This window comes from Schistocerca americana, chromosome 6, assembly GCF_021461395.2.
Source record: "Schistocerca americana isolate TAMUIC-IGC-003095 chromosome 6, iqSchAmer2.1, whole genome shotgun sequence".
NCBI classification, from domain to species: Eukaryota; Metazoa; Arthropoda; class Insecta; order Orthoptera; family Acrididae; genus Schistocerca; species Schistocerca americana.
This window is the reverse complement of record NC_060124.1, coordinates 91243346-91387524: the sequence shown is the minus strand read 5'-3', so window position 1 is coordinate 91387524 and position 144179 is coordinate 91243346. Positions and strand designations below refer to the sequence as shown.

General features: G+C 43.4%; 2 protein-coding genes across 2 annotated transcripts; both read right to left on the bottom strand.

The window, feature by feature from the left end:
• Window positions 1-42518: 42518 nt before the first annotated feature.
• Window positions 42519-126619, bottom strand: LOC124619984 (vitellogenin receptor-like). The gene is made up of 16 exons (XM_047146648.1): window positions 126519-126619; window positions 126259-126440; window positions 126083-126184; window positions 125751-125994; window positions 125351-125526; window positions 125173-125286; window positions 124856-125092; window positions 124222-124377; window positions 124021-124151; window positions 123831-123922; window positions 123468-123705; window positions 123232-123397; window positions 123012-123130; window positions 122733-122923; window positions 122529-122655; window positions 42519-42830 (listed from the first exon to the last, which is right to left on the bottom strand). Exons 1-16 carry the CDS (start codon window positions 126617-126619, stop codon window positions 42519-42521), a joined length of 2688 nt encoding a protein of 895 aa, XP_047002604.1.
• Window positions 126620-127128: 509 nt separating this feature from the next.
• LOC124619983 (putative vitellogenin receptor) lies at window positions 127129-138228 on the bottom strand. Its single transcript, XM_047146647.1, has 15 exons — window positions 138162-138228; window positions 130927-131057; window positions 130582-130713; window positions 130387-130492; window positions 129785-129934; window positions 129395-129520; window positions 129105-129320; window positions 128857-129028; window positions 128583-128781; window positions 128306-128500; window positions 128111-128231; window positions 127861-128007; window positions 127664-127780; window positions 127450-127594; window positions 127129-127369 (listed from the first exon to the last, which is right to left on the bottom strand). The coding sequence occupies exons 1-15, from the start codon at window positions 138226-138228 to the stop codon at window positions 127129-127131; spliced, it is 2265 nt and encodes a 754-aa protein (XP_047002603.1).
• Between the last annotated feature and the right edge of the window lie 5951 nt (window positions 138229-144179).

The window sequence follows — 144179 nt, the reverse complement described above, 5'->3', positions numbered from 1 at the left end:
TTCTGCTATGAAGGTTAGGGATGTAGCAGTACTTTGCTATTTTACACTTACAATTTCTGGACCAAAGTGTCCCCATGAAATATGTATATACCAGAGTCAGTGTTCTACATATTCCTACAGGATGCATACTAGCCAGTTTTCTGATGACAATGATATTTGGTGGAAAAGAGCTTGATTATGCAATTTGTAATATTTGCACATGCAATGGGTAGAATTAGTTTCGAGGATCTGTTTCACACCTCTCCATTATGGATCAGTTTCCTGCAATTGGACAATCTGGTTACAAAGATCAAGAAAATATTTGCGATGTATTGGATCCTTCATCAAAAGAATTCTGTAATTTGACATTTGTTCCAAAAGTTTAGTACTGTCAGAAGAGCCTTCAGGCATGCGAGATAGAGCATCTGCAATAGTGTTATCTTTGCCTTTTATGTAGATTATTTCGAAATCATATTCCTGCAAGAAAAGACACCATCTCATTAAGCGAGGATGTAGGGGTTTACACTCCAGAAGAAAACTAAGAGCGTGATGATCAGAATAAACTTTGATTTTCTTGCCATTGATGAAGTAGTTGAATCTCTTGAAAGCCTAAACTACTGCAAGAGCTTCCAATTCAGTAACAGAGTAGGACCGCTCAGTTCCTGTAAGAACCCTACTAGCAAAATTACTCTGATTTCTGGTTTTCCATTGGCTTCATGGATCTGGAAGAGACATGCGCCTAATCCCCGAAAACTTGCGTCAGATGACACACAAAATTCCTTTTCCATATCCGGATGATGAAGAATGTTGCTATTTAACAAAGCTTCCTTGATATCGAGGAATGCCTTTTGACAGTCGTCAGTCCAATTCCTCTGAGTATTTTTCTTTACCAGTTTCAATAAATCATGGTTGTTGGTTGGTTGGTTTTGGGGAAGGAGACCAGACAGCGTGGTCATCGGTCTCATCAGATTAGGGAAGGATTGGGAAGGAAGTCGGCCGTGCCCTTGCAGAGGAACCATCCCGGCATTAGCCTGGAGTGATTTAGGGAAATCACGGAAAACCTAAATCAGGATGGCCGGACGCGGGATTGAACCGTCGTCCTCCCGAATGCGAGTCCAGTGTCTAACCACTGCGCCACCCCGCTCGGTCAAGGGGTTGTTCATCACTTGCTTTGGTAAGAATCTTCTGAAGAACGAAGTGAGTCCGAGATAACCTTTGAGTTGTCGTTTTGAAGATGGGATAGGAAAATTTTTAATTGCGCTTAGCTTAGCCGGATCAGGACGGATTCCGTCAAATGAAATGGCGTGTCCTAAGAATTGATTTCGGCTCGGCCAAATTGTAGCTTTTGCAAGTTGACAGTGGCTCCGTATGCCAGGAATGGCTGAAACACTTTCTGTATTAGTTCAACAAGGCCTTCCCAGGTTTTAGTAGCATTTAAAAGATCATCGACGTAGAGAGTGGCTTCATCAAGAAGATCTGGACCAAGAACATGATCTAGGGCAGAGATGAATACTCCAGAACTAACATTCAATCCAAAAGGCATGACCTGAAATTGATAACATCTGCTGGTGAAGATAAATGCCGTATACTTTCGTAAGTTAGGATTTAGTCTCCCTTGCCAATATGACATCTTCAAAGCTATGCTACTCAAATATTTAATTCCATAAAATCTCTGCAGGTTTTCTTCAATCGCTTCAGGTCTCGTTCGTATTGGTACAATAATTTTATTTATGTTTCGCGTGTCAAGTACGAGTCGTACCGTGTTATCCTGTTTCAAAATCGTCAACAAGGGGCTACTATTTGGAGAATTAGAATACTCTATGACTTTCCAGCTCAACATCATCTTAATTTCAATGCGAACTGCTTCCCTTCTTGCATACGGTATGGAGTATGTCGTGTGACAGAAAGTTTGGTGCGCACCACTTCCATAGTATATTCATAGTCCTTTATAATACCAGGTCGTTTGGAAAATACGGCGATGTACTGTGACAACAAATTGAATAATTCCTGTTGCTGAGGTTCGGGTAACTCTGTTGATTCTGAGGTCTTATTGGTTATTTCCTGCGGAGAGGGTAAGTCACTGACTGTTATTGTATCATTAAATGTATCACAGTTACCATAGAACAAATTGAAATGATTACGACAAGGAGGTCTTCCGCCTATACTTTGTAATCTAATGCTATTACAAGTGCCAAACTTTTTTACTCTTTCTTTCACTAACTCCAGTGCTTCTTCTGTCTGCTGTACTAACAGTGTGCAAATGCCAGTATAAAGATCTATTTGGGTTCTATATCGTTTTAGAAAATCCATTCCCAATAGACATGGCACTGTCAAATTCTTGACAACGAGGAAAATACATTTGATTGGTATTGACTGAATTTCCATTGGTACCCAAGCTTGTATACTCACCTTTTGTGTCTGGGAGCCGATGGCTCCTATTATTGAACATCCTTGGACGGGTAACGTTGGAATTTTAATTAACGTACTAATTTGCTTATAGAAACATAAGGACACAGCATTAATATTTGCACCTGTATCTAGGATTACAGTCATCAAAATTCCTGCAATAATAAGTTTTGTCATAGCTTGCACTTGGTCATCTATCGGTTCGTCACCGTCAGTCGTCTTTTTCTCTTGTAATAATTCTCCTCTCATGTCAATTCCGTCATTGTACTTCAGTACAAGTACGTCATGGTTAGTCTCTTTGTCGAAGTGGTCGCCCCCATTCTGTCTCACAGCATCACTTTGGGAGCCTTCAGATCCTGAAATTAGTTTTCCTGTTTGCGTGCTTTTGATTTACCTTCATCATTAGGAAGTTCGACCATTCTGACATTATGAAAACACTGAGGAACAAAATTACTATTATGTACAAACCTCGTGTCAAAGTTTTGTTGCCCGCATCTCGTGGTCGTGCGGTAGCGTTCTCGCTTCCCACGCCCGGGTTCCCGGGTTCGATTCCCGGCGGGATCAGGGATTTTCTCTGCCTCGTGATGGCTGGGTGTTGTGTGATGTCCTTAGGTTAGTTAGGTTTAAGTAGTTCTAAGTTCTAGGGGACTGATGACCATAGATGTTAAGTCCCATAGTGCTCAGAGCCATTTGAACCATCAAAGTTTTGTTGCGTTCATTCTGGTGTCCAATATGTTACTGTCTTCCCCGTTCGCGAAAAATACAGGGGGATTGTACTGCCTTCGCGGGGTCTGATGTTTTTATTACCATTATGATTTCCGGAATTGTTACGGTGAAATACATCTTCACACTGTGGCTTGCCGTTAAACTGTGTGTTTCTATACATTCCCTGCGCTTGGTTATCACTAGGCGCGGAGTTGTGTTGGTATGAATGGACGTTATGAGCTGTTTGTTGCTGCCCGTAATCTACATCTACATCCACACTCCGCAAGCCACCTGACGGTGTGTGGCGGAGGGTACCTTGAGTACCTCTATCGGTTCTCCCTTCTATTCCAGTCTCTTATTGTTCGTGGAAAGAAGGATTGTCGGCATGCCTCTGTGTGGGCTCTAATCTCTCTGATTTTATCCTCATGGTCTCCTCGCGAGATATACGTAGGAGGGAGCAATATACTGCTTGACTCCTCGGTGAAGGTATGTTCTCGAAACTTCAACAAAAGCCCATACCTAGCTACTGAGCGTCTCTCCTGCAGAGTCTTCCACTGGAGTTTATCTATCATCTCCGTAACGCTTTCGCGAGAACTAAATGATCCTGTAACGAAGCGCGCTGCTCTCCGTTGGATCTTCTCTATCTCTTCTATCAACCCTATCTGGTACGGATCCCACACTGCTGAGCAGTATTCAACCAGTGGGCGAACAAGCGTACTGTAACCTACTTCCTTTGTTTTCGGATTGCATTTCCTTAGGATTCTTCCAATGAATCTCAGTCTGGCATCTGCTTTTCCGACGATCAACTTTATATGATCATTCCATTTTAAATCACTCCTAATGCGTACTCCCAGATAATTTATGGAATTAACTGCTTCCAGTTGCTGACCTGCTATATTGTAGCTAAATGATAAGGGATCTTTCTTTCTACGTATTCGCAGCACATTGCACTTGTCTACATAGAAATTCAATTGCCATTCCCTGCACCACGCGTCAATTCGCTGCAGACCCTCCTGCATTTCAGTACTATTTTCCATTGTTACAATCTCTTGATACACCACAGCATCATCCGCAAAAAGCCTCAGTGAACTTCCGATGTCATCCACAAGGTCATTTATGTATATTGTGAATAGCAACGGTCCTACGACTCTCCCCTGCGGCACACCTGAAATCACTCTTACTTCGGAAGACTTCTCTCCATTGAGAATGACATGCTGCGTTCTGTTATCTAGCAACTCTTCAATCCAATCACAAAATTGGTCTGATAGTCCATATGCTCTATCTTTGTTCATTAAACGACTATGGGGAACTGTATCGAACGCCTTGCGGAAGCCAAGAAACACGGCATCTACCTGGGAACCCGTGTCTATGGTCTCTGAGTCTCGTGGACGAATAGCACGAGCTGTGTTTCACACGATCGTCTTTTTCGAAACCCATGCTGATTCTTACAGAGTAGATTTCTAGTTTCCAGAAAAGTCATTATACTCGAACATAATACGTGTTCCAAAATTCTACATCTGATCGACGTTAGAGATACAGGTCTATAGTTCTGCACATCTGTTCGACGTCCCTTCTTAAAAACGGGGATGACCTGTACCCTTTTCCAATCCTTTGGAAAGCTACGCTCTTCTAGAGACCTACGGTACACCGCTCCAAGAAGGGGGGCAAGTTCCTTCGCGTACTCTGTGTAAAATCGAACTGGTGTCCCATCAGGTCCAGCGGCCTTTCCTCTTTTGAGCGATTTTAATTGTTTCTCTATACCTCTGTCGTCTATTTCGGTATCTACCATTTTCTCATCTGTACGACAATCTAGAGAAGGAACTACAGTGCAGTCTTCCTCTGTGAAACAGCTTTGGAAAAAGACATTTAATATTTCGGCCTTTAGTTTGTCATCCTCTGTTTCAGTACCATTTTGGTCACAGAGCGTCTGGACATTTTCTTTTGATCCACCTACCGCTTTCACATAAGACCAAAATTTCTTAGGATTTTCTGCCAAGTCAGTACATAGAACTTTACTTTTGAATTCATTGAACGCCTCTCGCATAGCCCTCCTCACACTACATTTCGCTTCGCGTAATTTTTGTTTGTCTGCAAGGCTTTGGCTATGTTTATGTTTGCTGTGAAGTTCCCTTTGCTTCCGCAGCTGTTTTCTAACTCGGTTGTTGTACCACGGTGGCTCTTTTCCATCTCTTACGATCTTATTTGGCACATACTCATCTAACGCATATTGTACGATGGTTTTGAACTTTGTCCACTGATCCTCAACACTATCTGTACTTGAGACAAAACTTTTGTGTTGAGCCGTCAGGTACTCTGTAATCTGCTTCTTGTCACTTCTGCTAAACAGAAAAATCTTCCTACCTTTCTTAATATTTCTATTTACGGCTTAAATCATCGATGCAGTAACCGCTTTATGATCGGTGATTCCCTGTTCTGCGTTAATCGTTTCGAATAGTTCGAGTCTGTTTGTCACCAGAAGGTCTAATATGTTATCGCCACGAGTCGATTCTCTGTTTAACTGCTCAAGGTAGTTTTCAGATAAAGCACTTAAAAAAATTTCACTGGATTCTTTGGCCCTGCCACCCGTTATGAACGTTTGAGTCTCCCAGTCCATATCCGGCAAATTAAAATCTCCACCCAGAACTATAACATGGTGGGGAAATCTACTCGAAATATATCCAAATTATCCTTCAGGTGCTCAGTCACAACAGCTGCTGAGCCAGGGGGTCTATAAAGACATCCAATTACCATGTCTGAGCCTGCTTTAACCGTGACCTTCACCCAAATTATTTCATATTTCGGATCTCCGTCAATTTACTTCGATACTATTGCACTTCTTATCGCTATAAACACGCCTCCCCCTTCACTGTCCAGCCTGTCTCTGCGGTATATATTCCAATCTGAGTTTAGAATTTCATTACTGTTTACATCTGGTTTCAGTCAACTTTCTGTCCCTAGTACCATGTGGGCATTGTGACCGTTTATTAATGAGAGCAGTTCTGGGACCTTTCTATAGACGCTCCTGCAGTTTACTATTAGCACATTAATATTGTTATTCCCTGTTGCATTATCCCTACTCCTACCTTGCCGCGTCTCAGGAGGCGTCTTGTCGGGCCTAGGGAGGGAATTCTCTAACCTAAAAAACCCACATGTGCACTCCACACGTACTTCGCTACCCTTGTAGCCGCTTCCTACGTGTAGTGCATGCCTGACCTATTCAGGGGGACCCTACATTTCTCCACCCGATAGCGGAGGTCGAGAAATTTGCACCCCAGATCACCGCAGAATCGTCTGAGCCTCTGGTTTAAGCCTTACACTCGGCTCCAAACCAGAGGACCGCAATCGGTTCTGGGAACGATACTACACATAGTTAGCTTAGATTCCACCCCGCAAGCGTGGCTTTCCGCCTTCACCACCTCCGCCAACCGCCTGTATGAACTGAGGATGACCTCTGAACCCAGACGGCAGGAGTCATTGGTGCCGATATGAGCAACAATTTGCAGTCGGGTGCACCCAGTGCTCTCTAATGCCGGCAGGACCTCCTCCACATCTCGGATGAGACCCCCCGGCAAGCAGACAGAGTGAACACTGACCTTCTTCCCCGACGTTTCCGCTATTTCCCTAAGGGGCTCCATCAGCCGCCTAACGTTCGAGCTCCCAATCACTAATAAACCCCTCCCCCCGTGTGCCTGCTCGGACCTTGAAGGAGCGGCCACATGTCCACTCACAGGCAGAGCGGGCGATGCCACACGGCCAGCCTCCACATTGACCCTCCGCCCCGTGCGCCGCGAACGCCGCTGAACCCGCCACTCCCCTTGGGGACAGGGTGGCCCAACCGCGCCCGGTTCCCTAAAGAAGTCTCGACAGCGGGGACAGTGGGTGAAACATGTAACACCTGGGGTGTACCTTGCGATGCACCAGACTCCCCACTGCCGCTACACTCCGAGGCAGCAGCATGAAGACGGCAGACCGCGGCCATCAACACGTTCAGCTGTTCGCGAACAGTGGCCAGCTCCTCCTGCGTCCGTAAAAAGCAGTCACACATCCTATCCATCCTAAGAAATCAATTTACTGTAGAGAGTTAATCAACTTTTAACTTGACTGACAATTCACTAAAGGCGGCTGACTATTGACTAAACTGTGATTGCTAGCCACTTCTTGTAGAAAACAAGGAAAATAGCACTACCTGTCTCTGGACTGTATTCAAAACAAACACTAGCACTACTGGCACTATGGCTGACTAAAGGGACTCTCTGACTGTATTAAAAAAAAACACGAAATATATGGAATACTATTACTAGCACTCGACAATTAAAGCTTCCTAAAAGCAAAAACACACGGAAGGAGAAGTGAGAAGTAACAAAAATACAGTTAATACTTTAACGTAGCTCGCTGCACAGCAGACGTGAAGCAGACGGCAGTTACGACGACACTGAGTGTTGGCCGTGCTAGTATGGTGCACTCCATTGCGATCCGCTCTGCTTTTGCCAGTCCTTTCGAATGAAACCATTTCCAAACTTCTGCTTGTACGGTTGAGTGCCGTACTGGTTACCAGTCGTGTTATACACGGGATTGAATCGGTTGTGTTGATTATGTCTATTCCTTCTGTACGGATACATATTGCCTTTATTTCGGTTTTGCCAATCGTTACTACTTTTGTAACCATTCCCTGGCTTTTCATAGCCGTTGCTTTCGTAATGTTGTGGTCAAGAATTGCGTGGAGTGTTCCGCGGTTTGCTAGTTCTCAGGTCCTCGTAAATCAGGTCTAGGGAATCTAATATCAACAGAAAGGTATCTGGATCATCATCTGGTAAGGCTATCAGCTTTTCACGAATTGATATGGGTAATTTAGACTTGAGGATCATAATTACATCTACACTATTAATAGGGGTATCCCAATACCGGGTTTTGCCAAGATATTTTTCGAAGTACTTTCTCAGGCTACTATTCCTGGGGCCAAATTGTTCTGCGTTATAAACTTCTTTACGAAGGCGCTTCTGAACACCTTCGCTCCAAAATTTTCTTAGGAAACAGTGCTCAAACTCGTCATATATTCGACACTTATCAACCAGTTCGGTTCCCCATATTGCCGATTCGCCACCTATATATCCGGTAACAAATTGGATACGCTCTCTATTGGTCCACTAATTTGGAAAAATGCCAGAGAATCCACGAAGAAAAACAATTGGGTGCATATTTCGTTTTTCCGGGTTAAAGGTTTGAAAAACACGATGTCTTATCATGCTTTCTTCCTTCATCTTTGTACTTCTGAGTCATATTCTTGGTTTCGGTGACTAACTGAAATATGTGGTGGTGAAGTGCGTTCATTAGATACAACAGGTATTCGGAATTACTGAAATAATTCATCTTCTTCCTCTGAGGCGAAAGGGGTAGGATAATTCGGTCTCTGTATTCGGGAACTACTACTCACTTGTGCCTTCAAGTTATTTAGTTGTTCCGTTACCTCTTTGTTTCCAGTTTGGTATTTCTTGCTGAAGGGTACGCCTAATGCTACTGAGTTCAGACATTACAGTATCTCCGGAGCTTCCAGGAGCTGCCAACATACTAAGAGTGGTTCCTTTCAAAGTCTCTACTACGTCTTTGTTAATTTTATTTTCGACAAATTTGCCCTTTCCAGCAATCCAGTTCTTACACTTTTCTCTGAATTCTCTCTCAGGAATATCTAGCCTCTCTTTTACTTTTGTTTTAGTTTCCAGAGTCAAAATTGACATTCCCTCGGTAGTTACTCTGTCGAATCTATGATTAACCGTGGTTACAGAGGAGTCAAGATACTTGATTATGTCTCGGATGTCAGCTGTCTCCCTTTGCATGGTAGCTAAAGTGTCATTCAGTTCGGAAATTATTCCACTATGCATTTGAGAAAATGCATCCTTAACTTGATTTGCTACTTCGTTGGCTACGTCTTCTCTAACAGTTTTTATTTCCTCACTTACTGTGGAAAGTTTATCTTCAAGCGAGCCTAACATTTGTCTATTTTCCTCCATCAAATCTTCTTTCGTTTGACGATTTTCGTCGTTCAAATCCGTTTGAATGGAATTCACCGTTTGGCGATTTTCTTCTTTCGTTTGGTGATTTCCGTCCTGCATCAGTAGATGTTTGAAACATCGTTTGTCACTACCCCTGAATTACTTTCACCTGCCTCCCGTCTAACCGGTATATGGCTACGAGTACTAGTGGCAGAAACTTAAGGGTGACCATATTTTCTTCGGACAAAAGTGGGACTTTCATACATTTTCTTGGCCAAAAAGGGGACAACTTTTATTTCTCGTTAGATATCACTTTTAATGCTAACATTTCTTCTTCCTCTCCAAATATAGCCTTCACTGATATTTGTGTGTGTGTGTGTGTGTGTGTGTGTGTGTGTGTGTGTGTGTGTGTGCGCGCGCGCGCGCGCACAAAACCAAACAAAGAATGGAAAGACTGGAAAGAAGTACATTTCAAGTTTTCAGAAATTTGCTTAAGAAATGTAACATTTGTAACACAGAATGTAGAAAAACATACAGTAACAATCACTACAAAAAAAGCTCTTAGTGAACACAAGGAATTTATGGTTTTGTGGATTCCACACTGCAGTCATACTTCTTCGAAGATGAAATTTCATTCAGCAACTCAGGTTTGCCTAATAGGTATGAAAAAAAGTCAGTGCAACTGTATTTACTGAAGTTTAAACATGTCAGTAAAATACACTTAACGCTCCTCACCGTAAATCTATTCCTCTCATCTGTCCACTGACGATAGTAAGTGGAAAACTCTTTCAACATTTGCATTGTGGGCAGGGAATTAAAAGAAGTACTGCGCTATATTAAACGATTCTCTGAACTGTTCATTACACTGCCAAGATCTGAAAAACCTACACCATTTTTCATGTGCCATCAACTGATTTCTTTGTTCACTGTCTGTTTCCACTTTTTGTTTTACAAATGACTGTATATGAACTATTTCATCAAATAAGAGGCTATCATTTACTAGAATGCCCTTTTCATTTAGCCACATTAAAGTATTTTCAACTACTGACCATTCTGGTGGTTCTGTGAGCATCATCCATGAGAATACAGAAAACTCAGCTATTCCCTGTAAACATGAGGATAAATAGTTGTAAGGTAACAGGGGATAATATAGAACTCTTTCAAGTAATTAAAATTTTAAAGCACAGCAGCAGAGATAATATGCTGGGCAAAATAGACCGGAAAATACTTGTTGTGTGTTTTGATGGGCGTTGTAGTTCTGTTGCATAGTGTTTTGGTTTTCTTTTAATTGGAACGAATTATATGAGTGTGGTGATAATTTGTAAAATTATATAATGTATTTAGATTTAAGTATTTACATATTATAAAATATTGTAAACGAATTGTGGCCATATTTAGCGATTATTTTGACTACTGTGGTGTCATGTGACCCGACTCAGGACTGTGGATATGAGCGGGAAAATCGGGGTCTTTTGTCGTTGGCCGTTGTGGTGGCGAGTTGGGAGCGGCAAAGTGCCGCGAGTGCAAGCATGGACGCCAGGGGATGCGAAGGAACAAAGTGAAAGTGTGTGGGTGTGAGACAGTGTACGAACTGCACCGATTATTATTTGTGAACTTAAAAATGCATGGCCACAACGTTAAAGTGTTTCTTTTGAATAAATAAGTTTCAATCTGAACGTGTATAGTTCAATTCACTGCTCTTCAAAAGCCAGCCAATATCAGACTCAATGATAGGGGCGCAAATGCAACCGTTTACTACCAACCCCCTTTACAGATGAGCCACGTGAAAAATAGGTAGTAAACGAGCCAGAGTTCAGCTGCATAGTCTACTGAAGCATCATAAAACGTTGATACTGCTATGTCAAATTTCTTAACAGACTGGTCATCACAATCATTCAGCAGTTTTTTTACACTTAGTGGTACAAAATGTTCATGTTTCCTTGAATTTAGAGTTGTCAAAGCTTTATTTAAGACTGCTAATACTTCACACATGGAATTATTCTGTTTCTCAATGCTCAGAATGGATTTGTGAATGTACAAAAAGTAAATAATATTCATTTATAGGATCACTGAAAAAACTCTTTAAGATTACAGGGCACTTTGAGTAAGACTGTGACAAAAAGTAAGATTTCAAAGGTTCATACATTTTCAAGATCCTTTCTATGGCTGGCAACAATGAAAGCCACCTTGTTTTGGAAAAGGAAAGTACATTTTTGTAAGTGACACCAACAAATTCACAGAATTCAGTGAGTTCTGCAACACGAATAGAAAAAATATGGAAATGGTTGTATAACTTCATGACAATGCAGTCAATGGCAACAGGTAAAACATCACAAGCACTTTGAAGTGTGTTATGAACAACACATGCTGGACAACCTATGCCAACAATGTTAGAGTTTAATTTTTCTTTCAGATGTGTGAAAACATTATGACCCTCTTTCTGCAATAACCCCCCAAATGTACTGTTAGTATTGTCTGCACCAACTGTAACACACTTTAATATGATACTGAATGACTGTACCAACATGAGAAAGATAATTGGAAATTGTTTCGGACTTTTCGTTCTTCAATTAATCAAGATCAAGCATTTCGTATGCAGTCCACCCTCACTTACAGAAAAATACTGAACTATCACAGAAAAAAAATTTTATGATGCCCATGGTTGCTAGCATCAGTAGATACTGAAAAGTATTTTGCACTGTTTACAGCAGCTATTACCTGTTTCAGGGAATGCGGAGCTATAACATTGTTGATAATTGCTTCACACTTTGTTCTTCCACACGAAACATTTTCTGCAGTGTTAGTATCAGGAAAATTTTTTTTGTTTAGTTGAACACTGTAGTCATTAGAACGATAGCTTTGGTGGTGTTTAACAACAGTGAATGACAGGGTTCCTTCTGCAGCAGCTACGTTTTTTTGTTCCTGTGTATTTGAAGTTACAAAATATATCGTCATTTTTTGCGAGGAACCTGCCGATCGAAGATTCGAGCTGTGTTTCTCTCATTCCATATGATGCTTGAGATCTGCAGCACCGCCACGAGACACGGATACAGCACAGTTACATACGTTACATTTTGCTCAACAGTCACTGTCTGTAGCAGTGAAGCAAAGAAATTTCCTCTGAAGCTCTTCCGAAAACTTTGATTTTCGTTTCGGCATCGCCACGACGTGCTAGCACTTCACGAAACTGATACAGAGTGCTGACAACAATAGCAAGCAAAAGCAAAGAAGATAAGAGTACGCAACAATTATAGTGCTTAAGCTGTACATTATCAGGGGGTACCAACGTACAGAATGTCAGTTTCAATTGATAGTTTATAAAATCGACACTCAGAAAATATTTAGACCACTTTGTAAATGTCTGAAAATAATCCTTGAAAATCGGGACAAATTACTTGTTTTTAAAAAAAAGTCGAGACAAATTTTTGAGCCTCAAAAAACGGAACAATCCCGATTAATCGGAACGTATGGTCACCTTACAGAAACTACGCTGACATCGTCTAGTTCAGTAACATTTAGCGCCTGAAAACCACACACACACACACACACACACACACACACACACACACACAGTAACATTATGGTATGAGGCACCAAAGTCCATAATATTTCCTACTTCACTTTCTACAGTTGTTTCGATTGGTGTCTTAGCTCTACTAATTATCCGTCGGGACCGTAAGCGACGCGACGCTTCACTCCTTTCATTCTGGTTCATTTGAATCTAGAGATGACATTTTATCGTCTGCCATAGCTCACTTATTTACAAACAGTCAGTCTATAGAGTAAATATTTACTCTGAGTCAGTCAAAGGAGTTCGTTTGAGCTACGGCCGTCAGCTGTCGACAGAGATGTAATTTATGGGTAGCGAGTCGGTTGTCACTGCTACGTCATAAGATCGGAATGTCGGGAGTGCACTTCACGAGAACAAGTGACTATTCTGGACCGTAAAGAAAGTATGGCTGCACACAGATAAAAATAAATGAAAACTAATACTGGTCAGTTCCGTGAACAGGCAGAGAACATTTAAAAACAACTGATATACAATACACAACAATGGAATTTAAGCAATAGTTAAAGAATTGGCCAATATACTAAATTCAAACTACTGAACTTGAAGCAAATTGTCACAAATTGATTAATGACGGCTGAAACTAAGGAAGCTTGGCTACGGCTGACAAAATTTTAACTTACGTTGCTGATGGCTGCCTTCGGCGATGCAACAAGATTTTCGAGCAAATTCTGATCCAAAAAATCTCTTTTCAGTCATTTTCTCTGATTGCCTTATCTAATTTGTTCCCTCGATGGAAATTCTATTGGATGGTGCTTGATGCATGTAACAAATCAACAGCACAAGATTAGCTACAATTCTTTATGAAAATTTCCACAATGCGTATCTTACTAAAAATATTTTATTCCTTTGAGCAGTACACGACTTTTTTTTATTCGTGTCCCTGTTCAGAGGCGCCAAATATAACAATATGTTTACTTTTGTGCATTAACATACAGCTGTAATCGGCGGTGGAAATATATTTGCAGAGGAAACCATATAATGATATATATTGTATTTTAGGCCAATAGACATAACTAGTTATTGTAGTGGTTTTGAATACCTTTACTGGTCAGGAATTTTACGCCGACTGTGTGCGGCTGTTTCTTGTTGAATCGTCTGATCAGTCAGAAGTTGCTTTGCAGAGGAGGGTAAATGACTATTGAAAATATAATTGTTTTTGGATAGCTCAATATGAATTTACTAAGGGACCGAAGTTTATCATGCATTTACCACTAGAATAATGTGCGGAGAAAATATTTCGCCGTATGTAACTTCCTTCCTATTGCGACGAAACAGTTCGTGGCTGTGAACCATCAAACTTTGCAGAAACATAAAAGAAAATCAGATACATATGGTCATGAAGTAGTAAGACATAGGCTCTATACTAAATAAATAGTCCATATACAAGTTCCATTTAACTTTGAATTTATGGCAATCAATAGATAACGAACTTACAATGCTCTGAAGCATTTAACATGAATGCCGTTTTGGCTGGCACTTCTCTTCTCATAATGAAAATAAATCCTTTGACATTTCCAGATACACGTCGCACAATATAGCTTCTCACATAAATCTACTGCTATGCAGTATGGCTCTTTCACATTACACTAAAATAATATTTTTAAACTATAATAATACGGTGGCAAGACATGCGAGTCCGACACAAATTAAAAGAGACAGAAGAGTGAGTAACTGTCATCGAGAATATCTCGTACATCAAAAGAATGTGTAAAAATGTTCTTCTTTTGTCCGCCTTTCGTGCAGCGGCTTTCATAGTCAATAGCTGCTCACAGCATCTCTGACGGCGCTTCCACAATAAACACGTCACGTAACAGGACGTTCGTTAGTTACATTCTCGCAACGTTATTTGTTAACTGTAGCTGTTGCCGAGCGACTGCTCGGTTAGTGAATGATTTAAAATGGTAGAGCAACCACATAACGTTACACGTCCTAGGTCAACTGCAAGGCACTTAAAACGTTCAATAAGTTTGTTTCGATAACCAAAACATGAGCCGTAATGTGGCGATCTTGTCGATTGCATTAACTTAGAAGCTTGAATTTTGTACAGAACGAAGAGCCCGGATAGGTTAGTACGTGACATAAATTTCCACTTGTTACCAATAACCATTCCCGAGAGAAAGACCAGCAATGTGTGGTTCTAGCATTAAGACAGTACAAAAACAAATTAGAAAACGGAACATTTAGTTAAGGTTTTATCACAAAATGATACCTTTGGCTTTTGCTAGGGTATTGTTGCAGCTAAACTTCGTCACGTCCCAAATATTACGGTCCTAAGTCAACTGCATGGCACTTAACCCTTTTGATGTTGATGGGTTGTATATGTCCCACTAACTTTGAGTGGCACTTCGACTGTCGGGATATATGTCACCCAGCTCTGCATGGTGCTGCCATCTAGGGACGACTGTACTGAACCTGAAAAAAAATCGGGACTGCACTGCAAAGGCAATAGAGAAGGCGGTGAGCGCATATTATTTGTAAAGTTATTTATCGGTTGGAAATATAATGGGATGCTGTTTTATTCCTTTTCACACCGAAAATACAGTTAAAGCTTGCTATTAATGAATTATCATTACTATTTTGCAGATACTAAAAGACAATGAGATTCTCCATTATCTTTTCTCGCTGCCAGATGATCCAGAGGATTCGGAAGCTGAAGCTGATTATCTTGAAGCGGACAATACTTCCGATGCAGAGTCATGTAGAAGCGGTATGCCACATGAGGTATCAGAAAATCGAACAGCAGGTGGTAGTTCAGACATTTCACAAATAACACTGACAGTAGAATTGCAAATGTCTTTCCTGATATTTTCGCTGATGAGAACTCTTATGAAAAGGCTGAACATAATGCTTGTGTTATAAACACTGAAGAGATAGGAGATCAAGATGTAAGTGATTCTGACAGTGACTGGGGTGATGATACTAGATGTTTTGAAAACACTGTGATTCTGTGTAAGGAGCCAAAATCGAAAGAAGATTTCAGTGTAACAGACAGTGAATGTATTTATTTTGAGAAACTTTTTTGCAAAAACATTATGGAGCACATATGTTTTCAAACAAATTTATATGCTGCGCGGAAGAAGTGTCAAATGGAAAGAAATAACTGTTCCTGAACTGAAGGCATTCATAGGCATGCTCATAATAATGGGTATCCATCAACTACCAGCAGCTGACAATTACTGGAGTTCAGATCCAATGTTGAAAGTGAGTTCATTTTCAAACGTCATGACACTGTCAAGATACAAGAAAATCGTACACAACCTGCACTGCAATGACAACAGTGTTATTCTTCCTCCTAAAACAGATCCAAACTATGACAAACTTTATAAAATTAGACCCATCATTGCAGCACTAAACAAAAACTGTTTGGCAGTATATGAGCCACTTCTACATTAGCAGTAGACGAATCAATTGTGGCATTCAAGGGACGTACGTCTCTCAAACAGTATACGTCCAAGATGCCAACAAAGAGGGGCTACAAAATTTGGTGCCTTGCAGACCCGAAAAGCGGTTTTGTTTCAAATTTTGAAGTGTACACTGGTAAATACAGCACCCCAATATAAGACTTCAAGACTTATCAAATGTGTGAACGATTGGTTTTGTAAATGTGTCAACAATTTTTTTACACAGGCAGAATCATTGTTTTCGATAATTTCTTCACAACTTACAAGTTGATGAAAGGACTGAGGAACAAAGGCCTCTATAGTTGTGGAACTGTAAGAGGAAACAGGAAAGGACTACCAGGAATATTTGAAAACAAAAAAAGTGATCTCAAACGTGGAGAGTTTCAGTTTGCAGTAAAGTGTGGTGTATGTAGCTACTGTGAAATGGCAGGACAACAAAGCTGTTTGCCTTCTTTCCACATACAACAATCCAAAAGATGTCAAATTTATTGAAAGAAAACTGAAAGATGGCTCTAAGGTAACTGTATCCTGTCCTGAAGTAAGTCATTACAACAACACAATGGGCGGCGTTGACCGATTTGATCAGCTACATGAAAGGTATATGGTAGGCAGACGATCCATAAAATAGTTGCATCGACTATTCTATTTGTTTCATCTGGCTATTATCAACTCTTATGCATTGTATCAAACACAGCGGCAGAAGACAGGTCAAATGGTTCAAATGGCTCTGAGCACAATGGGACTCAACTGCTGAGGTCATTAGTCCCCTAGAACTTAGAACTAGTTAAACCTAACTAACCTAAGGACATCGCAAACATCCATGCCCGAGGCAGGATTCGAACCTGCGACCGAAGCGGTCTCGCGGTTCCAGACTGCAGCGCCGTTAACCGCACGGCCACTTCGGGCCGGCTGAAGACAGGTCAGTTAACCTTTCGCCTCAGATTAGCAAGACAATTGATTAATGGGTATTCATCCAGGAAAAAGAGGGGATCAATGCCCACTTTCTTCCCAGCAAAGAGAGGAGTCTAGTGTGCCAGATGAAGTCCGGCTCGTGAAAGTAGGCAAACATGTATCGAAAGACAGTGGCATTAGGAAGCGATGCAGATTTTGCGGCACAAACTCTAAAGAGAAGAGAACAAAAGTTGTTTGCACTGCTTGTGGTGTACCACTTTGTGCCACACCATGTTTTTCCAAGTTTCATGGCACGTAAAGTTTTGTAAGTATTGATCATGTATCATGAAAACTGAAATGTAATGAGTATTTTTTACACCGGCTCTACACAAATAAAAAGATTACATGCATGTATACTTTGTAGTTATTTTATTCTCTGCAAAATCCTGTTTATGACTAAAAAAAAAATAAAATTACAAAATCAGTCAGTCAGCAGAAAAGGTATCTCGCGTTGGTTCATGGGACATGTGTGTCCCACTTCCTGTTGCGGAAAAATGGAGAACTTAAAAAAATAATTTGGTGGTGAAAATATAATAATGGGACTGAAAAGAAACCGTTATCACCTTAATATTTTAAAAATCTGTAAAAAATGAATTTTATCCATGAAAGGGTTAAAGCAGTCAATAAGTGAGTTTTCGATAGCCAAAACATGATGCGTAATACAGCGTACATGTCAACTGCATTAACTTAGAAGCTTCTGTTTTGTACATAACGGAGCCACCGTATCCATTTGTTCGTGACACAAATTTCCACCCGATAAATGTATTCATTCCCGCGAGAAACGCGAGCAACATGGTGTTCTGGCATTACGACAGTACGAAAAAAAAAATCACAAAAACGGAACGTTTACTTAATATTTTATTACAAATTGATACTTTTTGCGTTTTCTCGTGTATCTTTGCTGCTAAACCTCGTCTCGTGGCAGATACTGCGGTCCTACGCCAACTGCATGGCACTTCAAACGGTCAATAATTGAGTTTTCGAGAAACAAAACATAAGCTGTAATATACGGTTCTTGTCGATTGCATTAACTTAGATACTTTGAAAGGCGGCAGATTGAATGAGTGTCAATTTCGCACCTTACATGATACACTCATGCTCATAAATTAAGGATAATGCTGATACATGTGAAACAACGCTCTGGTGGGCGGTTTGCGGGTTTAAATCACCTCTGGGTATGACCATGTGCATTTGACCTGTGGTCGTCGCACGGTGGCGCTGGCAGCAGTCCACATATGGAGAGGTCTGTTGGTGCATGTCAGAGTACGGTGCAGCAAGTAAGTGTGCAGACGTTTTCAGACGTGCTAATGATGACTGTGTGTTGAAAATGGCTCAAAGAACACATATTGACGACGTTTTGAGGAGTAGAATACTAGAGCAACTGGAGGCTGGTCAAACCCAGCAGGTCGTAGCACGGGCCCACCGTGTGCCACAAAGTGTGATCTCAAGATTATGGCAACGATTCCAGCAGACAGGAAACCTGTCCAGGCGCTACAGTATGGGACGTCCACAGTATACAACACCACAAGAAAATCGATATCTCACCATCAGTGCCCGCAGACAGCCACGGAGAACTGCAGGTAGCCTTGTTCTGGACCTTACCGCAGCCACTGGAAGAGTTGTCTCCAGACACACTGTCTACAGACGACTGAATAGACATGGTTTATTCGCCTGGAGACCTGCAAGGTGCGTTCCACTGATCCATGGTCATAGGTGAGTCCGTAAAGCTTGGTGTCAAGATCACAGTACATGGTCACTGGAACAGTGGTCCCAGGTTATGTTCACTGGCGAGTCCAGGTATAGTCTGAACAGTGATTCTCGGCGGGTTTTCATCTGGCATGAACCAGGAACCAAATACCAACCCCTTAATGTCCTTGGAAGGGACCTGTATGGAGGTTGTGGTTTGATGGTATGGGGGAAGATTATGGTTGGTGCATGTACACCCCTGCATGTGTTTGGCAGAGGAACTGTAACAGGTCAGGTGTATCAGGACATCATTTTGCACCAGTATGTCTGCCTTTTCAGTGGTGCAGTGGGGCCCACCTTTCTGCTGATGGATGATAACACATGACCCCACCGAGCTGCCATCATGGAGGAGTACCTTGAAACAGAAGGTATAAGGTGAATGGAGTGGCCTGCCTGTTCTCCAGACCTAAACTCTATCGAGCACGTCTGGAATGCTCTCGGTCGACGTATCGCTGTATGTCTTCAAACCCCTAGGGCACTTCAGGAGCTCCGACATTGGTGCAAAATGGGAGGCTATACCCCAGCAGCTGCTCGACGACCTGATCCAGAGTATGTCAACCCATTGTTGGCCTGTGTACGTGTGCATGGTGATCATATCCCATATTGATGTCGGGGTACAAGCGCAGGAAACAGTGGCATTTTGTAGCACATGTGTTTTGGGATGGTTTTCTCAACTCACCACCAATACCGTGACTTAAAGATCTGTGTCATGTGTGTTCGCTATATGCCTATGCTATTAGCGCCAGTTTTGTGTAGTGACACGTTGTATGGCACCACATTCTGCAATTATCTTTCATTTATGAGAAGGACTGTAGATTTTGTATGTCGTAACAAGTAGATGAGTATGTCACATGACATACTTCAGCGATAATGAGCAGATTTGCTATTAAAATTTACAGTATGTAATGCAAAGGAATGACAATCGATTCCACGGTTTTAACAGACCGAACACAAATCCTGCACGTCAATGGGCAAAACGTGAAAAAAGCTGCTGGAGGAAACATTTTAGTTTGGAGGCAGACACCAGTTGCGCCGTCACAGCCCGAGTACAACGGAACACTTTGAAAAAGGGGTTGGTGACCTGTGGCAAAAGTGGCAACATACACGCTGGGCGATACATCGAAGAGAGCAGGTAGCGGGCCAATGCTACTTGTTACAGAGAAATTCCTAAGAAAACTGCATTGGGGAATTTCCAGATGGATACAAACAGACCAGCAACACATTTGATCATGTGAAATGCCTCTGGTGCACTCGTGAAGTACGCATGTATCCTTTAGGTGTCAGGAGTGGGCTTAAAATGTCCGATTGGCTGGAATAAACTTGGAAGGATTAGAAAGGGGAGGAATTTCGATGTAGTTTGAACGCAGAACCTTTGCGATTGGCAGAGGTAGTCTCCACAAGATGAAAGAAACGCTCCGATTGGTCTGAAAAACTGTGACATGAAACATGAAAGGACAGAGATGGGGGACAGTTCGCTACGAAACACACAAGCCCGATAACTTCGGAGACTTCCTCTGAACCAGTGCAGTGTAGAACCGAGCGCATCACGCTCTGAATGACGCCAAAAGAGGAATTTTGTGTGAACACTGCATTCACTTCGGCTGACATTGATCTAGAAATTAGCTGAAGAGCCATTGAGCTCCAACAGTGGAGAAACGAAAGAACCATGAAGTTAATTGTTCTTGCGAGAACTGACAGGGCATTGAAGTATACACGCAGCTCCATCTATGCACGTGTATATCGCCACGTTTCCAGACTACTTAAGAATACGTGTTTTCTCGCCTAACGAGGAACATAGGACAGTTTCTGCTGATAAAATCAGTAAAGATTTTGATTAGCTTTTTTATAGGATTTTCAGAGGCTGAGAGCAGCCCTGCAGCCGACAGCACATCACAGCTAAGGTAAAAGCCGCTAGCAGAGGCGTAAACTTGCTAGTTCACCAGCTTGTGTCCACTGTGAACTTGAGCAACCTTGAGTAATCTTTTGTTCATCATGTCACAAAAACTAACCATCCTCCATAGACTTGATTGCCATCCTAAATAGTACCGAAATTAGCACCAGAATCATATTATTTGTCGTAATATTGGCCAACTTCAACTTGTAGAAAACCTTTTTAAATTTGGTATCGAAGTGTTCAGTGTTATTTGGGCTAAACAGGACGTAATGCGTTATATTGGCAACTGTCCTGTAAGAGTCACGTCACAATCTATGTAAATTCGTGTACTTCTATGACAAAAATTCTGAAATCAAACAAATTGTGTACAGATAAACACCTATGTGCTCTGTCATTGAATAAGGGTCCACTCGTAACCTCAGTCATTTATTCTGTAGACGCTAACGATCTCACAGGGTGTTTTTGCTGATGTCTGGCAAACGTTAAAAGGAGTGGAGTGTCAGATAATGGCGACCCTGCCAGGATGGGAATTGGTCTGCCAGGATCGAAATTAGTCAAATTAGAAAGAGTAATTACAATTTGATATTAAGAAAAAAAAATGTTTTTGAAAAACAAAAATTAACAAGGTTACTCAATGTACGTGTCTGCATAGTGGTCAGATTACTGTAAATGTGTGATCCACAGAGTAGAAAAGGTTGTATTAACGAGTTAAGAAAAAATTTTGTGTTTTGTGTAAAAGTAGTTTGTGCATGACCTTTCTGGCGCGCACGGCGTTGAGTTGGTGTGAATGCCCACTAACAGTGAACGGAGTTGCTAATGATGTGTTAAAGGCATAAGAGACTTTCTATGATATTTTGGAGACGTGTCAGGTCATTTAACTTCATGTTTACTAGAGCTCAGGCTCTCGCAAGTTGTGAAAGACAGGTTAGACAGTCTGAGATGGCAGAAGGACGTAGATCATCGCATATAGGACAAACTGAAGATCTTGATAGGATAGAAATAGACGCACAACAAAATGTATCGAATGCAGGTCACGAAACCGCACGAAGTGACGATGCAGAGGGAATGGTGGCAGTTTCGCGATCGGTATCTCAGGTTGCGACCGCACAAAACCGAACCGATGACGGATCTAGTAGTTCAGAAAAAGAATTAGAGGACGTGCAACTTCGGTACGTTGTACCAAATACTGTAATTCTGAATCAAACAGGACAGTTTCCTACGAAAAGAATGTGTGTAGGTGCGTCAGCACTATGCACAGAAGTCGGTGAGACGTCACTTGAAAGACGCGAATGGCAAAATTTACACCAAATGGTGACAGATGACGATGGCGAAGAGTCTGGCAGTGTGTTCACAATGTTGAAGCAACTCACTATCGCTGTCAAGCAAACTAATGCTGGGGTAGCAGACTTAAAAACAGGAACAAATGCAGTGTTAGCAGATTTAAGAACAGAAACAAATGCTGCTTTAAATGGTCTCAAATTTGAATCCAAAGCTAGGTTCGCCAAAGACCGCAAAGATCAGCAAAAAATGCGACGGAAATTAATGAACAGTTTACTGAAATTCGGAAAGAGGTGAGAGAATCGCGGGAACTAATTCAATCACTGATGGCCGATCAGAAAAGAGGCGTACTGACATTGACCAGCTGCAGGATTCAGTGTCTAATATCGACCAATAAGTCGATAATTTAGCACGTTAGGCGTCTGGTAAGGCGCAACAAATCAAGGGAGAACTCAATGTCAGAAAACGTGCTACGCGAGCCGCGTTAAAAAGATTCGACACATGCATTGTAAACATCGTGTCGAAAAATAAGCAGCAGTATGAACAGTTTCGTACAGAACTGAAGCAGTGTATCGAGAACCGTACAGAAAACAGTAGTGAGGCGACGGAATCGCCATTATTATCTGACGTAGTGGAGGAAAAAAATCCAGAGGTAACCAAGTCCGTTGTGCAATAGTCCGTGTCAGTTGCGGAAAAAAAAGGTCCTGAGATTCCACTTATATGTCCACAAGATGATGCGTCAGCATTTTCCGATCCGAAACAGAAAAAAATGGCAGGAGAACAGTTGGGACAGGTGAGCGAAGCAGGTAATGTGCGTTCACAGCAGACAGTGGTGCGAGAAGCGGTTAACTGGTCGCATACCAACACAGCAGTCGACCCTCCGAACGTAGGCGAATGACGCGATAACAGAGCAGTTTACTGCGCCACACATACCAAATTCTCAATTTACGAGTTACAGTACAGCAGGCCATATACCGCAGGTCAACATGAAAAACGCAAAGGCAAAACACTGATCCAGTAACTGGAAAATTAAACGTATCTTCCAGTCCGAGACACGAGGAACGGTACGGTTTAGATAACTGCACACCACTGCGTAGATGCGATGCTAGATGGGACTCAAATATGTCGTCTGATGATCCAAATGGGGTAGTACGAATAAAGGAAAATTGAAGGGAACGGAAAATGTTGCGAAAACCCAAACGCCATATGATGCAATCAAAAAATTTTACAATGATCATTTTTTTGAGTCAGATAATTCCAACATTACAAAGAAAACGGGAACGGCTTACACGCCCGCACGTTTATACATCAATTCCAAATCGGTTTACCAGAGCATTGGCCATAAACTTGATTTCATTTGTGGTCATAAGGAAGGCGCAATAGCGGAAACCATGCAAAGAGTCGCTGCAAACTGTCAGTCGTATGAACAGTTTAAGCCTGCATTGTAGGAACGATAATGGTCCGCAGAAACCCAAAATAGGATAAAGTATGAATTGTTACATAAGGAGTCATTTGAAAATTCAGCAGAAAAGAAGCCAGTTAGATTTTTGAAGAAATGACGAGAAAGAATCAGTATTAAGACAATCCATACAGTGATGGGGAACTGATACGTGTGTGCACAATGAAGTTACCCTTGCGTTATCAGCAGTCGTTGGTTGGCAGAGCAGGAGATAATATACAGGGATTTAAAGGGATGTTAAGAGAACCTGAATTCATCTTCAGTGAAGATGACGCGAAGAAACAATGTTTACAATGGCAATAGTAATGTTGGGAAAGGTAATAGTTTTGTGGAGAACAGTAATCACCCGTGGGACAATAATAGCTATGGTTTTGGCAACTCACAGAAGTCTAACAATACCTATGGTTTTGTTGAGCCGCGGAATTACAATAATGGCTTTGAATCCAGAAATTGTGGTGGTAACTATAATTCGCAATATGATCACCAGGCAAACGAAGCAGGAAGGTTTAGAGGTTTTCTGCCACAGAACCCAAATTATTCGGGTGGAACTGGAATGCCCAGAACGCAGAAAGGCTGGGAGAATCAGACTTCAGCAGGACAACACATGGGAGATGAACCGGTACAGAAAGTCGAGTTGAGGCCGCCAAGCTCTGGTAAAAAAACACAATTGACGAGATGAACAGTACGAAGACCAGTCACAAGACATTCAATCGCCAAATGAAGTTAATTTTATAATTGAATGTGTAAACAGACTTAGCTTTGATCAACAAGATTATGCAGTAGGTTTAGGGGGTGATCAGATAGAAATACCAGCATGCTAGGAAGAGGAACAAGAGTTGTCAACAGTTAATGTAGGCAGCTGTACAAAAACTGATAATGACCAAATTGTGGAGGACGTAGCTCATTTATACGAAACCGAGAGAGAAATGGTATGCCAAGAGGATAATGCACCATTGGCAACACCAATAATGATACCCAAGTCATTATATATATATATATATATATATATATATATATATATATATGAGAGGAACGTATAAAAACATCATAGAGGCGTTTGATAAAGAATGAGAAAATAACTTCATCCCAGAACATTCAGATGACAGGTATTAAGAGTGTAGCAAACCTATGGGAAATGCAGACCCAACACATTGACAGGGTAATATATCACTCGATAGAGGACGCATTAATACAAGAAAATGAAACTAAAGCTCCTCATGAGGTGCAACCGATCGTTCGGGTTGAGGTAGGTGTCACGATTGTAGATGCCATCCTTGATACGGGAGATGTAACGCTGAACATGCGCTACCAGTGTTGTGGACGAAACGTGTTAAAGTAAAAAGACCGATTGTGGGTGCGTCGGTGGTGATTACTAGGCAAACGCGTGTAACTTTTCCCTGCCAGGGGCATGAAACAGAAGCGAACATGGCAATTGCGCCGAAACTATCTGTGCCCACAATCATTTGAGCCGATTTCATGAGTCAAAATCGTGTCACAATCAATATGGACGAAGGGTATATGATGCTTGGGAAGGTATGTCTTACTTTTGAAGAAAAACTCAGACATGAAGAGAAGCCACGTGCTTACAAACAGCTGACCATGCAACTGGCTCTGTATCAATCGGAGGAGGGACATCCACGGTGTAGGTGGACGAAAGAAACAGTACCTGTGGATGACGAAGTAATGGTGGAAATTCATCAAGAAATAGATAATAAGTTGCGACAAGTAAGGGATATTTCAGAGACAGACAAAGCCAAAATTAGAAGGAGTATTATGGCAAAATGTCGAGTTGTTTCTACCAAAACCCAACGCCATTAAAAATTTTCAATACGAGTTCAACGTTAGAGATCACAATTTCACCATGGGTACATGCAGAGTGGAACAAAGGCAACCAAGCTTGCACAATACACTCAAACCTACTGCAACCTTTCTCTCTGCCGACTGCCATTCCATACTCCGAGGAGACACGTTGGGGAGCGTGAAAAGGAGAATGACGACATCAGTGAACCACGTTGAAGATATATGAGAAAGGACTGTCTGTGACAGACTAGTATCAGATTAAACTGAAAAAAGAAATTTCTTATGAACACATGAAGTTTGTTGTTTAAAAATATTTAATTTTTGATGAGTTCCATGCAAGAAACAGGTTTTAGTTAACAATACTTTTAAGTCTTTTAATCTTGACAGATCAATAATATTATCTTGTTTTTTATACATTAAGAAAACCAAATGTTGATTTTTCTTTGGATGCTAAGATTCTAGTATGTAATGTGTTTGTTTACATACAGGATAAGAACAAAAAAGGGGTTTTGCATTTTCATGATATTAGTTTAATATATACAAGGGAATTAGTAGGATTAGGAATTTAATATTTTTGTAAAAGTAAAATTTAATTCTTCTGTAAAGTTATAATGCATAACTTTAAGATATTTTGGGGAATATAAATATGTTGGTGAATGGGATTGTGCTTGTAAAGTTATTAGAGGTGTGCTGTTAACTACAACATAAATTAAGAATTCTAAGAGACGAAACTTCCTTGACATGCTAAACTAAGGTTAAGAAACAGACATAAGTATTGAAAAAGGGGAGGATAATTTTAAATAAAGGTTTCTTCAACTTCAATACATCTCCATAATCATCAAACATAAGTCTTGATGTCAAAAAATCTATGTAAGGGGGCAGATTGAATGAATGTCAATTTCACACCTTATATGAGAGATTTTATGCCATAAGAAGTGTCATGTGTGTTCCCTATATGCCTATGCTATTAGCGCCAGTTTTGTGTAGTGACACGTTGTATGGCACCACATTCTGCAATTATCTTTCATTTATGAGCAGGAGTGTAGATTTTGTATGTCGTAACAAGTAGATGAGTATATCACCTGACATACTTTGGCGATAATGAGCACATTTGCCTGTTAAAATGTACAGCATGTAATGCAAAGGGATGACAATCGATTTGACGGTATTGATACACCAAACAAAAATCCTGCATGTCAATGAGCAAAAGGCGGAAAAAGCTGCTGGAAGAAACGTTTTAGTTTGGGGACAGACGCCAGTTGCACTGTCACGGACCGAGTACAACGGAACACTTTTAAAAAGGAGTTGTTGACACGAGGCGAAAGGGACAACATACACGCTGGGCGATACATCGAGGAGAGCAGGTAGCGGGCCAGTGCTTCTTGTTACAGAGAAATTCTTCAGAAAACTGTTGGGGGATTTCCAGATGGATACAAACAGACCAGTGAAACATTTGATCAAGTGAAATGCCCGTGGTGCACTCGTGAAGTATGCGTGTATCTTTTAGGTGTCAGGAGTGGGCACAAAATGTCCAAGTGGCTGAAATAAACTCGGAAGGATTAGAAAGGGGCGAAATTTCGACGCAGTTTGAACGTAGATCTTTTGCGACTGGCAGAGGTAGTTTCCATCAGATGAAAGGAACGCTCCCATTGGTCTGAAAAAGCCGTGACGTGAAACACAAAATGACACAGGTGGGGGACAGTTGGCTACGAAAGACACAATCCTGATAACTTTGGGGACTGTCCTCTGAGCCACTGTAGTGTAGAACTGGGCGCATCACACTCTGTACGACGCCAAAAGAGGAATTTTGTGTGAACGCTGTGTTTACTCCTGCTGACATTGAGCTAGAAGTTAGCTGAAGAGTCGCTGAGCTCCAACAGCGGAGAAACAAAAGAGCCATGTAGTTAAATGTTCTTGCGAGAAGTGACAGAGCATTGAAGTATACACACTGCTCCATTTATACACGTGTATATCGCCATATTTCCAGACTAGGGATGAGTGCATGTTTTCCCACGTAACAAGGAACATAGGACAGTTTCCGCTGATACAAGAAGTAAAAAAATCTATTACCTTTTTATAGCATTTTCAGAGGGCGAGAGCAGCCCTGCAGCTGACAGCTCATCACAGCTAAGGTAAAAGCCGCTTTTTTATTACAATTAATTACTTTTCGCGTTTTCTCGTGTAACGTTGCTGCTACACCTCATTTCATGCCAAATATTATGGCCCTAGGAGAACTGCATGGCACTTAAAACGGTCACTAATCGATTTTTGGACAACCAAAACATCATACGTAATATAGTGTATGAACCGTGCATTTACTTTCAAAAACCTTTTCTTAAGAATTTACTTTATTTACTAACGATTCATCAAGATAATTAACACATTTAATCACAGTATGTGTGCGTGGAAGTAGTTGCCAGTGGGTAACTGATGAAAACGAATTAAATTTCTCTCAACAAATGGAAATTTTATTCCTAAAAGCCCTTTTTTATTTTGAAACAGATTTAAAATTATAATCAGAAAGCACCCTCTAAATATCAAGTAAATTTATTCAAAGGCAGAGATAACAAATTTTGACAGTCTGAACTTTCGGGCTCAGAACCTTGCCACTCCCTTTTGACACGGCCGAAGTCACGACCGCTCACAACAACCTCTGGAAGACTACACTGGTGCAAATCTCCAACACACTAGATTACTTTAAACTAAAAAATTTTAACAACTCACACAAGCACATAAACTATGCACCCCATAGGAGGGATGGAAATCGTACAAAACACTAATATTAAAAAAAATCTACTTGCCACTGAAGGTACAACTTGATGTTAAAAAAAGCTCTTATGGTGGAAGGGTGGCAACTTTATAAACTAAAATGACCATTTAAATAAAAACCCATGAAATGCAGTCTTACATAAAATATACAAACATGCTCTACATACGTATATACTGCCTCTCAAGATGATAGGCAAGATAAAAACATTTCAGGAATTCGGCCGTTACACTTCAAGCAATAAATTCGACAAACATGACAGAGGCAGCTACTAACATACGGCAGACCGACAGACAGACACTAACTGCCTAACAAATGCGGACGGGAGACAGACGAGCAAGCTAGGGACGACAGACTGACCAAGAAAACCAGTAGAATTCAACAAGTAAATGAAACAACATATCACGAGTCACTTAACTTCTAATAAACTGCGATGTCTGGCGGAGACGTGGCGCAGCACCACAAACGTTCTCCCGAACCGTCCGCTGCCAGCCGCTTCAACGGACGCAGGAAGGCGCGCCGATCTCCACCGATGTCGTGGGTTGACTCCTGTTGCTCTTGTGTCGGCCGCGAAGCCACTGCCCCTCGCTATATGGCGCGGCCCACTGGACTGACGTGGCGACCTCACATGCGCTGACACTCAAGGCGGACAAGTCATCTTGTGTCTCAGTGAGCGACCGACAAACCGATCGATCCAACCGCCATTGACCGTTGCCCGAGCAACTCGAGCAGACTGGCGGCGTGACGCACAGACTCAGATGCAGGAACTCAGCCCCGAACGGGCGACCACTAGCTGAGTTCTGTTACTGGCGGAGTGGCAAGACTCTCACTTGCCGGCTTTAAAGTTTGATCCAAACGACAGACATACTAGCACTCCGATGACAAACAGACACTAACTACCGCACAAATGCAAACGAGAGACACACCAGCAACTTGTGACGCGAGACTGACCCAGACTCACTCCGACTGACCAACCGCCCGATCCAACCACCAATGACCATTGCCTGAACAAACACGGGGAGACTGGCGGCCTAACACATATTAGCACTCCGGATGACAGACAGACACTGACTGCCCCATACTGACCCGGCTGACCAACTGACCAGAATCCCGCCTAGCGAGCTCATAGCACCCCTTAAATGCACGTGAACAGTCAACTTTGCCCCTTTCCCACCAGAGGGAGACACCAAAGCTGTGATTGCCACAGCGGCGCCTCCGCTAGAAATGGAGGGCGACTGCTTCACAATACGCACTGCGGCGCGCTCTTCAAAACAGCAATTTTTACCACGGCTCAACCTCCTCCCTTGAAACTAGAACCCGGAGGTGATATCCCGAAATAAACTAACTAGCAGCTCTAAAAAGCACAAGACAATAGCCGCGAAAGGCCTCAAGCGATACAGTCGGTCGGACCCATCCCTTCAGAGGAAACATGCCCTCAGGCTACCTGACATCCCTGTCCTGGGAAGAGACCGACCTAAGACCGACAAGACGACCAATTCACAGCCATTGCTAAGCCAGCAACGAAAATAGGGAGATACCCGCTCGGACTTCAACCATGCAAAGGAAACATGCCCCAGGCAATCCGACATGTCTACAGAGTAGAAGGCACCGAGCTAAGCCTCACAAGATGACCAAGGTGGAAGGGACTATTCGTAGCTGTCAAACAATGAGCTACCAGAAGTTTAAGACGAGAGGGTAATGCCTGAACCTAACGGACTCGGTTGATCTACACAAAACTGGTCTAAATGTTGTTGGAACTCACCGACCTCTCCTGCCGCCGCTGCCATTCTGTCGGTAAGGAACCAATAACTTTCGGTGAAATTTGGACTGGATAGAGCAAGGCATCTTTTAAGTCCGCAAGCAACTCAGGAATTTATATTACGAATACGCAACAGGCCTAATCCTGGACATTCTCTGGCTGCCATGACAACCTGAAACACGCCGCTAAACAGTCACTTGGCCAAAGCGAAATATTACTAAATTATAAAATAAGTACAACTATAATTCCATCAGTTACTCAAAGTGTAGTAGCAAGAACGCTAACCACGCTCTGCTACCAGTAATGAAACGTGAATTTACTTTCAAAAACCTTTTCTTAAGAATTTACTTTATTTACTAACGATTCATCAAGAACATTAACAAATTTAATCACACTATGTGAGCGTGAAAGTAGTTGCCAGTGGGTAACTGAAGAAAACAAATTAAATTTCTTTCAACAAATGGAAATTTTATTCCTAAAAGCCCTTTTTTATTTTGAAACAGATTTAAAATTATAATCAGAAAGCACCCTCTAAATACCAAGTTACAATTTATTCAGAGGCATAAAGGATAAATTTTGACAGTGTGAGCTTTCGGGCTGAGAACCTTGCCACTCCCTTTTGGCACGGCTGTAGTCACGACCGCTCACAACAACCTCTGAAGGACTACACTGGTGCAAATCTGCAACACACCAGATTACTTTAAACTAAAAATTTTAACAACTTACACAAGCACATAAACCATGCACCCCGTAGGAGGAATGGAAATGGTACAAAACACTAACATTTAAAAAATTAACTTGCCACTAGAGATGGGCAAACTCGTTCACCCTTGGGAATTAGTTCACAGGTGATCGTTCTGTTTTGGAAACTGTTCATTTTTACTCGTTCACCGTTCATCTGTGCTTGGTATATGGTTCTTATGAAAAACTGAAAACTAGTAGTGTAGGTGACTGAAGGATGGATGGCACCAAGAGGGTCCACTTGCCTCCCCCCTGGAGTACAGAGTTTTTATTCATTACAGAATTCTCACCCACTTGTAGAAGTAATTTCCGTGATCCTGCAGAACCTCTCGTTTAGCCAACTGTAGCGTTGTGTGGCTGATAGCAGGGATATAATATAGGGTGGCGCGCGGAAAACCGGCCCCGAGTACAGACTTCTCGCCAATTACGCACGATTTGTTACCGGTTACGAGCAGATACAACAAACAGGTAAACATGTAATAATTAGGCAGTGAAGAAATAACAGATAAGCTAATGCAAGCAACAACTGCGAAACAGTAGATGACGATTGTGTGGGGACAATGGGCAGTCCAGTACTCGGGGACGGTTTTTCGTGTGCCATCCTGTACCACTGAAATAATATTGAAGAAGTTATGATATTCTCTTTACAAAACATGACAGCAGACACTCGATTCTGGAGCTCGGGCTTCATTCGGTTGTAAGTCGGCCTGCCTTCCATAGCAATGAACATGCCGTTTTACCTTGGATCAAAGAAGGACGGAAAATAGCCGCTCATCTGTGCCGTACCGACTTCCTTCACTGCCTTCTTAGAAATATTATTGTGGAGTTGCGTATGAGACGTTTCACCGCTGTCGTGGAACCGAATTCCCCGTCACAGGTTTCTTAACGTAATCACCAATAGCTAAAGGTAGCGCTTCCTAGAGCAATGTTTTGTTTAAGAGAATGCCGTGTGCATTGCGCTATGTCTTAAATTTTTTTCTGCTTTATCACTTTCGAGAAAGATTAGTCAAAGGTTCTTTCTGGCTGGTTCATTTTTGTTTATAACCAATAGTATTCTCGTTTCTGACCGTTTCATACTTCAGATTTTTCTTTTTCAATGTCAGTTTGACATTACTAGTACTTGATGAAAATCATCATCATCATCATCATCATCTTTTAAGACTGATTATGCCTTTCAGCGTTCAGTGGAGCATAGCCCCCCTTATAAAATTCCTCCATGATCCCCTATTCAGTGCTATCATTGGTGCCTCTCCTGATGTTAAACCTATTACTTCAAAATCATTCTTAACCGAATCCAGGTACCTTCTCCTTGGTCTGCCCCGACTCCTCCTACCCTCTACTGCTGAACCCATGAGTCTCTTGGGTAACCTTGCTTCTCCCATGCGTGTAACATGACCCCACCATCTAAGCCTCTTCGCCCTGACTGCTACATCTATAGAGTTCATTCCCAGTTTTTCTTTGGTTTCCTCATTGTGGACACCCTCCTGCCATTGTTCCCATCCACTAGTACCTGCAATCATCCTAGCTACTTTCATATCCGTAACCTCAACCTTGTTGATAAGGTAACCTGGATCCACCCAGCTTTTCTCCCATACAACAAAGTTGGTCGAAAGATTGAACGGTGGACAGATAACTTAGTCTTGGTACTGACTTCCTTCTTGCAGAAGAGAGTAGATCGTAGCTGAGCGCTCACTGCATTAGCTTTGCCACACCTCGCTTCCAGTTCCTTCACTATGTTGCCATCCTGTGAGAATATGCATCCTAAGTACTTGAAACCGTCCACCTGTTCTAACTTTGTTCCTCCTATTTGGCACCCAATCCGTTTATATTTCTTTCCCACTGATATTACTTTCGTTTTGGAGATGCTTATCTTCATACCATAGTCCTTACATTTCTGATCTAGCTCTGAAATATTACTTTGCAAACTTTCAATCGAATCTGCCATCACAACTAAGTCATCCGCATACGCGAGACTGCTTATTTTGTGTTCACATATCTTAATCTCACCCTGCCAGTCTGTAGTTTTCAACATATGATCGATAAATAATATGAACAACAGTGGAGACAGGTTGCAGCCTTGTCTTACCCCTGAAACTACTCTGAACCATGAACTCAATTTACCGTCAACTCTAACTGCTGCTTCACTATCCATGTAAAGACCTTTAATTGCTTGCAAAAGTTTGCCTCCTACTCCACAATCTCGTAGAACAGACAATAACTTCCTCCTAGGAACCCTGTCATATGCCTTTTCTAGATCTATAAAGCATAGATACAATTCCCTGTTCCACTCATAACACTTCTCCATTATTTGCCGTAAGCTAAAGATCTGGTCCTGACAACCTCTAAGTGGCCTAAACCCACACTGATTTTCATCCAGTTGGTCCTCAACTAATACTCGCACTTTCCTTTCAACAGTACCTGAAAGATTTTACCCACAATGCTGGTTAAAGAGATACATCTGTAGTTGTTACAATCTTTTCTGTTTCCATGTTTAAAGATTGGTGTGATTACTGCTTTTGTCCAGTCTGATGGAACCTGTCCCGACTCCCAGGCCAATTCAATTATCCTGTGTAGCCATTTAAGACCTGACATTCCACTGTATTTGATGAGTTCCGACTTAATTTCATCCACCCCAGCTGCTTTATTGCACTGCAATCTATTGACCATTTTCTCCACTTCCTCAAATGTGATCCTATTTCCATCATCATTCCTATCCCATTCTACCTCGAAATCTGAAACATTACTGATCGTATTTTCACCTACATTGAGCAACTCTTCAAAATATTCCCTCCATCTGCCCAAGGCATCCACAGGATTCACCAGCAGTTTTCCTGACCTGTCCAAAATACTTGTAATTTCCTTCTTACCTCCCTTTCGAGGACTGCTAATTACACTCCAGAATGGTTTTCCAGCAGCTTGACCCATAGTCTCCAACCTGTTTCCAAAGTCTTCCTAAGATTTCTTCTTGGATGCTGCAATTATCTGTTTGGCTTTGTTTCTTTCTTCAACATAACTTTCTCTGTCTACCTGAGTTCTAGTATGTAGCCATTTTTGATATGCCTTCTTCTTCCTTTTACAGGCTGCCTTGACTGTGTCATTCCACCAAGCTGTTTGCTTCATCCTACTTTTACACACTACTGTTACAAGACATTCTTTCGCCACTTCTAGTACTGCGTCCCTGTACCTTGTCTATTCCTTTTCCAATGACTGTAATTGACTACATTCAACTAACTGGTTCCTTTCTGAGATCGCTGTTATGTACTTGTGCCTGATTTCTTTATCCTGAAGTTTCTCCACTCTTATCCTCCTACATATGGACCTGACCTCCTGCACTTTCGGCCTCACAATCCCAATTTCACTGCAGATTAAATAATGATCAGTGTCATCAAAGAATCCCCTCAATACACGTGTGTCCCTCACAGCCTTCCTGAATTCCTGATCTGTTATTATATAGTCAATGACAGATCTGGTTCCCCTACCTTCCCAAGTATACCGGTCAATGTGATTACTAAGCCCATACTGGCACAGAAATCCAAGAATTGTTTCCCGTTCCTGTTGGCCTTCATATCCTCTCCAAATTTACCCATAACCTTTTCGTACCCTTCTGTTCGATTTCCAATCCTGGCGTTAAAATCACCCATGAGCAGAACGCTGTCCTTGCCCTTTACTCTAACAACTACATCACTGAGTGCCTCATAAAAACTATCCATCTTATCTTGATCTGTCCCTTCACAATGCGAATATACTGACACAATCCTAATTTTCTTGCTAGACACTGTCAAATCTATCCACATCAGTCGTTCGTTTACATACCTTATTGCAACTACGATGGGTTCCATTTCTTTCCTGATGTAAAGCCCTACACCCCATTGTGCTATTCCTGCTTTGACTCCTGACAGGTAGACCTTGTATTCTCCCACTTCCTCTTCTTTCTCACCCCTTACCCGAATGTTACTAACAGCTAAAACGTCCAGCCCCGTCTTACTTGTAGCCTCTGCCAGCTCTACCTTCTTCCCAGAGTAGTCCCCATTGATATTAGTAGCTCCCCATCTCATTACCATTTGTTTGCCAAGTCGTGTCTTAGGAGTCCCTGGTTTGTCAGTCACCAGTCGTCGCTCCGGCAGCGCGCAGAGATGTCGTGGGCACGCCCGGAGTTCCGAGGATCGCTGAGCAGAGCTATGGGTGTGGCGGATCGCCGTTCGGCCGAGCCAGCTCGGTCGACGGCCCCATCCGGCCCCCCACATACGACGACTGGAGAAGTTGGTGTGGCAGACCGCCGTCCGGAGGAGCGTGCTCCCCCGGCGGCCCCGTCTGACCCGCCGCCTAGGATGACCCGGCCACCGTCCACGGACTACCACATGGACGAAGAATCTGGTGAAGATGACATTGTAGTGCACGGCGCACTACCGGCCGAAGAGAGGGCGCGGAGAATAAAGACCAGCGCGCAGCAACGCCCGGCGGGCGAGCGGCGCAAGCGGTCTTATACCACCGCAGCAACCGGCGCCAAGAAGACGCCCAAGAAGAGGAGGCAGCTTGCTGTCTCAACTAACGGGGGCAGACGGCGCGCCCTTCCAGACGACAGCGGTGCTGGATCGACATGGACGACCGTCACGTCGAGACGTGCGGCCAGACCACGGACGACGCCCTCACCACCACCCACATCGACCGCAAACCGCTTTGGGGCACTTGCGGTCGAAAATACGACTGAACAGCCTACTTCAGAGCAGTCGGCACCCACGGCCGCCGCCAAAGCAGGCTGTTCAAATGAAGATGATGAAGAAGAAGCCGTCCCCACCACCGGACGGCCACATCGGAGGCCGCCGCCCATAGTCTTCGAGGTGGCCGAAGACTACAAAGGTTTCCTGCACCTCGTGAGGCAGTGGACGACTGCCGATTTCACCTTGCGAGCTGCAGCAGGGAACCTAGTGCGGCTACAGGTCGCCAACACCGAGGACTACATCAAGGTGACGAGCGAGGCGTCAAACCAGGGCCTCCACTGGTTCACACACGCCGCCGTCCCCGAGCGACTACTGAAGATAGTCTTTAAGGGACTACCGATGGCAGCTCAACCGGAGCTGCTACGAGAGGAGCTGACAGACCTCGACTTCAGCGTGCGCAACGTGACGCGCGTGAAGTCGCACGTCAGCCACAAGGAGTCGCCGTCACTTCTGGTTATCGCCACCGATACACCAGAAAACAGGCGGCTCTACCAGGTGACGAGGGTGGCCAACACCAAGGTCACCGTCGAAAACTTGAAGCAGAAGAGGGGCCTGGTGCAATGCTTCCGCTGCCAGGGGATGGGGCACGTGGCTCGCCACTGCTCCTTCCCCGGGAAGTGCGTGAAGTGCGCCGGGGCCCATGCCAGCAGACTTTGTCCGCTGCCGAGGTCGCACACGCCCAAGTGTGCGAACTGCAGCGGCCCACACGTGGCGAGCTACCGCGGCTGCGAAGTCTTCAAAGCCGCAATAGCTCGCCAGAACGGGCAGCAGGCCACTGGGACTGCCGACCGCTCCCTCCGCCGTCCGCGCCCAGGCGCAAAACCGGCGAGGCGGCCGGCACACGCAAGAGGCTGGATGATTCCGAGTCGTGATGCCGTACCGAGCGGACCGCAGTGAGGAAGCGGAGGGTGTGGCGGATCGCCGTTCGGCAGAGCCTGCTCTGTCGGCGGCCCCATCCGGCCCCCCAACGGAAACAACCCAGCAGACGCCACCGGACGTCGAGATGGACTGCAGCATGGACCAGGGCGGTCGTTATGCGACCCCAGCTCCGGCTGAGGCAGCGAGTGGCGCGGCGGTCGGCCGCACGGCGGGGCTTGCCCCGACGGCTGTCACAAACCGCCGCCCACCTACGACCGATCGGTCCAGACGGACGGGCGTTGCCCAGAGAGGCAGGCGCGCACTTTCGGCGGATGGGGGCATGCCCCTGCACGCCTTTGCCCGCGCGCTTGATGTTGGTGGCCCGACGGCCGGAACCTCGGCCTCACGCGTGCCACAGCCGACGGCCTTGGCACCCGAGGCCACCACTTTGGCGGAGACAGCGCCTCATGGGGACCCAGCCCACACGCCAGAGGCGGAAAGGCAGCTCGCCTTCCTGATGGGCCTCATCCCAGGCGCTAAACCATCTCGGGATACCATGAAAGAGACGCAGCACTCGCGTAAGCGGCCAGCTGACGCTAGCGCGGAAACACACAGCAAGAGGTCCGCCACTAGCACGCCTAGTAGCGCGCCCACGCTCCGCACCCAGCGGAAGGCGTCGCGGAAGGGATCCAGGACCCTTCACCCGACCGTGGACGACGAGGGTTTCATGCAGCCCTCCCGCAAGCACACAGCCAGGGCTGTGGTGCTTGCGCAACAGTCGGCGGTGCACACCGGCAACCGGTTCGCTGGCCTCTCCAATGATGCCAGTGAGCCCATGGACAGCCAGCAGCAGCAACAGCAGAAGTCGCCCCCTCCACCTCCCATGGTCATCAAGTGGACCGGCGACTTCCGCGAATTTCGTGAAAAAGTAAAAGCTGTCGTTAAAGGGAACGTGACGTTCAGAGTCGCAGGGCGTGATCTGAACCGAGTCATCACCAAGACGGCAGAAGATTACCGCGGGGTCATGGACCTCGCTGAGAGAGAAGGGCTACACAGCTTCACCTACTCCTCGGAGCCGGTGAAGACGCTCAAAGTCGTGTTCCGCAAGCTCCCGTTCAGTATGGACCCGGGATACTTGCGGGAGCTGCTTGAGGACCTGGGCTTCCCGATACGCGCCACGGCGCGTATGAAGTCACCCAGGGACTTCTCCGACATGCCGCTATTTATGGCGATTCTCGACGACACCGTCGAGAACCGCAAAATATTCCAGGTGACCCACGTGGCTGATGTCGGCGTCACCGTGGAGAAGCTGCGCAGAAGACGCGGCCCACCGCAGTGCTTCAATTGCCAGATCCTGGACCATGTGGCGAAGTACTGCAAGATGCCTCCCCGCTGCGTGAAATGCGCTGGGGAGCATCCCAGTCGGGAGTGCAAAATCCCGCGGATGGACGCGCCCACATGCTGCCATTGCGGCGAAAAGCATGTGGCGTGTTTCCGCGGCTGCACTGCCTTCCGGCGCGCTGCAAGAAGAGGACAGCCGGCGCGTTCCGCGCGGGTGCAAAACGGAAGGAGCTACGCATCCGCTGCCACCGCCAGATCAGCTGAGCAGCGTCCTGCCGCCCCCACTGACGTCCAGGGGCGTGGCAGTCAACCGGAGCCTTTTTTTTTTTTTTTTTTTTTTTTTTTCGGAGCCTGCGCAGGCGGCGGTCGCCGTGCGCGGGCGCGGACCGCCGAGAGAGCGCCAGCCTGAGCTCGCTCGCTCGCTTCTACCTTACGGGTCTGCCCTGACCCGTGCAGGAGCAGGCTAAGCAGTCTTCTGCTATTCCTGCGTAAACCTTACGTATTGGAACTGCGGCCTCTCTTCATGGATTGGCCTCTAGTTTTTCCTGGATGCGGATGTCCTGTCTCTGTTGTGGGAGTTTTCACTCCCGCAGCAGGTCAGGCCAACGGGTTGTTGGCCTGTGGTGTATAGGGTGGCCCAGATCCCTGATGAGCCGGTTTTCGGACCGTTCGGTCCGCTCGTAGAACGTCCGCGCCGATTGCTTGAAGCGGTCGCGGAGGAGGGGGATTCCAGTCTGCTCGTGTAGCCGAGCGGTCGAATATAATCTCGGCAGGCGTAGAGCGAGCTTGAGCGCCCTGCTCTGCACCCTCTGCAGCTTGTTGATGTGTGTTTCGGCCGCGTTGCCCCACACCACAGCTGCGTATTCCAGCACTGGACGTACCAGCGCCAGGTACAGCGTGATGCCGTGGTGAGGTGGCAGCGCAGACGAGGGGTTGAGCAGAGGGTACAGGACGCGTAGGCGCCCTATCGCTCTGCCCCTGACGTCCTCGATGTGCGGCTTCCACGTCAGCTTATGGTCCAGTGTGATCCCCAGGTAGCGGCCAGTCTTGCTCCATGGGACGGGGCTGCCCATGATGGTGACTGGCGGAAGATCAGGCGGCAGTGGTCTTCTCGTGAAGACCACCGCCTGGCTCTTCGCCGCGTTTTGCTTGAGGCGCCACTTGGTTGACCAGGCGCCAAGGGCCTCGCAACCTCTTTGGAGAAGACGGCGCATCTCGACCGCCTTCATGCTCCGCACGAACAGCGCAGTGTCGTCGGCATATAGTGCCAACTTCACCGGCGTCACGCGCGGAGCGTCGGCGGTGTATAGGGAGTACAATAGGGGCCCAAGGACGGACCCCTGCGGCACTCCAGCACGGATGTGTCGATGGGTGGATGTCCCATCGTCCAGTCTGACGTGGAAGGACCGCTCGGCTAGGTATGAGCGGAGGAGGACCCCGTGCGACGTCGGGACCCCGTGTACAAAAAGTTTGTACACGAGGCCGTCGTGCCACACGGAGTCGAATGCCCTGGATACGTCCAGGAACACCGCCCCAAGGTATTCCCGAGTCTCCAGGGCGCGCATCGCTTCTTCTACCAGCCGCATCAGCTGGTGGACGGTGGAATGGCCCCTCCTAAAGCCGAACTGCTCATCGGGTATGATGCCTTCCGCTGACACGTGGCGGAGCAGTCGTCTGGCGTACAGGCGCTCGAACACCTTCGAGAGCGCCGGCAGCAGGCTGATGGGCCTGTAGTTGGCGGCGTCCCGCGGGTCCTTGTTCGCCTTGGGGATTGCCACTACCTCTGCATGTTTCCATACAGTGGGGTAGACCCCAGAGCGAAGGACCTCATTGAAGATGCCCGCCAGGAATGGGTATGCGCCCGCCGGCAGGCTCCTCAGCAGATGGTTGGTGACGCCGTCAGCACCGCCAGCCTTCTTGGTGTTGAGCGCTGTAATCTGCGCGGCCACCTCCTCGTCGGAGATGGGGTCGATCTCGTCTGCGTCATCCCTGGCTTCCAGGAACACAGGGAGCTGCTCTTCCACCCGGTGGAGGTGTTCTTCGTCTACATTGTCATCCACCGGGGTGAATGACAACTCGAAGTGGTCCGCCAGGGCGCCTGCTTTGCCGTCCGGGCTGCAGACGACGTCTTGTCCGACGAGCAGAGGCGGCACGCGCTGCCTTCTGCGTAGAAAGGACTTCACAGTCCGCCACGCGCTGCCGTCCTCAGGGTTGAGGGAGGCGACGAGGTCCGCCCAGACGTTGTTCCTGTGCGCCTCAGCCGCCGCTTTGATTTCTCTCCGCATGCGGTTGAGGCGCCGTTTCGTCGCGGGTTGGCGGGTGAGCTGCCACTCCCGGAAGAGGCGGTTCTTCTCCCGTATTGCGTCCCGAATGGGAGGCGGTAGGTTACGGGAGAAGTCCCTGGTACCCTGTGGAGGGGGAGGGGAGGCCGCGTCGGCTGCTTGCAGCAACTGGCGGGTGAGGAACTGGAGGGCGGCATCCGCACCCACTGCCGCGGGGTCAGGTGAGTCCGCCAGTGATGCCAGGACATTGTCCTGGAATCGGTCGCAGTCCAGGCGCCGGTACGTCCGCCGACGTGGCGGGAGCGTGGCTCCAGCGATGTCGATTTGGTAGACCACCGGTAGGTGGTCGGACGACATCGCACACCGCGTGGTGGCGGTCGTGTGGTGCCCGATTCCTTTGATGACGGCCACGTCGAGCACGTCTGACTGCCCCCTGGCCCGGAAGATGGTGTGTTCCCGTGGGCCCAGGACCAGGGCGCCATTCCTCTGGGCAGCGCGAAGAAGCCGGCGGCCACTGATGTTCGTGAGGCGGGAGTTCCATTCCGGGTGCTTCGCGTTGAAGTCACCCGCAATGAATGCCCTTCCCCCAAACGTCAGCAGCTCGTCTATGTCCGCCTCCTGGAGGTGTCCACGCGGCGGCCTGTATGCGGCCACGAAGGTTATCTGCCCCGCAGCTGTGGTGACGTTCACCCCGGTGGCTTCCAGGGTGGCCATGGCTGGGAGCTGCACCTGGTGGTGCCGGAGTGAGGCGCGGACGTAGATGACGGTACCCCCGCCTGCCGTCGGCCTGTCGTTCCGGTAGCAAACATAGTTTGCCACCTTCACGCGTACTCCCGGCTTGAGGTGAGTTTCGCAGATCAGACACAGGTCGATGGCCTCGTCCTGCATGAACTGACGAAACTCACCTTGTTGTGGGAACAGGCTGTTGGCGTTGAAGCCACAGATGGTCAGGCCATGGATAAGGGCATTATCCATGGCGTGGCTTCGCGGCGACGGTAGCGGCCTGGAGGGCCCCCGTTACGGCGGTGACGGGCACCGGCAGTTGCTGTAGCAAGGCAGAGAGGGAGCTCAGCATTGCTCCCAGGTCTGCTGCTTCCGGTCCTGGTGTTGCGGCTGCAGGTGCCGCAGTTGCGGCTTGCAGCGTGGCTGTGGTGGGGGGACGGATCTGGCGTCCACCCTGGTGTTGGTCGTCCTGGGTGCCGGCTGCCTGGTTAGGCGACGTGGTGGCCGGGAATTTCGCCTGCCGCCCCCTGGGGGCGTCCAAAGACTCCCCCTTGGTGGCAGAGGCGAAACTGGTGCCTGGTTGCACCTTTCGTGCGGGTGCCGCACGTCTTTGCTGGCGTGGGCGGCGCTTGAAGGCGGCGCAGCCTCTGTAGCTCGCCACATGTGGCTCGCTGCAGTTACAGCACTTGGGCGCCTCCTCCCTCTTCTTCGTGCAGTCCCGACTCTGGTGGGAGTCGGCGCACTTGACGCAGCGGGCCGGCATCGTGCAGTAGCGCGCCACGTGGTCAAGGCCTTGGCAGGAGAAGCACTGGGCGCGCCTCCCCTTGGCCTTGAGCGGCTCCACTTCCACACCGATCCTGGCCACCATCTGCAACTGGAAAATCTTGCGGTTTTCGAAGTTGTCCGGAAGGACAACTAAGAACAGCGGCATGGGTCTCCTCGTCCTGGGAGACTTCATGAGAGTGACCGAGCTGGCCATGTAGCCCAGTGCAGCTAGTTCCCTCTTGAGATGCTCGGTTTCCATTTTTAGCGGAAGGCGGCGGAAAACCACCTTCAGCTGCTTCACTGGCTCAGCATTGTGGGTGAAGCAGTGAAGCTTCTCCACCTCTATGAGCCGCATGGCAGCTCGGTATTCCTCCATCGTGCTGACCCAGACTCTGTACAGGTCCCGACCAGCACATTTGATCTTGGCGGAGGACGCCACCGCCTGGAACTTCTCGAGGAAGGACTGGTACGTGTCCGTCCACGATACAGTGATCGGTGCGGAGCGGGTGCCCGCCTCTTGGGTGCCTCAGCAGCATCCATGGCCTCCTGTTCGTCGGGTACGTCGACGAATGCGTTCGCCGTCGGCAGCGGCTGCACAGTCTCGAGCCGCTTGGCCCGAGCGGTGTGCCGCCGCTTCGGGACAACGAAGCCGTCGTCAGTTCCCTTTTCTGCCTCGGAGGGGGCAGGAGCCTCCGGCATCTTCTTCCTCTGACTCCGCCTGAAATCAGAATCAGAGATTGCGGAGGACTCGTCCTCCTCCGACGCTGCAGGCCTCTTTCTAGAGGGCTGCGATGTGTCCATGTCTGTCCCCCCAATCAGGTCGCCCAGGTTGGCCTCTGGGATCATGCTGTCACGTGGCAGGACGGTGACGTCTTCTGTCGTCACGCCTGGCGGTACAGCAATCGGTGTTTCTGTGGTCTCTTCACTGGAAGAGACCGGAGTGGCAGCCAGCAGGGCTCCAGTTTCTTCTGTAACTGGGCCTGGTGGTGCAACACTCATCGGGGCCGCCGCTGGCAGAACAATGCCGTCATCATTCGACACGCCTGGCAGGGCTCCCGACGGTACTCTCGCCTCTTCGTATACCACGCAACCGAGTGACCTCAGATGCTGTTGGAACAAGCGGAGTGCTCGTTCGTCAGCAGCGAATTCAGGGTAAACATTGCCATATGATAAACGGTGTACAACGAGGTACACTTGCTCTGGCGTGAGCGGGCTAATGCTCCTTGGGTGTGCCGTTGCGTGATCCGTTGTCCGTAGCTGCGTCGTCGTAGATGGGGGGCCGGACGGGGCCGCCGACGGGGCTGGCTCGGTCGCCCGGGCCAGTCCCGCCGGGCAGCGGTCCGCCGCACCCTGAGCCTGAGTAGCGCGGTCCTGCTCGCACGGCATGCTAACTCGGAATGCGTCTCGCCAGCCTGAGCCTCCGCCAGCGGCGGTAGCCGTGCGCGGGCGCGGACCGCCGAGAGAGCACCAGCCAGAGCCTGCGCCAGCGGCGGTAGCCGTACGCGGGCGCGGACCGCCGAGAGAGCACCCAGCGCCAGCCAGGGTCGGCCGCCGGCGCGGACGGCGGAGGGAGCGCCTTGGCCACGAGCCAGCAGCCGTTCGAGCGCAGGAGCCAGCATCCTCTCCCAGCACTGACTTTACATCCGCAGCGAGCGTCGCGGACGAAGTCAGGGCCCTGAGAGAGGATTTCAAGCTGCTCCTGCAACAACTCCCGCAGATGATTGCATCTGCAGTGCAGTCGGCCGCCCAGGCCACCACCACACCAGCTGTTCCCACACCCAAACATGGATAGACACATCCAAGGTCTAACCGTTTGCGTGTGGAACGCAAACAGCATTCGCTCCCAAGCGGGAGAATTCCGCCAGTTTCTGCGAGACGAACATGTGGACGTCTGTCTCGTCACAGAAACTTGGCTGAAGCCGGGCGTGGACGTGCGGGCGGCAAACTTCCGCTGCTACCGCACCGACCGGGTCACCCACGGCGGCGGAACGGCGGTGTACGTGAAGACGTCGTTGCGCCACCACCAGGTGCAGCTCCCGGTGACGCCAACCCTGGAGACGACCGGCGTCGTGGTCAACACCTCCGTGGGCCACGTAACATTCGTGGCGGCCTACCGGAAGCCGTCAGGACACCTCAACTCCGGGGACATTGAGACGCTGCTGTCGATGCGCGGGAACCTGTTCATCGGCGGCGATCTCAATGCAAAACACCCGGAGTGGAACTCCAGGGTCACCACCATCAGCGGCAGACGGCTCCTCCGGGTCGTTAACGACCATGACGCCGTGGTGCTGGGTCCCTTCGACCCGACGCACTACCCGGCGCGCGGCCGTCCCGACGTGCTCGACATCGCGATTGTGAAAGGGGCAGCACACAACGCGATCGCGAGCACTCGCTGTGCCCTGTCCTCCGATCACCTGCCAGTGATCTTCGACCTGGACACAGACGGTACGGCGCCTCCTGAGAACCGCTGCGCCCGCCTCAACACCGACTGGGCGCACTTCCAGCAGCACCTGGCGGAGACGGTCGCAGCCACACCTGATCCTGACGAGGAGGGGGTGGATGCAGCACTAGCAGCATTCACCCACTACACACTTGCGGTGGCAGATGCAGCAGCGCCGCGAGGACCGCGGAAGCCGAGGGACAACTCCAAACAGCTTCCGCCGGACATCCTGGCGTTGATCAGTCAGAAGAACCGGGTTTTCCGTGAGTGGCAGATCACGAGAAACCCCGCCACCAAGCGGCTGCTAAACCGCTTGCGCCGGGAGATCTCGGCAGCCGTCGGCCACCACCGTAATCGGGACTGGGCTGGCAGAATAGCCACGCTCAGGATCGATGACGGAAGCGCCTGGGCCATGACCAGGAGCTTCCTGCGCAAGGGGCAGCATCCCGCCGCTTCAAGTTGGCCGTGACGTCGTCGCAGAGCCGGACATGAAGGCCAGCGTGCTCGCGGACACCTTCGCCGAGAACTTCTCCACCGTGGACGATGTTGTCGACGAAGACACCATCCAGGAGGTGCAAGAGCGTCTTCCGCTGTACCTGACCCATCAGGAGGCGGACGACGTCATCGAGCCAACCACTGCAGAGGAAGTTCAACACCACCTCGACTTCTTACAGCCCAGGAAGGCGGGGGGGTGCGACAAGATCGACAACGCACTGCTGAAGAAGCTGCCACCGGAAGCAGTGCGTATTGTCACATCGATCTTTAACGCCATCCTCCGCACAGGCGCCTACCCCGATGCGTGGAAACACGCTGAGGTGGTCGCCATTCCGAAGGCTGGCAAGGACCTCAGGCTGGCGCAGAACTATCGCCCAATAAGCCTGCTGCCCTCCCTCTCGAAGACCTTCGAGAGGATACTCGCCAAACGGCTACAGCGCCACGTCAGTGAAGAAGGCCTGCTTCCTGACGAGCAGTTTGGCTTTCGCAGTGGGCACTCGACGCAGCACCAACTACTGCGACTGGTGGAGCAGGCGATGGGGGCCCTGGAGCGACGCGAGTACCTTGGGGCGGTACTACTCGACGTCTCCAAGGCCTTTGATAGCGTGTGGCACGACGGCCTCCTGTATAAGCTGCTGGTACAGGGGGTACCCGTGTCGTACGTCCGCCTTCTCCAGTCATATCTGCGAGGGCGCACGTTCCATGTGCGTGCCGACGGCGGCATGTCGACGGCGCGCCACATACGTGCCGGAGTGCCGCACGGGTCCGTCCTTGGCCCCCTGCTGTACTCCCTCTTCACCGCTGACGTCCCGAAGACGACGCCGAGGGTTCATCTGGCGCTCTACGCCGATGACACCGCGCTGTACACGCGCAGCATGAGCGCGCAGTTGATGCGCCGCCGCCTGCAGCTCGCCTGCAATGAGATTGGAGCCTGCGCCACCAAATGGCGGCTCAAGTTCAACGCAGGGAAGAGCCAGGCGGTGGTGTTTACTCGCCGCCGCATTCCCGTCGCGCTGCCGCCAGTGCGGATCATGGGAGGCCCCATCCCGTGGTCGCGTACTGGAAAGTACCTCGGCGTCACTCTGGATCGACGCCTGACCTGGGGTCCACACATCAGGGAGCTGAGGGGCCGGGCGCTTGGACGGATGCGCTCGCTCTACCCCCTCCTCAACCCCACGACGACACTGCCCACCCACTGCGGCCTCACGCTCTACCTAGCACTAATCAGGCCAGTGCTGGAGTACGCGGCCGTGGTGTGGGGAAATGCCGCCGACACTCACGTCCAGACGCTGCAACGGGTGCAGAACAAAGCCCTTCGGCTGGCGCTCCACCTGCCAAGGGACTACGACACCCGTATGCTGCACGACATCGCGGGAGTTCCGATGCTGAAGCGCCGCTTTCGCGCGCTCGCACGGAACTTCTACGAGTCGGCGAGGAGGTCCAGGAACCCGCTGGTCAGTGGACTGGGAAACCAACTCCACTGGCGCCCAGCGACCAGATGGCCAGACCGGTTGCTGGAATAACCCCAGCACCCAGTGAGGACGACCAACAGATGTGAACTCGAGAGGACATACCATAAAGAGAGGACCACATCCATCCAGTGAATCCAACATGCAGGAACAGCAGTTGACCTGCTTAACCTGCTTCAAATCGTGCAGGGAATTGCACGTGAGGCACACGGTACCGCACACGCAAGACAGACGCCGGCAGCCAATGCAGCCAACTCCGGCCCCGCAGAAGGGGGCAACAGCAGCTGGCGCCATCGCGTCAGAAAACGTGCGCGCGAGCGCACACCAGACGACCAGCGCGCCTTCCAAGTCCAAGGGAAGGCGCGCAAAGAAGACCACGCAACGACGGGGGGCGAAAGGCGTGGTAACGCGCCTGCCGCCCCACGTCACTCAGCAGCAGCCAGCCAAGGCGCCACAACATCAGCGCTGGAAGGAGGGCTGGCCGCAGCAATTTCAGCACTCTCTGCGGCAATCGACAAGGTAACACACCTTGCCGACACGCTGCGGAGAGTGGCTGAAACAGTGATGACCGCCTCATCGGTGGCTGTTCAACAGCCGTCGAAATAAGACGCTCCCAACGCCGTCCGCGCCAGGAGGACTGAAGACGGCTTGTCCACGGACAAGCACCGTTGTCCGCACTTGCGGGCAACCCAGAAGCCAATATATAACCTGAAAAGGGCCAACGAGAAGACACGAAAGAAAAGAGAAGCATTACCAACATATCGTCAAAGAGATGAATGGAGGCAGTGCAGGGACATCCTGCAGGGACTCCAAGAAACCGGGGTGAAGAGCGCACACCCTGAAGAAGATGGTCTAGCGGCTGGTTTGTCAGTTAGAGGTGGGACTCCGTCACCTCCAAAGGTCCGAGGCATTTTGCTCTGATTATTGCCAGCATCATATTTAAAGTACCAGGGAAGCAGGTTGCTAGCCTTACTTGCCCCGAGTCCCATTGGGTTTTACCCCTAACGGCTGAGGGACTAACCGGTGGATTTGGTAGTCTTTGCCATATGAGCACAAAGGTGACCACGACTCAGAATATGTCCGAGATGCCCAGCCTTATTCCAAAGTAACTGGTATCCCGACTGTCGGGACCACTTACTTGGCCACGCATACGTTGCCCGTGGTTCATGAACTAGGACATGACAACAGGAACACACACCATGAACCACTTGATAAAAATATGTTTTCTAAATATTTTACTGTTTTATTTCCTAACTTACTGTTCATTTTTTTGAATACATGTTAAATGCTATCGTAAAATGATATAATGCTAGATCGTCAACTTGAGAAATGTGTCACTTCCAGAATCATATTAATAACACAGAAAGGTTTACTTCAAAGAAGATAATCGTGAATCATGTCTGTCTTATAAGTATCAAAGTAGTCTACCCATAATAAATACGAATATTGAGTCGATATCCATCATTTCGCGGAGAGTGCTGGTGGCATGACACATCTCAAAAGTGATCACTTAATTTATATAAAAAAAGGCTATTTTAGAGCCATGCCCCCTCCTGGGAAAAATTTCTGCGGACACTCACGACTAGTAGTATTGTACCCTACAAACACTACGTTTTACAGTGTTGGATAAAAATTATAGAAACAGTTTTTTAAAATTACAATTCATAAACCTTTCTTTCATGACACAGACTCATTTCCAACAAAAGAGTATTACAGGTAATACAAAAATTGTAGTATTTGAATAAATAATACACATTTTATAAACTCAAGTGGGATCAGACATTTTCGAAACACGTGCTATTAAAAAAAATTGGTGACTTGAGCGTATGTAAAGGAGATTAGAATGAACTTAAAGCATCAGACAGCCCTGTAATTCCTACAAAGGATTACCAACCGAACTTAAAATGTGAAAATGGTACAAGTAACGTCGCTTGGCCAACAACATACGACGTATTAACAAGCCGCTCTTCGGCAGCCTTTACTATTACGGGGGGCAACCCTTCCTGATTTTTAAACGGAGACATGAAGTTTAAAAGCGTCCAGGTTAAAACCTCCGTTTTGGGCAACGACACACTTTGCTCAACGCTCACCTCTTTAGTTACTTCATAAAAGATTTGAAGTAACGTAATTGAATGTTCTATGATATCCCACTCCTCTGACGTCAGTTTATGCTCATCGTTTCCGAGAACAGCTAAAGTGGAAATTATGGGCAATCTGTTTCCAAAACCACGTACTAGCATGTCGAAAAGCGAGTTCCATCGCCTGGGGACTTCTTGTTTTAGTTTTAGTATCGGCTGATTCATTTGCACTTGCGTTTCCTTTAGATTATTCATTGCAAGTGAACTTTTTTTTGAAAAATTGAACGAGGCATTTAATTTTTTCGACCACACTCTCAATTGGTTTTATACCCGATTTGACAATTAAATTTATAATGTGGGCGTAACAGGGGATGTGAGCCCATTTACCAATTTTGACCGCAGCAACCATGTTAGCTGCATTGTCGGTTACAACTATCACTATTTTGTTGCTTATTCCCCAGCTGGTCGCTTCTCTTTGTAGAAAATTACCTATGTTTTCTGCGGTGTGTCGAGCCGAAAATTCGAGGCAACTCAATACATTCGAATGAAGTCTCGTGTTATCACCCATATAGTGTGCAGTAATCGCAATAAAACTTTGATTGTTCGATGATGTCGAGCCGTCAGTTGTCAGAGCGACTGCTGTCATCGAACTCAGTTTTCCTCGTAAATTATCGCGCAGTTGACTGAATAGTTGTGGTCGCAAGCTGGTCGAAAGGGTTTTCCTACTTGGAAGCTGGTAATTAGGGCAGTGAAGGGAAACAAACTTCCTAAATTCTTTGTCTTCCACAGTGCTGAATGGATGGTATTCCTTGCAAATCATTGTAAGCAACTGTAAGTCGATTTCTTTGCTTTTAGAAATTGTGAGGGGCTTAATAATACTGACAAAATTTGTCAAAAATGACTGACCTCTTCGTACTGAAACAGGTTCAGAGGTGGCAGATGCAGACATCATGATGACCAGATTGTTCGACGATAGCGAATCACCATCGCTGACAGATTCGCTCACAAAGGCTGAGGCTGGGGTGCATCGCTGGCGAGACGCAGTTGACGTCGCTGCACTTGTTTCTGCAAATGTTGACAATGGAGACCTAGATCGACAATCCGTCCTCTCCGGTGGCACTGTGGGGTGTTTCTTTATAAGATGCCTTTTTAAATTAGCCATGGAGCCTGTAGAAATACTGATGATGGCTTCGCAACATTTGCATTCTCCTCTATCCACATCTATTTTCTTGTAGTGATACCACAATACAGACGTTGAAACTCTCGGCTTCTGTAATATTATTGCCGCGCGGGATTAGCCGAGCGGTCTCGGGCGCTGCAGTCATAGACTGTACGGCTCGTCCCGGCGGAGGTTCGAGTCCCTCCCTCGGGCATGAGTGTGTGTGTTTGTCCTTAGGATACTTTAGGTTAAATAGTGTGTAAGCTTAGCGACTGGTGACCTTAGCAGTTAAGAACCATAAGATTTCACACACATTTGAAAATTTTTGTAATATTATTATAATTTCATTACTATGTCGCCTTAAAAAGTTACCTTGAAAAGTTGTAAGAGAATCTCGGTACGCATTGTACAAAGCATTACACATAAATATTGATACGTAAAATTACACATGATTAAAATAGTTGGAAACTTAATAACAGGGAATGATGTTGATAAAGTCAATGATAAAAGATTCCAAGTATAATTGTGGTTGCTCTTACGACAATTTTAAAAGTTATGTTTTCTTTTCTTGGGCTACAACCCCTCCCTCTCCTTTCGCCAACTGGGCTCCATTCCATGTAGAAACGAGCTGTGAAATTTGAGCTCAATGACATAAGGCCCCTTGATCATAAAAATTTGAAAACCTTTAAAAAATATTAATTCCGCCCAAGTATTACTTCTGCACCACTGCATGATAAATTCATTAATTGCCTAATGTAGACAGCTTGCTTACTTAGACTTTCTTAGCTGAATGCGCTTTTCGCATCGCAATATTCGTGTGACGGGCCAGTGACTACAAGCAGACAAAGATGTTACTCGGTGGCCACATGGTCAGGTAAAGACAGATAGACCGGCAGGCTCAGCGCGAACGGAAATACGGATTTATGGAACTAGAAAACCTGTTTACGACCCAGCACGGCCACCCCAGAACACAGTCGCCTTTCCTTTTCGAGGGAAGATTTAGCAAGTGCAACGTCTTTGTTTTCTGTTCGTTTAAGTAAAATAACTCTCATTCGCAAGGGAATTACTCGCATTAAATAACTGGCCAGTAATGAGTCGTCTATTAAACCTACATTAATATTTTTCTTTTGCAATTTGCTGGTGTCTACATCAGATTGTCTGCGCATCAAACTGCCACACTAACTGTGCGGGAACTGAAGATTTATGTATAAAAATCATAACTTCCGACACAGGAGCTGAGAAACGGAATACTACAATCAGAAGCTTTGTATCAGCGCTGGCCGGGGTGGCCGAGCGGTTCTAGGCACTACAGACTGGAACCGCGCGACCGCTACGGTCGCAGGTTCGAATCCTGCCTCGGGCATGGCTGTGTGTGATGTCCTTAGGTTAGTTGTGTTTAAGTAGTTCTACGTTCTAGGGGACTGATGACCTCGGAAGTTAAGTCCCATAGTGGTCAGAGCCATTTGAACCATTTTGTATCAGCAACAGCGGCAACTACGCAAGGGTGCTGGAATATCGTCTTAACTTTATACGTGAAAAGAAAGAAGATGGGGGGAAGGGTTCGTGAATGGAATCAGTCATCAGTTATTTGAGAAAAACTTCTGAGCGAGCAAGGGCAGTCAGGCAGTCATTTAACAGACGAGAGTGAAACGATTATGAAGTTTTACAATTACGTTTTACTGTACTTAATATAAACTTTACACAAATGTGTATGAAAATAAAATAAATGCGAAATCTATTACTAGTTCAATTCTGATAGTTAGGTTTAACGTAATATGGAGAACGTTTCAAAGTCACTTATCTACGTTTTTCTTTAATAAGTGGAAAATCATGGCCTCTAGCGAAAACGTATCCCGATATAATATTTAACTACATCACATTTTTTACAAAAAAGGTCCAATTCATTTTTTCTAGCATTAATAGTTTGCGTGTAGAGATCAGGAGAGAACATGAAAATCTCACGCGACGCGCATGGGCTATAGCTCATGTAGTCTTGTAAACCTGTTGGTGACTGTTTCCCAACTTAACAGACCACAAGTCTCTTGTATAAAATTCTTCGGCTTGACGTCCTCTACACAGCTATGCTACGTTGTAAACAATAATCGTTTACACCCTATATATACTTCACGTTGTTTCTGAGTTCCTAGGCGAAGTAGAGAGTTTATGGAAGAATAGATAGTTTTAAAATAAAACGTGGTTTTCTGATCATACTTTCCACACATGGTTAGTAAAAATTAAGTTTTTATGTTGCATTATTAAAGTTAATGCAGCAATAATAATAATTGAATTCGCAGTAATAAAGTTTGTGGTTTGAAAGATCCTTCTGAACAAATTTTCTTGAGATAATAAGTAAATACGATTTCATGGCAATCTATGTCTTTTCAAATGGAGAGGCACCCTTTTCCTACTGAGCCAAAATGACCCACAACCCACTTTTTTTTCCAAAGAAAACAAACTAGTAGGTGATGCAAATTGGAAACAACCAAACTTAAAAGTAATTAGAGCCTTCCTAAATGTAATATTTTGTACATGAAAGATACACGAAAATCGTTTATATGAATTTTCTTACACTACAAATTAAGCAAATTATTGAAATTAAGTTGCTAAATCAAATCGATGAAACCAAAAAATGTATGAGTAACAAAACAACTTGCCCTGTTATAAGTATGTCTTCCGCTCTTCATCGATATAATGAAGTCAGCTGATATGCCCTTTTGTTACCTGAAAAGACGTACTGATAACATACAACGTAATTTTTATGTAATTTACGTAACTATAAAATACTTTTTAATTACCGGTCGTGGACGCTGAATAGCCAGAACCAAGTGCAAGAACAGTTTGTAACACACGTAAAATGGGCGGGCGCAGTGAACGAAACGAACAACTGGATTCTGAACTAACAAGGAGCAGTCGGCAGTGGAACTGCGACCGGTGGTCATGCGATGAACAACGAGTTCGGCCGAGGGAGATCGAGACTGAGGCGAGCACGGGACCGAGGCTGGAACGAGAACTGCCGAAGTGACCGCCGCGACCGAAGTGAACTATGAACCGATCGTTCCTCGTTCCCGGGAACTATAAGTAGACCGCCGCGACCGAAGAGAACTATGAAACGATCGTTCCTCGTTTCCGGGAACAATAAGTAGACCGCCGCGACCTAAGTGAACTGAGAACCGATCGTTCCTCGTTCCCGGGCACTATAAGTAGACTGCCGCGACCGAAGTGCACTATGAAAGACAGTTCCTTGGAATTCGTTCCTCGGTCCTTTCGTTCATCTTGGTGAACCGTTCCTTTGGACCCGTTCGCTCGCGAACTACCCATCTCTAATGCAGAGTGGTGAAAACTACCGGCGTTCAAATACCAATCAGTGAGTGTTCATTTACAGATGAAGTAGTGAAGAAATTAATACCTTGTGCCGCCAGACCTCCCAGGCCTTATGGACTGCAGAAGATACATAAGGAGCAAGTTCCTCTTAAGCCTATTGTTAGTGCAATCAGCTCGTCCACCTACAGACTGGCAAAACATCTTGTATGACTATCAGCGCCAAAACTGGGTCATTGTGAACACCATGTTGTAAATTCACAGACATTTGTCGAAACACTAAAGAAAATGAAAATAGGTCAAAACTACATAATTGTTAATCTGGACTTGGCGTCACTTTTTACGAGGGTGCCAGTACAAGACATGCTGGATTTTTTGGCCCAACAGTTTCCAACTGGAATTGTCAAGTTGTTCCATCATGCTCTAATGGCAATGTACTTCTTGTACTCTTACAAATATTATGATGGGTGGCACAGCAATGGGCTCTCCACTGTCCCCCGCAGTTGTGAATTTCTTCAAGGATCACTTTGAGGAGTGGGCTCTGAACTCTGCGGTGTTGCCTCAGTCTTACTACCTTAGGTACATTTATGACTTCTTCCTAATATGGCTCTATGTTAAAAATACCCTGCAGCAGTTTGTGGATTACATGAACGGTGTCCAGCGAAACATTAAATTTACCGTTGAGATGGAGAAGGATGGCAAGCTACCATTCTTAGATGAGCGGAAGACAGGAGGCTGTATCAGTCATTTAGTGTACAAGAAACTGACACACATTGGTCAATATTTGAACACTGATAGTTTTCACCACCCTGTACACAAGAAAGTGGTCCTGAACACTTTAATACACGGAAAAGTTATTTCTGATGACGACCACCTACAGTCAGAATTCCAGCACTTGTGGCATGTGTTCAGCGAGAGTGACCACAGCAAAAGAGGCATTGTAAATGCTTTCACTTGTCGCCATAGAAGGATTGGCAGAAGTAGCCAAGCCGGTGTCTTTCCTGCCATACTGCGGGGCAACAAGCAGCAAGTTAGAATGTGGACTGCAGAGACATGGATTGAGACCAGAGTTCTGGCTCACCCCCAAGATATGAGATATGTTGCGCCCTGTCAAAGACAACATTGCTCTTTGTGTGCTCAGTGTGTATGGTGTCGCTTGCGAGTGTGGCAGCATCTTTATAGGCCAGACTACTCGCACTGTTGCAGAGCATTGTACTACATCTACATCTACATGGTTACTCTACTGTTCACACTTAAGTGCCTGGCAGAGGGTTCATCGAACCATTTTCATACTACTTCTCTACTACTCCACTCTCGAAAGGCGCGTGGGAAAAAGGAACACCTAAATCTTTCCGTTTGAGCCTTGATATCTCCTATTTTATTGTTTTGTGTTGCAGTCCTGAGACTTGTTTGATGCAGCTCTCCATGCTACTCTCTCCTGTGCAAGCTGCTTCATCTCCCAGTACGTACTGCAGCCTACATCCTTCTGAATCTGCTTAGTGTACTCATCTCTAGGTCTCCCTCTACAATTTTTACCCTCCACGCTGCCCTCCAATACTAAATTGGTGACCCCTTGATGTCTCAGAACATGTCCTACCAACCGATCTCTTGTTCTAGTCAAAAACTCCTTTTCTCCCCAATTCTATTCAATACCTCCTCATTAGTTATGTGATGTACCCATCTGATCTTCAGCATTCTTCTGTAGCACCATATTTCGAAAGCTTCTACTCTCTTCTTGTCCAAACTATTTATCGTCCTTGTTTCACTTCCATACATGGCCAAACTCCATACAAATACTTTCAGAAACGACTTACTGACACTTAAATCTATACTCAATGTCAACAAATTTCTCTTCTTCAGAAACGCTTTTCTTGCCATTGCCAATCTACATTTTATATCTTCTCTACTTCGATCATCATCAGTTATTTTGCTCCCCAAATAGCAAAACTCCTTCACTACTTTAAGTGTCTCATTTCCTTATCTAATTCCCTCAGTATCACCCGATTTAATTTGACTACATTCCATTATCCTCGTTTTGCTTTTGTTGATGTTCATCTTATACCCTCCTTTCAAGACACTGTCCATTCCTTTCAACTGCTTTTCCAAGTCCTTTGCTCTGTCTGACAGAATTACAATGTCATCGGCGAAGCTCAAAGGTTTTGTTTCCTTTACTGCTTGCTCAATATACAGATTGAATAACATTGGGGAGAGGCTACAACCCTGTCTCACTCGCTTCCCAACCACTGCTTCCCTTTCGTGTCCCTCCACTCTTATAACTGCCATCTGGTTTCCGTACAAATTGTAAATAGCCTTTCGCTCCCTGCATTTTACCCCTGCCACCTTTAGAATTTGAAAGAGAGTATTCCAGTCAACATTGTCAAAAGTTTTCTCTAAGTCTACAAATTCTATAAACGTAGATTTGCCTCTTCTTAATCTAGCCTCTACGATAAGTCGTAGAGTCAGTATTGCCTCACGTGTTCCAACATTTCTACGGAATCCAAACTGATCTTTCCTGAGGGCAGCTTCTACCACTTTTTCCATTCATCTATAAAGAATTCGGGTTAGTATTTTGCAGCCGTGACTTATTAAACTGATAGTTCGGTAATTTTCACATCTGTCAACACCTGCTTTCTTTCGGATTGGAATAATTATCTTCTTCTTGAAGTCTGAGGGTTTTTCGCCTGTCTCATACATTTTGCTCACCAGATGGTAGAGTTTTGTCAGGACTGGCTCTCCCAAGGCTGTCAGTAGTGCTAATGGAATGTTGTCTACTCCCGGAGCCTTGTTTCGTCTTCGGTCTTTCAGTGCTCTGTCAAACTCTTCACGCAGTATCATATCTCCCACTTCATCTTCATCTACATTCTCTTCCATTTCTATAATATTGCCGTGAAGTACATCTCCCTTGTGTGGACACTCTATACACTCCTTCCACCTTTCTCCTTTCCCTTCTTTGCTTAGAACTGGGTTTCCATCTGAGCTCTTGATATTCATGCAAGTGGTTCTCTTTCCTCCAGAGGTCTCTTTAGTTTTCCTGTAGGCAGTATCTATCTTACCCCTAGTGAGATAAGCCTCTACATCCTTACATTTGTCCTCTAGCCATGCCTGCTTAGCCATTTTGCACTTCCTGTCCTTATTTTATTATGATGATCATTTCTCCCTACGTAGGTTGGTGTCAACAAAATATTTTCACATTCGGAAGAGAAAATTGGTGATTGGTATTTCGTAAATAGATCTCGCCGCAAAGAAAACCGCCTTTGTTTCAGTGATTGCCACCCCAACTCGCGTATCATATCAGTGACACTCTCACCCCTACTGCGCGATAACATGAAACGAGCTGCCCTTCTTTGCACTTTTTCGATGTCCTCCGCCAATCCTACCTGGTAAAGTTCCCACACCACGCAGAAATATTCCAGCAAAGGACGGACAAGTGTAATGTAGGCTGTCTCTTTAGTGGGTTTTTCGCATCTTCTAAGTGTCCTGCCAACAAAGTGCAGTCTTTGTTTCGCCTTGCCCAGAATATTATCTATGTGGTCTTTCCAATTTAAGTTGCTCGTAATTGTAATTCCTAGGTATTTGGTCTAATTGACAGCCCTTAGATTTGTGCGATTTATCGTATACCCTATGTTTATCGGATTTCTTTTAGTACTCATGTGGATGACCTCGCCCTTTTCTTTGTTTAGTGCCAATTGCCACTTTTCGCACCATACAGAAATTCTCTCTAGATCATTTTGTAATTGGAATTGATCGTCTGATGATTTTACTAGACGGTAAATTACAGCGTCATCTGCAAACAATCTAAGGGGGCTGCTCAGATTATCACCTAGATCATTTATGTAACTCAGGAACAGCAGAGGGCCTACGACACTACCTTGCGGAATGACAGGTAACACTTCTGTTCTACTCGATGATTTACCGTCTATCACTACGAACTGTGACCTCTCTGAGAGGAAATCACGAATCCAGTCACACAACTGAGACGATACTCCATATGCACGCAATTTGATTAATAGTTGATTGTGAGGAACGGTATCAAAAGCCTTCTGGAAATCTAGCAATATGGAATCGATCTGGGATCCCTTGTCGACAGCACTCGTTACTTCATGAGAATAAAGAGCTAGCTGCGTTGCACAAGAACAATATTTTCCGAATCCGTATTGGTTATGTAGCAATAAGTCATTTTCTTCAAGGTGATTCATTATGTTCGAGTACAGTATATGCTCCAAAATCCTACTGCAAATTGACGTCAGTGATATGGGTCTGTAATTGAATGCTCCCACATTTCCACCCCTACCTCTACTCCTATTTCCTTTCTTGAATATTGATGTGACCTGAGCTACTTTCCAGTCTTTAGGAACAGACCTTTCGTTAAGTGAGCGGTTGTATATAATTGCTAAGAAAGGCGCTATTGTGTCTGCATACTCTGAACGGAACCTGATTGGTATAACATCTGGACCAGAAGACTTGCCTTTCTTAAGTGATTTGAGTTGTTTTGCAACACCTAAGATACCTACTTTTATGTCACTCATACCAACAGCTATTCTGGTTTAGAATTGTGGAATATTTACTTCATCTTCTTCCGTGAAGGAATTACAGAAAACTGTATTTAGTAACTCCGCTTTAGTGGCACCATCATCGGTAACATTTCCATCACTGTCGCGCAGAGACGGTATTGGCTGTCTTTTGCCACTGGTGTACTTTTCATACGACCAGTATCTCTTTGGGTTTGCTACCATATTTTGAGACAATGTTTCATTGTGGAAACTATTAAAGGCATCTCGCATTGCCGTCTGCACTAAATTTCGAGCTTCCGTGAAATGTAGCTAGTCTTGGGGATTTTGCGTTCTGCTGAATTTGGCATGTTTTTTCCGTTGCTTCTGCAACGGTGTTCTGACGTGTTTTGTGTACCTTGGTAGATCAGTCCCGTCTCTTATTAACTTATGCGGTACGAATCTATCTATTGTTGTCGATACTGTATCTTTGAATTTGAGCCTTTATCTGGTCTACACTTACATAATTAGCTTGGAAGGAATGGAGACTCTCTCTGAGGAAGGCATCAAGCGAATTTTTATCTGCTGTTTTAAATAGATATATTTTGTGATTCTTCAGTTTCTCCCGGCGTATTTGTTGCTCCAACAGTCCACGGGTATACTGCCGGTTCATAGTGTCAGCGCACCTGACGATGGCGACATGTCTGATCGCCGAAATATTGTGCCCGTTGGACACTATGGACCGGCAGTACACCCGTGGACTGTTTGAGCAGATATATTTTCGTTTTCTTAGTGGTTTTGGTTGATATGGTTTTGAGCCTCGCTACAATGACCTTGTGTTCACTAATCCTTGTATCCGTCATGACGCTCTCTGTTAGATCAGGATTATTTGTGGCTAAGAGGTCAAGTGTGTTTTCGCAACCATTTACAGTTCTCGTGGCCTCATGAACTAACTGTTCAAAGTAACTCTCAGAGAAAGCATTTAGTACAATTTCAAAAGATGTTTTCTGTCTACCACCGGCTTGGAACATGTATTTTCGCCAACAAATCGAGGGTAGACTGAAGTCTCCACCAATTATAATTGTATGAGTGGGGTACTTATTTGTAATGAGATTCAAGTTTTCTTTGAACTGTTCAGCTATTATATCATCTGAGTCGGGGGGCGGGGGCGGGGGGGGGGGGGGAGGTAGAAGGAGCCAACTATTATTTTGGTACGGCTGTTGAGTATAACCTCTACCCATAGTGATTTGCAGGAACTATCTATTTCAACTTCACTACAAGATAAACTACTACCAACAGACACAAACACACCACCACCTACTTAATTTAATCTATCCTTTCGGAACACGGTTTGCGCCTCTGTAAAAATTTAGGGAGAATTTATCTCTGGCTTTAGCCAGCTTTCTGTTCCTATAACGATTTCAGCTTTAGTGCTTTCTATTAGAGCTTGAGGCTCTGGTACTTTTCCAACACAGCTACGAGAATTTACAACTACATTACCGACTGTTGCTTGAACGATTCTCGTCATTTCTTTGCCCTGTACTCTTTGAGACTGGTGCCCTTTTTGATCTTTCCCGAGACAGTCTAACCTAAAAAACCGCCCAGTCCACGCCACACAGCCCCTGCTACCCTGCTACCCGTGTAGCCGCCTCCTGTGCGTAGTCGACACCTGACCTATTTCGGGGAACCCGAAACCCTACCACACTATGGCGCAAATCGAGGAATCTGCAGCCTATATGGTCGCAGAACCGTCTGAGCCTCTGATTCAGACCCTCCACTCGGCTCTGTACCAAAGGTCCGCAATCGGTCCTGTCGACGATGCTGCGGATGGTTAGCTGTGCCTTCATCTCACTAGTAAGACTGTCAGTCTTTACCAACTCAGATAGCCGCCACTAACCAGAGAGAATCTCTTCCGATCCATAGCGACATACGCCATTAGTGCCGACATGAGCCACCACCTGCATTTGGCTGCACCCTGTGCCCTTCATGGCATCCGGAAGGACCCTTTCCACATCTTGGACGACTCCCCCCGGTATGCACACGGAGTCCACATTGGCTTTCTTCCTGTCCTTAGCTGCCATATCCCTAAGGGGCTCCATCACCTGCCTGACATTGGAGCTCCCAATGAGAAGCAATCCCACCCTCTGCGCTTGTCCAGACCTCTTAGAAAGACCGGCCACTGCCACAACAGGTGAGGCCACCCTTGTTGGCTCAGAGGTACTTTCAGCAGTGGGCGGTGCCTCAAACCTGTTACGGAGGCATAAGGGTACAGCCTTGTGGCCAGCACCAACTTTTGCCTTCCACCCAGGGATTCGCGACCCCGCCACAATTCGCCAATCACTGTCAGGCAAGTGTCGACTGGCAGGGACGTCCGAATCTGAGGGCGCAGTGGCATCAGAGATCCCAGGCGATGCTACAGGTTCCAGAGGCGCCAAAGTGCTCGCCTCAGGTGTCCCAATGTCACTGCAACCCAGGGCAACAGCCTGGAGCTTGTCGACCACGGCCAACACAACTTCCAGCTGTTTACGGATGGTGGCCAATTCCCCCTGAATCCGTACATAACAGGCGCAGTCCCTATCCATCCCTAACAATTTTTTCCCCTCTCTTTTATCTCACAAGCTGTTCAAAAAACCAGATGACTGACGACTAGGAGAATTTACACTATATGGGTACTAAAATGCGATGCTACAACTCTCTTACTATAATACGCCCGAAATTTGTGAATTAAACTATGCAAGTACCCAAAACACGCAAAGAAATTAAGAATTAAACTATAAAACAAATAAGTGAGCTAAGAGTACAACTTGCTGCTGGCTGCTGCTTATCCAACGGCAGCAGGGAGCTCACTGAGCACAAGAGACATATTAAACAAAAGGGAGCTCGACAAGTTGGTCACAGTTGAGCATTTCCTCCAAAACAGACACAAAATACAGTTTGAAAACAGAAGAGTCTTGGCTCATGTATCACCATACTGGAACTCTGTTATAAAAGAGGCAGTTGAGATTAGAATGAACAGCAAAAATTTCACAGAGACCAGGGGTACACACTGAGTAGGGCATGGGCAGGCTTTGGATGTCGAAAGCAAGCAAGGATAGATAATTAACACATGTAAGGAGGCAAACATGGCGCTGGCTCTTAGCACCACCTGACTTCACTCCATCCCATGGTGGGCCAGAGCTGCTATGAGCTGCCCAACTCACCTTCGATTCACACATTGTTTTGACCCTCTCTGATTTGTGCCAGTGGCTGTAATGATGGATATATAAGTGGGAAATAGTGATGAAGGTGTTTCGTTTGGGAGGGGGGGGGGGGGGGGACTCAACTGTGCTGTTATCAGCATGCGTTCAAATTCCCAATCTTTACTCAGTCCAGTCTCGCCACTTTCATGAATGAGGATGATGAAATGATGAGGACAACACACACACCCAGTCCCCAGGTGGAGAAAATCCCCAACCTGGCCAGGAATCGAACCCGGGACCCTGTGATCCAGAGGTAGCAACACTAGCCACTAGACCACGAGCTGAAGACTGGAAAATAGTGCCAGGCCTAGCAGTCAGTAGTTTTACTCCTGATGATGATTGTGGATGTAGCCACCGGAAGCTCAAGTATTTTATTCAAACTGACAAGGCTTGAAAACCAAGGAGATTTTATTCAGCCATTCAAACATGAAGGACTCTGAGGACACAGCAGGATAGCTCCATCCGCACCAAGCAACTGCAGTTGACTGCAGCCAACTTCCAGGATAAAGCCCATCCATGTATATTGGTTGAGGTCACTATCCAACACGTAGCAGTAATTATGCATCCTCATACAGAGGATCCAACCACTCACACAGTCAGCAAAATTTGAAAACTGAGCAAGGTACAACAACCCACGGCAAATGAAAATCTTCCTTGGATGACTGTTGCAAGATGTTGAGAAATCACAAAGACAACATACATATTCAGACACTCTTCAGTTCTGGGACATCATTTTTTGTGGTATAAGATGCTTAATGGCATCACATGAAGAAGATTATATCAAAGGTCATTGTGATGACAGTTGCAAATGGAAAATATGTCCAGCTGTCAGGAAGCTAATATGATGATAATAACTATCAGTGACAGAACCTAGACCCTTGAATTTGTCTGTTAACCAAAATGTAGTCATTATGCCATCCTACAGGCATCATAAGCAGTTATAGATTAGAGCTCAACATTTGGGATGCTACACAAAAATGTCCACACAACAATTGCTCTGGGCAGTTGTTTACCATTGTGTACTCACTTATCCCACATTCATCAACAAGATGAGCTCATGTCAATAGTCTGGCACTAGGTTAAACTGAAAAGTTCTAGATGAATATAAAAAACTACTCAGCCTCACATGTAAGATGTGGCAGCACTGATCGTGATCATCACAAATGGACAAGGAGAGATATAGTTCATGAACAGCCACAACTCATCCCTAAGTGTATGTGCAAAGAGAGAGTTGGACCTGTCTAGGAAGGTGAGCTCACTGTAACGGAGAATTATGGTACAAGGCTATTACCAAGTCCCCGCCAGAGGAATTTGCTATTCCACTGATAGTAGGTCCCGACTTGATCAAGGAACAACATCTGCAAGTGTTGCCCATTCTGAATCAATTTAGGTGTGAATTTAAGTGTGGAGAGGAGGCAATTTAGACCAGGTGACCCAATGTGAAGTACTATATCAGTATTGAGGATCATTCTCCCATCAATCAGTGATCATATAGAATGTTTACAGCTGAATTGTGGATAATTCAGAAAGAAATAGAGATGCTGCTGCAAGAAGATATCATCCAGCTGTCAGAGTGTTCTTTGTTCTCCCCTATGGTCTTAGTGTGGAAGGAAGTTAACACATGGGATTTCTGTATCATTTACTGGTGTTTGAATTAGGTCGCCAAAATGGACTATACCTATTGTGACAAATTGATGACACCTTCGACTATCTAGTGGAAGGGAAGCATTTCTCTGCTATGGATATGTAGACTGGCTGCTGGCAGACTGAGACTAAATGGGAAAAGACTGCTTTCATAAAACATGGGACTCTCCACAAGTGCAGAGTGTTGCTGCTTGGTCTATGCAATATTCAAATAACCTTGGAACACATCTTTGACAACCTACTTTGATGTTTTATCTTTGGTACCTACATAACATTTTCTTTAAAGATTTTTGAAAAAAACATCTAAGTCACTTGATAACTGTACTGTAATGTGCTCATGACACTGGCCTTTGAATGAATTTGAAAAAGTACATCTTTGCTGCCAAAGAAATTTTTTAAAAAAATGGAGCACCTAGTTAATAGAAATGGAGTTTTTCCTGATCCAGGAAAAGTAAGAGTTACATTATATTTTGCAACTCAGCATATTCATGAAGTGAGAGGCTACCTCAGAGTTTGTTCCTGCTACAGACACTTCATAAATGCTTTCAACTGCAAATCACAGCACTGTAAGATCTGCTGCAAAAAGAAGCCAAATTTTCTTTAAGTGAGGACCAAGAAAGATGTTTCTGTATCATAAAGGAATCACTGACATCCTCACCAGTCCTAGTTCTTTTTGATGAGAATATCAAGACGGAAGTTATGATGTTCCTTCTCAGTTTTTGATAGTTACTTCTCTTCTTATTGATGATGGATTGTATCATCATTAGGATTATTTGACGATCAATTGGATGAAGTTCATTTAGCAAGAGGCTACCGTTAGTTTATTATATGGTGCATCCTAAGGCATTATGGAATTATTGTAATGAAATCATGCCCTGGGATTAGAATAAAACTTGAAGTTTTATGAATGCTTCAGTTTTGAATGACATTCCCTACCTGTGAATTACTGTTCAATAGTATTCCAATATGTGACTGTAAAATTCAATACAGTTTTCGTCTATCTTTCATACTTCCACCAACTGAGTGTTCACAATAGTAGTAGTAGTAGTGGTAGTAGTTTATTCATCCAGAGACACTTTACATTGCATGGATTTCGTCAAAAAATACATAGTATATATATATACACACACATATAGGGTGAACAATACTACACAAAATACAGATGTGCATAGTAGACTACATAACATCAGACCACATTGAAATAGCATGTACAACTTTGATTATTTACATTGATGTATGAAAAAGACTTTTTACATGGAATCCACAGTTGATATTTAGATATAACACATACAATTCTAGCACTTTTGTACATATTATTTATTTAGATCATAGCAACAGTCAGATAAAAATTAATATTGGCACAGAGTACATAAAAATAATTGTTTAGTATGAAGCTATTCCAGGTATTCTTTTACACTATAATAGCAGTTGGTCATTAAAAATTTGAATACTGCTTCTTTAAATGAAGACAATTTTTTTATTTCTTTTATCTTTACTGGTAGTTTGTTATACAATCTGCTTCCTTGTATGTTTGTTTGTTTCTGCGCCAAAGCCTTGTTAACTCTTTTTATATGAATTCGTTGCACTTTCTTGTGTTGTAAGTATGTAGATCCGAGTTGGATTGAAAATTGTTAATACTTCGTTTTACATTAATTACGCTTTTCTGTATATAGAGGCATGGTAGGAGTAGAATATTCAGCTGTTTAAATAACTGCTTTGAAGGAGTTAGCCTTGAACTGTTTGTAATTATTCTAACAGCTCGTTTTTGTAGAGTGAAGATGGTTTTGAGATTTCTCTTACTATGACCCCAGAAGATGAGGCCATAGGTAATAGCAGAACGTATATAAGCAAAGTAAACAGCTCTGCTACATTCCCTACTACATACAAAGCTAATAACGTGTAAAGCAAAGCAAGCAGAGCTTAACTTATGCGAGAGATACAGGATATGGGATTTCCAGTCTAAATTTTCATCTATATGTACACCTAAGAATTTTGTGGTAGCAACTCTCACAATTTCTTTATTTTGTATTCTGAGATCTAGATCAGAGTGTGACTTTGCTTTCCTGTAATGGATATAATTAGTTTTAGAGATGTTTATGGTTAATTTGTTCACTTCAAACCAATTTTGCAAATATTCTATAACTCTGGTTGCAGATGTTGGCAATACCCGGTTTATGTCAGTTACTACAATGTTTGTGTCATCCGCAAACAGGGTTATATGAGTACCATTTACTGGAATCTTGATATCATTTATGTAAAGAAGAAATAGGAGAGGTCCTAGAACACTCCCTTGCGGTACCCCTATTGGCACAGTCTGAATATCCGATCTGTAAAGAATACTTTGGTTTTTACTGTTTGTTGTTGCAATTTCTACTACCTGTTTCCTATTATGGAGATATGACTGAAACCACTTTTTAGCTACTTCTCGTATACCGACATATTCTAATTTGTCTAGCAGGATATCATGTTGGACGGTATCGAATGCCTTCGAGAGGTCAAAATTTATTCCTATTGTACTGTTGTTCTTATCTAGCCCCATTACAATATTTTCAATGAATTGGGTGATGGCTGACTCTGTACTCATTCCTTTGCGAAAGCTGTTTTGGTTTACAGACAATAGATTGAATTTCTCGAGGTAATTTGTAATTCTGTTTTTCATGACTGTCTCTATTACTTTTGAAAATACCGATAATAAAGCTATTGGTCTATAGTTTCCCACTTCATGTATATTGCCCTTTTTATACAATGGTTTTACTTTTGCAATTTTTAATCACTGTGGAAAGACACCTTCTGAAAATGATATGTTTATGATGTGTGAGAGTGGGTCTGATATGACACTAGCACATCTCATCATGACGGAGCAAGGTATCTCCTCAATCCCTGAGGATATTTTATTCTTCGTTGTTTTTATTATTTGATTCACTTCCAATTTGTTCGTGGGAGGTAGCAATAATGAATTAACACTTTGTTCTTCTGGGATTGATGTTCTACTAATCTTAGAACAATTTTTATGCAGATTGATTGGACTATTTATGAAGTAGTCATTAATGTAATTTGCTAAAGTACGATTTCTGACTAGCACACCTTGATCATCTTTTAAAACAAAGTCATCTGGATTTCTAACATTTTTGCGTGAGCCTATTTCTTTTTTTACTACATTCCATATAGCTTTTGATTTGTTTGTTGACCCAGCAATTACACTGTCATTGTGCATTGTCTTGGCTTTTTTGATCACCTTCCTGTAAATTTTCTTGTATGTCTTAACATAATCTGTGAAGTGTTCATCTTTGTTATCTTTTTGAGTTGACTGATATGTTTTAGTGTTTGACTAGATACTCTAATAGGAGGTGTTATCCATTGGCTTGTGTTCTTAGGCATGACATTGATCTTTGTGAGCTTTTTTGGGAAACACATCTCAAATAGGGACATGAATGTACTAGAAAAAGCATTGAAAGATTCCTCGGTTGTTGTTTGTGCTTACATCTGAAGACTCCCCATTAACTACTGGCACATGATCTAAACAAGGTAGCCATTAAAACTATACCTGTGTAGATGGTCATGGTATCAGAAAAAAATATTTAAATTTTGACTGGTAGCCATACAAACCTTCCCATTTCTTAAAAAGCCACTCTTTTTATGGATTTCTTAAATATTTTTACTAAGAAAATAAGCCAGCATTGAACTGTGGAACTAATCTTTCATGGTATTCTAAAGCTTCTTCTCCTGGATTAGATATTTCCAGCTTCTTTGAAAGTCTAATTTTTCCTTATACTTTTAGGGAATGTTAGGTTTTGCAAAGAATACGAGCCTTTACCAAAGTCACAAAAATTTATAGTAACTGTTCTAGTCTTAATAATTTCCTATTGTGGCACTACATATCATTCCAGAAGAGTGATGTGTAACCCTATGTCTATCTTTCCAAAAATTGGTGCTCATGAACAAGTAAAAAGTATAATGATTTAGAAAACAGGAGAGAGCAACTATCATTCAGTTTTGTTATGTATCTTAGGTATAGTGAAGCATTTCAAGGGGCTACATATTTCTTTGAGACGTGATTCTGATCAGAGTAAGTTTGCAAAATGGAGCACCTGTGGGGGTGTTTGTGTACACTGCATGTTTTGAGAGTCCACGCTCCATGCTTCCCTCCAGTAATAAATGGGTGATCCCTTGATGCCTCAGAATGTGTCCTATCAACCGATCCCTTCTTCTAGACAAGTTGTGCCACAATTTCCTCTTCTCCCAATTCTGTTCAGTACCTCCTCATTAGTTATGTGATCTACCCATCTAATCTTCAGCATACTTCTGTAGCACCACATTTCAAAAGCTTCAATTCTCTTCTTGTTTAAACTGTTTATCATCCATGTTTCACTTTCATACATGGCTACACTCCATAAAAAAAACTTTCAGAAAGACTTCCTGACACTTAAATCCATACTCAACGTTAGCAAATTTCTCTTTTTCAGAAATGCTTTCTGTGCCCTAGCCAGTCTACATTTTATATGCTCTCTGCTTTGGCCATAATTAGTAATTTTGCTCCCCAAATAGCAAAACTCATCTACTACTTTAAGTGTCTCATTTCCTAATTTAATTCCCTCAGCATCACCTGATTTAATTCAACTATAGTCCATTATCTTTGTTTTACTCTTGTTGATGTTCATCTTATATCCTCCTTTCAAGACACTGTCCCTTCCATTCAACCGCTCTTCCAAGTCCTTGCTGCCTCTGACAGAATTACAAAATCATCAGCAAACTCAAGGTTTTTATTTCTTCTCCCTGGATTCTAATTCCTACTGCAAATATTTCTGTTTTCCTTTACTGCTTGCTCAATATATCGATTGAATAACATCGAAGATAGGCTACAAACTTGTCTCACTGCCTTCTCAACTACTGTTTCCCTTTCAGGCTTCATTACTCTTATGACTGTCAGCTGGTTTCTGTAGAAATTGTAAATAGCCTTTTGCTCCATGTATTTTACCCCTGCTACCTTCAGAATTTGAAAGAGAGTATTCCACTCAATTTGTCAAAAGCTTTCTCTAAGTTTACAAATACTAGAAACATAGGTTTGTCTTTCCTTAATCTATCTACTAAGATAAGGTTTAGTATTGCCTCACATGTTCCAACATTTCTATGGAATCCAAACTGATCTTTCCCTGAGGTCAGCTTCTAGCAGGGAAAGAAAATTCGTTTTAGTATTTTTCAACCATGAGTTATAAAAATGATAGTTCAGTAATTTTCACACCTGTCAGCACTTGCTTTCTTTGGGATTGGGATTATTATATTCATCATGAAGTCTGAGGGTATTTCGCCCATTCGATGAGATTTTAGGATTGCAGCCAGATCATGTTGATTTCTTGCCATGATATTTCGGCTGGCAGTCATCCAGCCATCTTCAGGTGAGTCTACGTCACTGGAGACTGCAAGCTCCCGGAGTCAACTCTCTTACTAAGAGAGTGGATGGGTCATTAGGGCATTCTGTCTACCGTAAGCCAACATATACGGACCTTTACCTGCAAGTGTCGAGTTGTCATCATCCTGCACGAACTACCGGCGTCCACAGAACGTTGGTGCATGGAGCTCATGTTGTTTCTGATGGAGACAGCCTTACAAAGGAGCTGAAACTTTTAGAGTCAGTATTCAGAGGTAATGGTTACTCTCCACATCAGAACAGCACTAAGAAGGAAGAAACGTGACTACCTACAAAATCAAGAAGATAAGGAGCTATTCAAGTCCAGGGCGTTCCTTCCATACGTCGGTCGGCAAACCTTTCATCTAAAATAGACAGGATTCTAAGGAAACATCAAGTTAAAGTGATCTTCCAGCCACCGGCGAATATTAGTGCCATTCTCTGTTCAGTAAAGGACGATCTGGGTCTGCGGAAGGCTGAGATCTATAAAATTCCTTGCCAGTGTGGCAAAGCTTGCATCGGTCAGATGACACGCACAGTACGTGAAAGATGAATTGAACACGAACGCCACACTCATCTTTTGCAGCCCATTAAGTCGGCTGTAGCTGAGCTCTGTATTATCGCACAACATGCTATGGGTTTTTCTGACACGAAAATCTTGGCCCCAGCGAAAACCTTCTGGGATTCAGTAATTAAAGAATCTGTGGAGATACGCCTAGTGCAAAATCTTGTAAATCGTGATGGTGGTTTTCAACTGGACAGGGCTTGGGACCTGGTGATCTCTCTAATTTCTCTGAGAGAAGACATTTTATTCATAATGACACATCTGCGATATCTGACGTCTGGTTTTAGCAACGCGGGTGCGCATTCCGACAGAGGGCGGACATGTAGTTTTCAGCTTCACGCATGCGCCTGCGTGCCACAGATAGAACAGTAGCTCCAGACAGCGTGGATTTCGATAGAGGATGCTCCTGTGACGGACGCCAATGTCCATGCGTTTTGGCACCAATTTTTTGCTATAAAGTTGACTCCGGGAACTTGCAGTCTCCAGTACAGACACTCACCTGAAGATGGCTGGACGATTGCCAGCCGAAATATCATGGCAAGAAGTCAATATGATCCAGCTGCAATCTCGAAATCTCATTGAACATTCAATATGCTGGAAAACTTCAAGAATCACGGTATTTCACCTGTCTCATACATCTTGTTCACCAGATGGTAGAGGCTTTCAGTAGTTCTAAATGAATGTTATCTACTCCAGGGTCCTTATTTTGACTTACGTCTTTCAGTGCTCTGTCAATTTCTTCACACAGTATCATATCTCCCATTTCATATTCACCTATGTCCTCTTCAGTTGCCATAATATTGCTGTCAAGTTCATCGTCCTTGTAAAGACTCTCTATATACTCTTTGCACCTTATTGGTTTCCCGTCTTTGCTTAGGACTTGTTTTCCATCTAAGTTGTTGATATTCATTTAGGTGATATTCTTTTCTCCAAAGGCCTCTTTAATTTTCCTGTAGGCAGTATCTATCTTACCCCTAGTGATATATGCCTTTACATCCGTACATTTGTCCCCTAGCCTTCCCCGCTTAGCTATTTTTCACATCCTGTCGAACTCATTTTTGAGACGTTTGTACTTATTTTCACCTGTTTCATGTACTGCATTTTTATATTTTCTCCTTTCATCAATTAAATTCAATCTCTCTTCTGTTACCCAAGGATTTCCACTAGCCCTCATCTTTTTACCTATTTGATCCTCTGCTGCCTCCACTAATGTCATCTCTCAAAGCTACCCATTCTTCTTCTACTTTATTTCTTTCCCCTGTTGTTGTCAATCATTTCCTAATGCTCTCTCTGAAACTCTCTAAAACCTCTGGTTCTTTCAGTTTATCAAGTTACCTCCTTAAATTCCCACCTTTTTGCAGTTTCTTGTCTTAATCTACAATTCATAACCAACAAATTGTGGTCAGAGTCCACATCTGCCCCTGGGAATGCCTTACAATTTAAAACCTGGTTCCTAAATCTCTGTCTTACCGTTATATAATCTATCTGAAACCTTCCAGTGTCTTCAGGCCTCTTTCGTGTATATATCCTTCTTTCTTGATTCTTAAACCAAGTGTTAGCTATGATTAGGTTATGTTCTGTGCAAAATTCTAATAGGCTGCTTCCTATTTCATTCCTTACTCCCATTCCATATACACCTACTACTTTTCCTTCCTTTCCTTTCCCTACTATCGAATTCCAGTCCTCCATTACTATAAAATCTTCATCTCCCTTTTATCACAGCATACAATTCTTCAATCTCTTGATCATATGCGGAGCTAGTTGGCATATAAACTTGTACTACTGTAGTAGGCATGGGCTTCGTGTCTGTCTTGGCTACAATAATGTGTTCACTATGCTGTTCATAGTAATTTATCCACATTCCTATTTTTTTTTATTCATTATTAAACCAACACCTGCATTACCCCTATTTGATTTTGTATTTGTAACCCTGTAATCACCTGACCGAAGTCTTGTTCCTCCTGCCACTGAACTTCACTAATTCCCACTATATCGAACTGTAACTATCCATTTCCCTATTTAAATTTTCTAATCTACCGGTCTGATTAAGGGATCTGACATTCCATGCTCTGATCCTTAGAACACCAGTTTTCTTTCTCGTGATAACGACGTCCTCCTGTGTAGTCCCCACCTGGAGATCCGAATGGGGTACTATTTTACCTCCCGAATATTTTAACCAAGAGGATGCCATCATCATTTAACCATACAGTAAAGCTGCATGCCCTTGTGAAAAATTAAAGCTGTAGTTTCCCCTTGCTTTCAGCCATTCGCAGCACCAGCACAGTAAGGCTCTTTTGGTTGATGTTACAAGGTTACATCAGTCAGTCACCCAGACTGTTGCCCTTGCAACTACTGAAAAGGCTGCTGCCCCTCTGCAGGAATCACATATTTGTCTGACCTCTCAACAGATACCCCTCCATTGTGGTTGCACCTACGATATGGCTATCTCTATTGCTGAGGCATGCTAAACTCCCCACCAATGACAAGGTTTATGTTTCATGGGGGGTATAAAATTCTATAGTGTGTTAAATTCTAGACTTCCAGCATCTATTGCTGAATCAGAAATAGTGCCAGTAGTGTCAGTGTCGTCATAACTGCTGTCTGCTTCATGTCTGCTGTGCAGCGAGCTACGTTAATTTAAGTATTAACTGTATTTTTCTTACTTGTCACTTCTTCTTCCCTGTGTTTTTGCTTTTAGGAAGCTTTAATTGTCGAGTGCTAGTAATAGTGTTCCATAGATTTCGTGTTTGTTTTGAATACAGTCAGAGAGAGTCCCTTTAGTCAACCATAGTCCCAGTAGTGCTAGTGTTTGTTTTGAATATAGTCCAGAGACAGGTAGTGCTCTTTTCATTGTTTTCTACAAGAAGTGTCTAGCAACCACAGTTTAGCCAACAATCAGCCGCCTTTAGTGATTGAGCAGTCTAGTTAAAAGTTGATTAACTCTCTACAGTAAATTGATTTCTTAGGATGGATAGGATGTGTGACTGCTGTGTACGGATGCAGGAGGAGCTGGCCACTGTTCGCGAACAGCTGAACGTGTTGATGGCGCGGTCAGCCGTCTTCAGGCTGCTGCCTCGAGGTGTAGCGGCAGTGGGGAGTCTGGTGCGTCGCATGGTACTCCCCAGGTGTTACATGCTTCGCCCACTGTCCCTGCTGTTGAGACATCTTCGCGGGTTCTGGGCGCGGCTGGGCCACCCTCTCCCCAAGGGGAGTGGCGGGTTCAGCAGCGTTCACGGCACATGAGGTGGAGAGTCAATGTGGAGGCTGGCCGTGTGGCATCGCCCGCTCTGCCTGTGAGTGGACATGTGGCCGCTCCTTCAGCAAGGTCCGAGTAGGCACACGGGGGGAGGGGTTTATTAGTGATTGGGAGCTCCAACGTTAGGCGGGTGATGGAGCCTCTTAGGGAAGTAGCGGAAAGGTCGGGGACGAAGGCCAGTGTTCACTCTGTCTGCTTGCTGGGAGGTCTCATCCGAGATGTGGATGAGGCCTTGTCGGCGATAGAGAGCACTGGGTGCACCCGACTGCAAATTGTTGCTCATGTCGGCACCAATGACTCCTGCCGTCTGGGTTCAGAGGTCTTGTAGCCCATAAATCACGATACTATTTCATTTGACCACACATTGACACAAATAAATTACCATACTTCTAGGGTTCATCAGTAGTTCTCATGACTAAGTTCTTTAAAATATGCTGAAAACAATAAGTTTGTGGTACCATCTATCTGCCTGACCTGTGACATAACTGTATTGTGTTTTGCGATGTCATGGTAGCACTGTGTATTTGAAAGGGATCATGTCTGCAGCGGGTGTCCTGGTGTATGTAGTGCCACTATGTAGTGTGAGATATTTGTTTTTTAATTTGATTTTGAGTGATGTTAGTGATTCAAAGGACTTCATCAGTGCTGTTTGTGAGAACAGTGTTAGAGAATTGGTTGGTTGGTTGGAAGATTAAAGGAGCCAAACTATTAGATCATCAGGACCTTTCTCCTCAAACAGACAGGTCTACATGACTGTACAAAGATGAGCTCCACAGCAGCTTAAATCTCTTAATAAAGGCAAGGCCTCTGGTCCAGATTGTATATCAGTTAGGTTCCTTTCAGAGAAAGCTGATACAACAGCTCCATATTTAGCAATTATATACAACTGCTTGCTCACAGCAAGATCTGTACCTAAAGACTGGAAAATTGCCCAAATCACACCAATATCTAAAAAAGGGAAACAGGAGTAATCCACTGAATTACAGGTCCATATCAGTAATTTCGATTTGCATTAGGGTTTTGAACATACACTGTGTTTGAACATTATGAATTACCTCAAAGAAAACTATTTATTGACACATAATCAGCATGGATTCAGAAAATGTAATTCTTGTGAAATGCAACTAGCTCTTTATACTCATGAAGTAATGAATGCTATCAACAGGGGATGTCAAATTGATTCCATATTTTTAGATTTTTTATTTTTATTTATTTATTCATCCGTAGACAACTTGTGTTGTATGGATGTCGTCAACTGTATACATGGAATGAGTATATACATAATAGTACTTCTGGTAGTACATATTTCTATGGTGCAACTTAATCGTTTGTACACAAAACAAATACACACCAATCTTAGTTACAAATAAATATAAATTTACAAATGTATTCTTGCATGAGTTACACAAAACAAATACACACCAATCTTAATTACAGATAAATATAAATTTACAAAGGTACTCTTGCATGAATTGAGGTGAACACATGTCATTTGCAGTATTCTTTGACAGTATAGTAACATTTATCTGCTAAATAACTTTTTGCAGCTTTCCTAAAGGCATGTATTCCAGTTTCAGCTTTGATTTCCTCTGGAAGTCTATTATACATTTTTATTCCATTAAATAATAAACTATTTTGGGTTTTTGTTTTGTTTTTTCGTATGAGATGCAAATGGTGGCAGGATCTAGTCCAGTGTTGGTGTATAGATCTGTTTTGTGTGTACTGGTCAATGTGTTTCTTTATATATATATCACAGTCTGAAAGATGTATTCACATGGTACTGTCAAGATTCCCAAGGTTTTGAATAAATCAGTACAGTGAGCTCTCTTGCTACTTTTTGTTATTATTCGAACTGCCCTCTTTTGCAGCTTGAAAATTGCTTGTATGTTCTGCAAATATGTACCCCAGAAGGTTATGCCATAACTAATTATTGAATGCACATATGCAAAGTATGTAGTCTTAGCACATGAACTATTACATACTGACATAATTATCCGGAGTGCATAGCAAGCAGTAGCAATTTTCTTTTCTAGTGCTGCAATATGGTCAGTCCAGTTAAGCTGTGAGTCAACATGCATTCCTAGGAATTTTGTGTTTGTGACACAATCTATAAGTTCATCTTTAACTTTTAGGCCTATGCTATTATGTTTTTTATTTATGTGGAAATTAATACTGTTTGTTTTTTTAATATTGAGGGTTAATTTGTTGCTTACTACCCACTTGCATACATGATCAAGAGTTTCTTCAGCTTTGTCTCTCAGTTTGTCTGGTGACTCATCACTGATAAGGATGCTGCTATCATCTGCAAATAGTATTGCTTCCCCGTATTTGACACTCTGGGGAAAATCGTTGATATATATTAGGAAGAGTATTGGCCCTAACACACTTCCCTCAGGGACTCCTATGTTAATATGTTCTGGTTTGGAAATGTTTTTTGTCAATCTGCTGAACTTCATTTGTGAGATCTCTATACACTGTACCCTATTTTCCAAGTACAATTGAAACCAATTATTTAATGTTCCCCTTATTCCTAGTGCCTCCATTTTGTTTAGTTGTATTTTGTGGTCTACTGTGTCAAATGCTTTGCTAACGTCAAGGAATATGCCTGTTACACGTTCACCTTCGTCAAGTGCTTCTAAGACAAAATTTGTGAAGTGAGCTACTGCTGAACCTGTGCTTCTTCCTGGCCTGAAACCAAACTGCTCTTTACACAGTAGGTTGTACTTGTATAGGAAATCCATTAGTCTCTTTTTCATTATATTTTCTATTACCCTGGAAAAGGATGAGAGTAATGAGATGGGCCTATAGTTTTCTATATTTTCTGGATCACCGTTCTTAAATAGAGGCAGTACTTTTGCACATTTTAAGTATTCGGGAAGCAGCCTGCAGTGAAAGATTCATTTATGATGTGTGCCAAAGGATGTTGTATGCTGTCAATAGTCCTTCAGTAAGCACACTGGCACTTCATCTAAACCTGCTGATGTTTTATTCTTTAGATTCTTCACAACCATCCTTACTTCTTCTGTAGAAGTCGGTAACAGTAACATTGAGTTAGCCATATAGTTCAATTTTTGTTCAGGCTGTTTTTTGCCAAACTTTTGCTGTAGCTTGGTAGCAACACTGCTGAAGTACTCATTTACAGTATTTGCTAGTGTATTTGGGTTTTGTATAATAGCACCATTATGTTTAATTTGAATGTTTACTGTTTTTAATTTATTATTGTTTGTTTCCTGTTTGGTAACAGTCCAGGCTGCTTTAATTTTATTTTCTGCCTTTTCTATAATACTGTCATTGTGGGCTTTTTTTTTGCATCTCGTAATACTCTTCTGTATATTCTTTTGTATGTGTGGTAGTAGTTTAGGAAACCAGGATCACTATGGTAGTTTTTTAACCTGTTAAGTTGTTTGAGTGTTACAGAGGATTTCCTTATTCCTTTGGTCACCCAGGTATTTCTTTTGTGTGAGTGTACTGCAGTTTGCACCTTTGGGAATGCTTCATCAAATCTGAGTTTAAATAGTGACATGAATTTAGAAAATTTCTTATTTACACTAGTTTCAGCATACACTTCTTCCCAAGTTATACTGTTTATTTGCTTGGCAAATTCTGATATGTTTGGTTTGGAGAAAACCCTTCTGTATGTGAATGTTTTAGTTGTATTGTCTATATTTATTTTTAATTTTATGATTTGACAGGAGTGATCAGAAAGGCCAAGGTTATCTACAATAATTTCACAACTTTCTTTATCTATGTCTGTGATGATGTGATCAATTGTTGATGATGAGTTTTTGGCTATCCTCGTGGCTCTGTTAACTAATTGTGATAACTTATAACAGCGCAATATATTCAAGAATGAGTTACAGAATCTATCTGAGTTTTGTGTGTTTATATTTAAGTCTCCACAAATGAGAACCTTCCCTTTAGGATTCGAAGCCATGTCTAGAATCTGGATTAGTTTTGCAGTGAAAGTATCTATATCACCACTGGGTGAGCGGTAAATACATATTATAGTTTACCTTTGTGCCTCATCTGTCTTGCTTATCTCTATGGCTGATACTTCTATGTGTTTTTCCTTACTTACAGAATTAATATCATTTCTAATTTTATAGGCAGTTCCTTGCTTAACATATATACATGATCCACCACCTCTAATGGTGGTTCTACTATGATGACATGCTAGTATATATGAGTTTAAATTTATTAATGTTATTTCAGTTCCTCTACACCAATGTTCAGTAATGCATGTGACTGAAATGTTTAAAGTTTGTAGTTCCACTTCTAATTGTTGCACTTTGTTTCTGATAGATTGTAAATTTTGATGAAAGGCTGAGAAACGAGCACAGCTTACCTTGCCTGTATCTTTTGTTTGCATTTTGTTGACAGTGACTGATGCTTTGCGCCGGTTTGTCCCAGTTTTTTTCTCCTCTTGGTGCTGTACCATAAAAAATTCTCCTTTGGAGTGATGCACTTTCTTGTCCTCTGGCTCCATCTGATGGGGTGTGGTTTAGCTGGTGGCTTCTCCATTGGTACTGTCGTTTCTGGTGCTACTGCTGTTGTTGGCTTTGCTGTTGTCTGTCCCACTGTTGCTGTGTCTCCTGTTATTATTGTTGGTGGTGGTGGTGAAGGTTCTGCTGATGTCAGTTCTGCTGCTGACGAGATGACTGCCTTTGTTGAATTTTCTTGTATTGTGGAATGTTCTATTACTGATAGTGGTATAACAGTTGTTTTTGTGTTGAAGGTGTTTTGAAGTAGTTTTAATTCCTTCGTTATCATGTTTGCCAGATATTCTTTCCCAATACTGTTTAAGTGTAGTCCATGTTGTGTATGGAATTTACGACCTATATTATTTATATTAACACATTTAACATTTTTAAAACGTCTACAGATTTTTGCAAACTGATAGTTGGCTTTTTGTATTTCTGTATTTACACATGATTGGTTATCCACATCGTGCCGATGTGGTGTATTCACGATTATCACGTTTGTATGCGTGAGGTTCTTCAGACACTGTTTAAGATAACGTGTAGCATTTGCAGTTTCATTTTTATATACATCGTTTGAACCTCCGATGAGTATTACACAGTCTTTATCGTGTAGATTTTTGACCTCTCTAGATTCAGTCGTTTTTATTATTTCCGCTAGTGGGGCTCCCGGTTTTACTATGCTACACAAACTTCTATTAGTTTTCTCTTTAATTTTCTTTGCGAGTCCACGGCCATGACTATCTGAAAGCATGAGTATTTTACTATGCGAGTTATCTGTTACAATGTTTTTAGTTTGAGTGTCTGTTTGTATCGGTATTTTGTGACGTACTTCAAAGTCATTTTGTACCAGTATTGTCTCATGAAGTTCATACGACACTTTATCGCTGTTTCGAGATTTTTTGATGTGTTTAGACTGTTCACTGGTGGTGTTAGGCCTACTATCTTGAATGTTTTTCTTCCCAAGCGACTCGTAACGGCTCGCTTTACCCTTGCTGTCTACAATTGCGAGTACTTCAAATGAGTTTTCATGCACGAAATTAACGTTGCGGTCATTGTTCACACGATTTAACACTTCTTGTTTGTTGTTTTTAAACGTAGCTTGGTTGTTTTTAAACGTAGCTTTGTTCCAGTTTTTGGAAGCAGGCGAAATGTTTTGCACCGAGTCCCGCGTGTAGCACGTACCTTGTTTTGATCGGAGATCATAATTTTCTTTCTTGAGCCATGAAATTTCTTTACGAAGCACTTCGACAATTTTCTGTAGGCTGATAATACGTTCATTTAATTTTGTTGTAACACCATTATCATTCACATAATGACTGTTTTTCACTACGGAGCTGTAATTTTCGTGCACAGGAATATTACGAACACTTGAATCTGTCGCCGTCTTGCTTTACATTTACAGAAGGCTTTCAACACTGTTCCTCACAAGCGCCTTCTAGCCAAACTGTGTGCCTATGGAATATCGCCTCAGTTGTGTGACTGTATTCGTGATTTCCTCTCAGAAAGGTCACAGTTTGTAGTAATAGATGGAAACTCACTGAGTTAAACAGAAGTAATATCCGGCATTCCCCAGGGAAGTATTACAGGCCCTCTATTGTTACTGAGATGGGAGACAATCTGAGTAGCTGTCTTAGATTGTTTGCAGATGATGGTATCATTTAACGTCTTGTAAAGTCAGAAGATGACCAAAATGAATTGCAAAATGATTTAGATAATATATTTGTATGGCGTGAAAAGTGGAAATTGACCCTGAATTAAGAAAAGGTGAAGATATTCACATGAGACTAAAATAAATCCACTAAATTTTCGTTACACAAGAAGTCACACAAATCTGAAGGCTGTAAATTTGACTAAATACTTAGGGACTACAATTACAGATAACCTAAATTGGAATGATCATATAGATAATGTTGTGGGTAGAGCAAACCAAAGAGTGTGATGCATTGGCAGAACACTTAGAAGGAGCAACAGGTTTAATAAAGAGACTGTTTACACAATGCTTGTCCGACCATCCTGGAGCATTGCTGTGCAGTGTGGGATCCGCATCAGGTGGGACTGACGGATGACATCAAAAAAGTTCAAAGAAGGGCAGCACATTTTGTATTATTGTGAAATAGTGGACATAGTGCCACTGACATGATATGTGAAATGGAGTGGCAATCATTTAAACAAAGGCATTATTCGTTGAGATGGGATCTTCTCATGAAATTTCAATTGCTAATTTTCCCCTCCAATAGCAAAAACATTCTGTTGGCACCCACCAACATAGAGAGAAATGACCATCACGATAAAATAAGAGAAATCAAGGCTCATACAGCAAATTTAAGTGCTCATTTTTCCCATGCGCCATTCAAGAGTGGAACGATAGAGAGACAGCTCGAAAGTGGTTCCTTGAATCCTCTGCCAGGCACTTTATTGTGAATAGCAGAGTAATCATGTAGATGTAGACATAGATGTAGGTGTAGATGATCTATGGCACAAAACCCAGCAGAAGAAAACCTCAAGGTCTACCAAAGGCCAACAAAGGCTAGACAAGGGTCAAAAAAAGAAGAAATGGTGACACAGGAAGAAAGGCAGATGAAGTGCCCCATCTAGGGAGCAGCCAGAAGCTGCCAAAAGCAGAGTACAATGAGGGGACACACACCCCCCACCACCTGCTACTTACCAGAGGTACCCCACTCAAAAATTGCCTGGGAAAGACTAACAACATGGACAGGGCAAGAAAAGCACAGATAGGCAAGCAGGAAGTAGCACAATGTGAACAATGCCACCTCAAAAAACTCTCCACCCTACTCACTTCCTACTCCCACCTTAGAGTATCTCTGCAACTTCTACTACAACCCCCAAAACTCCCCCATGTCTCCTCATACCTGACAAACCCTGTCTCGCAGACCTACTACATTACCTCACCCTCAAAAACTCCCTCCCACCACCACACAGAATCCACACCATAGTCGTGAAAAATCCCTCCAGAAGTCTTAGCCCCACAGAAATATCAGTCTTTTCCAAAGGCCTCACCTTTTGTACCACTCCTAAATTCAATCATGCAGGACTTGCTAAAGAAGTACTCTCCTGCTCCCAGTCCCTACAGTGGAAATACTTTCCCGCCACCAACCCTACCAATCAGACTCAACCAAAGACTAATGTTGAACTCTGCTTGACTCAGTTCACTCCTCCATCCGATCATGATCCACCCCCACTGCCCCCACATCACTTCTGTTAACCTTCCAGAATTTCTTAATCTCAAACCTTGCCTCAGCATCATTCACCAAATCCTTCAACATTCAAACAAACCTTACATGCGCTGAAAGAACTGCAGCCCACCATCTAAAAACTGATTTCAACCTTATAATCCTATTTGTGAACAAGGGCTCCACCACTGTTATTTGAACTGCAAGGATTACCTGGCAGAATGACTCTGCCAGTTGTCAGTTGTTCTGAAGAGCAAAAGAAACTGATACACCTGCCTAACATGGTGTAGGGCCCCCGTGAGCATGCAAAAGTGCAGCAGCATGACATAGCATGGTCTCGACTAACGTCTGAAGCAGTACAGGTGAGAAATGACACGTGGATCCAGCAGGGCTGTCCATAAATCCGTAAGAGTACAATGAACAGCATGTTGCAAGGCATCCCAGATATGCTCAATAATATTCATGTGTGGGTGGCCAGTGGAAGTGTTTAAATTCAGAAGAGTTTCCTTGAAGCCACTCTGTAGCAATTCTGGACATATTGGGTGTCACATTGTCCTGCAGGAATGCCCAAGCCAGTCGGAATGCACAATGGACATTAATGGATGCATCAGACAGGATGCTTATGTGCATGTTACCTGTCAGAGTCATATATAGACATTTCAGGGGTCCAGTATCACTCCAACTGCACACGGCCCCCATCATTACAGAGCCTTCACCAGCTTGAACAGTGCCCTACTGATATGCAGAGTCCATGGATTCATGAGTTTGTCTCCATATCCATACACGTCCATCTAATTAATACAATTTGAAATGAGACTCGTCTGGCCAGGCAACATGTTTCCAGTCATCAACTGTCCAATGCTGGTGTTGACGGGCCCAGGCAAGGTATAAAGCTTTGTGTTGTGCAGTCATCAAAGGTACCCGAATGGGCCTTCAGCTGCATAAGCTGATGTTTTGCTGAATATTTCACATGCTGATACTTGTTGATGACCCAGAACTGAACTTTTCAGCAATTTGCCAAAGTGTTGCACTTCTGTCACATTGAACGTTCCTCTTCAGTCATTGTTGGCCCCATTATTGAAGGAGCTTTTGCTGGCCACAGTGATGTTGGAGATTTGATGTGTTACCAGATTCCTGATATTCACAGTACAATTGAGAAATGGTTGAACTTCATCACTAATGTAGAGATGCTGTATCCCATTGCTCATGCACCAACCATAACACTATGTTCAAACTCACTTAAATCTTGGTAACATGCAATTGTAGGAGCAGTAACTGATCTAGCAAATGCACCAGACACTTATTGTCTTATATAGGCGTTGCCAACTGCAGTATCATGTTCTGCTTGTTTACATATCTCTGTATTTAAATATGCATGCCTTTACCAGCTTCTTTGGCACTTCAGTGTACATCCACCTACAAACCTTGCCACAGTGACCCCATTCCAGAAATCTAGCAGGATCTCCAGTCTCTCCTCAAATCCTTAGGCCTATCCCATAAACTCTCTCTGGAGTCCACCTCTCTGCTCACACCTACCACTCCCCAAACTCTTACCTTCCACATGCTTCCTAAAGTCCATAAACCCAACCACCCAGGATGCCCCATTGTAGCCAGTTACTGTGCCCCCACTGAGACACCCTGTGCTCTTGTAAACTGACACCTTCAGCCTATTTCCCAGAACCTACCCTCCTGTATAAAAGATACAAATCATTTCCTGTGCCGACTCTCCACAGTTCCTGTCCCTTTACCACATGGAGTCCTGTTCATCACTATTGATGCCATCTCGCTTTACACTAACATCCCTAGTGCCCATGACCTTACCACCATTGAACACTACCTTTCCCAATGCCCTATGGATTCCAAACTAACAACTACCTTCCTAGTCGCCATGACCAACTATATCCTCACCCACAATTACTTCTCCTTTGAAGGCATTACCTACAAACAAATCTGGGGAATGTCTATTCCTGTAACCCTCCTGGCCTCAACCTTTGTTAGTCATTTTACTCACTCATCCAGCCCCTTCCCTCTTCCCATTCCAGCATTACATTACCCCATACTGCACCAACACATCCGGTCTTTTTTCTTCCCTCCTTTTCTGCTAGCCCCTTCCCCACCCCACCTCTCCCATGCCCACTGCCTAACCTCCCAACTCCACATAACTGCCCTACCCTCTCTCTACTCCATCCCTGCACACTCCCCAGTAACATTTCACCGTCCTTCAGTCCTACCCTGCTATTCCTTCCCTCCCCACCCCAGCCTTCACCTTACCACCCACCCAGTTGCCTCTCCCATCACGCACTGCTGCTGCTGCTTGCAGTATGGCTTCAGCTGCCAGAGACTGCAGTTTGTGTGTGTGTGTGTGTGTGTGTGTGTGTGTGTGTGTGTGTGTGTGTGTGAGAGAGAGAGAGAGAGAGAGAGAGAGAGAGAGAGAGAGAGTGAGTCTGTTTTTGACAAAGGCCTTGTTGGCTGAAAGCTTATTTTGTGACAGTCTTTTTGTTGAGCCTATCTGCGACTCAGTGTTTCCACCCTATGATAAGCAGCAACAATCCAATTCATAATATTGTTACATTCTACCATGAATTTTCCATTTTTGATAGGTAGGCAAAAGAGGAATGAGTTGAACAGACCACACAAGGGAGAGGAAGAAGAGTAAAAGAGCAGGTAGGGTGAGGGCCTGTGCAATGACAGTGGGATGGATCCTCACAATGGAGGAGATGACCATGAGTCAGGCAAGTATGGGTGATGCAGAGCCGGCAAAGGCCATTAGTGTCCTGGTGAAAGACTTGCATGGAGGACCTCCACAGTTTCATAGTCTCCTTTATCACCCATAGTTTGTTTGGTGAAATCAGAGTGAGGCATTCTGCATTCCAGATCCCCAAAACTTCAGGGTATAATATGGTTCAAATGGCTCTGAGCACTATGGGACTTAACAACTGAGGTCATCAGTCTCCTAGAACTTAGAACTACTTAAACCTGACTAAGCTAAGGACATCACACACATCCATGCCCGAGGCAGGATTCGAACCTGCGACCGTAGCAGTCGCGCGGTTCCAAACTGTAGCACCTAGAACCGCTTGGTCATTCCGGCCAGCATATAATATCAAACAGAGTTCTGTTTCTGGAATACCAATCTCAAGAGTTAGCTTACTGTTAGCCAGTTTGGCCAAGCTATTAGCGAGTTCATTGTCTGGAATCCCAAGGTGGCCCAGAGTCAAGACAAAGGTTTCTGAGCATCCACATTGTTCAAGGGCGTACGGGGAATCCTGGATAGCCATGACCAAGGAACGGCGAGGGCAACACTGATCAAGAGCTTGCAAACTGCTCAAGGAGTCACTGCACAGGAGAAAGAATTCACTGTTGCAGGAATAGATATGCTCAAGAGCATGAGAGATGGCTAGCAACTGGGCAGTGGAAACTCTACAGCCATTTGGCAGGAGGGCATTTCAGTATGTCCCGTATGAGTATAACAAAGCCTTCATGAGCAGCAACCATCAAGCCATCAGTATAGACTACTTCTGAACACCAGCATGCACCAAGGATGGAGAAAAATTGGTGGCAGAGGGCCTTGGGATGAACCAAGTCTCTTGGACCTGCTGAGGTCAAGGGATGCACCATGGATGTGTATGTGAGTGGGCCCAGAGGGGAATTGGTAGAGGAAAAAACTGGAGTTCAGAGACCAGATGTAGATGGCACTCATAATCCCTGATCGGGACCACTGTTGCAGGAGATGGATTTCCTTGTTTGGAAAGAGGAGATGGTAGTTTGGATGCTTAGGGGAGCTGCAAACGTGTTTAGTATAATTGTAATTGATGGTTTTTTTCCCCACCTGATCCACAATGGAGTGATCCCAGAGTCCACAAGTAAACTGTTCACAGGACTAGTTCAAAAGGTTCCTGTCACAAGTTGAACCCAGCAGTGGTGAATCAGATCCAGTATCTGCAATGCTGAGGGCAATGCCAAACCACATGCTAGACTTCCATAATCAAGAAGGGATTCTATCATGGCTGTGTAAAGCTGTAGAAGGGTAGTGCGATCTGCAACCCAGCTGGTGTTACTCAGGCAGTGAAGTGTACTAAGGCACAGCCAGCAGTTTCAACTAAGCTGGTGAAGATGGGGAATCTATGTCAACCAAGCTTTGAAGACCCATCCTGAAAACTGATAAGTCTCCACCATATTGAGTAGTCAGTCACTGAGGTAAAGTTCTGGTTGTGACTGAATGGTATAACATCGACAGAGGTTTATGACATGAGTCTTGGTAGCTGAAAACCAGAAGCAATGGGTGATGCCACATGCCTGCACCTTTTGTATTGTGCCGTGCAGTAAACATTCAGTGACACCCACACTAGAGAAGCAATAGTAGAGGCAAAAAGTTGTCAGCATACAAGGAGGGTGATACTGAGGGCCCCACAGCTGCTGCTAGACCATGGATGGTTACTAGAAGAGAGGGACACTCAGTACAGAGCCCTGCAGGATCCCATTCTCTAGGATATGGGAACTGGGGGAGGCACAAACTCGAACCTGGAAAACATGATGAGACAAGAAGTTCCGGTTAAAAATCAGGAGAAGACCCCAGAGACTCCACTCATGTAAGGTAGTGAGAATGTGGTGTCGCCTTGTGGCATCATAAGCCTTTTGCAGGGAAAAGACGACGGCTATGAGGTGTTGATATTGACCAAAAAATTTTCAGCTGGCACAGATTCCGAGTAAAGCAGATTATCAGTAGTGGAACAGCCTTTGAAAAAAAAAAAACAACCAAGAATGGAGACAGAAGACCCCAAGACTCAAGAAGCAAATACATCTGTTGGCTCACCATGTGTTCAAGCACTGTACAGAGAACATGAGTGAGACTAGTTGGGAGATAACTGTCCATCTCTAGAGGGTGCTTACCTGGTCTCAGTACTAGAATAATAGAGACATCTGATCTTTGCCCAAACCTGCGAAGGAGAGGTACATGGTCTGATGGTTGAAACGTACCATTCCCAGCTTTCTCACTTCTGTCAGTTTATTAGGTGTCAGACCTGGGCATGGAGCCACTTAAAGGCAATGAGGTGCTCCATTGATGGATGCTGCCTGCGGCATTGGAATGCTTGCCAATGATCTCTAATGGCCTGTATGATTTCTCAAGACAACCAAGGTACTGTCTTCCATCAGAGCAGTTCTGAGGAACAGGAGATCACTAAATCAGTTGCCAAAAAATGGCTGTAGTTGTATTCTGGACTGCCTCATTGATACCTCCATGCAGCATGGAGTTAAGGGTGATAGCAGAGGTGGAAGCACCAAAGTCCACACTGTTGAGAGCCCATCTGGGCAGGTGTCTAGTGGAGTGACTCTGTGGGAGGGTTAGGAAGATCAGGAAGTGGTCACTACCACACAGGTCATTGTGGACTCTCCAGTCGATGGATGGCAGATAACAAGGGCTGCAGATGGAAATGTTAATGGCGTAGAAAGCTCTGTGTGCCACACTGAAATGTTTGGGGGCATCTGTATTCAAGAGGCAAAGGTCAAGTTGTGCCAGGAAGTTTTTGAGATTTTTATCACTGCCAGTGATCATTGTTCCATCCCAAAAAGAGTTATGGGCATTTAAGTCATCCAAGATTAGGAAAGGTGGGGGTAGCTGAGAAACCAATGCAAACAGTATGTTCCAAGACATTTGGCCTTTGGGAGGCAGGTAACATTGCAGATGTATTAAGAGAGACAACTTTGATATATAGAGTGCCCAAAACATATGTGCAAACTCCACCCAACACCCTGTAATAGTTAGCACTATTCTTATAACATCTCCAGTATCCACGAAGTGACAGGGTCTGCATAACTGAACACCAAGTCTCCTAAAGCACAATGCAGATGGCAGGAGAAGTGCTTAAAAAGTCATATCTCAGCCATGCTGTAAAAAGAAATTGCTACAATTCCACTGGAGAACAATGTTGTCAACGTACTGTGTGACCACGAAGGGACGAAGGAGGCATGTTATGTCTAGAGTCACCTGCTGACACTGGCTGAGAGGTTATGGCATCAATACACAAAGGTTTTAGGTTCTGTTGTGGCGATTTCTGGGATCTCTTGGGCTACCAGAATCTCTGCCTTGGCCACTGGAGTGGAACAGGCAGGATCTTGTGGCACGGGGGCCACTGGAATCTCCTTCTTGGAAGAATTCATCTTATTTTTCCTCTCCCTAAATGATTTGGGTGATTGAGAGGGCTTATCTGAATGAGTTTCATGAAGTCCTACAACCAGCAGCCTATGGCTCCATCAACCACTGGAAGCTGCTATAATGAGTCACCCTCTTCTAACATTGCGTTTGTTTTATAGGAATAACCGATACATGGATTAAATCTCGAAAATTGTGTATGTTAAAACTATCTCACCTGTTTCACTAAAAGAATTCATATTATTTTGTATACAATGTAACATATTTCAGGCTAAAATGTGTAAAAAAAAAAATTAATGTGTTACAATTGATATGTACTAACAGTTAAAATTACTCTTCTCTTAAGAATAACTGAAATTACAAAATTTCTGGCATATTTAATATTCATATTATTAATTGCACAATCTAATGCTATTTATTAAATTTATTTCTGGATTAATTTATAAAATATAAAAAGTGGAGATGAAACTGTTATACTGGTAACAACTCTATTGTCCTCTGGCCCCTTTGGACATGAGAGACAAAGTGTATAACCCATCATTCCAGGTTGACATGTAGCATGTCATCAGACTGCAAGAGCAGGTCTTGCTGTAAAATGATGCACTCAACCATATTTAGACTATTATGGGGAGTGAGAGTCACCGGTATGTCACCCAACTTGCTACAAGCAACAACATCAGTGACTGAGCAGGGATGTTGTTTTGATCAAAAGTGACCTATTTTTCATTTTAGAGATGGCTGCCACTTCGCCAAACTTGTCTTCTATGTTCTCCACAAGGACTGGGAGTTTTGTGTCCAAGAAGGAATCCCCATCAGTCCTTGTGCAAATCAAGCATTGGGTGGGGGAGTACTTCATTGCTTGCCGCTTAGCCCATTAGCCTCCCACAGCGTAGCCAGGGAAGGGAACATTTTAGCATCACATCTCTCTGGATTAAATGAGGACTTTTCTTCCATAGAGACTGATGGGGCTGTATGGCCACCAGTAGGAAGTAACTTCATCCACTTCATTTGTGCCTCATCTACCATGGTGCCATCCAATCCAAATGGGAGCTCTCCCAGTAGGCGCCACAAAGCCTCAGAAATGGCTATCTGACTAGTAGCCCATTGCTTGGAGTCCCTATGCCCCAGTGCAATGGGTGCGTACTCTTTGGCATATGTGGGAAATTTCACCTCAGGCAGCAATAATGTGATCCCTGTATAATCAGAGGTCTACCAATTTATTTATTTGCAAAAACTGTAAGTAGGTTGTTTAGGTTTTTATATTGGTAACACCAGGTAGCGCTCTGTATGAAAATCACTGGCTGTGCGTTGTTGTAATATTCGCTATTGTAGTGTTGGGCAGTTGGCTGTTAACAGCGCATAGCGTTGCGCAGTTGGAGGTGAGCCGCCAGCAGTGGTGGATGTGGGGAGTGAGATGGCGGAGTTTTGAGAGCGGACGATCTGGACATGTGTCCACCAGAGACTTTTGAACACTATTAAGGTAAATACATTGTTTGTTCTCTATCAAAATCTTTCATTTGCTAACTATGCCTATCAGTAGTTAGTGCCTTCAGTAGTTGGAATCTTTTATTTAGCTGGCAGTATTGGCGTTCGCTGTATTGCAGTAGTTTGAGTAACAAAGATTTTTGTGAGGTAAGTGATTCATGAAAGGTATAGGTTATTGTTAGTCAGGGCCATTCTTTTGTAGGGATTTTTGAAAGTCAGATGCGTTGAGCTAAAAATATTGTGTGTCAGTTTAAGCACAGTCATTTATAATTTTTCTAAGGGGACGTTTCAAAACAACCAGGGTCATAGAAGCCCATTTGAAAACTGTAGAACATGAAGACAAGAAGGGGAGTTAAAAATGACTCCACGTCAGTCTCAATTGATGGAACAGAAGACAGCTACAAATAGGACATGGACAAACTACTATAAAATAAGGCACAGAGAAATGGAGAGTTTCACTAGAGTAGTGTCTTTAATAAGCAAATAAAGGTCAAGGTGAACACAGGATGACGTATGAAGCCAATGTGGTGAAGGGATCACACCCACTGGAAAAGTTGCAAGTTGCTTGAAGTTAAGCTGCCACAGCAAGAGGCAAAAGAGGGAAAGACATGCAGATGCATAAATGAAAACCAATAGTCTAGTTTAAAACAGACAAGGGACCGGTACATAAGATGGAGGGTTATTCGATCTGCTTTCCAGGAAGTACCATTGATGACACATAGGACATTGAGGGACCACCTACAGTGGGCTGCCAGGTAAGACATGTGGGAGGACCAAGAAGGTTTCCTATCAAGCTTGTGTCTCAGGAATTTCATAGTTCCAATGAACTGAAGAACAACAGGCCCAAGATTTAAAGACGGGGGAAGAAACTATTTGTGCCACCAAAAATTCATAAAAATGGTGTTGTCAGTGGAAAAATGAAAGCCATTGTCAATGCTCCATGAGTAAAGATGATCAAGATATTGTGGAAGATGCCACTCAATGAGACAAGTCTGTGGAGAACTATAATAGATGGCAAAATCATCAACAAAAAGGGAGCTGGAGATGACAGCCAGGAAACAGGCCATAATAGGTTTAATGGTGATTGCAAAGAGGATGATGCTCAGGACAGAACCCTCAGGCACACCGTTTTCCTGGATAAGGGTGTCTGACAAGGCAGAACCTATATGTACCTTGAAAACTCAGTCTGTTAAAAATTCCTGAAGGAAATAGAGCAGGCGGCCACAGAGGCACCACGTGTAGAGAGTACAGAGGATACCAGTCCTCCAGCAAGTGTAGTACGCTTTCTCCAAATCAAAAACACGTGGCCACAGTCTGGGATTTCTGCAGAAGATTGTTCATGACATGAGCGGAAAAAGTAACAAGATGGTCAACTGCAGTATGGCACACTAGAAATCCACACTGTGCGGCAGTTAGTAAATTGTGAGACTTGATCCACTGCACCAGTTGGGCACGAATAATATATTCCATCACTTTGCAAACACAGCCAATGAGAGAAATGAGGTGATAACTCAAAGGAAGGTGTTTGTGTTTGTTCTTGTTGGGCTTTGTTACGGGTATGCCAGTGGCTTCACATCAGCATCTGGGAAATGTGTCCTCTGCCCATATGTGATTGTATGTATGAAGGAGAAAGTGATTGCCCACAAGAGAAAGGTATGACAACATTTGAAGGTAAACATCATCCAGCCCTAGGGTGGAGTATCGGGATGAAGTGACAGTATGATCTAGCTCCCTTATAATAAAGGCAACGTTGTAGCACTCATGATTCTGAGAAGAGAGGGATATTGCTTGAGGCTCCTCCACTCATTTCCAATGGAGGAAGGCAGGGTGATAGCGGGCTGATCTCAAAATCTCTGCAAAATAGCTGCCCGAGGTGTTGGAGACAGCAACACGTTCCACTATGACATCATCTGCTACTGCCAGGCTGGAAATTGAGTAATGGACCTTGGTCGCAGACAACCATCAGAGGTTGGCCCACATGATGGAAGATGGTGTGGAACTGTTAAAAGAACTAGTAAAGGAAATACAGCCAGCTTTTCTGCTATCCCAAAGAACGTGACAACACTGTGCAAGCAACTGATATACAGTTGGCCATCATAGGATGACGGCTAAAAACACCAAGTGCATATCTCTGCACATGAATTGCGTCGTGGCACATCTCAGTGCACCAAGGGACTGGGACATGGCATGGCAAAGAGGAAGTGCGAGGAATGAAACATTCTGTGGCAGTAAGGATAATGTTTATAAGACATTCTACCTGGTCATCACAACTGGGGAAATGTAGTTTGTCAAAGGTCAGCAGGGATAAGTAAATCCTCCAGTCCTCATTAGAAAGCTGCCATTTGAGTGACCACTTAGGTGGAGTAGGAGTCAGCAATTGGATTTCATACAGGAAATGGTCAGAGAGAAAAAATCACTCGAGATGATGGACAAGTGGGCCAGTGCAGAAGAAGAGGTCCAAATGGGAATAGGTGTGAGTGGAGTCTGAAAGGAACGTAGGTGGACCTGTGTTAAGGCAGATGAGGTTAAGGTGACTGAGAAGGTCAGCCAAGAGGGCACCTCTCTGACAGATTCTGGGCAAACCCCAAAGGAGGTGGTGCACATTACAGTCACTGAGCGGCAGAAGGGGATGAGTGAGTTACCCAATAAGCTGGAGGACGTCTGCCCTAGTGACTCCGAATGATGGAGGGATGTAAACGGTACAAAGGGAAAAGGTCAAGTGAGGGAGGAAAATCTGGACTGCTATAGCTTGCAGATGGGTAGTGAGGGAGGTGGGTTGATTATGATCATCATCCTGGTTGAGCAGCATGACTCCTGCACAAAACAGAATGCCATCCTTGGGGAGAAGGTCAAAGCATACCGGGAAGAAATGCGACAGCTCAAAGTGGTCGCAAGGACACAATTTTATTTCCTGAAGTCAGAGAAAAAGTGTATGCTGCAATTTCAAAAGCAGCCATAAACCATCTTTGTTGGATTGAAGCCCGTGAACATTTCATTGGAGGAGAAGAGCGATGAGGAAAAAATGAAGAGGTGTGACCTCGGCAGATGCCGAGAGCCAGCCTTCAAGGACTCACTGCCACAGGTCACGGAGGCAGGAGCATCTTGCTCTGTGAGCCGAGGATATAATGTGGTGACACTGTCGAAGACAATCTTCAAGTTGGCTAAAAAGAAGACCATTTGACTTTATTTAACTTGTTTGAGACTTTCCGGTTAGCAGAGGAATACTCATGTGTTGGTTGGCTAGAAGGACATAGGAAGTCTTCACAGGAGTATTCCTTCATCCTTTCCAGCCTGCCGGTTGTGTAGCTGGTGACTTCACCCCATGAGGCAAGAGTCCATGATGCTGGGCAATTTCACAACTGTGGTGCTAAATTGGAGGTCACATGTCTGCATAGCCACATCCTTTATGGAGTGAGATGTAGCAAGAACAATTCTGTAGGTACCAGATGGTAAAACACAGGGTCTTCAACTAGCCAATAACTTTTGAGCGACCGGGTAAGGCACTTCTTCCTTCACCCGGATCTCCTGGACAGACTGCTCGTTGAGATGCATGGGGCAATTGTGGGCGGTGGCGGCATGGTCACCATTGCAGTTTATACAGCAGGGAGAAGAAGGTGAACATTGTCCTCATGAGCAGCCCTACCACAGGTTACACATTTGGTTGTGTGGCAACTGGGCTCTCAAATATGGTTGTAACAATGACACTGGCAGCAGTGCATTGGCTTCAGAATATATGGTCAGAGTATGATAACCTGCTTTGGTCTTTGAGAGAAGAACCATTCTATCAAAAGTTAGAAAGAGTGCACGTGGGCACTAAGGAGACATCTACTTTTTTCACCATCTGATGGACGGCAGTGACACCCTGATTAATGAGTCACATTTGGATTTCTGCCTCGGTCAGGCCATCAAGCACCCTAATTTAAATAACACCACAGGAAGAATTCAGTGTTTGATGGGCCATGACATGAACAGGGTAGACATGGAGGAGTGAAGCTGCAAGCTCTTGTGCTTCAGAATCAGAAGTAGTCTCCAAAAGCAAGGTGTCATCATGTAAACAAGAGCAAGATTTCACAAGGTCAACAACTGAATCAACACCTTTTTGAATAATAAACGAATTTACCACAGCAAAGGACTGACCATCTTCAGTACATGAAACCACGAGGAACCTCGGTGCAGCTGGGAGGGTCTTTGAATTGTTAGCCCAATTCTGTTTACATTTCATACCCATTGACTGTGAAAATAATTGGCTCATTGTGAGAAAATCCCCAGGATTGGCAGCATCTCCGATGGCATGCTCCTTCCAACTGTGCCCCCCCCCCCCCCCCTCTTCAGAAACTGGGTTGTAATCTAACCTCTCTTTCTTTGTTGCTGCTACTGTCTGCTATGATAAAGTCTTTTCAGAAGATTCAGGAGGTGTAAGATGTACAATAAACTTTTTACGTATCTTTCCTTGCACAGTTGGTTTCAGTCCTTCATATCTGAAGGGTCGATTCTTGAAGCTGAAATTCTCACATTTTAGGTTCTCAAGGTTCAATTGATCTAAATAATTTTGAAGAATGTCATGGCAGAATTTTTGTTTTTATGATGATTTATTTCATCACATTTTACTATATCACTCTGTCTTTTGAATTTTCACACTAACAAAGGCAAAATTACATTTTTCACCCAAATTACAAAACTATGTCTGATCACATCAAAGGCATGCTTTATACATTCACAGCTAGTACATATCAATTGTAACAATGAAAATAACGTAATTCCTTTTCATAAATTTTAGCTTGAAATATAACATATTGTGAATAAAATTATATGATAACTTTTCAGAAAAGCACCTTAAATAATACTGACCTGGTCAAAGTTCGAAAAATATTTCTGGTATCGACTACTACTGTTGAGTAAAAATAATGATAGAGGATGATGTCCCTTTACGGGGTGCACCGTTATTTGGTGATTGTTCACACCTCCTGAACGCCTGACAGAGGGACCAACTGGGAATTTGGAAAGGTAGCAGCTCAGGCAATCACCCTTCCCTGGATCCTGTCTGTACAAGGGGGTACGTGCAAACCTTACATGTCGATGCAGGGCTAGTAATTATGCACTACCCAGTCGCCTGTTAAATATCAGACACATGGGCCAGCCTTCAGGAGCACACAGGAAGGAAGAAGTTAAAGAGGAACCTTAAATGCCAAAGGGGGGGGGGAGTAATGGGACACCCTCCTCTAATATTACTTTTTTTTTTAATAGAGGGAAACATTCCACGTAGGAAAAATATATCTAAAAACAAAGATGATGTGACTTACCAAATGAAAGTGCTGGCAGGTCGACAGACACACAAACAAACGCAAACATACACACAAAATTCAAGCTTTCGCAACAAACTGTTGCCTCATCAGGAAAGAGGGAAGGAGAGGGAAAGACGAAAGGATGTGGGTTTTAAGGGAGAGGGTAAGGAGTCATTCCAATCCCGGGAGCAGAAAGACTTACCTTAGGGGGAAAAAAGGACGGGTATACACTGGCGCGCACACACACACATATCCATCCACACATATACAGACACAAGCAGACATATTTAAAGACAAAGAGTTTGGGCAGAGATGTCAGTCGAGGCAGAAGTGCAGAGGCAAAGATGTTGTTGAATGACAGGTGAGGTATGAGTGGCGGCAACTTGAAATTAGTGGAGATTGAGGCCTGGTGGATAATGGGAAGAGAGGATATATTGAAGAGCAAGTTCCCATCTCCAGAGTTCGGATAGGTTGGTGTTAGTGGGAAGTATCCAGATAACCCAGACGGTGTAACACTGTGCCAAGATGTGCTGGACGTGCACAAGGCATGTTTAGCCACAGGGTGATCCTCATTACCAACAAACACTGTCTGCCTGTGTCCATTCATGTGAATGCACAGTTTGTTGCTGGTCATTCCCACATAGAATGTGTCACAGTGTAGGCAGGTCAGTTGGTAGATCACGTGGGTGCTTTCACACGTGGCTCTGCCTTTGATCGTGTACACCTTCCGGGTTACAGGACTGGAGTAGGTGGTGGTGGGAGGGCGCATGGGACAGGTTTTACACCGGGGGCGGTTACAAGGGTAGGAGCCAGAGGGTAGGGAAGGTGGTTTGGGGATTTCATAGGGATGAACTAAGAGGTTACGAAGGTTAGGTGGACGGCAGAAAGACACTCTTGGTGGAGTGGGGAGGATTTCATGAAGGATGGATCCCATTTAAGGGCAGGATTTGAGGAAGTTGTTTCCTTGCTGGAGAGCCACATTCAGAATCTGATCCAGTCCTGGAAAGTATCCTGTAACAAGTGGGGCACTTTTGTGGTTCTTCTGTGGGAGGTTCTGGGGTTGAGAGGATGAGGAAGTGGCTCTGGTTATTTGCTTCTGTACCAGGTCGGGAGGGTAGTTGTGGGATGCGAAAGCTGTTGTTAGGTTGTTGGTGTAATGTTTCAGGGATTCCGGACTGGAGCAGATTTGTTTGCCACGAAGACCTAGGCTGTAGGGAAGGGACCGTTTGATGTGGAATGGGTGGCAACTGTCGTAATGGAGGTACTGTTGCTTCTTGGTGGGTTTGATATGGATGGACGTGTGAAGCTGGCCATTGGACAGGTGGAGGTCAACATCAAGGAAAGTGGCATGGGATTTGGAGTAGGACCAGGTGAATCTGATGGAACCAAAGGAGTTGAGGTTGGAGAGGAAATTATGGAGTTCTTCTTCACTGTGAGTCCAGATCATGAAGATGTCATCAATAAATCTGTACCAAGCTTTGGGTTGGCAGGCCTGGGTAACCAAGAAGGCTTCCTCTAAGCGACCCATGAATTGGTTGGCGTACGAATGGGGCCATCCTGGTACCCATGGCTGTTGCCTTTAATTGTTGGTATGTGTGGCCTTCAAAAGTGAAGAAGTTGTGGGTCAGGATGAAGCTGGCTAAGGTAATGAGGAAAGAGGTTTTAGGTAGGGTGGCAGGTGATCGGCATGAAAGGAAGTGCTCCATCGCAGCGAGGCCCTGGACGTGCGGGATATTTGTGTATAAGGAAGTGGCATCAATGGTTACAAGGATGGTTTCTGGGGGTAACGGATTGGGTAAGGATTCCAGGTGTTCGAGAAAGTGGTTGGTTCTTTGATGAAGGTTGGGAGACTGCACGTAATAGGTTGAAGGTGTTGATCTACGTAGGCAGAGATACGTTCTGTGGGGGCTTGGTAACCAGCTACAATGGGGCGGCCGGGATGATTGGGTTTGTGAATTTTAGGAAGAAGGTAGAAGGTAGGGGTGCGGTGTGTCGGTGGGGTCAGGAGGTTGATGGAGTCAGGTGAAAGGTTTTGTAGGGGGCCTAAGGTTCTGAGGATTCCTTGAAGCTCCGCCTGGACATCAGGAATGGGATTACCTTGGCAAACTTTGTATGTGGTGTTGTCTGAAAGCTGACGCAGTCCCTCAGCCACATACTCGCGATGATCAAGTACCACAGTCGTGGAACCCTTGTCCACCGGAAGAATGACGATGGACCGGTCAGCCTTCAGATCACGGATAGCCTGGGCTTCAGCAGTGGTGATGTTGGGAGTAGGATTAAGGTTTTTTTAAGAAGGATTGAGAGGCAAGGCTGGAAGTCAGAAATTCTTGGAAGGTTTGGAGAGGATGATTTTGAGGAAGAGGAGGTGGGTCCCGCTGTGACGGAGGACGGAACTGTTCCAGGCAGGGTTCAATTTGGATAGTGTCTTGGGGAGTTGGATCATTAGGGGTAGGATTAGGATCATTTTTCTTCATGGCAAAGTGATACTTCCAGCAGAGAGTACGAGTGTAGGACAGCAAATCTTTGACGAGGGCTGTTTGGTTGAATCTGGGAGTGGGGCTGAAGGTGAAGCCTTTGGATAGGACAGAGGTTTCGGATTGGGAGAGAGGTTTGGAGGAAAGGTTAACTACTGAATTAGGGTGTTGTGGTGCCAGATTGTGTTGATTGGAATTTTGAGGTTTTGGAGGGAGTGGAGCTGGAAGTGGGAGACTGAGTAGATGGGAGCGACTGGGTTTGTGTGCAATGAGAGGTGGTTGAGGTTTGCTGGAAAGGTTGTGAAGGGTGAGTGAGTTGCCTTTCCGGAGGTGGGAAACCAGGAGATTGGATAGTTTTTTGAGGTGAAGGGTGGCATGCTGTTCTAATTTGCGGTTGGCCTGTAGGACGACGCTCTGAATAGCCGGTGTGGATGTGGGAGAGGAAAGATTGAGGACTTTTATTAAGGATAGGAGTTGACGGGTGTGTTCATTGGCTGAGTTGATGTGTAGGTGAAGGATTAGGTGGTTGCGGGCAATGGATTGTTCAGTTTTGAACTGGTATAGGGACTGATGGAAAGAAGGGTTGCAGCCAGAGATGGGAACTTTAAGTGTGAGGCCTTTGGGGGTTATGCCAAATGTCAGACAAGCCTGAGAAAATAAAATATGGTAGCGTAATCTGGCTAGGGTGAAGGCATGTTTGCGGAGGGAATGTAAATAAAACTTAATGGGGTCGTTGTGGGGGTGTTGTGAGGTAACCTCTTAGTTCATCCCTATGAAATCCCCAAACCACCTTCCCTACCCTCTGGCTCCTACCCTTGTAACCGCCGCCGGTGTAAAACCTGTCCCATGCGCCCTCCCACCACCACCTACTCCAGTCCTGTAACCCGGAAGGTGTACACGATCAAAGGCAGAGCCACGTGTGAAAGCACCCACGTGATCTACCAACTGACCTGCCTACACTGTGACGCATTCTATGTGGGAATGACCAGCAACAAACTGTCCATTCACATGAATGGACACAGGCAGACAGTGTTTGTTGGTAATGAGGATCACCCTGTGGCTAAACATGCCTTGGTGCACGTCCAGCACATCTTGGCACAGTGTTACACCGTCCGGGTTATCTGGATACTTCCCACTAACACCAACCTATCTGAACTCCGGAGATGGGAACTTGCTCTTCAATATATCCTCTCTTCCCGTTATCCACCAGGCCTCAATCTCCGCTAATTTCAAGTTGCCGCCACTCATACCTCACCTGTCATTCAACATCTTTGCCTCTGCACTTCTGCCTCGACTGACATCTCTGCCCAAACTCTTTGTCTTTAAATATGTCTGCTTGTGTCTGTATAAGTGTGGATGGATATGTGTGTGTGTGCGAGTGTATACCCGTCCTTTTTTTCCCCCTAAGGTAAGTCTTTCCGCTCCCGGGATTGGAATGACTCCTTACCCTCTCCCTTAAAACCCACATCCTTTCGTCTTTCCCTCTCCTTCCCTCTTCCCTGATGAGGCAACAGTTTGTTGCGAAAGCTTGAATTTTGTGTGTATGTTTGTGTTTGTTTGTTTGTGTGTCTGTCGACCTGCCAGCACTTTACTTTTTTTATATAGAAATAACCAATACCATGTTGATTCTTGTATAGGTGAACATTCTCAGTTGTTTAAAGTGAATGAACTTCATATGATTTTGTACATGATGTGTTGTTTTTCAGGCTAAAATATGTAAAAAGAAATCAATTTGTTAGTTCTCTGTAGGTACAGTTAAAATTACTCTTCTTTTAAAAACATTTGAAATTAAGAAATTTCTGGTATACTTGAAATTCATAATATTAATTGCACAATCTAACACTAATTATTAAATTTATTTCTGGATTCATTTACAAAATAATGATATATCTTGGTGATGATTCTTCTTTTATCAAGAAAGTTTGTAAACTCTTTTGCTTTGTAAACTCTTTGGAATACTGTGAGTACCTCAGGATGTAGTAGTAGTGGGCATGCTTCTGATGGAAATGCACATATTTTGCTAATCTTGTCAACAACAATGTAACTGACGATTTTATGAAAGTGGAGTTTGTGAAGTCAGTGTGATATGGAAGAATGGGATAAAATAAAATAAATATACAGGCAAATCTTCATCAGTTATTCAGTCACCAGGAATCCACAACGTTATAAATCAAAATATCAGCTGCAGGAATGTACCCCTAGATGCAAGAATTAGAGCCAACAACAAGAAAAGAAAATGAAGATAAGCGGAAAGTTCTTCTTTTATATATCTTATGCCTCTTGAAGCTTTTGAAACTTTTATAGGTAGAGAATTTTAATAGTAATGTGTGGGAGGGTAAGATTACAAGTCTGGGTGTCAACTATGATCTGTTGACTGATATCAAATTTTTGTCAGTAGCAGAAGAATAAAGGACAATTATTTCTGTATTTGCAGTTTTTATGTAAAGCCACTTCAATCACTCAAAGAAAGAAGACACTAAAACTGCGCAACAAAGTCGGATCAACAGTGAGGAGATAATATCAACAATAACAGACCAGATAAATTGAAAGAGGACTTTACAACCATAATGAAGGGCATCAGAAAAGATAAGTACAAACTATCTGTGAAATTAACTTTTGTTTTAGGTGGACTTGTGTGATTGCTAGGAAAATGAATAGAGATGTAGATGTACAAGCTGTAGGACCCAGCCTAGACATGTTTGAACCAAGTGAAAGAGTAGTCAACAAAGAAACAACTAAAACTGATGTTATGCAGTTGATTTTGGTAAAATTGAGTGCAATTAATGATCAGTTAATAGAAATATGAACTGAAAACAATGATAAAATGGACAGGATACAATACCAAATAGACCAACTTATTAATAAGGTTTTGGAGCTAAAAAATGGGTTGTCAGATGGATTAAAAAGTGTGAACAAATAAGTAAATGTATTAGAAAATAAATTTATTGTTTTGGAAAGTAAGTTAGTTGCACAATCTTCACAACAGGAGAAGAATGTTAATGACACCAGAGTTCAACATAAGGTCATAGAGGAAAAAATGGAATAGAGCTTTAGTAGTTTAGACAAAAAAAATTTAAATGTTGGAAACAGTATGCTAACTAATGTAAATGTTTTAAATCAATAAATTTCAGTACCTCAGGAAAAGCGCATTCACAACAATCTGTATTCAAATAATGGTATTGTGTGGTCCAACATTCCAATCAGCAGTTTTCCATCAGACAATTTACATCCAGTGGATTTTCTACAGCACTGTAGAGATAGTTTTGTGTCAGGTATGAATGATGATCAAAAAATTAAGCTTGTTAAAAGATATGTTGAAGGTGAATCTAAATTTAAGTCAGTGGGAAACACACCAAAGTTTTGGAAAAAGTTTTTAAATAAATTTTGGTCAGAAGCTGAACAGGGGAGAATTAAAAGTGAATTTTTGAATGGTCCTAATTATAAGCATAGGGATGATACCCTAAAAGAGTTCTGTAAGAATCAACTTAAGAAATTAACTCATCCTGACAAACCATTTGACAAAATGACATTGATTGATGTACTAAAAAGGGATTACCAGAAAGGTGGCAGTGGGATTTAGTACACAGGCCTGATGATTGGCTTGAACAATTTTTACGATATATTAACAGGCTGGATAGAGCAGTACAAAGAAGCATGTACCATAAAAATCACAATGATAGAGATCACAATGGTAGCAACTAAAGAAACAGTGACAGTGTAACTTCTATCGGGGTGAAAATGGTAACAGAGGCAGAAACTTTGAACATCAGTAGAATAGGAACAATGGGAATAACTATGGGCAATTTAATAGGAAAAACAATCATGGAGGTAACTATTTGGGAAATGGCAGTCAGCCACAATGGACGTCCACAGTTTTAGGGCAAGGAGACACCACAAGTACAAGACCCCCAGTTTACACTTATGTTTAGACAATAATAACAGTATTAATAATGTAACACAGGTATCTGAAATTAAATAAAAGGAACATCAGATTTCTCACCTATATTTTGATCAAAAGTTTTGCAATATTAATTTTAATTATAATGCTGTGGATACTAATCACAAACCGAAATGTGAAAGTAATGAGGATATTAATGTAGTGTTTACTAATGATTTCTTCTCATACTCAGAAAACAGTGTTATTGTTATATGTAAAACAGGTGATGACTTTATTGGATCTGAATTAGGTCGTATTCGTGATGTAGATGTGAATGATAGCTGTGAAATGACTGAGGTTGGTAAGTCTGAGACTGGTAGCTTATTGCAAATGAATGTAGGTGAGGTGTTTGACTTTAATGGAGATGAAACATGTGGTGTTAATGGTGTATATTTAATGAAGTAATTTTGGAAGAATATGAAGAGGATAATGATGATGATGAGTATCAAGGTTTTGTGGAGTTTAAGAGTAAGGAAGTGTTAGAGTTATTTTTGAATACGGGTAAGGAAAGTGATATTTGTGATGATGTAAGTTGAAGTGTAACAGCCATTAAGACCCATTTAAAACGAACATGTCCCAGTCTAATTCAGGATCACACATGTAAACAAAATATGTAACTCGTCTAGAAAAAATTATAACTGAGATAATGACTGTTTAATTTGTTTCACTGCAAAGTGTAGAAGCTCTGTAAATGAAGGGAACATTTCCCATGAAGGGAATCTCTAGTAATTAATAAAAAATGTAAATGTATTATTGTAATTTCTTATTTGAGAATTTATTCTTGAATGAAATAACAGACATGTACTAATACTGCATTGTACTAGCTATTCTGAACAAAATATACAATCAGATATATATTTTCATTTTTTGATAAATTTCAATTGTTAATTAATGAAATAATAATTTTAAACAATGTCGAGGATTGTTCGGGATTGTTAAGAATGTATAAATAGTTACAGCCATGTTGGCAAAGGGAGTCAGTCTGGTTTTGGTTTTTGAGCAGTGAGCATGTAGCTGCTCCTTTTGTATTGTAAATATTGTTTGCCTTTGTGATAATACTTTAATTATGTTTTGAAAGTATAATAAAAATTATGAAACTTAACACAAGATTAAACTAAATCAACTCTGCAGTAGTTGTTTTACAGTGACTGTTAAAGTGCTCAGGACCACGACTGCAGCAGATAATGAGTAACTATGAACAACCCCATTATTACGAGTAGTTAGAGAAAAGTTATAAAGTGAGAGTCATGGAATACCAGTCCGGTCAAAGCAGTTTTTCATTAATGTCATGCAGAGTAATGATCCAAACAGTAAAGGTGAGTTATCAGTAAGTCTAGAGAATAAAGGTGAAAACTTCTTTAAATTTGTTTGGGACCAAACTTATGAAAAAGTAGATAAATGTGCATTCTGGAGTAACTTAACTGTGGTTAGTCAAAATTTGTATCCAAATTGGTGGACTGGAATGAAAGAAGATCTAAGTAGGAAATGCAATTCTGATAGTAATATATTTTGTGTCCCTTCTGTAATAAGTGATGTTAGATGTGCTATGGAACCCATTCAGTGTGTTCAATATTTATCTGACAACATGTGTAACCAAAGTAATGCTATGATACCAGTAAAGATGATAAAACCCTGCAAAAACGGTATGGATATAGCATTTTATGAAACTGAAAGTGATCTCTTACATGAAGTGTCTGAAAACGGAGATGACGATTCAGATTTTGGATGTCCTTACATTAATATTAAGATTGATCAGTGGGAAGGGAACTGTTTGATTGATACAGGTAGCCCGATTTGTGGTATATCTGAACAATTTAGAGACAAGATTCAGTATAGTAAGAATTATGTGCAAATGCCCATTGTAGGTATAAAGATAAGAGGAGCTACAGGTAAGCAAAGAAAATCAGTAAAATCTCAGGTACTTTTAACATTTATTATAGAAGGCAAGACCTTTGAACATGGATGCTTAGTGATCCCTAGACTGGAAGAAAATATAATTCACTGTACAGATTGGATAGTGAAAGTTGAAGCTTGTTTTGGATGGAATGCTAAAGAATTGTTTATTTCGGAACTTAAAAGTAATACTTATGTGAAACCTTATTTCTGTTTCTTAAACTGTCGGAAAAGTTGTGACTATTTGCAAAACATTTTGAACCAAGGTGAATACCAGATGAATGATGATGATGATGATATAGATTTGCTGAGACTGAGGATCAGGATTTTGAAAGTGTAGTAGATGCTAAAGTAAGGGAAACTACAACTCTTAATGGCATACAAAAGGAACAACTTAGAGATTTGTTATTGGAGTTTAGAAATGCATTTAGTGAAAAACCAGGGAGGGTGTAAGGCCATCAGTGCATGCTTTACCTTAAAGACCATCAACCTTTCTTTCTCAAGCCATATAATATACTATTTTCAAAAAGGAAAGACGTAGAGAAAGAAATTCAGAAAATGGAAACATGGGGTGTAACTGAGAGAAGTAAGAGTGCTTAAAATAATCCTGTAGTTGTGGTAAGAAAGATAAATGATGGCGTGAGAATTGTTTTGGACTCTAGGCATCTTAATACATTTCTTATCAGAGAGAATGATCATCCTGAAAACATGGACGAGCTGTTACACAAATTTGATTGTGTAGAATACATGAGTAGTCTGGACTTGACCTCTGGATTTCACCAGATCCCACTTGAAATTAATTCTACAGAGTATACAGCATTTTTGTATGGAGTTAAGTGTTTTCAGTAGTGTGTGGTGTCATTTGGGCTAAATGTATCTGCAGCTGAATTCATAAGAGCTCTGGATTCTGTCTTAGGAAGTGAAGTGAGTTCAAAATTAATTGCGTATGTTGACAACATTCTGGTCACAGAAAAGACTTGGGAACAACATTTGAATCTGTTAAGAGATGTGTTTTCAAAATCAGAATCAGGAGGCATGACTCTGAAAATAGGTAAGCATAAATTTGATGTGGAAGAAGTTAAATTTTTAGGGCATGTTATATCTGAAAAACAAATTGCACCTGATAAAAAGAAACTTGATGCTATTACTAACTTTCCTACACCTTGCAATAAAAAACAGCTTAGATCATTTTTTGGCTTTTATAGAAAATTTTGTAGCAGCCAAGCTTTGAATTATCCATGCTTGTGTGAACTTTTGAAGAAGAATACCATTTGGTGTCAGACTGCTTTTGATGAGATCAAACAACAGTTATGTCGAGGTCACATATTGTTCAGGCCAGAGTTCTCTCTTCCTTTTTGTATTATGACAGACAGTAGTGATGTTTAGGTGCTCATTTATTTCAGGAGGTTGAAGGTGATGGTGTTATTGAACATAGATCTCTTGCTTTTGCTAGTAGAGTATTGCAGAAACATGAAAAAGACATACACTGTAACTGAGAAAGAATTTTTGGATGTACATTGGGTGTTCAACAAATTTAAAAATTATTTACCAGGTCACAGAGTCATCATCTATACTGATCACAAAGCATTATCTTACATTCAGGTGTGTAAGGTGTACCATAACAGAATTACTCATTGGGCCTTATTTTTACAGCAGTTCAATTATGAAATCAGATACATTAGGAGCACAGACAATGTAGTTGCTGAAGCTTTGTCTATGCTACCTTTAGGGAGTGAACCATCTAGTAGCTTTGGAGAAGGAGAAAAAGAGTTCAAAATTATGTACTTGAAAGGTGTGAAAGAGGAAAAAGATATTTGGAAATTTACAAAGACATCTGTAGGTATCAAAATCATGATCAAAACTGGAAATTGGTTAAGAAAAAGTTGGGTAAGAAAGGGGGAAAAAAGATGGAACTATATTCTAAGGTACACAGGGATATTTTATTCAGGAGACATAGGACTGACTCAGAGGATTGGAAACTATGTTGGCCAGAACAATGTATTGATACTTTAATTCCTTATACATATGAGAGTTTTGGTCATTGTGGAACAACCAAACATAGGAAGAAGGGTCAAGAAGAAGATTGCCAGCTGTGACGGATGTCAGACTGAAGGTAACTAGCCAAACAAGTAGAGGTCAAATGCAAAACATACTGCCTAATAATAACTATTTTTAAAGTTCATAAAGCTGTTTCCTCTCAAGAAAGCTGCCAGTAAGAAAATCATCTCCAAGTCTGAAAACACCTATTTTCATCAGGTGGGTATTCCCAAAACAATTTCAACTGATAATGGTTCTCAGTTTAAATCACAAGCTTGGAAAGATTTTGTTGATCATGCAGAAATAAGGCATATTCTTATCTCAGTGTGCCATCATTCGAGTAACCCTGCAGAAAGATATATGAGATAGAATGGAAGACTGTTTAGAACATATTGTAGTAAGAATCATGCCAGTTGGACAGATTATGTCAGCGATTTTGAGGACATTATGAACAGCTTACAACACTCTTCAACAGATTTTTTCACCATCTGAAGTCATGTTCAGTTGCAGACCAGCTAACTTTATTTCTGAAAATGTTGAGTTTCCCCGATATAAAATTCGGTCTCAACAGGAGAGGGAGGCGTGTGTTAGGGAGATGATGAAAAAGCAGGGGAATAGGACACATGATGGTAAAGGTAGATTTTCTAAGTTTTAAGTAGGAGATCTTGTGTTGGTGAAAGACAAAGAGAAATCGAAAGTGTTGACATCTAAGATAAAGAAATTTTTCGATATTTATATTGGGCCATTCAAAATTCATGAAAATCCACATCCTAATGCATACAGACTTGCGTATCATAAATGTAAGAAGTTGTTTGGATTACACAATATCACTGAACTGAAAGCATATAGACATGATCCATAAGTATCTAGTTTTTCTTCATTTATTCTTTTCCCGTCGTCATGAATTTAGTGTGTAAGATGATATTATTTCTAGAGTTCTCTTTTATCCATTGAATGAGTTTAAACCTATCTGTATACTCATAAGATCAGACAACTCTGTTTTGTTTTCTGGAATTTAGCACACACACACGAATATTGGTGTTTTAACGCTTTATAATATTTATTATATTACTCTGACAGTCATAAATCATATGTCAAATGAAAGAGCAACTCAAACAGTTTTACCAAGAACCTTATAAATGTTCAATGTGAGCACCATTTGTCACATGGCACACATCAAGTCTATAGCTGAGTTCTTCCCAAACGTTGATAAGTTTGTCTTTAGTGATTGTAACAACAGCTGCTTCAATTCAGTTTCTTACTTTAGGGAGGTCTGCTGGTAGCGGAGGCACATACACAATCATTGATGAAGCCCCGAAGGAAAAAATCACATGGCGTTAGGTTGGGTGAACGTGGAGGATATGCAAAGACAGCCCTGTCATTAGGCCCCTTGCGGCCTTGGGTACAGTGAAGTTCAACCAGTCACATACTTCGCTATGCCAGTGAGGTGGCGCACCATCTTGCTGGAAAATGAAGTTCTCTGGCTCATCTTCTTCCAACTGAGGGAAGAGCAATTGCTTTAATGTTTCAAGGTAATAAGTGGCAGTTACAGTAGGTTCACCAAAAAAAAGAAAGGCCCATAAACTTTCTGCCAGGATACGGAACAAAAAACAGTCACTTTAGGGGAATCTCAAAGCATTTGTACCACCTCATGAGGATTTTCTGAGCCCCAGATGCGCACATTGTGAGTGTTAACATGTCCACTAAGGTGAAAGGTTGATTCATCATGGAAGACAACATGATCCAGAAAATCTTCATCATCATGGAACAACATTTCGTTTGCAAAGTTGGCACATAATCCATGGTCTGCCAGCTTTAGAGCCTGTAATAAATGTAAATGGTAAGGACGTAGTTTTATGTGTTTTCTTAAAACTTTCCAAACAATCGGCATGGGAACTTGTAATTCACAACTAGCCTTCTGGACTGATTTCTTTGGGCTACGAGTAAACGACTCTCACTCGCTCAACAGTCTCTTCACTAACTCTTGGTCGTCCTGTGCTCTTCCCTTTACAAAGGCAGCTGGTATCTTCAAATTGATGATACCTTATATGAATGAAATTATCACTTGGAGGATCACAACCAAACTTCAGCCGGAATGCATGTTGCACAGTAACTACAGATTCGGTCTTTGCAAACTGCAAAACACAAAACGCTTTCTGTTCACTAGTCACCATCTTTGCTACTACCACTGTCTGGCGGATTGCAGCAGAAACATTGCGTACTGCGCATGTGCACTGGTGTCAAACATAACTGTTTGAGTTGCTCTTTTTTATTTGACATATCATTAATAACTGTAAGTTTAATGTTGTTGTTGTTGTTGTCTTCCTCAGTCCTGAAACTGGTTTGATGCAGCTCTCCATGCTACTCTATCCTGTACAAGCTTCTTCATCTCCCAGTACTTACTGCAACCTACATCCTTCCGAATCTGCTTAGTGTATTCATCTCTTGGTCTCCCTCTACAATTTTTACCCTCCACGCTGCCCTCCAATGGCAAATTAGTGATCCCTTGATGCCTCAGAACATGTCCTACCAACCGGTCCCTTCTTCTTGTCAAGTTGTGCCACAAACTTCTCTTCTCCCCAATTCTATTCAATACCTCCTCATTAGTTATGTGATCTACCCATCTAATCTTCAGCATTCTTCTGTAGCACCACATTTCGAAAGCTTCTATTCTCTTCTTGTCCAAATTATTTATTGTCCATGTTTCACTTCCATACATGGCTACACTCCATACAAATACTTTCAGAAAAGACTTCCTGACACTTAAATCTATACTCGATGTTAACAAATTTCTCTTCTTCAGAAACGCTTTCCTTGCCATTGCCAGTCTACATTTTATATCCTCTCTACTTTGAACATGATCAGTTATTTTGCTCCCCAAATAGCAAAACTCCTTTACTACTTTAAGTGTCTCATTTCCTAATCTAATTCCCTCAGCATCACCCGACTTAATTCAACTACATTCCATCATCCTTGTTTTGCTTTTGTTGATGTTCATCTTATATCCTCCTTTCAAGACACTGTCCATTTCGTTCAACTGCTCTTCCAAGTCCTTTGCTGTCTTTGACAGAATTACAATGTCATCGGCGAACCTCAACGTTTTTATTTCTTCTCCATGGATTTTAATATCTACTCCAAACTTTTCTTTTGTTTCCTTTACTACTTGCTCAATATACAGATTGAATAACATCGCTGCTTCTTTTTCATGCTCCTCGACTCTGATAACTGCCATCTGGTTTCTGTACAAATTGTAAATAGCCTTTCACTCCCTGTATTTTACCCCTGCCACCTTTAGAATTTGAAAGAGAGTATTCCAGTCAACATTGTCAAAAGCTTTCTCTAAGTCTACAAATGCTAGAAATGCAGGTTTGCCTTTCCTTAACATATTTTCTAAGATAAGTCGTAGGGTCAGTATTGCCTCACGTGTTCCAACATTTCTGTGGAATCCAAACTGATCTTCGCCGAGGTCGGCTTCTACCAGTTTTTCCATTCGTCTGTAAAGAATTCGCATTAGTATTTTGCAGCTGTGACTTATTAAACTGCTAGTTTGGTAATTTTCACATCTGTCGACACCTGCTTTCTTTCGTATTGGAATTATTATATTCTTCTTGAAGTCCGAGGGTATTTTGCCTGTCTCATACATCTTGCTCACCAGATGGTAGAGTTTTGTCAGGACTGGCACTCCCAAGGCTGTCAGTAGTTCTAATGGAATGTTGTCTACTCCCGGGGCCTTGTTTCAACTCGGGTCTTTCATTGCTGTGTCAAACTCTTCACGCAGTATCGTATCTCCCATTTCATCTTCATCTCATACAAGTGGTTCTCTTTTCTTCAAAGGTCTCTTTAATTTTCCTGTAGGCAGTATCTATCTTACCCCTAGTGAGATAAGCCTCTACATCCTTACATTTGTCCTCTAGCCATCCCTGCTTAGCAATTTTGCACTTCCTGTTGATCTCATTTTTGAGACGTTTGTATTCCTTTTTGCCTGCTTCATTTACTGCATTTTTATATTTTCTACTTTCATCAATTAAATTCAGTACCCCTTCTGTTGCCCAAGGATTTCTACCAGCCCTCGTCTTTTTACCTACTTGATCCTCTGCTGCCTTCACTACTTCATCCCTCAGAGCTACCCATTTTTCTTCTACTGTATTTCTTTTCCTCATTCCTGTCAATTGTTCCCTTATGCCCTCCCTGAAACTCTGTACAACCTCTGGTTCTTTCTGTTTATCCAGGTCCCATCTCGTTAAAGTCCCACCTTCTTCTTTTTTTTTTTTTTTTTCTGGTGGGGTTTAAGGGCGCTCAACTACTGAGGTCATTAGCGCCCAGTCACTGTTGTTAGAGCACATGGAAACTAGTAAAACTCAAGGGGAGGAGGGGACACCAGAAAGACCTGACAAAGATGCAGATAAAATAAGTAAAAAGGTTAGATGTCTTTGGACAAGCCAGTCAAAGTTATAAAACGCAGAACACGAGCAACTGCTCGAGCGTCATCAGCTAAAATATCCGGTAAAGTAGATGGCAGGGACAGGACAACACGAGATTGACTAAAGTGGGGACACGACAATAAAACATGGCGCACTGTTAATGGCTGACCACAAGGGCACTGCGGGGCTGGGTCACCGGAGAGCAGGTAGCGGTGGCGGTGGCTGTGGCTAAACCGGCAATGCCCAATCCGCAACCTGGTCAGAAGGACCTCCTCTCGCCGAGATGGTCAGGAGGAGGTTGTCCAAGCAGTTGGGAGCGGTTTTACTGCCCGGAGCTTGTTTCCTTGGAGGGACGACCAAGCATCCCACCACAACGACACCAGCCTCTTACAAACATCCCCACGAACGTCAGATGATGGGACACAATGGGAGGCTGGCCGAGGCAGGACGACTGCAGCCTTGGCTGCAGCATCCGCAGCCTCATTCCCAGGCACTCCTACATGTCCGGGAACCCACAGAAAGCTGACAGGAGAACCATTATCAGCGAAAGAATGGAGGGACTGCTGTATCCGTTGAACCAAGGGATGGACCGGATAGGGAGCTCCAAGGCTCTGAAGAGCACTGAGGGAATCAGAGCAGAGTACATACGATGAATGGCGGTGGCGGGGGGCATACTGAACGGCCTGATGGAGAGCAGAAAGCTCGGCCGTAAAGCTGGAACATTGGTCGAGGAGCCGGTATTTATAGGTGGCGGCCCCGACGACAAAGGCACAGATGACACCATCGTCAGTTTTGGAGCCATCGGTGTAAATAAAGGTGTGACCGGCAAGTCGAGCACGAAGTTCGACAAACCGTGAGCAATAAACTGCAGCCGGAGTACCCTCCTTCGGGAGTGAGCCGAGGTCGAGATAAATATGAACCGGAGCCTGGAGCCAAGGTGGTGTCGGGCTCTCACCCTCTCTGAAGGTGGTAGGGAGGGCAAAATCCAATTGTCGAAGCAGGCGACGGAGGCGGACTCCGGGGGGCAGCAGGGCAGACACATACAACCCGTACTGACGGTCGAGAGAATCGGCGAAGAAGGACTGGTAAGAGGGGTGGTCGGGCATAGACAACAGCAGGCAGGCATACCGACACAGCAGTATGTCGCGCCGGTAGGTCAATGGTAATTCGGCAGCTTCAGCATAAAGACTCTCGACAGGACTAGTGTAGAAGGCTCCGATCGCAAGACGTAACCCCCGATGGTGGATGGAGTTGAGACGGCGTAAGAGGGATGGCGGAGCAGACGAAGCTCCCATAATCCAGCTTCGAGCGGACTATGGACTGATACAAGCGAAGCAGGACAGTGCGATCCGCTCCCCAAGATGAACCACTAAGAACTCTGAGGACATTAAGGGAACGTGTACAACGGGCCGCCAAATAAGAGACATGCGGAGACCAACACAGTTTCCTGTCCAACGTGAGCCCTAGAAACTTAGTTGCTTCCACGAATGGGAGAAAAACGGGACCGAGATGTAAGGAGGGTGGAAGGAACGCTTTATATCGCCAAAAGTTGATACAAACCGTCTTCTCTTCAGAGAACCAGAAGCCATTCGCCACGCTCCACGAGTATAGGCTGTCTAGACAACGCTGAAGGCAGCACTCCAGGAGGCATGTTCTCTGGGCACTGCAGTAGATCGCTAAGTCATCGACAAAGAGAGAGCCTGAGACATTAGGTGGAATGCAATCCATAATTGGATTGATCGCGATGGAAAGAAGGGCTATGCTCAAGATGGAGCCCTGAGGCACTCCGTTCTCCTGGAGGAAGACGTCGGACAATACGGAACCCACACGTACCCTAAACTTTCGATCCATTAAAAAGGAATCAATAAAAAGGGGCACGCGACCGCGTAGGCCCCACCTGTGTATAGTGTGGAGGATACCTCCTCTCCAACAGGTATCATAAGCCTTCTCCAAATCGAAGAACACGGCTACCATTTGGCGCCGTCGCAAAAAGTTGTTCATGATGAAAGTCGACAAGGTGGTCAACAGCGGAGCGGCGGCGACGAAAGCCACATTGGACATTGGTAAGTAGCCATCGAGATTCAAGAATCCAAACTAACTGAGCATGAACCATGCTCTCCATCACCTTACAGACATGGCTTGTAAGAGAAATGGGGCGGTAACTAGAAGGAAGGTGTCTATCCTTCCCGGGTTTGGGTATAGGAACAACGACGGCATCACGCCAACCCATGGGGACCTGACCTTTGGTCCAGACGCGATTGTAGGTACGAAGAAGGAAGCTTTTGCCCGCCGGAGAAAGGTGTGCCGGCATCTGAACGTGAATGGCATCTGGCTCCGGAGCAGAAGACCGGGACAGGGCAAACGCGTGTTCGAGTTCCCACATAGTAAAGGGGGCATTATAAGTTTCCAGATTCAGTGAGTGGAAGGAAGGTCGCCGAGCCTCTTCTGCCTCTTTCCTGGGAAGGAAGGCAGGGTGGTAATGGGCGGAGCTTGAAACCTCCGCGAAAAACTGGCCGAAGGCATTGGAGACAGCCACAGGATCAACGAGGACCTCATTACCCAAGGTCAGGCCAGGTACCGAGGAGTGGGCCTTAATGCCCGACAGCCAGCGCAGGCCACCCCATAGGACAGAAGAGGGAGTAAAACTGTTAAATGAGCTGGTGAAAGAGGCCCAACAAGCTTTTTTGCTGTCTTTGATGACTCTACGGCATTACGCTCGGAGTCGTTTGTATCCAATACAATTCGTCAACGTAGGATGGCAGCGAAAGGTGCGTAAAGCACGTCGTTGAGCACGGATAGCGTCTCTACAAGCCTCGTTCCACCAGGGGATGGAAACGCGATGCGAAGAAGAGGTAGTACGAGGAATGGAACGTTCGGCAGCATTGATGATAACAGCCGTGAGGTATTCGACGTGACTGTCACAACTGAGAAAATCGTGGTCCGGAAAGGTCGCCAGGGAGGAGTAAAGTCCCCAGTCAGCTTTCGGTATGTTCCAGCTCGAAGGACGTGGGGATGGGGTGTGGTGCAGGAGATGAATGACACAGGGGAAGTGGTCGCTCGAATAGGTGTCAGAAAGGACATACCACTCGAACCGACGGGCAAGAGTGGTAGAACAGATCGAGAGGTCCAAGTGGGAGTAGGTATGAGTAGAGTCCGAGAGGAAAGTCGGGGCGCCAGTATTGAGGCAGGCAAGATTGAGATGGTTGAAGACATCCGCCAAGAGTGAGCCTCTTTGACAGGATGCAGGAGAGGCCCAAAGGGGATGATGGGCATTGAAGTCGCCAAACAATAAAAACGGCGGGGGAAGCTGAACAATCAGGTGCATCATGTCAGCCCGACTAACAGCAGTTGAAGATGGAGTGTAGATGGTACAAACTGAAAAAGTAAAAGCAGAAAGAGTAATACGGACAGCTATTGCTTGGAGTGGGGTGGTCAATGGGATGGGATGGTAATAGACATCGTCCCGAACGAGCAACATGACCCCACTATGAGCTGGGATACCATCCACAGGGGTGAGGTCATACCGCTCCGAGGTATAGTGGGTAAAGGCAATACGGTCAGTCGGGCGCAACTTGGTTTCCTGGAGACCAAGGACGAGCGGGCAGTGCAGGCGGAGGAGCAGTTGTAATTCCTCCCGATTAGATCGAATACCTCTTATGTTCCAATGTAACAAGGCCATTGTTAATCAAAAAAGAGGGGGGAACGAGACGGGGGAAGAGCTGGTCACCTCGACGGCCGCGGAGGGCCAGGTTTCGAGGGAACAACGCTACAACCGGCGGGAGGTGGATCCAGTTCCATCGAGTCGTCGCCAGCTGCGGCCGCTGTCCCTGGTTGTGTAGGAGGAGCAGCATCATTTGCCGACGAGAGGCCAGCTGAGCGCCTGGCAGCAGAGCGTCCCGGCGAAACTGAGGACGGCCGGGAGCAACGGCTCACGAATGGAGCATCAGACGAAACACGCCGGGGTGGAGAGGGGGATAGAGACTACTTCTTGGAGGCCTTCTTGGAAGTCTGAGGAGGCACAGGGATGATGGGCTGGACCCAAAGAAGGTCCTCACGCGTGGGGTCCGATTTGGAATGCCGGACCTCGGAAGCTGGGGTCCGGAACGTTTCCCTGATGGACGCCTGAGAAGAGGATCGCTTCTCAGGCAGTGGGGGAGGGGGGGGGGAAGAGGAGGAGGAGGAGGAGGAGGAGGAGGAGGAGGAGGAGGAGGAGGAGGAGGAGGAGGAGGAGGAGGAGTGGCCCCTGGGGCAGAGGGGGTGGGGGCCACGGGGGAGGAGGATTTGGGAGGTGGAGGCAGAGACCCCGGATGGGGGGAGGAGGCGGAGGGGAGACAGGATAGGGGTGAGGATACCGCGGAAGGAGTGGACACAACTGAGGCAAACGAAGTGGTCAACGGCACGGGATGGAGGCGGTCATACTTCTTCCTGGCCTCAGTATAAGAGAGACGATCCAAAGTTTTGAGTTCTTGTATCTTCTTGTCCTTCTGATATGCGGGGCAGTCTGAGGATCTAGGCGAGTGGATGCCAGGACAATTAACGCACCGAGGTGGTGGGGTGCATGTATGTTCCTCACGAAGAGGATGTCCACAATCGCCACAAAGGGTCTCAGCCTCACACCGGGACGACATGTGCCCAAAGCGCAAACACCGAAAACAGCGCATAGGAGGCGGGACATAAGGTCGCACGTCGCACCGGTAGCACATCACCTTTACCTTCTCTGGGAGAACATCCCCCTCGAAGGCGAGGCTAAAGGCCCCGGTGTCGATGCGACGGTCTTTGGGGCCGCGCTGGACTCGCCGGATGAAATGCACGCCTCGGCGCTCCAGGTTGGCCCTGAGCTCCTCATCAGATTGCAGCAGGAGGTACCGATGAAAAATAACCCCCTGCGTCCTATTTAGTGCCAGATGCAGGACAATGGACACTGGGATGTCCCCTAGCGGTCGCACGCCTGGAGCGCCGCCGACTGTGTGGCGGAGGTGGTCTTTATAAGAACGGACCCCGAACGCATCTTATTGAGAGCCTCGATTTCCCCGAAGATGTCCTCAATGTGCTGAACAAAGAACATGGGCTTGGAGGTGGCGAACGTCCCCCCATCGGTTCAAGAACAGACCAAATAGCGCGGGAAGTACTTCGCCCCAAGCCAGCGGGCCTGTCCCTCCTCCCAGGGAGTAGCCAAGGGGAAAGGGCAGGAGAACCAGAACTAGAGACAGTACCTTTCCTTTTGAAAGACTCGGCCGCAGAGCGACCTGATACGTGTTGACGCTTCATCTGCGAAACGTCCGCCCCGATACCACCCACTCCGACCAGGGGCTCTCCCCACGGGCGCCACCCAGCCTCAGCAAGGGCCACCTGGCAGGATGACCATTGCCGGGAGTCCTGATGCCCCAAGGAGACGGGCATCTACTCCTTGGCCGACGTGGGGAGGGTGCAGCTCAGGTATCGGCAGTACGATCCCTGTGTTGTCAGGGGGCTACAACCTAGAGGGTGCATGACGACCCCACCACAACGGGCTGGCTACCGTGCTGGATTTCTGGTGCCATGGAAAGTCCATCATGATCGTAGGTGCAGATGGGGACGCACTATGGGCGTAACTTGTACAACCCATCAGGCGTTTAGGCCCAATTTGAGGAATAGTGGGTATGGTTACAACGCCGGTACAATGCTGAGTGCCAAGGTCTTAGTGCACCGAGGACCAGTGGTACACCACGTAAGGCATCCTTCCCCAAAAGGCTTGTACTTCTGTAGAATTTTGAAAGATGGAGGTCAAACCCGAAGGGGGACCATCACATGGAAGGCCGAAACGGTTGAAACTCCTTTTAGTCGCCTCTTACGACAGGCAGGAATACCTCGGGCCTATTCTTACCCCGGACCTGCAGGGGGGGAAATTCCCACCTTGTTGCAGTTTCTTAAGTTTTAATCTACACTTCATAACCAATAGATTGTGGTCAGAGTCCACATCTGCCCCTGGAAATGTCTAACAATTTAAAACCTGGTTCCTAAATCTCTGTCTTGCCATTATATAATGTGATACCTTCTAATATCTCCAGGATTCTTCCGTGTATACAACCTTCTGTTATGATTCTTGAACCAAGTGTTAATCAAGCTAAGTTATGCTCTGTGCAAAATTCTACCAGACGGCTTCCTCTTTCATTTCTCTCCCCCAATCCATATTCACCCACTATGTTTTCTTCTCTCCTTTTTCCTACTCTCGAATTCCAATCACCCATGACTATTAAATTTTCGTCTCCCTTCACTACCTGAATAATTTCTTTCATCTCATCATACATTTCATCGATTTCTTCATCATGTGATGAGTGTAATAAATATTATAAAGCGTTAAAACCCCAATATTCATTTATAAACACCCTTCTTCATTGCATTTAACTTTCTTTATTAATGTTTGTAATGTGAACACTTTTTAATCTTAACTGACATAAATCCCATATAATTGAGTTTTAAAAGTAGTTACTAAGGAGAATGATGCACCAGCTAAATCCATTGGGTAGAACAGCTAATTAGGATTGTGGAAAGGACCAAATAAGGTTGGGGGTCAGCTTCCTCTTCTAATTGTAATTTATTGTAATTTAATAACACATTTACAACCAAAGTGGCACATAGCCAAACCTTTACCAAATGCAACTCTTTCACAGCTAAATGCCTCCAAACAAGAAATCTTAACAAATCAACAAGATTAAAATCCAATTAAGATAGCAATAAAATAATTTAAAAAGTCTATCACTGCTAGGTGGAAAGCCTCAAAGCAAAGTAGATAGAACAAACATATTAAGGTGCAATACAAATGGCTGAAGGCCACAATTAAGTTCCAAAAATTTTAGAATATATTATCATAGATTTTAAAGGCAGAAGGCCACAATGTTTAAAAACAATCTTAAAAATCAACAACATAAAAATGCAATTAAAAAACCAAATAAAATAAATTTAAGAAAAATCACGGCTAAGTGGAAAGCCTCAAGGCAAAACAGACAGAACAAACATATGGAAGATGCAATACCAATGGCTGAAGGCCACAATTAAGTTTCAAAATTTTTTAATATATTACCATAATCTTTTAAAGGCAGAAGCCGCAGTGATTAAGCTTGAAAGATAATTTTGAGAATAAGGTTGCAAGACTGAAAGCCCACAATTAATTTTGCAAAATTTTAAGATAAAAAGAAAAAAATAACCGTAAGCCTTAAATTTTAAGTAGCTGAAAACAGATAATTAAACACTGGTGGGAAAGACAATAAAGGCAATGGCACTCAGAAGCCTCTAGGGAGGTTAGTCTGCCCTCATTCACTTAGGCGAGACAGGTGGTGAGCCCAACTACACTTCATCAGTCGGAACCCAACCAGGGGCAGCCACGGACCGACTGACAATGACTTGCTTCCCATCAATCAGTACATGAGAACTCAAACAGAAAAGGTTATAAATATGATAATCCACAATGGAGTTTGTATTAGCTGCCAAAATCACACACCATGCTGGACAGCAACAACAGGTGAGGAAATGACGCAACCTAAAACTACGTTAGTGGCCATGGCAGGTAACCGGAACACTAACAGCGACTAGGCAGAAAATTTGGCAGGTACACTTGAATTTGAAACACGGTAATATAGTTAACTTCACCCAAAAGAATACTGCCTGAATTTACTTTTGTGCTTAGGGCAGGTAACCAGAACACTCACGGCCACAAGGCAGAAAATTCCACTGGTACTCTCGAATAATAGTCAACCAATATAGTTAATTCCACTGCATGGCAGCTAAATTTCAGCGTTAGAAACACTCGGTGTTGCTCACAGGAAAACCTCTCCAGCAGCAAACCACCAAAACGAACCACCACAACATGAATTGACATGGCTTGGGTAGTTTAAACCACTACTCAATTTTGATGTCCTGGGTTGGTGAACTACAGAGCAATGTAGCAATCAGACAGCTACACACACACACACACACACACACACACACACACACACACACACACACTGCACAGGGACAGGCAGTGGACCCAGTAACTGCACTTTGCGGAGATATCTTCCCCGGTCTGCAGCAACCGACCAACTGCCTGCTGGTCTGTTGCGACTTCTGCTCCATGGCGACTGCACTGCTATTGTGTCTCCCACTCACTTCCAGACACACAATGACGGAAATACTGGCTTGGACCCAACCATGCAGAGGAAACAAGCCCACGGGCTAAACGACATCCCTGCACCAGGAAAGGACCGACCCAAGTCCCAGTAGATGGTAACTGAAGGGGACCAGAAGCGCTCAGAGAACCAGTTACACGTCACCCGATGAGACGGAGCACTGCCCTCAGAATGCTGACACCACCTAAAATAGTCCTCAACGGAAATAATGGCAACTACACACAACCTGACAAACACTTGCACGAAGACCTGAAAAATACCCAACAGTAACTAAGCATGCATGAAGACAAATTGGGAGTTGATGCACACACACACACGCGCGCGCACACACACACACACACACACACACACAGAGCTGACTCATGAACTATCAGCGAGCCGAGACGCATCGTCTGGTAGGACGACCGACCTACGACCCACCAAAACCATGGCCCGGCTCAAGTGATGTGTGGCGGCAATGATCAGGCGAGCCATGTCGACGCAGACCTCACTGCAGCTCCACCCGACTGCACTAGTGCCGCATTGCAACTCACCGACTGGCTGGTCCTGACTACTCCAGACGCATTCCTACTGACTGCAGCAACCTGAACTCCGTTACAACAAACAATGACCTGGAAGTCCTAGCAGTCGAGCAAAGATACTACAAGAGGGGATATATCAACAAGCACTGCTAGTGCCAGTCACAGTCAAGCAAAGCAGCAACTCAGTGACAGTAGTAACTTAAATTAACATAGTGAGGTGGAAGTACATTAAAAATAGGGTGTAAAATACATGATGGCGGGAACACGAGTCATGCACGGCTCAGAGAACATCTCGTGTGATGTGAAGGAGGTATTGAACAATATATTTAGTACACAAAACAATGTCTCAAGATTTGATGTGATTGGTAGACTTGATGTCACCTATCCATTTCAGTGTGTGATGAGAACTCCAGGGAGGAAGCTGGAAGATGATGTGGGAAGATGATGTGGGAAGATGATGTGGGAAGATGATGTGGGAAGATGATGTGGGAAGATGATGTGGGAAGATGATGTGGGAAGATCCACTCCCCACACTGATGCATGGCTGTACCCTGCTGGACCAATCAACTTCGAGATATCATGAGTGCTGGGTAAGGTACTCTAGCATCTGTGGACTTGATCTGTGTTGTAACTGATATTTGTGAATTGTTAGCCAAGACTGCTAAAGACTTATTCAGCATAAACGTATGTTTTCTTGAAGTACAATTCATTATGTGACTTTAAATCAGTATGTACTCTATCATTTTTAAGCTAATTTCTAGATCTATATACATAGGTTAGTTTGTATGGACAGTTAGCAAATAGTGCGGAAGACATTCACTAGTGTAGTCTATATAATAAGACGTATACATGTCTGCTTTTGGTTCTCAAGCTACTGGATTGTGTCATCCTGTATTTATCCTAAGTATTGCATTATTGCATCTGAATGGAACTTGAGTTGTGGACACTCACGCTTAGCTCTGTTTTGGGTACCCCTGGTGTGTGCATGCACAAGAAGAGCGTACAACCATTGGTTGAGGATAGGTGTTTCAATTACTCTTTGCATATAACTGAACTTATTGGTATGATTATGACCTTTATTCGTTTTGTTGTGTCAAATCATCATTTTGCTGGTTTGTTACTGGTGGTTTGTATTCATGGGTCATATTTTTACATTTTGATCTTTCACGAGCTAACATGTCCTTGAATACTCTGCTTTATATGGCCGATTGATTCCTACTCATAGTTCAGTATATTCTGCTCTGTACCTGTCATGAGTTTTCGAGTCTGCTCACTCCTACACTTAGGCTCTGAAATCCTCTCTTCTCTTTTGAAGATTTTGAAGGTTTGATTGTATGGATGTTAAATTGAAATTTGTAATTCTAGTAATTTACATTGTCTATTTTTATAGTTTAGTGGTGTAATGTTGTAATTTTCACATATTATTTGTTTTGTGACAATATGTTTCACAGCTCTGGAAAATCTGAATACCATATCCTGATATCCCCAAAGTAAGGTCTATAATCTTTTACAGTGGTTTATGTCAGTTTACAGCTTGAACATTTAGCTATTTTTCCAACATAATCACCATTTCTGTCAATGCAATTTTGTAGACACTGTGGCAGTTTTTGTATACCCATGTCATATCAGCTCACCGCCAAGCTGTTCAGAAAGTTACGAACTGGCGTGATTGTTGCTGGTCTCGGTTGTGACGAAACCTGGGCATACCACTTTACACCTGAGTCCAGAAAGTTGTCCTGTTCGGCTACAAGGCAGTGAAGAAATGCGCAGAACGCATCAACTCTTTGCCACATGTGGTCCTCAGTCAGCATGCATGGTACCCACCTTACACACACCTTCCGATAGTTCAATGTTTCCACTAAAACTGTGAGCGGTGCTTCGGGAAACCTCAGGAACCAACGTGTAGAGATCATCCACGCTGACCCACCGATCTTCACGCTTACTTCACTCAGCCTTTAACACTGTCTCGTCAGAAATTGATGGTCTCCTGCTCCTTTGTTCGTCATGAATTTCAGTCCAACCAGCTGCAAACTCTCTACACTACTTACAAACATTTGACATCCATACACTTCCATTAATTGGTGAGGATTTCAATCGGTGCAGTGCCATTTAGGTTCAAAAACCTAATAACTCCGCACAATTTGCACTTGGCGGTAACATCCAATGGGCACTCCATTCTCAACGGCTGCCAAGCCAAGACTGAGCACCTCAGCACAGTGTGTGCATGAAGCATTCTTCATATCGGTGTGACGAACTGCCACACACACACACACACACACACACACACACACACACACACACACACACACACACACACACACACACAGACAGACAGATAACCCAGACGGTGTAACACTGTGCCAAGATGTGCTGGCTGTGCACCAAGGCATGTTTAGCCACAGGGTGATCCTCCTTACCAACAACGACTGTCTGCCTGTGTCCATTCATGTGAATGGACAGTTTGTTGCTGGTCATTCCCACATAGAAAGCTTCACAGTGTAGGCGGTTCAGTTGGTAAATCACGTGGGGTGCTTTCACACATGGCTCTGCCTTTGATTGTATACACCTTCCGGGTTACAGGACTGCTGGTGGTGGTGGTGGTGGTGGTGGTGGTGGTGGTGGTGGTGAGGAGAGTGCATGGGACAGGTTTTACACCGGGGGTTGTTACAAGGGTAGGAGCCAGAGGGTAGGGAAGGTGGTTTGGGGATTTCATAGGGATGAACTAAGAGGTTACCCACATCATTTCGTCCTTCCCTCTTTCCTGATGAAGCAACCGTGGGTTGCGAATGCTTGGTGGGTGGGTGTGCGTGTGCGCGCGCGTTTTAAAGTAGATATTTTTCATATGTTCTCTGTAATATGTTATTTATCAGACACTTCTCTACATCTGTCTGCTATCCTGGGCATTATTTTGTACACTGTTTGGCAAACCTTATAGTCTGTCACAAAATATTGCAACACCCAGTGTCCAAATTTTGCAAGGGGTACATTGTAATGGGACACCACTTTTTTATATAAAAAAAAACATACCACGTATCCTTTTGATTCTTGTATAGGTGAACATTCTCAGTTTAACTGAATGAACTTCATATGGTTCTGTATACAATGTGTTGTTTGAGGTGGACAGGAGGAACCGGGGGCACCACTGTGCAAGTACTTAAATTGTGAAGGACAGACTATTTTATGTCAAATCTAAAATTTCCTTTGCTATCTGTCAGACATTTTATGTTATCAGGAAAATGGGCAAAAGAATGTTTCTACATGCTGAACCCTTTTTTAGCCACTGACAGCTATAATTAAAAAGTAAAGCAATTTTTCCCTATAGTGTTGTACATATGGACCTCAGTGTTCTCAAATTGTGTTGGATAATTTAGGACTTATTTCATTAATGAATATGTATTGTGATGGCACAGTTAAAATGCCTAGCTCCTTGAAAAGGTACCATCATCATGTCTGGTCAAACAGCACATTCTTACTGCTCATGTTTGTGCTATCAACAATTTCTAACTTGTTTTTGTTTGATTTTGTGTTTTAGGGCGCAAAAACAATTACGGTGATATGCACCCAAGTCAGAACTAGAACACTAAGCGGAGGGGGGGGGGGGGGGGGGGGGGGGAGTTAAAAATTACTACATGTTAAGCACATGCAACAGAAGGAAAGACAGCTAGAAACAGGGACTTTGAGAAAGGTCCATAAAATATGCCCTAGAGAAATGGAAGTCTCACCATATTGCTACAGTTGATAAAAAGAAAAGTGATCAACAGCCCACACGCCATATGATAAAATGGCCGATAACAGACAGCAAACATGAATGAGAACGTAAGTGGTTCAAGAAAGGGTATTTTGTCAGGAAATGGTGAATCAGAGGTCAAAGCAGACCAGGAAGAAATGCAAGAGCTCCTAGTGGTCATGATACAATTTTGTTTCCTGGAGGCGGAGAACAAGCAGAAACGGTAGTTCTGAGAGCAGCCGTAAGGCTGTCTCATTGGAGCAAAGGTTGCAAACACTCCATTGGAGGAGAGTCATAATGGGGAAAGGAGTGGAAGGAAAAGTGAAGGGGGGTATCATTTCAGTTGCTGCCAAGCACCATCCTTCAAAGACTCACTGTTACACGATGCAGAGGCTGGAGGTTTCTGTTCCACGAGATCTACAGAGGTGTCAGCATTCTACCTCTGTCAATCTGGAGTCCAGGGCAGAATAGTCCATAGTGTGCACCAGCAACGTGGAGGTCATCTTGGTGATGGAATCACATAGCAGTACCATCAAAGAGGATCTTTGAGTCAGCAAAGAAAACCATTTACCTATGTTTGACTTCGAGTTTTTCTGTTTTGGCACAAGACAACTCAGATGTTGGCTGGCTGGAGGGACATAGGAAGTCTTCACAGGAGTATTCCTTTGGTCCTTTTCTGCCTGCTGTTTGTGTAGCAGTGGCCTTCACCCTGAGAGGTGAAAATTTTGTTGTTGCACAGCTGGAGGATAAGACAGATGCTACCACGACACTGGGTGGTTTCACAACTGCAACACTGAATTTGGTGTCACATGTATGCATGGCCATGTCCTTTGTGGAGCGAGATGTAGCAAGAACAGTACTGCAGGTGGCAGATGGTAGAATGTAGAGTTTGACTAGCCAACAAGTTGAGTGAACAGGCAAGGCACTTTTTGCTTCACCTGGATGGCCCATTTATCAAGATACATGTGAGGAGGCGGCATGGTTGTCATTACAGTTGATACAGGGGGAGGGGGGGGGGGGAGGAGAAGGAGGTGGAAAATCTCCCTTGTAAGCGTCCCTACCACAGGTTACACATTTGGCCATCTGTCTACAGGACCATTGAGTGAGGTTATAATGATACTGGTAGCAATAGTAGTGTATTTGGTTCAGAATGTATGGTCAAACTGTTGTAACTTCATAGCCTGCTTCGATCTTTGACAGAAGCACCACAAAAAGTGCAAAAGAGGGCATGTGGGCACTAAGGATGCATCTACTTTTTTGTCATCTGATGGACTGCACTGATGCCCTGATTAGAGGTACCTTTGGATTTCTGACTTGGTCAGACCACCAAGCAGCCTAGTACAAATAACACAGGAAGAATTCAGCTTTCTTTGACCTCAGTTCAAACAAGATAGTCGTGGAGAAGCAAAGCTGCAAGTAGTATTTGTGCTTGAGAATCAGAAGTAGTCTCCAAAAGCAAAATACCATTTCATAAATAAGAGCAGGATTTCACGAGGCCAGCAATTGAACCAACACCTCTCTGAATAATAAACATTTACTGCAGTGAACTACTGATAGTCTTCAGTACATGATACCATGAGGAACCATGGTGCAGCTGGGAAGGTCTTTGAATCATTAGCCTCATTCTGAAGATGATTGGCTCATTGTGAGAAAATTCCCTATGATTTTCATCTCCAATGACATGCTCCTTCCAGATGGGGAAAATTATTCTGTAAGGAACCATAGTGCACAGCAACCATATACTAATGAAGAGTAACATAGCAACCCGTTGCAGTTCCATTGGTTTTTATTATTGTACAAATCCAGATTTCAGGTTTAAATAGCCATCTTCAGTCCATATGAGTGGGTTACAATCCAACAAACCCTTAGCAACACATGTCACCATTTGACTATGGATGTCTAGGCAGAAGAAAATTTCCCTTCTGCCTATACACCAGTAAAGTTATGACAAGTACCGTTATGCATTTGATTGTAGCCCACTTAAATGCACTGAAGATGGCCATAGCTGAAATCTGGATAAGCAACGATTTTTTAAAAAGAAAAAAAACACTACTGGAACTGTAACTGATTGTCATGTTCCTATTCTTCCTTATATAATTCCATCAGATACTGATTGTAAATATGCAAAATATGTAAGGAGATTAGTTTCCAAGACTAGAAATCGTATGAAGAGCAGAAGTAGCTGAACTTTATTGTTTGAGAAGCCCTGTAACTTGCTTCTACCAGGTCAAGGTTTTATCAATACTTACACCCAAATTTTTGTATCATTGAGCCAATTTACTTACTCCTGTTTATGCTATATCAGTTGCTAATATGGCTGAACTGAAAAGCATGATTTTTCCAAGATTTGGGGACCTTTTTCTGGGACCCATTTAATAGTTCTTTGGAAAACATTTACGATCTCTTCTGTTGCTTTCTGACTAATGGGATTTACTGTAACTAATATTTGTTGAAGTACCACTTCTGGACTATTTGTGATTCCCCTTCCCATCACTAATTGTCTACTCTGACATTGTTAAAGCATCTGCAGTTGGGCAACTTCTGGAACCTGAACTGTGATGCTACATAAATTGTTTCTGCTTATGTAGCAAGACTACTCTAGTACATTAGTTCGGATATTTTGAAGCAAGATGTCAGTAAGGAAATTTTGCATTTTTTTTTTACATTTCACTTAATGAGTTTTAAGGATTGTGTATTTTAATATGTTTAGAAAAAATGCTATGTGTCAGTAACATATTGCATCTATCACTAAGGAGACTGATTATTAAATTTGAACAACTTTTCAGATCACTGTTTGAAATTCCATTAACATCATATGCACTTTAAGAATTATGTTTTCCACTTCTGAATCTAATGTGTTATTTTTACTTTATTTAATGGAATGTGAATACTTGAATTTGCAAAGAAAGCAGTTCCAATCTTAGTTGGACCTTTGAAGCAGCAACTGTCAAATCCCCTTTGAGCTGTAGTCGAAATCTATGTTTCGTCTTTAAGAAAGTCATTGTAGATAATGTTGACTGCCAAGTAAGTTGTAGGCGAGGTTAATAAAATTTTCACTGCCATTCTTGCTAAATTGGGATATTTATTTCCAGTCTGGACTAAAAATTTTCCAGAGATCAGAATTCATTTTCAAGTGTTCCATCACCTGATATTTCTATTAGTTCCTCTTCCACTGTTGGCAAGAGGTGTTTTGATTGTATGAAGTGGATTGTGGATCCAGTACTACTCTAGGGTTCTGGAAATTTATCCTTCAGTGGTCGATTACTGCGATTACTGTTTTTAAGATCTATGTCTGCTTTGATTTTTTTTTCCTTAACAAAATCAGTTATGCATGTAGTTAAAATTAGAGTTACTCTTCTTAACTAGGTTTTCCAGAGTTAAAGTTTCCCCTTAAATGGAACCACTTTTTTCCGCTTAGAAGGTATTATTTTGACCTTGAACCGGAATTGTAAGATCATTCAGTTTTGAGAAACTCATGTAGTGCACTATTAGAAGCATTTTTCACCCAGAAGGAGCCTGGAGTGTAGAGCTCACGTTCATTAGAAAAAGATGATTCAGCTGCCAATGCAATGAATTTTCATAGTTGACAACTATTTCCAGTAGAATCTAATCATGAGTGGAACTATTGCCTTGCAAAGAATGGGAAACAATTTACTGTTCAAAGCTTATACTTTCAGAAAAATTTACAACACTGACTATTGTTCAGCAGTTCATTGACTCCGTTTATTACTCTGGAAACTTGTGTTACACAGTAATAAAAGCAGGAAAATTATTTGCCTCTGAATCTGAAGTTTTATCTTCCGCTTTTATTTTTTTTTTAAAAATCAGGAGTACAAAGTCCTTTATAACCAACAGAATTTTAATAAATATTAACACACTGACATGCAATACAACCATGACCACTTCACACACATATTTGGGAACTATATCCTTAATCTCTCTAAATGCATAGTAGCCTTACAGCTTCTGTGCCAACTCCACAAATAGCACTTCCAAATTCGTAACATTTAGACACGTGGAGAGACCTGGAAAGAAATAATGAAAATTAGTATTTTCATAGGGTCAATCCTGCAGCAGATCTATTAGTCAATTAACATACTGTCTCTTTAGGCATTTGGAGTGGATTCACATATTCATGTTCTCCAGGCTTTAGAGCTGCTGCTGCTGCTGAAGTTTTTGGGCCTGGAGTGCTCTGGAATCCAAATCCTGGGTTCCGGAAATGAACACTGTCAAGGAACAAAAAGGTGTTAGTAAATGAAGTAAGCATTAGAAACATACCTGTTTTTTCAAAATGCCTACTTACCTAACATCCAGTTTCTTCAGGTTAACCATTTGCCTCTTGTACAAATAGTATGCAACTCCTATTATTGCAAGGATCAAGAAAGTTACAGTGAGAACTGCTGCAAGTGACCAGTTGCCTTCTGCTGTATTTGGTTTTGCCTTTGCAAGAGTTTTATGTTGACCATCATTAAAACCCATATTGGGAGGATTGTCCTTTAAGAGAAAGGAAAATATTTAAGTAAAATGCTGTATACTGAACCCACAGAATATGGATCAAGCAGCTCTGTATAGACCAGCTCACCTTCCTTTTACAGGGAGTGTTTGCATCAACCACACTACCATCTGGGCATAGGCATTCTGCACCACGTGGTGACAGCACACACAAATATGAGCAGCTGTGTCCTTTGCAGGGGTTATGTCCTGTTCAACAACCCACAGTTACATGGCTACCAGATTTTCTATATTTAAAAAAATTCAGAGAAACTGCAAAGAAAAGATATAAGCTGTACCCTTTAACTGACGTGTCTCTTGGACAATTGTGAAGTAGTCAGCATCAGATGCATGGATGTGAATCTTTTCACATGTGGGAAGCACTCCAAAAATCCGACATCTTGTTAGCACACCAGATCCTGAGGTCAGCCAGTATAAGTTATCCTCAAACAGCACAAGGCAAGTAGGGTTTTCCACCTGCACAGAAAAAGCAAAATGTAATGCACTGTATCCACATTAGTTGTGTGTTCTGTGCCCCATTTCTTACCTGTTTCCTGAAGAGCTGCTGCCTGTTTTCACCACTGTAGTCAACTGCTTCTATAACATGAGACAACTGTTCTGCCCAGTAAAGTCTCCTCTTTATCGGGTCCACGGCCAGGCCACTAACATATCCCAGGATTGATTTTATCACCCTTTGCTTGTTTGCTCCAGACATTTCTGCATTCAGTATGGCATTTGATGGAGTGCCAAATGTGAACATACTGGTCTCAGTCCAAAACAAGAGGCTGGAACAAATTGAGCCGATTTCAGATGTAATTAAAAACCATTTTCATTCGACAGGGTTTTCTAGCAGCTGACTAGCTCTCTTAACACAGTTTGAACTCACTGTACCGAGGACAAGTTTGCTTACCCTGAAGGTGGGTCAACCACCAAGTTCCTTATTTCAGTGTTGTGCTCTCCAGTTATCACCTTGGCACATAACTTGTCAGCAAAACTGCATACCTGGAAGACGAAGTTCGTTATGCAATATAACAGGCCCATTTCTTCTTTGCATTTTCCATCACTTGGCTAACACCCACCTGCAAATAGCTTTGGCTTACAAACAATTCATTTACATAATAAACATTCTTTGTCAGCCAGTCTATAGCTATTTCTGTTGGTTTTCCTAGTCCGGTTACTGAAGTCTTGTTGCGTGTCTTTAATGAGAGAGAGTAAATAGTGTTCGTGTCACCTGCAACAAAAATCCAAGTGTTACTATACAGTGTTTAACGATGCCATATGCTGCCACTTCAGTCACTTACGAGCACTCCAGTAAACTAAGTCCTCTCTGGCATCAACATCCAGGCCTGTTACTTTGAGGGATGTATGTCTGTGTACAACATCAACATGGCTGAATGATTGTGAAGCTATGCGTATTTCACTTTCGCCAACAATGAACACATATTCCATAGGACGACCTGCAATTTGAGTGTTCTATCAGAGTTAGCCTATACCCATAGTGCATGATAATGTATTAGTTGTTAAAAAATAAACATTGGTGAAATAGCATGAACATTTTGTCGGTATCTGAACAGAATGAAACACAAGGTGGTAATTTTAAGAGTCTCAAAGCAATAACCAAGCTATTGGATGAAACTATTAGCAGTATAATTTGCATTCCAACAAGAACAATTTATCATCTTCATAGTTAAAGATCACATCCAAATAATATTTCATCTTTAACCTTTTGGAACCAAGAAGGAATGCACAACATTGTTTTATCAAATATAACCTGAATATTTTCGTAGTGACAGCACAAGTACTTCAAGAATGGACTAAGCATATACACAAGTCTTCCATTTTTTTCTCAGAGTCATGCTCCAGGTTCTCCGTTGGAACCGAGATGAAACCTGCTTATTTTGTTATTCTCTGTCCAAATACCTACACCAGACTCACCTTTGGCCTTGCAGGATATTCTGTCTAACTTCAGTGAGTACTCTGGCATGCAGGCACACCTGAAACTGCCAGGCACATTCAAGCACACCTGTGAACACACATGCTGCAGGCATTCATTGATATCATGGCAGCTTCTCCCATCAGATTGAAGCTCATAGCCTTCATCACAGTAGCACTGGGGTCCAGCTGGTGTGGGTTGACAGCCACCATCACAAGGGCTACCCTTGCAAGCAGATCCTGCAGCATGAAATTTTCATTGTCAGAGGCTACCACATACACGGTCAACACAGATTTCATCTTTTTTCAAGGTAGCTTACCACACTTTCCTCCCTCATCAGATCCATCTTCACAATCTTTAGTGCCATCACATAGTTGCTTAACCTCCAGGCATTTGCCAGATGCACATGCAAAACCAGCACACTTCTTTTCTCCTAGAAAAAACAGAAATGTTAATGAATTTGTCATTTTTTCCTCTTAAGTATCAAGTGAACTTACCTTTCTTGCTGGTACATCTATCTGGGTCTTCATCAGATCCATCACCACAGTCATTCGTTGTGTCACAGACCCAAGAAGAAGCAATACATTTTCCATTCTTGCACTCAAATTCTTGAGGATCACACCCACATCCTCTCTCATCTTCTGCCTTTGGACAGTCTGCATTGCCATCACACCTGGTGGATAAAATACAGGTGACAGTGAAGTTTTGTTCTTTTCTACACAAAATGTGCTAGAAGAAATGCTACTACCTCTGGGTGGAAGGAATACATGTCCCTTTTGTTGAGGAGCATAAGAATTCATCTTTTGTGCAGGATATGTTTTTTGTGGTAGGGGCACTGCACTGCTTTTCATCAGAGCCATCACCGCAGTCGTCTTGTGTGTCACAGATAAATTCCACGTATATGCAATTCCCATTGCTACACATGAATTCCTGTGGTCCACAAGTAGGAGGAGCTGCAAAGTAGGAATTGTTATGCATTTCAGTTTGGCAGTCACCTTTAACTCCACCAAACCAACAATATACTCACGACACTGGTCATGTTCATCAGAGCCATCTGGGCAGTTTACTTCACTGTCACATTCCCACGAGGCAGGAATGCAAGTACCTACTTCACACCTGTATTCCTCGTCTTGGCAGGTCACTGGAATGCAGAAAGAGGTGATGCCAGTGACACATTAAGAATTTCAATTCAGCAGACCATATTAAGCTAATTCATGGCCATACTTTACCTGCAGCACAGTTTTCTTCATCAGAACTGTCCTCACAATCACTCCGAGCATCACAGCGCATATGTCTGTCTATGCACCCACCATTCATACATTCAAACTCATCTGCAGCAAAGGATTAAATTGTCACACTGCACCTATCCAGTTAATTCGGCATTGAAATCTATCTGGTAAGTTACCTGGCGAGCAAGCTGTTCTTTCACAGTGCCTTTCATCTGACCCATCTTGACACTGCTTCGTACCATCACATTTCATTTCAAATGATATGCACTGGCCATTGTCACATCTGAATTCATAATCCCTGCACTGATCACAGTTTCTCTCATCGTCTCCTCCTGGGCAGTCTGGAACTCCATTACACCTGATCCAAATATGTTAAGTCTTTCAGTTAATATATTTACCGATCTAGCAATCTTGTTATGCTCTTGCAAGGCATTACCTGGATGCTGCAGGTATACATTTCTTGTCTTTCTCACAATGAAATTCATTCCCTTTGCAGACATCAGCAATGCAAGTTTCATTGTTACCTTGGAGGTACATCCCTTCTGGGCACCCACAGACCTGATCATACATTAAGTGTTAAGAACCATTCTCAACACGTGTGGAAAATATTTGTCATTATTATTACTCACATGTTGTTGTCCTCTCAGCAAACACAAATGGCTGCAGCCTCCATTCAGTATGTGACAAGGATGAGTTGGAGGAAACTTTACTCCTTTCACAGCTGTCAACCTGATGTTTTGTGATTCTTCCATTTCTGAAGAAAGTGGGAATTAAAAAAAAAAAAAAAAAACACACACACACACACACACACACACACACACACACACACACACACACACACACACACACACACACACACACACTACTTACCTAACATAACTCTCTTGACCTTTCCCTCAATCATGTATTTATTGGCCCAATACAAGTAGTTGCTGCCACCAACAGTCCAGAACAGATCCTGTGCAACAGAGGCAATAGCCACTGGAGAAGCAGTCAGTCTCTGCACTATGTGTCTGCCCTCACCTGCAAAGGTTTCGCATTAGTTCCTATCCCTTTTTGCTTTTACATAGAGGTCTCCACAAAACATACTTACCATCAATGGGAAAGCTGCTGATAGTCTTCTTTCCACTATCAGCCCAGAAAATTTCGTTTAAACCAGATTCATACCACAGGGACACTTCTGGCCCCTTAATACCTTTAATTGAGTGATCCCTCTTACCAGAACCATCCATGAACATTTTATCTATATGTATCTTGCCTTCCATCCCACAAGCAACAAACATGTACCTGCAGTATCAAGCATTATATTATTACATTCTACAATGACTTAATGACTTACATGGTCATGAGGGAACACTTCCACATACCCCTCTTGTGGGACTACAGCTATACTGTGAGGTGCCTCATCACCAACCCCTCGCAGCAACACACTACGTCGTTTTGTAGCCATGCTCATCACCTCAACAATGTTGCGTTCGGAGTCCGTCCAGTATAAGTTATTGCCATAGGGATCTGTGAACAAACTCTAGCATTGCATCTAACTTATTTCCCATCAACATCAAAGCCACTGCAATTACTTACCAAAATCCATGCTAGTTAGCCACCCAATCCTGCGTCTGATCAAAGTCTTCAGGCTCATTGTGGCAAGGGACAGAGTGAATAATTTTCTCTGTGAGTTGTCTGCAAATATCAGCATATCTGGGAAAAAAAAGAAAAAAGTTAATTGTCATCTCCTGAATGTTTCTCCCAGTTCAAAAATATTGGAGCGACCTACTCACCATCTACAGGACTGTATGTAGTAGCATCTATCTGTTGAATACCCGTTGGCATCATAACTGAGTACGATTGCTTTCCAAGGATTCTGTGCTCCACCTCCACTATTCGATTGCCGGCAGTTGCCACAATTAGCTGTCTCCTCTGGAGATCTGTAATTTTTTTATTAAAATAATTCTTGTAGTTTTGCCAAACAGCTGGTTCAAGGCAACGCTCGCCTATTTCTACTTTGACCATTGAATTACAACTGCTTACCCATGCAAGTATGCTGATCACTAGCCAACTGCTTTCCTTCTGGACAGGTGCAAGTGTATGAATCATCTGGAGCAAGCATGCAGATGTCACTGCAGCCAGCACTTTCACATGGGTTTCTCACCTAGGAAAGCACATCTCATTTGCAAGATCTGAACAATGAAATCTTAAAAGGTAATAGCGTTTTGCAAATATTACCTGTGGATGGAGAACAGGATGGTAGATGCTTATTCCATAAATATGATTTTTTCTTGACCTCACTAAATTCTTGTGCTCCTTCCCAGTGTATTTGTTGCAAGACAAGATCTGCTTTCCATGCCAGTCAGACCAATACAAAGTGTCTTCAAATACTGCTATTGAGTATGGGTGCTTCACAACATCTTTCAGGATAATCTGGAGGAAAGAACACAGAAATCAAATTGCATCCAAATTATCTTTCATTTCCACCTATACTATGTATTTACAGACCACACACCCTTCTGTCCGAGCCATCCAGGGCCACAGATTCTATTGTCTGGAGCTTGGCATCAACCCAGTATAGACGTTGATTCCCTAAGTCTATTGCTATGCCATTAGGCCACTGAACCTCTGATACAAGTACCCTAGGAAAAGATCCATCCATCCCAGCAGTTGCTATTTTTGGCACATTTCCCCAATCAGACCAGAACATTTGCCTGCAACATCCATCAAATTTCAATATAATGCACCATATCACATTCTTATTATGAAAAGATATGAAGCTGCTTTACCCCTTCTGGACCAGTAGGGCAATGCCTCTGGGCTTCAGTACATCTTCATTCACCAGAACTGCACATTCTTTGCCAGTTTTTGTGCATACCCCTATGTAGCTTTCTTCCCCATCAGTGAAGTATATGTTTCCAGTCACAAGATCCAAGGCCAAATCTTCTGGCAAGCTAAGACCTGCCAAGTTCCAACAGGTTAGAGCACAAGACAGCAGTAACAAAATGAAGAAAAACATCTCACTGCAGGTACATACCTGATGTGACAAGAACATCTATTGCAGAACCATCTGCATTGCTTCGCAGTATAGCCTCTTCACCGTCTCTCACACTTGTCCAGTAGACATAGGAACCATCATATCCCACACCAGCTATATGCTTTTGATTGTCTGCAATAGTTATGTACACCTTGTTTTTCATGAAGTAAGCACGAACTTCAGTTTTTGTTGAAAAAAGCAGTACAGCTTCACCCTCTGAAAATGTCAGTGCATGAATAATTTCATGCCAACACTGTACAGGTGTTATTACTTAATTTTCTACACCTTACCATTGGCAGCACAGGTATGGTTGTTGCTTTGCAATGAGTAGCCTTCAGCACAGTAACACAAGTAACCACCATTGGTGTTGTTGCACTTCTGGGAGCAGATGCCATAGGTGAGACATTCATCAACATCTGCAAGTTTTGGTGGTTTAGAAGTGAACCAAGTATTGAAAAATTTCTTTCTTATATGAAGTATTTATCATAGTTACCTCTGCAGTACTTCTCCTCCACAAGAGCAAACCCCAAGGGACACAAGCACAATGGTCCATTTGGTGTAGGCTGACATTTGAAAGTGCATCCCTTTGATGCACATAGTGATTTGCCTACAACATTATCAAAATTGCTTCAGTGCATATCACTGCATCCATTAACAGATCACAATGAAGGCATACTTACTTTTTTGGCACAGTAAACCTTCATCTGAGGCATCAAGACAGTGGGGTGTGCCATCGCACACTTCAGTCATTTCTATACAATGTAGGCCATCTCTGCACGCATACAAGTTGTGGGCAACATCACAGTCTGGCTTAGCTGATTTTCCATGGCCTGAATAACAAGATTCTGTTATTTACAGTGAAATGTAAACCACTTCTATGTTAGGCGTTAGATTACACCAATTAAGGTGATGTTTCTCTGAATTTAGAAATAATGGAAATAGTGTAAACAAGTCAGAAGAATTAGTCAACAGGAAAAAAGCCAACTTACACCTTTATCACCCATTACACTTAACATTTTGATGTTACTTCCAGTCTAAATGTCATTTTTCTGAAGAGGCATGTTTGAAACAAAGAAGTCCTAAGGGTTTCTTGTCCTAATTTTTCCACCACCATCTGAAGTTTCAGTTATTGCAGAAACAATGTTTAATTCAGTCCAGATAAGTGAGTGCAAATTTCTATAGGAAATTCTATCTAATTATTTCTGAAAAATAATACTGTAAGCTGCCCATAGGCTGCAATCATTGTTGATTGAATTATAGATGCTTGAAATGTGTTACTTACAATTCATTTCATCACTGCCATCACCACAGTCATCATTCCCATCACACTGCCATGCTTTTGGGACACAGTGGTGGTTGTCACATAGGAAGTCTTCATGACATGATAGCTGCATTGGAACAATGCAATAGAACGTGTTGACTACATATTTTTTTTACTTTCTAGCCTCTTTCATATCTGAAGTGAACATGTACATACCCGTTTGCTGCAGCCCAGCACTTCATCACTACCATCACTGCAGTCCTGACTCCCATCACATATCCACTCAGGTGGGATGCAAGTGCCATCTCCACATCTGAATTCATCAGCCATGCACTCTGGAGTAGCAGGCTAAAGGGGCACACCACATTCACAACCAGCTATCAGAACATCATGCCCTCAATATATGAAAATTTTAGTTATCTATGTTTACCAACATCACCAGTAACCAATAGTTAAGTGTTTATTGAACTTTAACATCTCTAAGAACTATTGACAGTTGAATATGGGACATTAAGAGCCCATTTCACTAGAAACAAATGTTGGCATTACAAACTACCTCACCTCTGTGCCATTGCAGCCATGTTCATCTGACCAGTCACCACAGTCATTATCTCCATCACATCTGAAGAAGACCATTATACACATTCCATTGTCACACCTCATGTGGTGTGGTGGCTTACAGGATTCATCTCCTGCAAATTATGCATTTTTTTTAGCTTATATGCAGGGCTGTCTATGTGCCAGCATTGCTTCATTTACCTTTACTCCAGCCTCACTCTAGAGCCACCCCCACTCCACATGATTTTATGTTACAGTGATGCTATTTTCAAAATTCACAGTATGAAGCATGCAGATAGCTGCAAGTATAATGGATGTGGTATACTGTTTCTCTATTTTAGAAAAATCAGAGCAAGCTGGCAGCACTAAGAGCTAATTTTTTGTTTTAAAAATATACTGAAGACATAAGAGAAATTGGGATGTGTACAGAGCACCATAACCAGATTACCACAATATGTGATGTATGTGAATGCAACTTAATCAGAAGGAAACAAGTTAATGCAGATTAAATTAGGTTCACTGGAGAGTATTTTTAACCAGTCCAAACCCAAAAACACTTTGGCATAGTCAGTACTAATTCTGGTTATAGCCACCAATCTTGCCGTAACATGCTCCTCCATTCATCATCTAAATGTATACTTCTGATAGCTCTACCCACCAACTCCCCCATTGAGCTCTTACTCAAAGATTGTGCCAGCAACAACATGCTCTGTCAACATGCTGCAGTTGCTTCCAACAACTTGGCAACTTGACATGTGGCCGATGCTTTTCCCACTGCAATACTGACACACACACACACACACACACACACACACACACACACACACACACACACACACTCAACAGGTTAGCAAGTCTTCTTGCATCTGTGTTCTTTGTGACACCAACTCCCTCTTCATGCCTCATGCCTGTTTCAAATGGTAAATGGCACAGATTACTGATGATTGAAGGTCTTCCTGTCCATTACAAGGTATCAAAGCAACCTTGCACCTGCTTGCTGAGCATTTTATTTGGCTAAACATCAAACAACTGCTGCATCTAGGGTTCATGTGCATTCCCTGCCAACATATCAAAGTTGACATTACCTCCGACATTTTGATAGCCCAAAAGAATGTTTTTGGCATGTACATCTGACTGGTCCCCTACATCTTTCAGAAGGTTTCAAATACATTATTTCTATGATCGACTGTTAGTAGGTGGGTGGAAGCTGTCCCCTCTCACTGACATATTGGCCAACTGTAGACCATCTTTTGTTTACACCTGACTCGCACTCCCACTACCCATCTGTCACTGCAGATCAGAATCAGCAATTCAAGTTGCTCATTTTCACTAAGCTTTAATCTCTGTGGCATTGTGAAGTTCTGTACTACTACCCACCATCCACAAAGTGATGTGAGCACTGGAACCACAGTCAAAGTGGCACTAGTGTATCATGCCTCTGGTTGGGCATAACTGTTGCATGGGTCCTGTAGGGTATTCATACTGCCTCCAAAGAAGCTCTTTAGTTATTAGCCAACATACTGTACATTAAAATTTTGCTCCTTCCACAGGAGGAGGTCGAAGACAGATCCTCTTTCCTCATCTCCCCTTCCGTCCTACCCACATTAGTTGAGCACGTCCATTCACATCAAGCCTCTCATCACACTTCCCCATACCCACGAAACTCGGTGCATCTTCATTCACAGCAACCTCACCACCTGAAGCAATGTCATGCTCTGTGACGACTGACTGCATCACTTTGCTGCCACCTTATTCAGGCCTTCAAAAGATACTGTCACACTAACACCACCTTCGTTATTCTCCTCAAAGGTAAGCAAACTATCCTTGCGCAGGTTAAAACCTGTGTGTACAATTGAAGACACCACACAGCATAACCTGCCACCCAATGCAGGTGTGGCGACTTATCTTTAGATGAAAGTGCACCTGTTCTTACGTCCCTTTGTGACGTCCACCCCCCTCCATCCCTCCCAGTGCTGTTGTGATTCCCCAGTGTTGTGCTCAGAACAAGTGATTCTGATGTGCTCATTCTGACAACTCATCTCACCAGTATCACCGAGTGCTACAATGATTTCCATCAATGTCTTGCCATTCAACCTCAAATATCTTTTGATCGAGATCCATAAAAGTTCCTCAATCTTCATACACCAACCTGTTCCTTTGGTAACCTGTAACACCAGCACTTTCCACATCACCCTTCTCAAACATCCTTTACTCCTTCCAGGATGAAAGGAACATTGCTGCCACCACTGACTACTGAGCAACTTACCATTACCATGCCTCTTCTCTCCACATTCCCTACCTCCCCTCCAGTACAGGTTGTCCACTCCATCCCTTTTTTTTGGCAATAAGATTACATTCTTCACCTTTCTTGCGATGAGGAATCATGCCCTGCCTTCCCCTCATGGCAGCTACAACACAGCCCATTACAGTGCCTCATCACAGTGGCAGCAGTCTGTACCATAGAGTTTAACATCACCTGTATGATGACTATCTTCGACTTTTTTCTGTGTGTGTTCTTATCAGCCAAGTTTTTATTTGTTTTTTTTGTTATTCACTGAACTTCCTGTAATGACTTCATGAAGTTTATATAATTCAAAAGTGTGTGTGTGTCTCTATAGTACTTCCTATGACAGTAATATTCAAGAACCCACACACTTAATACATGAAAATTTCGAGTTTTGCAGTTCAGATATTTGGGTGAAACTACCAAAGTAGCCTGGAAAGACTTTTTATGAAATTAATCACAAACTGGAATTATCTTTCACATTCAAAAAATACACCTGTAAGCAAAATGCATCTCAAAGTGTTATACTAAAACATTAAAGTGAGACTCTTTAGGGGGCCTAAACATTTTAAATATTAGGAGGTACACTGACAAATCCAAAAGGAAAGACAGTAATAACGAAAAATTGGGTCCAAATTATCCTGAAGGAACACACTAAGAGCAAATAAAATAATGTGTGAGAAAGTTCAGGTTAAAAATTGTGGGCATATTAAAAGAATATGACCAAGCCAGCTTAGAAGACAATGCAAACTATGTAGTGCACAGTAAAGCTATAATTTGAACACATTTGGTCTGTGCAATTAAAGATGACCAAAGGAAGCAAGAACAACTCAGTATACCAGACAAAATTTATGCATAAAATTTTGACTGAACATTTGGCTTTGAAGAAAAACTGGGGAAGCTCAGAATGGCTTTGTCTGAGAAGTGGAAAAAGAGAATGAAATTCTGGGAGAATTTAAGTAATGTGACACAAAGGGAGAATTTTGATGTTACAGTACAACATTGTTAATCAGTATCACTGGGTTTTTAATACAAAATGGAAACAATTAGACTTGTGAACAAACAACATCAGTACATACAATATCTCCAAGTTAATAATAGGTGCTATGGAACAGTATTTGTGTGCAGTCTTATCAGAACATGTGATGCAAATTGTGTGTCTTATTTCATTGGATTCGAGTCAGCTGGAACTTCAGCGAGTTTTGAGCCAGGTATCAAAACCTGGCTAAAACAATGGGCTATACTGTAACATTTCCCAAGACTGGCTGCTCATTTGGTACACAGTGAGCAGGGCAGATGTGACAGTTTGCAGAAAAGTGAGCTCATTTGGGAGTCAATTTTCAGGGGCCTGAAGCAACTGATGACACATACTAGAGGGAACTTACCACAGTCTGCTGGTTCATTTTCCACACAAATTTCTACACATGGAACTACACAGTCTGTAGTTAAATGTAAATTTTCATGGCAATTAGCTTCATCCTGTAACAATAACTTACAGCAGTTTCTGGAGGAAGACTTTCACAGAAGCTAGTTTTCAGTGAAGTAACCTTTCATTTAACCGAGGCAAATGATCACAATGCACATGTTTTGGGCACAAAACATCCACAGGATTGTTGGATACATTAGTCAGGTGAACAATCTCTGTACTGCATCATGTTCCCAAGCTTACAGGTAATTTTTCTGCAAAGGAAACTTATTTTAGGCACCTGACTATAGCCATAATTACAGGAATTTGTAATAAGACAATGCTCCACCACACTTTCTATACATCTATGATGAATTCAGTGTAAAAGTGGATTGGATGAGTTATGAGCCTCCCAGTGCCATCTGACTAATCGATGCCATTTTGTTATGGGGATATGCAGTAAGAACCTTATGTTCTTGCCTCCACTGCCAGTTTGGAACATCAAGAATAATGTTGCCAGTGATATCCACCATAATGTGTATGACAAGAATGACAACTGTATTGATGTTTGCCATGTTACATATTGTGCCCACACTGAGCACCTGTAGTGCAAGTTAGACAGATGCTCTATCCCCTGATATGACTTCTGTATATCCTATTTCCACACAGATGTCAACATGCCTCTTTGTTCAAACCAAATTGTTTGAAATTTTATTATATGAATAAATCAGTTTTCAGATTAGAGCTATCAGTTTCATAGAGGTGAAAATAAGCAGGAAGAGAAAGACCTCCATGTTTACAGGGAATATTTGAAACAAGTGCAGAGAAGATGTCAATAACAAGTGATACTGAGACAAAGTCTAAGGAGGAGTGAGTCTTTCAGAAAAATGACCTACACAGACATTCCTCAAATTCGAGGTAAATTCTCTTCATAGCTAATCCAGGAGATATTTTACTGTTCAGCCGTTTGTGTAAGGCACGTCAGTTTTTCCAGAAATTCTTGGGAACTGATCTCCCCATTTTAATGTCACAGATGACCACTAATATTCTTAAGATTGCTGTCCATGAAGCCAGCTGGAAGTAGCTTCTTTACCCATTCACCTTTTCTTTGAGCAAACTGATTTTAGTTAGGGCAACTAGCAGTGCAGGTTGCTCAGTATTCTCGTATGTGCCACCAGGTAAGAAGCCCAGAATGTGCTATGCTTAATAGTATTCACTCAGTAATAAGCAGAGCCCTGTTAACAGTCTTTAGAAGATTATGTTGTATGACTTATCTTGTACAGAGTACAGGCCAGCTTTCTCCAGATTGGAAGTCACTGGACACTAGAGCATACATTGAACTGCTACTGCACTAGGCCTGAAGATGTGGAATGAACAAAGTTTTCAAGTCACATTACTCTGAATAAAATATTCAGGTTACTGACAGCTCTCTGCTATCATCAAGATTAAAAAACCACTGACAGTAATCATTTTTACTCCTGACAATTATAGCTGAGAGCCATTGAAAGTTTTATTTTACTCAAAATCTCTTTGCTTTTAAGGATTTTATTGAGGCATCCTGCTGTAGAAGACTGAGAACATGTTTAAGTAATCTTAATAAGGAAATATATGAATTTCATAATAGCAAAAACTGAAGGGATGAAAGTACAACAAGTCAAATGTTTAGCATTGTTGAAGAGGATGACATTTCTTTTTGTACCTGTCAATATTCTGTCAAATGCAGAATTGCATGGCAGAGGATTCCTCTCATTTCCCTACTTAGAGTATTTACAAACAATTTTTGTATTGGGTGTTAGAAGAATTATTGTTTAAGAAAACTCGAACACTGATCTTGTCTGAGGTCCACTATACTAGTGATGTATGTGGCTGTAATATGTTCTCAGGCTTCTTGTTTAATACTGGTTCTTTAAAGTGTGTAAGTGGGCTTTTGCATAGATGGGTTGTTTTAATGTGTCATTTCAGACTTTTCAGCATTTGTGTTGCTCTTCAGTGAACAAAAGAAACCTGACCAGCATTGTCTTATAATACTGTCTTGTAGGGTGCAAAATTTTACATTGCTGACTATTTACCTTGTGTGACCAGTCTTTGGGCCACTGAAATCTCAGTGTATTTTTGACCCTTTTGCAGACAGCTAAAGTAAACTATTTGGTTGAATTCAACAACCAGATTCTGGCTTATGCATTTTGGATGAAGTATAGAAACAAAGGCTGAGGGACCAGAACAATTTACTTCATACATGGCACACAAGAATAACGAGAGTAAACTTAAGAGGTGCAATAAACAGTAAGCAATTATTGCGAAGTGTGTAATGTGACAGTAAGCAGTATAAGAATTTGTTTCATTATTCACCTCATGTGAAACATTTTGTCACAAAATACAGAGTGTATAATTTTTTTTATATAAGTAAAGTATTCAATGAAATCTGCAAGAGATGTAAACTGCCAAAGCTGCAAGAAGCTTTTACTCAAATTTCAAAGACACAGTCACTTCAAGATTGATGAATAAAGAGGATTCACTGGTTTTTATTTGTTTATGCACTTCACAGGGGTTTCCAAAACAGGAGAAATGGAAATTTTCATGGCATTACTTCCTAACAACTTGTTTTATGCAATATTTGGTGCAAAAAAAAAAAAAAAAAAAAAAAAAAAAAAAAAAAAAAAAATCCACAACTTTCATGATCTGAATGGCTGATAAGTAGCATCCCAAAAATAGCACATGTGTACTTTTACATTGTAGACTGTTTCAACTTTGCTTACATCAGAAACAGAGCTACAAGACAATTCTTTCTAGTGCTGTTTTGCTTTCTGTTTCAACTTAACTGATGAATTTAATTTTATTTGATCCTGTAAGATTACATTGTGTACAGTAAATGTGTAATATAGGACATGTCAGAGTATTAACATTCATTACCACTTTTCTACAACTTTAGCTTACATTTTTAACTCGATAATTAAGCTGGATACCAGGATTTTTCACCGACTGCTTCAGCAATTTTGAAGAGGCATATTATTTTCCAAAGAAATTGCTCCTAAACTCAATTTTACAGAAACACTTCATTGATATTCTTATACATTTTAGATCAGACAGTGAGTTACAATAGCTGTTACACCACTAGGAACCAAGTACTACATACAGTAAAGTTTCTTGTAGGATATATTCCGTCAAGCGAATGACGGATTCTGCAGTAGCTGCAAACACATTTTGCCTCTGTCTTGAAAGAAGAAGCTTCTCACCATGTGTTTGCTTATGAAAGTAAACACATGCTATTTTTTGATGCTATTTATAATCAACCATCCCAATCATGAAAGATGATATTTGTCACAAAATGAGTTGTGTTGTCAGGAAGTAATGCTATGAAAATTTCCATTCCTGCTGCTCTGGAAACTCCTGTTCAGTGCATTTGTTTGGGGAAGCAATATGAGGTAAGTGAGGACAGCTGCTGAAAATATTGTCAACACTAAGATGACCAAAGGCTTGCTCAAATTAAATAGCCAGGTCATTTTGAAGTTAGTATGATGCCAGAGCGGCACCAACCTGGTAGGTACTCACCTTGTATGGCCACCACAGTTAGCAGCAACCACACTGCAAGCACCTGCAGAACAGCTCCAACTGTCATACTCAGATTCTTGTGCTCGTCTTCCTGCACATACAAGGAGGTAAAAGTATTACCATGACCAAGAGCACTTATTACAGTTTAATATCACAGCCAATGCAGTTAAAATTTTTAAACACAACAGTGAAAACTATTCACAAGGTTGATGAAGTCTTCCTGGGTTATCAGCCGAGTCGAGGCTTTGTTCCACGACAATTTTTAAACTAGTTTCCTATTTGTCATCTTCAGTTAATACTTTGTCACCTAGATTCACCAAGAGTTCAAATTCACACTGTTCATGCAGTCCAAGGCGACAGTGCAGTGGCTGGTGGGAGCAACTAAACTATTCTGCATTTTGCATTCACCACCACACAGTCAGCCGAGACTGTGCAACTAAGATCCTTTGGTCTTTTAGTCCCATTAACATACAAACATTCTAGCCAAAATGGAGAGTACCAGTTGCTGGTGTCATTTCCACCATAAAATAGTGGACATGAAATTGCTACAGGGTGATTGACATTACTTAAGATACACACCTGCAGCGGGAGGGAGGGGGCAAGGTGGATGACTAACTTAGATGAGGCATTAAAAATATTCCAGTTTGAATTTGTGTTAGAAGTACACTATTGGCATAGCCCCTTGTTGAAACAAGTATTTCACTATGAAATTACTATGGTGAGAGGAAGTGCAAGCAATGCATCCATCATTGGCCCTAGTTCAATTCAAAGATGGTATAGCAGGCAGATATACTTTACTCGATAGTGCCACAAGTAAAAGAGCCTGAAGGATATATGTGCTGCGCAAAAATGAGAAGACAAAATGGCCGTGTTCCTTGCACAGATCCTAATTGAAATGAATCAATGTAAGGAGATTGCTGCCAGCAAATACACCGCTTTTAAATTTTACCAAATGTTTTACAGATCAGCTAATTGTGCTGTACTGTGACAAGTTGTACACCGACAATGGAAATAAAAATGGCTCAACAGCCAATATTTAGAAACAGGCTAAAGGCACTTTATTCTGTAGGGCAATATTAGTTTTTAAATATGCCAGACAGTAACTTTTGATTTAAATGTTTATCAATTAAATAGAATTTTTGTAGCTAAGTCTCCCTCTTGTTGTATGATGTTCTGTTCTTTTGATCTGAACAATACCTTGCACTTTATATCAGTAGCTTAGCAGCTTAACTTTATGGCTACTGGCAAGTTATTGATTATGTGTGTTTCTGAACATAGGGCCCCTTTATGGATTAATGTGACTAAATTACTTTTAGTAATTATTCTATTATTGGTAGGACATGTTCTGAGGCATCAAGGGATCACAAATTTAGCATTGGAGGGCAGTGTGGAGGGTAAAAAATCGTAGAGGGAGACCAAGAGATGAATACACTAAGCAGATTCAGAAGGATGTAGGTTGCAGTAAGTACTGGGAGATGAAGCTTGCACAGGATAGGGTAGCATGGAGAGCTGCATCAAACCAGTCTCAGGACTGAAGACCACAACAACAATTCTATGAACTGTTCATTTGAAAAATGATTTGTGACATTCCATTAGACACTAAATAGGCTGGAAATCAATATCCAGCATTCCAGGTTTGTCAGAGGCTGTTGTGCAGGCCACTAGTCATTCATACGAGGTAATGACTTCTTCAGGACAGTCTGAATTGTTACCGCTCTCCTGAATTTTTTTTGAAGGTTATGTAAGACCCTTCTTTGTCCTTGATTTCACACAAAAATTTATACTTAACGAGATATTTCAGCTGTACTGGTTGAAAAATTTATGTATTTTTGTTGCATAATTGAAGTCTGCATTTATTACATTTAAGATCTCTTGTAATATCAAAATTTTGTAATGTGAATGAGTCTTAGAAAACACGGTCACATTAGTACTACATGCTTTGATTCAATACCATCTTAACTTTATGAAACGTCCAAAACTACAACCCTGTACTTCAAACAAATTGTAGGAAGTAATGATCTTTTCTGTGTCCTAACTGTGTTGCAAATAACAATGGTATCACATACAAATAGAAGAGGGGTGCATAATAAGTTTAGTTACAGATGCTTGACAGTGTCAATACCGAGATGAGAGTCCAGCAGAAATTGTGAAACAAGTAATGATCATACGGCACTATTGGCCAGAAGACCCCTATCTGGAACTGAATGGCTGCCTAGTCCAAGTCTGTGTGATGCTATTTCAGCACTTTTTAAGGTGCTCATTCAGTAGATTATGTCTATTCATTACACAAGATAAGTAGGAATTTAGCACATTATGAAGCACCAAGCTGACATTCACGAACACGACCTTTGTGAGCAAACATTTTTCCATTATCAACCAAGTTTCCGAATGCGAAATATTGGTGGGATGGGAGGGGAGGGGGGCGCCCCCACTATATATATATATTTCTCGCCAAGAAGCCAGTTTCGTCAGATGAAAATTATTCACTGTGGGAAATTCTTAGGAACGACTTGTGCCGACAATTAGAAACATGGAAACGGGATTTGCCACGGTGGCATCACAGTAAGCCTCCTTTGTTGCATTAATATACATCCACACAAACTTCCTGGCAGATTTGAAATGTGGCAGACCTAGACTTGAACTCTGAACTTTGAACTTCTGTCTTTCGCGGGTTCCACTAACTACCCAAGCTTGACTCACGACCCGTTCTCACTGCTTCAATTCCGCCAGTATTTAGTCTCCTACCTTCCAACATCCATACTCTGCAAACCACCGACGTGGTATGGTAGAGGGGTCCCGTTTCCTTGTCTAATGGCTTTGTGCAAATTTTGGTTATCAGTTGCCTTCAGGAAAGACTTGGCTTGCAAGATTTAGTCGAGTTCTCGCCATTGTTAGCTACGAATGTTTCCGCTCTACACTATATGTGGTTACGTCAAAAAACATCGCTGTTGAGCGCCATTGAGTACATATTTATACTCAGTGTTGTCACCACATGATTGAGGATCGGCTAGCGTTGAGGGCCATCAAGCTTCTCTAATACTGCAGTACCGGTACAAAGTGTTACTTTAACGCTTAGCCGTTAGAAGATGTTTACTATGTACACCACCCCACTTGTCAGATGGTCAAAGGAAATCTGAACCAATTCGACCTGCGAAATTCAAACTATTTACAACATCTTAAAAACAGACGGAAGTAGTTATTTGTATAAGCAAAAAAACTAAAAGGAACTGGAGTACCGCCGTGAGTGGAAACCATTTGGTTAGTTCACGAAATGGTAACGAAATTATCACTTCTGGTTTTGTCGTACTGCATATGTACAACAGACAATACTAAATGCTATACAACCAAGTGGTTGCCACAAGTCACAGATGAAGGCAGTAAGCATCAACCGATTACAGTAAGTCTCACCGTTCATGACGATACTGGCTGTCTCACAGCACCTCTAACACCTAATTACAGGTATCTGACGGAAGGGAAAAGTAACCAAATTAATGTCTTTCCATCTACATCTAATTTATTGCGTCATGATTGTAGTTATATCAAACGCGCTTTTCATCAGTTCAAGCTACCATGTCGTTACAGAATCCTGTTCTTACGTAGAAACTTCAGATCTTGTTATATTCTTGGAAAAGAAATAATTTTGTTTTAGGGTTTTCTGATGACCTATCATCTGTGGTGTACGACTCAGATTGTTCTGTTTCGTCACGCTCTTGACAGTCATATCGGTACATCGATATAATAAATATGCACAATTTTGCATGTCTGATTTTTTTTTTTTTTTTTTTTGAGTAGAGAAAAATTCACCGTGCCGCAAGGTTACAAGGAAGTCATTTCGCGGAGGTTCTGGTAATTCTACAGAAAGACTGCGCTCTACAATAGGTATTTCTACAGAAAGTAGGAGCAGTTCCAAAACAAGCATTGTTAGATGTAAGAACCCTTCTAACCCCCCCCCCCCCCCCCCAACACACACACACACACACACACACACACACACACACACACACACACACACATTACATCTGTTTAATTGCACCGAAACACGTTGTCACATGTTCAATAGCTCCTCATTTTACTGGCCATAACTCGAAAACAACATCAAATAGTGACCCACAGGCGAAAATATAACAGCCTTCATTGAAAATACTTTAACATGTAAACGAAATCAGACAAGTTACAGAGAAACAGAGTTAATACCAAAGTCACACACGTCGGAAATTTAATACCTCAGCAATTATTGAGTATACAACAGCGCAACGTAACCACAGACGGAAGAAAGAACTGATCCGAGGGTTCCACAATTCTCATATATAGGCGCACAAACTGGGGTCGTCAGAAGCAAGGATAACACATTTCTGAATTCTCGAGAAGCCGTTTTGCCATAAATATCACATTATGCTTTTTCACATATGATCAGGATAAATGGCGAATGTTGTCAGCTAAGCTTTCACATGCGCCAGAAAAAAGTAATTTATATAAAATTATTAATTGATTGACGCGTCAGAGGATCTCTAGTCTTCGAAAAGAACTGTAGGGGGCAGGGCAGGCCCTCAGCAACATGTGACCCTTGTTTACAGTATGACGAGCAGTTGCGCACGGGCCGCCTTCGATGTGACGTAGTAGCTACAGGGTGTGTGGTGAAGATAGATATATTGGTTTGCTGCTCTTCTAGACTAAAAGTCCTGAAAGCAACAGATGCTACTGCCGCTGTGGTATAGTTGGGGGAATCTTAGAGTTGTGGCATAATCTAATGTGAGAGGCGTCGTTTTATCCAAGTAGAACACGATACGGACCACCCGCTGCGTCGTGACCCACAGCCCGCCGGGGTCAATTGGCCTTTGGCAGTTATATTTTTGATTCTTTCGATCGTACATTGTGCAGAAAGTAAATCATGATACCGGACAAGTCAGGGTAGGTGATATGAAAAGTGATGTAATTACATTGAAAAGACACTGCACATTATTCACATAACGGACATTAATCTCATAGAAAACAAATTATTTTTTAAATTTGCTTTTTAAATTACATCCTCGGAGAGAAGTATAATAAGCAGTTCAGAAAATATATTGTAAAAAATAACATAAACACAAATAAGGAATGTTTGAACTCGGGAGACATGATTCCCACCCTGTGGTAAGAGATTTTTTTTTACTGTGTGCTATGTCAATATGAAATGGGGAATTAAGAAAATAGTGCGTATCATGAGCTTGAAACAAATGTGATATCAAAAGAGTCTGTATGGTACAGAAATTAGTAAGTTATTCAAAAGTATGCAATGGACTTCGTATGTGGCTCTGGTATTGTAGTTTCACAGAACACTGCATTTATTAACTAGCATTTATTAACTAGTGTTGTGTAACTATTATTAATTATAAGCGCGATGACGTCACTTTTCGCGTTTACATTGGATTTAGGTTGTAATAGTTGACCATTTAAACGTGGTTGTCATTGCAGTAAACTGGCGTGGTCTGCATCCTAGCGAGACTTACTCAAAGCACAGGGTTCTGCCCCCCCCCCCCCCCCCCCCCCCCCACGAAACCTAGTCACTTTTATGAATGAGTGTTCACGAATTTATAGGAGTGACTGTCCGCGACGGTGCTAAACTGATGATTCAACATCCCAGCGCGACAGGAAATGTGACTTTAGTAATCACTGTTTCTTTCCCCTCCCCCTTTACCCCAATCCCACCCCACAGAAAAGGCGATAGCCGATTTCGGTATCCTTCTGCAGTCAAAGTAGTTTGCGAACGCTTACAGAACCGCGCGAAATAACCGAACTGCAGAAAGGGACAGGCCGAACACCCCGACGCAAAGATTCCCAGCACAAAGTACTAAGGTGACCATTAGCAATCGTTTGAGATACATAGCTTTCATGTACCTCTCAAATTTGCTGGACGAAAAGTTTGCGGGTGCTCGGAATCAGTTATATCGAAAGTGGCAATTTGATTCTTCTCTCCCCCCCCCCCCTCCCCTCCCATCTCTCCCCCCCCCCCCCCCCCCCCACCTGCGAAAATTTCTGCAG

Bases quoted from the DNA above. Each gene is read 5' to 3' on its own strand.
- LOC124619983 (XM_047146647.1), bottom strand. From the start codon at position 138,228: ATGACAGTTGGAGCTGTTCTGCAGGTGCTTGCAGTGTGGTTGCTGCTA. The intron at 131,058-138,161 runs GTGAGTACCTAC...CATAATTTGCAG, and splicing joins AACTGTGGTGGCCATACAAG to GAGATGAATCCTGTAAGCCA. The intron at 129,321-129,394 runs GTAAGGTGTAGA...TGACATTTTCAG, and splicing joins CCATACCTGTGCTGCCAATG to AGGGTGAAGCTGTACTGCTT.
- LOC124619984 (XM_047146648.1), bottom strand. From the start codon at position 126,619: ATGTACCTCCAAGGTAACAATGAAACTTGCATTGCTGATGTCTGCAAA. The intron at 125,995-126,082 runs GTAAAGTATGGC...TCTGCATTCCAG, and splicing joins TGAAGAAAACTGTGCTGCAG to TGACCTGCCAAGACGAGGAA. The intron at 123,706-123,830 runs GTAAGCAAACTT...AATTTGTTCCAG, and splicing joins GTGGTTGACCCACCTTCAGG to CCTCTTGTTTTGGACTGAGA.